The 144,179-nt window shown below is 38.0% G+C and overlaps 1 pseudogene; it reads left to right on the top strand.

Annotated features, from left to right (window-relative positions):
* The first annotated feature begins 8,885 nt into the window (after positions 1–8,885).
* LOC145098052 (subtilisin-like protease SBT4.4) lies at positions 8,886–12,892 on the top strand (annotated as a pseudogene).
* Positions 12,893–144,179: the final 131,287 nt, after the last annotated feature.

Raw genomic sequence — 144,179 nt, 5'->3', positions numbered from 1 at the left:
TCGTTTTACATTTTACGTTTTATTTAATGGACCATGTGGAAATTGGAATGAACATAAACTAGTCGGGTGGGTCATAGGTAGAACACATAGTAAATAGTTTCATTTGATTTTGCTTTACAAATTGAATTGTGTTGTGGTACTGGTCCATATATTACAAATGCCACAAGTTTCTCTTGAAATATTGTGATCCCATTTAAAGGTAAGGTTTACATGAAAGAAAGTGACAATTTTACCCTTGCTTTTTGTTTGTTTATATATATATATATATATATATATATATATATATATATATATATATACACACACACACACACACACTACACATATCATCCTTGTGTTTATGTTGAAATTACTACTTTAGCCTTATTTCATTATAACATGTTTGTCTCTTGATATCGGTATTATTGTTTGATTTCCACTGTTAAAGTTAAGTAAAATGACTATTTTAGCCTTACTTTATTTTTTTGTCCCCAGTGCAGGAAATAGAAATGTACTTTGCTACTTTTTGCATTTAAATTTCTTGGGCTAATGTCATAAAAATCCTCAAGTTTTCAGGGTTTTGTCGGTTTTTCCCAAAGTTGAATTTTATGTCTGTTTTTACTCTAATATTTTCCAAAAAATGTTCGGTATTTTTAGTACATTACAATGGTTGTATATATTCGAAAGGTATAAAAAAATTGAAAAGCTATGTCAAAAATAAGGTGAGGCTGGAAGGTTCCATAGTTGAAGTTTATGTTTCAGTATAAGCTTTATCATTTTGTTCGATCTACCTTCGAGATGTGCAGACTCAATTCAATCACCTTGAAATAAATAAGGATGTCACTCTTGAAATCATAAATGATTATATAGCGCCGTTCGTTCCTTTCTCCTTCGTCACTATCCCAACCACCACAACCGTCATTGCCACTACCACTACCACTACCTCTGACACTAGTCAACTCCACCACTGTCACCTCTATCACTTATAGCAATGCTAACTCTGTCACCACCACCTCTTCTGCCACCAACTGTCATAATCATATATGATTACTCAGTCTGCAAACAACATATATGTTTAATCATTTATGATTAGGCATATATGTACAAACATTTATAATCATATGTGATTATACCTCTCTGTGATATAATCATTTATGATTACACATACCGTGCCGTTGTCGGACGCTGGAGCGTTATAGCGGAAAATAAGAAATATGTGGTTGGGGTTGAATCTCAATATCTCTACCTTTTTTTTTTAAATCTCAAGTGAACCATCCCATATATATATATATATATATATATATATATATATATATATATATATATATATATATATAACACATGTTGGTTTGGTAATTTGGTTTGTGATGATAATTTGTTAAAAACATTGGAATTTTTTTGGTACTTTGTAACTTGGTAATTTGATAGTTTGAAAGTTTGGTTTATGTTGATAGCTTGATAAATTTGTAATTATTAGTTAGTTAGTTTGTTAATATGTTGGTTGTTTAACTTATAAAATAAGTAAATAGTTTGTTAGTTTGGTAAATGGTAATTTGATAGTTTACTATGTAATTGGTAATTGGTTTATATTGGTAATATGTTGTTTGCTTATATTTTGGTAATTGTTAAATTACTAGTTTGGTTTATGTTGTTTAACTTATAAGTTTACATATTGTTATTTATTATGTAGTTGAATTATCTTTGATTGGTGCTCAATGATCCTGCATGTGATGTGGAACTTCTTGCATGGTTTGCGGTGACTAAACCATCACGTGGGTCCGTAAGAAACAAGGGGAACGAAGATGATGATTTGTCGGATAATTTTGTGTTTTGTTAGACTTGTTATGATATAACTTTATAACACTTTTGTTATTTATATTGGTATATGTATGAATGATAGCACTTTTGGTACTTAATTGGATTTGTTATTTATTCGTTTTTCTACTTTTTATGTTTTCATGTTTTCAGCATTTAATGTCGTTACCTATCGGTTTTTCTGAACCCGCAAATGTTTGATTTAAATTAAATAAAAATGACCATTAGCGGCAACACTATTGTGAGAAAGTGATAATTGTTCACCTTGCGTGTTATTAATCAATAACATGTACTTATACAAAATACAACAAGAATATAGGAGATATACATGGAATATTGTAAGCTAACTAAAGTAAACAAATAATCTAATTATGTATGAGATTTATCTCCAATACCCCCCCTCAAGCGCACAGGTGGTGGGCGAACTCGAATCTGATCATGGAACTTTTCAAACAACGGTCTTGGTAAAGGTTTGGTAAAGATGTCAGCCACTTGAAGCTTGGTAGGAACAAATTGTGTATGCAATTTGCCAGATAAAACAAGTTCCCTAATGAAATGATGATCAATGTCTATATGTTTTGCCCGCTTATGTGCAACATGATTTTGACTCAAGAAAATAGCACTTAAGTTGTCACAAAGCAAGGTAGGGCGAGATGATGGCAAGGCATTCAGATCACGTAACAGATGTGTAATCCAAACCAATTATGCTGCAGTATTTGCCATGACACGATACTCAGATTCACAACTTGACCTGGAAACAATAGGTTGTTTCTTGGCACTCCAAGAAACAAGATTACCACCAAAGAAGATGGAATAGCCATAAGTGGAGCGTCGGGTTTCAATACAACGAGCCCAATCGGCATCCGAATAACCAATGAGCATTGACTTTGTAGGAACTGAAAAATGAAGACCATGAGTTATAGTGCCTTTGACATAGCGTAAAATCCTTTTAACAAGGGTAAAATGGTCAACAGTAGGAGCATGAAGGAACTGACTTGCTTGATTAACAGCATAAGAAAGATCAAGCCTTGTAATCGTCAAATATTGTAATGCACCAACAAAGGATCGATATAAGGTAGTGTCATGAAAAGGTGTGCCAGTAGTAGTAAAGACATCATTAGTGAAAAGGTGTGCCAGTAGTAGTAAAGACATATATTGTAATGCTCCAACAAAGAATCAAGAAGACCTGCACGACTTAAGATGTCATGAGCATATTTACTTTGATTGAGAAACAAACCATTCGAGGTATAGGTAACCTCAAGGCCAAGAAAATAACTCAATTTGCCTAGATCCTTAATAGCAAATTCAGTTTTCAACCGACTAATAAAGCGTGCAATGGATGGGGAATGATTTCCAGTTAGAATGATATCATCAACATAAACAAGGAGGTAGAGTAAGCATGGCCCATGATGGAAAATAAAAAGTGATGTATCAGCTTGACTACATTTGAAGCCTTGAGCAACTAGGAAAGAACTAAGGCGTTGAAACCAAGCCCGTGGAGCTTGATGAAGGCCATATAACGCCTTGTTGAGACGACACACATGATTTGGATGCTTAGAATCAACATACCCCAGAGGTTGCTCCATATATACTGTTTCACGTAAATTACCATTTAAAAAGGCATTTTTAACATTAAGTTGATGAAGATTCCATCGATTTGTGACAGCCAAGGACAAAACAATTCGAACAGTTGTGGCCTTAAAAACTGGACTAAAAGTGTGGGAAAAATCAAACCCCGGAATTTGGGTGAACCCTTGTGCTACTAGACGAGCTTTATGCCGATCAACAGAACCATCAACATGATATTTAGTGCGAAAGACCCACTTAGATCCAACAATATTGACATTTGATGGCCGTGGTACGAGAGTCCAGGTATGATTATCCCATAGAACTCGAATTTCTTGATTCATGGCACGACACCAATGATCATGTTTGGATGTTGATTTAAAACCCTTAGGTTCTTTAGCAGCAAATAAGGCAGCATGTAGACATGTCGGAGCAATTGCGAGAAGATCAAAAATATGGCGGGGTTTAATAGTGCCGGCTTTCCCGCGAGTGATCATTGAATGCCCAGGTGGTGAATGAGGAGCTGGTGGTGATGCCTGCGGTGGAGAGGGATGCGGTGGAGGCAGAGGCGCAGGAGCAGGAGACGGCTGTGGTGAGGGCGGTGACAGGGGTGCAGCAGCAGCAGTGATAGGATCATCAAGCAGGCACGAAATACATGGGGCTATAGAAGAACTCGATGCTGATGATGGCGAGGACACGGGTGCTTCTGGTGTATCTAGTACAGTATCAGGTATGTCATCCGAATAAGAACTTAAAAATAAAGTGAGCTCGTCTGTAGATGATGGACCACCAGCGAATGGGAAGAAGGTTTTGTCAAACTTGGCATGCCGAGTAATAAAAGTTTTTGTAGTAATGGGATCAAAACACTTGTATCCTTTGTACTGTGTGCAATAGCCAAGAAAGATGCATGCAATGCTCCGTGGTGCTAATTTATGTTCCACATAGGGTCGTAAGTAAGGAAAAACCCGACAACCAAAGGCCTTAAAGTTGTTGTAGTCAGGGACGACTTTGTAGAGAATCTCGAAAGGGGATTTATTTAGTAGTAACTTGGTTGGCAAACGATTTATGACATAGGTTGCAGAGGTGAAAGCTTCTAACCAACGAACTGCAGGGGAATTAGCACCAAATAACATGGCGAGTCCGGTTTCAGTGAGATGGCGATGCTTGCGTTCGACACGACCATTTTGTTGAGGAATGTAAGGACATGACATTTGATGGTGAGTGCCATTGTCAGCAAATAATTTAGCAACCCGATGATTAAGAAATTCTGTACCACCATCACTTTGAAAGGTTTTCATCTTGCAAGAGAATTGGGTTTGAACAAATGTTAAGAATGTGACTAAAACCTCATAAAAGTCAGATTTCTTTTTAAGCGGATAAAACCAAGAAAACCGAGAGTAATCATCAACAAACAAGGCATAATATCTATAACCATCAACAGAAGTAACCGGAGCGGGTCCCCATAAATCACAGTGAACTAAATCAAGAACATGTAAAGAGCGTTTCTCATTCAACTTAAAGGGTAAACGATGTTGCTTGGAAAGTGCACAAGAAGAACAAATACTAGAACTTGGTAAACTAGAAGTAACACTCAAATATCCATGGTTTTTAAGAAGAAAAACAATATCATAAGCAACATGGCCAAGTCTTTTATGCCATAAATCAAAAGACGCTTTATTAGAAGAGACCACGGATGCCACCAAAGCTTGAGATGCGGAATGAAGCACATATAGACCATCCTTATGCTTGCCGGTTGCCAAGATCTTTTTTGTGACTTTGTCCTGAATAGAAAAGGAGGACCGAGACAATAGAAAATCAACCGGGTAATCATTAGTTAATTTGCTGACAGATAAAAGTTGCTTTTTCATATGGGGAACGACAAGAACATCGCACAATTTTAAGTGTGGAGCAATCGATAAAGTACCAGTATGAGAGATGGGAAGCATATTACCGTTTCCAAAAACAACCTTGTCTTTGCCATGATAAGGAACAGATGAGTCAAGATTAGCTGAAGAAGGAGCCATGTGGGCAGTCGCACCTGAATCTACGTACCAATCCGCAGAAGATTCATTGATGTTGCAATCCGCATGAAAGGCTTAAGCGAGGTTGGCGGCAAAATGAGATGACCGGTGAGCATAGGTGCTGAGATCTGGACAGGCACTCGCATAATGACCATCCGTGCGACATAGCTGGCAGTGAGGAGGTCGTCGACCAGACCGACCTCTACCTCGATTTGAAGAGTTGCCACGGTTGTTTGATCGACCTGATCGGCCCCTTCCACGAGAGGTATTTGCAGTAAAAGCAGCGTGGGGAGGTGTCGATTCATGCAAGGAGGAGAGAAAGAGCTCGTGGCCTTCATCATGAGCGACCAAATCACGAAATAGAGGACGCGTAGGGAGAGCACGATGGGCAGTGGAAAAGGTCTCGAAGGTCGGTCCCAAACCACACAAGAACCAGTGACTTTTATTATCGTTAGAAACTGGTTTTCCAATGGCCTGTAATTGATCACAAATACTCTTAAATTGCTTAGCATAATTAGAGACAGAGAGATTACCCTTCTTAAGTTGACGTAAAGAATCTTTAAGATTCTGGGATCGTTCCTGGGAATCATGGCTATAGGCAGATTCCAAAGTAGTCCACACTTCATAGGGGGTGGAAAGACCGAGAACTTCTGCCATGGATTCTTCAGAGAGGGACGATTGAAGGATCAAAAGAACCTTTTGATCGAGTTCCACCCAAGCATCATGGGCTGGGTTGGGAGCTGCTTTTCCGTCAACGATGGTGGTGGATGGCGGGATGGTAGAGGAACCATCGACATGACTCATCCATTTTTGATGAAGAAGAAGAGGTGTAATCTGATTCTTCCAGAGGAGGTAATTAGAAGAATTTAGCTTGATGGTCAGCATGTGAATGAGGGTATTGAGAGAGAAGGTATTTTCAGAGGAGCCCATCGTCGATTTCACAGAGGAACAAGAAGAGAGGAGGGGCGATTAGGGTTAGGAACGTGAGATGGCTGATACCATGTGAGAAAGTGATAATTGTTCACCTTGCGTGATATTAATCAATAACATGTACTTATACAAAATACAACAAGAATATAGGAGATATACATGGAATATTGTAAGCTAACTAAAGTAAACAAATAATCTAATTATGTATGAGATTTATCTCCAATAACTATTAGCGGTGACAAACATCTTTAGCGACAACTTTTTGGGTAATAGGGACGGGGCAGTAGCTGCGACAAGTATTTCCTTAATCGGTAAGCTTTAGCGGCTATTTTTGTCGTCGCCGATAAACGTTTTTCTTGTAGTGCTAGAGAGGTCAAAAAACCCACCAATGTAAAAAATATATATATTTTCCATCCTTATAAATCTGCATGTCTTTACATAACTTTATTCCACAAACTTATAGGAATTTTACCTTATTTTCTCTTTGGAACCTGCAGCTTTTTACAAAATATTTAACAAAAAAAAAAAAAAAAAACACTCCCCAGCAAGGAACAAGAGGAGGGTAACAAGGACAAACTTCTCTGTTAAACGTTGCTTTAGTAAATAATGTCGTACTGTATCGGCATGATACCCCAATGTTAAAGTCTTCGGGATTCAAACTCGGACCAACTCTTTTGAACTATTTAATTCCAAAATATCATCACTCAAACCACCTTAACGATGGTAACCTGTAAAACAGTGTGTTTACTAATTATGTTTCGTTACCCTAGAAAAATGAGTCATTCTATTGCGCATTATTGTAAACATATTATGTTCAATTATGTGTTTTCTTTTCTATCTTTGATAAATATAACACTATTAATTTTACTATTAACTATACAAAAAACTTTAGCAATCCGTTCTATTAAGAGAAAAATAATATATATCTTTTACTATTAGTTGAAAGCCTTCGCTAGAAAACAATTCCCTTTAAATATACAATATGCTTAATAACTTGCTTAAGATTCACTTTATTACATATATGGCATCAATAATTGCATCAACCTTTAAAATTATTCTCCTTTAATATCGAACTGCTAAGCTTTTATTAAAAATAGTTTCCTTTTTGATTCTTAGTAGATTGTATGTGTAGTTATGCATGTACGTACGTATGCATATGTGTTTGTGTTTGTATACATGCAAGTATATGTATGATTTTGTGTTGGTGTTGGTGTTTTTATTAAAAAATTGTTTCCTTTTTCATTCTTAGTAGATTGTATGTGTATAGTTATGCACGATGTGTATGTGTTTGTGTTTGTGTCTTATACATGCAATTAGGAAACTTTCTAAAAGTTAGAATGCAGGGTTGTGTAACATTTAGCACCAGCTCAACATTCTTGTTTAGGCAAGACATGACTTCCATATCTTTATCTTTGGATCCCTTGTTTCTTATAGGAGATTGTAAATCTTTGACACGGAGCACACATGCATGGAGGAAAAAAGATGTTTACATGGGGAGGTACACATATATATAGAAAGATCGACAGAGATGCCTTGCAGAGGAGAGAGATACGAAAATTGAACCTGCTGCTGCTTAAAATGTATATAAATATCCTCTATGGAGCTCCATCTATGCATACTTAATCTTTTGTGTTAACCATTCTTAAATAGTGTGAGGAAGAAGAAAAATGAAGATGATAAATCTGCTCCAGACATGTATAATCATTTCTTTTGTTATACTTGTATCTGCAATAGAGGAAGACCGAAAGGTTAGTATTATATGTTTGCTCTAGCAATAATCATGTATAACTCACATCTACAGTTTATTTTACATCCATCTCAAACTTTTTATTTGACGTGTTACGACAGAGAAGATGGTAATTAAAAAGTACCATTTCTTGTCGAAATTAAGAACCTTCAATTTGTTGGGTTAATTGTTTAATCCAGGCTTGTTCAAAGTAAATGTCACATTTGTCCATTAGGGGTATTTTAGTCTTTTTGTGAAGTCTGAATAGTAAAAGACTATGTTGGTACTATTTCCTTCTAGTAGGCAGTAGTTGCAGTTTTTTAAGTGATTTAGTTGCTATCCATTGCTATTTATTTTCTTTGTAATCGTTTGTGTGCCCATGTTCTTGATTTACTGGATATTTAGGTGAGTTTTTTTTTTTTTTTTTTTTTTTTTTTTTTTTTTTTTTTATCCCGTACAAATCACGTTTCAACACAATTGAAAACAAAATTCTATCTAAAGTCTAAACTGGTTATCGTTTTTGAAACTATATAAACAAAAGCTTAGTCTTATACAATGTTCGCATCTTTCATGGATCCATGACAAACAGCATATAAGGATATAATTTGGAGATAATATATTAAGGACGTTCAGTTCTTGAGTCTGCTAATTAATTAATGCAAAATTTTGTGCAGGTTTTTATTGCTTACATGGGATTTCTACCTGAAGGCGAATATTCCGCTTCTTTGCATCACTACGAAATCTTGAAAAATATTACCAGCCACAGGTATTTCATTGAATTACATATAACATTTTTGAAACCATATTTTTTTTTTGTTTATGACCTTTAAAACGTGACTAGGTTCGCAAGCAAGGCACTGATAAGGAGTTACCAAAAAAGCTTCAATGGATTTGCAGCTTATCTCTCTGAAGAAGAAAAACAAAAGTTGGCTGGTAAGTTTCAATGCATGACCAAATTTTTTTGCATTTAGATTTCTTCTGCTTTAAATTAAATCATGAAACACAAATACAAGTCTATATAAACAGAAAATTAACAAGTAACATGGTAACATACTCTCACATATAATTAACAAAATAGTAATACAAAATTAACAAGCAAGAAATTAGCAAACCAAATGAGAAACATTTTCTACAACAGTGAGAATGGTTCAATGTTAGTGCTAGCTGAGACATAGCCTCTTGATTCTGTGCATTTAGAGTGTGTTTGTACCGGTACTTTTTCCAACAATCAAAGTTTTTTAAAGGAACAAAAATTAAGATGCATCAGCGATCGACTACAAAAACTGAAAAAACAAGAATTGGATATGATCCACACTAACTTGTATATATAATTTGGGATAAACAAACATATATATATATATATATATATATATATATATATATATATATATATATATATATATATATATATGTGCATTTCTAAGATTGATAAAAGCCTGCAACAGGTTATGAAGGGATCGTCTCCATATTCCCATGTCGAAAGATGCACCTCCAAACAACGAGGTCGTGGGACTTCATGAGATTTCCAACAACAATTGAACGAAGTCATGTTGGTGAGAGCAACACCATCATTGGTGTCATTGACAGTGGAATATGGCCAGAGTCGGAGAGCTTCAGCGATGAAGGCCTCGGACCAATTCCCAAAAAGTGGAAAGGGGAGTGTCGGGGTGGTGCAAATTTCACTTGCAACAGGTAACTTTAAGTATATATATTCCTAAATATCATGCATATATGTTGCAGCATTAATAATTAATTACGTACGCCCAATTAAGTTTCTGTTTAGTGTTGATTAATAATTACCATATGCATGTAATGTGGATATATATATACAAACACAATTTTATAATATTGCTCACAATCGATCCATATATATGGCAGGAAGATAATTGGAGCCCGTTCGTATATCATGGGAGATTCTGTTAGGGACACAAAAGGGCATGGAACTCATGTTTCTTCTATAGCAGCCGGGAACCAAGTGTATGAAGCAAGCTATTACGGTATAGCAGAAGGAATTGCCAGAGGGGGAGTTCCTTCTGCAAGGCTTGCTGTCTACAAAGTCTGTGACGAGGTCTCCTGTGAGGTTAGAGATATAATGAAGGCCTTTGACGATGCGATTTCTGATGGAGTGGATATTATATCCATTTCACTGGAAGATGATCGGCAAGTTGACATCATCTCTGATCCGATCGCAATTGGTGCTTTCCATGCGATACAGAAAGGCATACTGACAGTTCAAGCTGCCGGGAATGATGGTCCTGGGTTGTTTTCCGTAACAGGAGTTGCTCCATGGATCTTTTCTGTTGCTGCAAGTAATACAGATAGAAGAATTATTAATAAATTTCTTCTAGGGGATGGTTCGGTTCTAGAGGTGATCGATCGAGTGTTTTACTTATGTTTCCCTTTTGTCTCGATCTCACATGCATTTAATTAATTAGCACTTAATCGTGATTGAATGTTGCAGAGTACCTCTGTAAACGCTTTCCGGTCAAGTCAAGAAGAAGTGCCTCTCGTATATGGGAGACAGGTGACAAGCACGTGCTCAGAAACTGAAGCAAGGTAGATTTTAATTATCTTTATTTATTGCATGCAAAAAAAAAAGTCTCAAGAGTCAAGATATGCAAATTGCTAATCACATTTTAGTTTATAGAAAATGTAGTGCTGGGTGCTTAGACGGTAGTCTCATAAAGCAAAAAGTCGTTCTTTGTGATACAAATAACAATGCCGATTTAGTCAAAGCAGCAGGAGCCCTCGGCTGTATCCTCCCAAATCAGGGATACAATTACTCAGAGGTCGGACCATTACCTGTTGCAGCTGTTGGTACAAATGACATGAACTTAGTCAAAACCTACCAAAACTCTACAAAGTATGAATTTGTTTCTTCCATTAAATCTCAGTTGTTTATATATATAATTAATTGCATGTTTATGTTAAATGGTTTCTCGTCACTTGCACAGGAAACCTCAAGTTCAAATTTTCAAAAGCCAAGCTATATACAATCCAGCTGCTCCTCTTGTTGCCTCATTTTCTTCCCGAGGTCCTAGCAAATTTATATCCGATATTATAAAGGTACTTCCTTAATTTTTCTTTCTTTCTTTCTTAACAGCAAGAATATTACTAGCTAGTATATATTAGAAAAGCTAGCGATCGAGTAGCTAGCTAGCTAGTTCATATATACATTCGTTTAGAGGGCTAGCTATTACACCGATTTAACCAAGACAAAATTAATGAATTACCTTTAATTTCTTGCTTCTAATCTTAATCAAACTGAAAGTTTAGAGCTTAATTTGCCTTGCTAGCCAAATCTTGACTTCTTTTTTCCATATGCTAGCAGCTACATATATAGGAGTTGTCTCCAAATTTGATTACACAGACAGAACCCCTGCTTGTATTAATTGTGTATAAACTAATCGGATCAATGAATGCTAGCTCACATATTTAAATATTACATGTTGAGCAGTTGAGGGTTGAAAACATGATCGGCCTAACATAAGTTAACCTATATGTTATTATAATTGTCTATCTATAATAGTTTTGTGTTTCATTTACAAACATTAATGAAATGTTTTATGTTATTAATTTTAGCCTGATGTAACGGCCCCTGGTGTGGAAATTCTGGCGGCGTATTCACCAATGGCTTCACCATCGGAGTCCTTTTTCGACAAAAGCTCTGGCGGCGTATTCACCAATGGCTTCACCATCGGAGTCCTTTTTCGACAAAAGCTCTGTCAACTACACAATCCTATCAGGGACATCCATGGCTTGCCCACATGTTTCTGCTGCTGCTGCTTTTGTTAAGTCTTTCCACCCAAATTGGTCTCCATCAGCAATCAAATCTGCACTCATGACCACGGGTAATTAATTTCTTATCTTATCTTAAGCTAAGCATTTAACAAAGGTTAAACCTCTTCAAGTATCTAAACTTGAGAAAGTTGGATGAAACACCCGTCTTTTTGTTATTCATATTCTGTGTATTGTTTCTCTCACAATCTATAGTATTACTAAACTAATAAATTTTATAATGCTCATCTGATTCCTTGTTGCTTATCTGTGTCGTAGCATGGGAAATGGATCCTATCCAGAACTTAGATGCTGAATTTGCATATGGGTCTGGACATATAGATCCGCAAAAGGCTAAAGATCCAGGGCTTGTGTATGACATCTCTGAAGAAGACTAACAGCGTAAATGCTAGTTGTCATGCCAATTTTCCGCTTAGACAACTAAATTACCCTTCAATGGTGGCACGAGTTGATGTGAAATCTGCATTTGTGCTGTCGTTTCCTAGAACGGTGACCAATGTGGGTGATGCTAATTCCAAGTATGTTGCCTCCATACAAGGAGATTCAAAGCTCAACATCCGTGTAGATCCAAACATTCTACAATTCACTTCATTAAACCAAACAATGTCTTTCGTGGTGACTGTTGAAGGAAAAGGCATCAAGTCACCACTAACAATAAAGAGTGGGTCTTTGTTATGGACCAGTGACAAGCACAAAGTCCGCAGTCCAGTTGTGGTGTACACCGGGAATGCTAGCACTAGCAGTGGAGGAGTCTCAACACCATCAACATTTTGTAAAACTTCTCTTATTCTTTTTGTTTGCATTATTATAGCCCACTGTATTTAGATAGTCTAGGAACTATATATTATTCATGTAATCAAGCTTTTATGTTAGATATTGTATTTGTCTTTTCTCCTTTTTCATCTTAATTACAGATCTAGATATATAGCTGATTTCTCGTTGAAACAAATGTAAACTATCTCAACCGCCTGGCTTCATGATCATTATTCAATAATAAATCAATTTATCAACTCTAACGACCATTAGGTTTATCAGTTGATCACATCGATATTATGTGATAGTCACTGGAAACTTTAAAAATTGCAAAAAAAATGTAACCACAATGAAGCACCACCACTTAGCTTGAGAATGGCATACTTACTTGCAACTTTTTTCATCATCAACTTCCTTGAACTCGAACATTTTATCAATCTTCCTTTCCCACTCCAAGTAGCGTTTGGATGAAATTCGCACATTGGATATAAACACTAAAACTATACATCACTTTGTGATGACCGGCGATGCTTTTTCGACAGTTCAAGACTTTTTATACACATTGTACAGATAGCCCATTAGTTTTAGGGGTATTCGCGGTTCGGTTTGAAACCGTGAAACCGGCCAAACCGGCCATCAGTTTGGTTTTACGGTTTGTATTTTTATTTACGGTTTGACTTGCGATTTCGAATTTTTCAAACCGTATTGAACGGTTTGGCTTACGGTTTTTATGATTTCAAACCATATAAAAACCGGACCGCCCGTAGGATTTGTATATATGTTAATTAATTTGTTTATATGTAATTGTATTTGTTGTATTATATATTAATTTTTATATACAAATAATGAACTTTAAAACCCACAATATTTAATTATTACAGTTTTTTTTAACAATATTAGACAGTTTTTTTTTGTTGTTTTGATAACTTTAATATTGCAGTTTTTTTAACAATATTAGACATTAAATTTTGCTATTTTGGCAGCTTTAATATTGCAATATTTTTAATAATATTTGGTAGAATTTTAACTGTTTTAATACCTTTAATAGTGCAATTTTTTTTACTAAATTAGTTTAATGGACTCGATTAAAATGGGCATAAAAAGCCCAAACTGTGAAACTAAATCGGAGCCAAACCGTTAGTAACGGTTTGGTTTGGTTTGGTTCAGTTTTAAATTTTCAACGGTTCGGCTTCAGTTTTTGCTTGACAAAAACTGTTTGTAACGGTTTGGCTTCAGTTTGACCTAAAAACTGAAAAAACCGGACCGTGAACACATCTAATTAGCTTTACCCCCTTTGTATTATTTGCATGTAGGACCATGTTATTAGGGGTGTTCGCGGTTCGGTTTGAAACTGTGAAACCGGCCAAACCGGTCATCGGTTTGTATTTTTATTTACGGTTTGACTTGCGGTTTCGAACTTTTCAAACCGTATTGAACGGTTTGGCTTACGGTTTTTATGATTTCAAACCATATAAAAACTGGAACGGCCCGTAGGATTTGTATATATGTTAATTAATTTGTTTATATGTAATTGTATTTTGTTGTATTATATATTAATTTTTATATACAAATAATGAACTTTAAAACCCACAATATTTAATTATTGCAGTTTTTTCTAACAATATTAGAGAGTTTTTTTTTGTTGTTTTGATAACTTTAATATTGCAGTTTTTTTTAACAATATTAGACATAAATTTTGCTATTTTGACAGCTTTAATATTGCAGTATTTTTAATAATATTTGGTAGAATTTTAACTGTTTTAATACCTTTAATAGTGCAACTTTTTTTACTAAATTAGTTTAATGGACTCGACTAAAATAGGCCTAAAAAGCCCAAACTGTGAAACCAAACCAGAGCCAAACCGTTAGTAACAGTTTGGTTTGGTTCGGTTTTAAATTTTCAACGGTTCGGCTTCGGTTTTTTCTTGACAAAAACCGTTTGTAACGGTTTGGCTTCGGTTTGACGTATAAATTGAAAAAACCGGACCGTGAACACCTCTATATGTTATTATTTGTTGTATATTTACCTTGGTTCAAGGAGAGAATGATTATGGAAAATATTGGAACATGCATGGCTGTATAGATTTTTGCTACCCTTGGCAAATAGGCTTAACTATGCGATTTCTAATGGAGTCACATTATATCGATTTCAATAAGTCAAGATAATCTAGTTGACATCACCTGTGTGTTAGTGTCAGGACCATATGTTTAGGCCCTTTTCTCATGTAACTTGTATATAAACATTATAATGAATACAATAAGATTATGGGAAAATATACCATCAATATGGTATTAAAGACCTTTTAATATTATTCGATCCAAACCCTAAACAGCCGCCTTCTTTCACGTCGCTCTTCTTTCTTCTCTTCTCTTCACCTAGATCTTCTGTTCTCTTCGATCTTCTTCTCCACTTCTCTTCATGGCCACCAATATCACAGACAAACCTAATTCTACAATAAACGTCCCTTTCATTCTCGATTTAGATTAGATGAACTACGCGTGAATTGTTTGAGATTCACTGCATTGGTTATGGGTTGGACGATCATCTCAAGCCTCCTGATAATGCTTAGCACCTACACTCGCAACAGACAAAGAAAAAGACAAGGGGATTGCCGAATCAGCGGCTGCTGCAACAACATGGTTACGAATTGATTCTATCATCAAGTCTTGGCTCTATGGCATGCTTTCTATATCTCTTCTCAACATGATTTTCAATAAACAATCCACCGCTTATGATGTGTGGACAACCCTGGAAAATGTCTTTCGTGATAACAAAGCCTCCAAGACCTCCTAAACATCTCCCTTGATAATTCCTCTATCACCGATTGTTGCAATAAAATCAAGTCTCTTGCTGATCGTCTCGAACACATGGATTCTCCTGTACGAATCGAAGCGAATTTAGTTGCCTACATGATCAATGCACTGCCACAAAAATATAGGTTTATTGCTTTTAACATCCGTAACAAAGACACGACTTTATCTTTTTGGGATGCAAGATCGGTTTTAATAAGTGAAGTGGAGCAAATGCTTCAAGACGAGCAACATGATGCGGCCATCACACATACTGATCACTCGTCTTCCCCGAACATCCTCACGGTTCAATCTCCAAACACTAATGGCACATATAGCAACAATGGCGGAGGACGCGGGGTTACCGTGGGGGACGAGGCGGACGTCGTGGTGGCCGGAGAGGTGGTCGATACAACAATAATGTTGGAAGATTTAATTACAACAATTTTGGTGCCAGATCTCAACATGCCAGTGGCGCTAACTATTTTGGAGGAGGGCAACAGCGTGCGCAAGGTGCTGGAGGTAATTGGGTTTTCGGATGGTTTCAATCACCTCCTGGTGGGTCGCTTCAGCAAGGCCTACTGCCAAGCCCAAGTGGACATCTGCCGACACAACACATGCCACAAAACGCAGCAGCCCAATAGTCTTTGGCAGGTGACCAGCATCAATTTTTTTCACAGCCCAACATATTCATATTTTATGTAGGTATTGTATTGTGCAATATTTCAAGTCAAATTACAAGGTGGGATATATCTGCATTAGCTTTACTTAGTTTAAGTATTCGAATGATAAAAACTTAATAAGAGTTGGTTTCTATAGCCTAACGGTATCAGGTGGTGCCATCCCTTAAGGGTTCAAGTTTCGTCAATATAGGTGGATTTAGATGTTAGTTTAGAAGTATATATATATATATATATATATATAATATATATATATATATATATATATATATATATATGGGAAAAGTGAATATACCCTTAAGGGTATATAAGCTTAGGTACCCGAACACACCATAATACGTCGTTTTGTTTGATATATTCATTATAATGTTCATAAACTTCAATCTTAAGTTGATTTACTTTCAAGATATTCGAAATTTCCGTATAATCTTTCTCTTACATCACATCTTTTTGCCGAACACTTATTAGGCTATATATTGTAGATGAAAATGAAAATTATGTAAGAGAAAGATAAATGTGTAATTTTTAAAAATCTTGGAAGTAAATCAAGTTAGAAGTTAAATTATAAGAACATTAAACAATTAGAATGTATTATATGATACAAAACAACGTATTATGATGAGTTTGGGTACCTAAGCTTATATACCCTTAAGGGTATATTCACTTTTCCCTATATATATATATATATATATATATATATATATATATATATATATATATATATATATATATATATATATATATATATATATATATATATATAGAAATCTAACTATTTCCATAAATACATTCAATATAATAATAATAATATTTTTTTAAGACGTTCAAGTCTTTAAGCCTAAAGTACAACTAACTGTGAATAAAATAATATTATTTATATACTATTCAAATTTGATTTTTAAAATGTCTAAATTATGATGTTTTAAGTATTATCATTTATTCATAGTCAATTTTGCATATCTTGATTTTCTGCTTATTATGTGAATGACTCATTCAAATTCCATGCTTGTAGAAATGTAGCCCGTAAACCGTGGTTTTCAAATTTTGAAGGATTTTTTCAACAATTTGTATTTTTTTTATATAATTTTTGGTTATAGTATAAATAATAAATTAATATAATTGATGAATGATATGAAGATGATATATAGCATTTGTTTATATTCAATTAAATATATTTATCTATTTCAAAGATATCTTAATGGCTTTTTATGCGTAATTGGGATAAATGAAGTTTAGTTAAATAGAAAATGAAGTTAAATTCTTTAGATTACTCGACAAAGATGGAGTTTGCTAAAATTATGAACAAACAAAAACTGAATACAAATAGTATAAAAATAAAGAAAAAAGCTAAACGTCGCGTTAGGTGCAAAGGTGGATTTCAAACACTATGCTGACTCCGCATTGCAATCCCCCTCTATTTTTTTTACTATAGATCATCTACCTTAAGTATTGTTGGCTATTTGTGAAACATTTCAAGAACACGTGTATGTAAAATAACTTATCAAATATATATTCTTTTCTTTTATCTCATGTGAGTGTACGGTATATTTTTTTATTAATTTATTGAAAAATTGATTTTTTGGACAGGTAATTTTAAAGTATGCCCATAACATCCATTTAAAAAGATCATTTTACCATTGGTCCATAAATGATTTCTCATAACCAATATAAAGTTAATGGATCTTTATAATGGATCGAAATGTGTTGTGTGCTGAACAAAAATTAAGAAAAAAAGGCTTTGGAGCTAAACCTAAGTCATACTCAAAGTAACAAGTATGACTTATAATGTTTTTTATACGAATCTTTAAGTTAAATGAAAATTTTCCCCCATCTTATTCATCTAACCCCTAATATTATCCTTATTGTTAAAAAACTATAATAAAGAATGCTTGAGATGATATATTTGCTCTTGAATCATCATTTTGCCCCCTCTTATTCATCTCATTTCATATATTTGTACGTCTTTTCAATCAGGTAAATTATGTCATAAAATCCAAATCTATTTTAAAATTAGTTTTAATCAGATAATTATATTTTAAAATTCAAATCTATCTTGCGAGTTTATTTATAAATATTTGACTATGTGAGGTAAATTAGTTTAATTCATTGTTCCCAATTTGTAATGTCGAACACAAACAAAACCTACAACTTCTCTTATTCTGTCAAAGCTACCATTTGTATTTCATGCATGTATCAATTATAGTGGACTAATGAATATCATAATCCATTAACACTTTACATACTAAAATCCGAGTCACCATATCCTAAAGGAAATTAATAGTTAAAGTGAAACTAACTATTATACGCCTAATTCCTAAAAAAAAAAACTATTCGCTGCCCGCCGCTTTGCGCGGGTTCACGACTAGTATATATATATATATATATATATATATATATATATATATATATATATATATATATATATATATATATATATAGGGAAAAGATCAAATGAGAACACCTAAAAGGTTGAGAGCGCGAGAACAGTTGTGAACCAATCATTATATAAGGGCATAAAAGGAATTTCACATTATAATTAATTATGGATAATTTATGAGTAGTTAATTAATTCCTAAAATCATGGGATATAATGTGATTAATAGATTTTTTACCCAAATATTAGGAACTTATATAAACTATTTTTAATTAACAAAATCAATAAAATGATTTTAAAAAACGTTTTTAGCATAATTAAAAAAAACGTTTTTTTTTTTGCTTTAAGTTTTTTTTACCAACCACATCAAAAATACTGACACATTAATCATTTTATTTGAATATTAGTAGTCATGCATGAATAAATATATACTTGTAGTCATATATGAAGCCGGTAATAATCTTGAACGAATAGATGAATTAATTTATATTCATAAATGAATAAAACACAATTAAAGAAACATCACCATAAATGAAAACATTTAAATATGAATTGCTTCAATTATTAATGAATATAGAATACATTTAAATACACATTTAATCACTAATGAATACACATTTAGTCATAAATGAATAGAAAACACTATTAAGAGACAAAGAAATTCTAATATGGTATCGGCTTTGGCTTCCTCGGTTAAAGAGATTGATTCATTGTGGATCTCCGATGGGTCATAGAGGCATGGTAGTGTGATGATGATTTTTCTTAGACCGCCTTAATCTTTTGTGTCACCTAACTTCCCTTTTCCATAACATTCTTTCTATGTGTATATTTTTGTCTGATCAAGCTATTGTATCTGTATCAACATACAAACCCAATATTTATAAATGAATAAGACATGAGTGAAAAAATAATGAAATATAATAAGCCAGTCTATGATATTTAGTGTTCATTACTGAATAAGGTGTTAGTTAAAAAAAGAGCTTAACGTCTTAAGCCAATTTTATTTATTCATTGATGAATATATCAATAAACAAATTCATATGTCTTGTCTTTTGACCCTATAAACAAACCTAGTGTTCGTAATTCGGTTGGATAGCAGCAAATGGTGTTCGTAATTTGATTGCAGGAAACTATAAAAAAAACTGAACTTTAAGTGCAATGTCCTTCAAATTTCCTGAGAGGAAAAGAAAACAAGAGACCATCATTCTAATCCTAATCCTAAAATGAATTCATTGTGACATTTTATCAAACACCAAATGAACAAAAAAAACTCTACGTAAATTGAATGAATAATGAACTCTAACAGATACCAAAAATCGTATTAGGGCTTCGTAAACACTAACTCTAAGTAAATGACTGGAATTGCAAGGAAACTCACTTGGATTGGTGGAATTAGTCGAAGGTAAATGCGATTCTAAATTTTCGATTATGAAAGTAATCAGAAGATGATATCGCAAGATAAGAACACCATCCTCTTAACCCATCCACTTACCTTCCACCAACCGGAGCAAAACACCGCCAAGGGCTCGCTATCTCCACTTTTGCTGCTCACTTCGCTGATTTCTTTGTCCCATCGGAACCCCTCCTTCCCAATGGTTGAACATATGGCACTTCTCCCCTTCCCCGATCGAGTAAAACCTCTGAAAACCTCGCCCGCTTCGAAGCTATTGCTGCTTGCGACGCCTGGAATTCGCTCCCCGCAGCCGGACGATAAGAGGGAAGCCTCGCTGATTCACTCACCTTCCCCTTTGGCCTCGATGAATAGATGAGGGAGACTACGAAGCGTGCCCTAGGTATAGAGAGAGAGAGAGAGAGAGAGAGAGAGAGAGAGAGAGACGACAAATTAAAAGGAAAGATATAAGTGTGTGAGAAGTTATAGAAATTAAATAAACATTCAATTACTATTATACCCTTTTCACCATTTAAAGTTACACTTTAATACTAATAATTTTCAGAATTTACATCGATGGTCCGTCTGATAATAGCTTTAGATTTGAATATTTAGATGGTCTAGATCTGTTCTCGCATTCTCAACCTTTTAGGTGTTCTCATTTGATCATACTCCTATATATATATATATATATATATATATATATATATGTATATATATATATATATATATATATATATATATATATATATATATATATATACATATATGGAAAAGTGAATATACCTTTAAGGGTATATAAACTTAGGTACCAAATCCCACCATAATACGTTGTTTTGTTTGATATATTTATTATATTATTTTTAAACTTCAATCTCTAACTTGATTTACTTTCAAGATTTTTAAAATTTCACTATTATTTTTCTTTTACATCACATCTTTTTGCCGAACACGTAGTAGGCTATATATATTATAGTTCAAAATTAAATTATGTAAGAGAAAGATAAATGTGAAATTTATAAAAATATTGGAAATAAATATAGTTAGAAGTTGAATTATAAGAATATTAGACAATAACAATGTATATATCTGATACAAAACGATTTATTAGATGAGTTTGGGTAACTAAGCTTATATACCCTTAAGGGTTTCTTCACTTTTCCTATATATATATATATATATATATATATATATATATATATATATATATATATATATATATATATATATATATATATATATATATATAGGGTTAGGTTATTTTGTTTTCACTATCTATTGTGTGCCCGTATGATTGATTCTGGACCAATCATTTTAGTTATTTTAAGAAAGTAATTAATGCATATTACATGTTGAAGATATAATAGGTATTAATTACATCTTCAGCATTTAATATGCATTAATTACTTTCTTAAAATAACTAAAATGATTGGTCCAGAATCAATCATACGGGCACACAGTAGATAGTGAAAACATTTGAACCTAACTCTCTCTCTCTCTCTCTCTCTCTATATATATATATATATATATATATATATATATATATATATATATATATATATATATATATATATGAGAATGTTTAATCAAGAACATTTGAAAACAAATTTGGACCACAATTTTTTTTAACTAAAACTACAAAATAATATTCATAAAAATCAATCAATTGTTACAAACAATTAAAAAACCCACTAACCAATTCTACTCACCACCCATCACCACTACCTTCCACCCACCGGCACCTCCATCACCACCCGTCACCACCACCAACCACCACACCTACCACTATGCACCACCAGTTATCACTACAGACCGCGACCACTCATCACCACCACCTATCTCCACCACCGCTCGCTACCACCACCCCCACCAAAACCATCACCACTTACCTCCACCACCCATCACCACCATCCTTACTCACCTCAATCACCTATCACCACCACCAGCCACCACCACCACCACCACCTATCACCACCCACAAAAACCACCACCTGCCAGCACCATCACCACCCGCTAACACGACCCCCACCCATCACCCACCAAAAAAGACCACCCGCCACCACCATCATCGCCTACCTCCACCACCCATCACCACCACTCCACCCACCTCAATCACCCATCACTACCACTCGCCACCACCACCCTCCACTACCAACCATCCACAACCACTTATCACCACCCACCACCACCATTCGTTACCACCACCTTCACCCACTACCCACCACAACCACCACCAGCCACTACCATCACCACCACCACCTACCACCACCACCCGCCACCACTACCTACCACCCACAACCACCCGTCACCACCACACACCACCACCACTAACTGTGACACCCACCACCACCCATCACCACACACCACCACCGACCACCACCACTCATCAGTACCACCCACCTCCACCACCACCTACTACCGTCACCCCCAAAAACCACCACCCATCATCACATTCCCCTCCCACCTCGATTACCCATCACCACTAACCACCACCTACCACCATCACCACCTATCACCACCCATCACCACCCACCACCAGCACCCGTCACCACCATTCGTCACCACCACCTCCACCCACTACCCACCAAAACCAGCACATGCCACCACCATCATCACCTACCACCCATCACCACCACCCACTACCACCATCCATCACCACCACCCACCACCCACCAAAACCATCACCCTCCCACCTCCACCACCCATCACTACCACCCTCCCACTACCCACCATTATGACCACCACCTGTCATTACCACCAACCACCACCCTCCACCTATCACTACTACCTACCTCCACCATCCATCACCCCACCCCCACCATCATCACCCATCATCACCGACCACCACCATCACCTATCATCACCACCCACCACCTATCACCACCACTCATCACCACCCCCACCATCACCCACCAAAACCAAAATACATCATCACCGCCCTCACTACTAATCGTCAGCCTGTCACACACCGAAACCGAAGGCGGAAACGTCTCGGGGCGGAGGTGACTTCATGTGAATATCATAACCAATGTACATAGTAAGCGAAGTAAAACACAAAACATTACATTACATAGATTTCATTACATCAGTTGAAAAGTAAAGTGTTACAAGTTTTCGTGGATACACAAGTTAAAAAAAAAAAGAAAGACGTGACTTCCATTCGCTCCGTCTTCTACAAAAGGACGTGGGGTACCTGTCTAAGTAGAACCTGAGAATACAAGCATTTTAAAAATCAGCATAAAGCTGGTGAGTTCATAAGCGGTTTGTTTTTATGAAAATGTACAAGATTCCTTTTGGTTTCTAAAAATGTTACAACCTAAGAAAATAAAATCCCATATTTTCTTAAAAGTAAAGTTTAGTTGTTCTGTTATGTTACACTGTTATGGTTATGAATTGTGATTACCCTAGGAAAATCCTCTATTTTCCTAATGTGAAAGATGTATACTGAAGACCTGATTAACCCTATAAGTGTGTTTGTTTACCAATCCAAAAATGTAATGTAAAAGATGTATACTGAAAGCTTGATTATCATAGTAAACTAATTCTTATGGTTATTAATTTACTATATCCATTATTACTAAAAATGTAAATTTTTGTTATCCAAATTGCGAGTTCTATAACCATACTATAGACTAGATATGGCAAAGGAATGTCAATATTACTATGACTTTTGTCACCCTTGAACCTTTTCGGTTCGGCTGTAGCTAGCAGCCAGGTGCGAGATAGTCAGTATCGTATAGATCTATACACTTAAGTCACGTTCCCTACCTAAGAGATTCTGGTTACAGAGGCGGTCCTCCACTCACATATCTTTGTGGAGTGTTCTTCGAGGATGTGTCTCCAATTTATAGGAATAACAAATCTACAAGTAATAATGCGGAAAGTCCTGTTTAAGTTCTATCTAAAAAGACTATCCTCTACTTGCGTATCTCTGTGGAGTGTTACCGAGGACAAAATGATATACTAAGTTTCTTGTTCAAAGTTCAAACATTATGTTTTTAACTATTTATAATATGGAAAACATTTGTGAAAATATAAAGTATAATAATTTATAACATTTTTCACAAATACTATGATAATGAAATCTGCAAGTTCAAACGGTAACTGATATGATTAACAGTGTTAAAAACATATGTAGTATGAAACACAACGCATATAAAATAAGTTTTGAGTACAAGTATTACTTGTACTTTGCTTGTATTCCCCCCGTGAAAACAGTGAAAAACATTGAAAAAGGGTAGGGGTATGAACTCACCGGACGAGAAATGTGTCGACGGGGATGCTAAACGTCGGATCAAGGCTTGAAAACGTGCGAGGTTCCTATGTAATGTTAAATGATATCCAAAGGTATCTAATTAGACTTTAAAACACTAATCAGATACGATTATACACTCCAAGACGCGAAAACACTTCAAAATAAGTGTTTGGAGTGATCCGAGTGACTTTTCTGGACATGAATGGCTAGGATATGGAGTTTACTCTTCAAGATTAAACTCTTAGAAGAGTTCACGACCCTATACACCACATCCCCATGAGTTTACAACCGTAAACTCATGGTGGGGTGTTCTTATGTGCTAAATGGCCTTAAATCAAATGAGGGGTGTTGCTAGGTTTGGTTCTAGAGCATTTGAAAGGGACTAAATCAAACATATGGACTAATTGATGAGTTTACGGTAGTAAACTAAGTGTTTACGACCGTAAACTCTCACCCACATCATTCTTAAGTGTTTTGAAGGTCAATGATTTATCAAAAGTGATTCTACTCAATTTTACAAGCCAAGGGGTGAGTTTAGGGCATCAAACAACCCATTTATAGGAGTTTACGGCCCAACAACCTATTCTTGGGGGTTTACGTCCGTGAACTCCTTATGGAGTTGTTTTAATCAAGTTTAAGGTCCCTAACTTGTTTGTGGTTGCTTCTAGACTTTATTTCAGGGCTTATGAGGTGTGTAAGTTGCATTTTAACACCAAAAAAGGAGTTTACTCCCCATGAAATGGTGTTTACGGCCCAAGCTTGTTCTTGGGCAGTAAAATCATGTTTACTCCCCAAATGTTGAGTTTAAGGTGTCCTAAGTCCAATCCAATAAGTCCTTAAGCCATATCTAAGCTCCAATGGTGATTTGGAAGGGTTTTGAGGCTCAAAAACACCATTTATATGTGTTCACGGCCCAAGAGTGTTCTAGGGCCGTAAAAACATGTTTGAGGTCCTAATTCATGAATTGAACTCGAAATTGAAGACTAAGAATGATGTACAAGAAGCTAGGATGATTATTTTGGTGTTTTGAAGCTTGAAATGGATGATTTTTGGATCAAAATCTTGAGTTGAGGAGAGAGGGTAGAGAAGGAGTGAAAAGGCTCCAAATGAGTCTTAAGTCACTTTAAATATGGTTTGAATTTGATACACGGTGGAATTCTACCCGATACTGATGTTAACCGAGGCTTTTGGTCGCACCCGATTAAGTTGACGTCACCCAATATGGTCGAAACTAAAATTTTTCTAATTACTAGTTTGAGGCGTTTTTCACATGTTTCCAACATGTTTGGATACTTACAAGTTCAAATAAAAGTCTTAACTTAATTGACCTAATCCAAAAACGAAATCGGAATAATTCGATTAAAACGAGTTTTATGGACGAAACGGGTTGCGGCACTGGAAAAACTTCGGGTTGTCACATTATCCCCCCATTAGAGGGAATTTCGTCCCGAAATTCCAAGATTAAGATACAAGTTATGGAAAAGGATGTGGATGCGTCTGCTGTATTGAGTCTTCGCGCTCCCTAGTGAATTCAGGTTCTCGCTTGGAAGTCTAGTGAACCTTCGCTATCGGAACGTGGCTTTGTTTCGTACGTTTGATCTCTCGGTCTATGGTCTCGATTTGTTCAAGAGGAATTATTAAGGTTTCATCAGACAGGATGGATGTTTCTAAGTTCTGAAGGTACTCGGAGTTCAAAGGCTACGGGTTTGATCCTAATGAGGATCTCGAATGGTCTAATGTACCACGAGTTAAACTTTCCGTGCTTTCCATATTGTGCCATGTCTTTCCAGGGTGAGACCATTAACAGGACACGATCTCCAACCTGGAATTCCTGAGGTTTTCATTGTACATTGGCGTAACTCTTATGTCGATCTCGTGAAGTTTTCAATTGTTCTCGGGTCTGGATGATCTTCTCGAAGGTTTCGCGGATGATTTCAGAACCAGTGTGGGTACTACCGGGGAATCGACTCTAGGTTAGTTGCGTGTCTCCTATCTTGACCTAACACAAAGGAATCTGTACTTTTGACTGTATAGGGTTCCAAATGGTGTAGTCTGGATATTGGTGGAATAACCGTTATTATACGAGGTCTCGATCAAAGGTAAAGGGGTATCCCAAGTCGCTCAGTAATTTATGACACATGCTCCCAGCATGTCTTTTATGGCCTGAATAATTCTCTCACTCTATCCAATTGTCTGAGGATGATAAGTTGTACTCATGTCTAACTTGGTTCTGTGAGTTTTCTGAAGGAATTTGCCTAAATCTTGAGGTAAACCTGCTATCTCTACCAAAGATAATGGACGCAGGTATACTATGCAGTCGGACTACTTCTTGGATGTGGGTTCGCGTGAGTCTTTCCATCTTGAATGATTCTTTGATCGGAAAGAAGTGAACGGATTTTATCGAAGGATCGACCATTTCCAAATGGTATCGTAATCACTCGGGAAAACTGGATAACTTGATGGTGAAATCCATGTTGGTTATTTACCATTTCCATTCGGGTATCTAGGCTGCTGGGACAGTACCGAGGGTTTCTGACTAGGCTTCTCAGGTTTGAGCGAGTAAACGGGTTTAGATGGTCATTGTCAATGGTCTTAGTCTTGCTGTCCAAGCTTTCCTTTCGGCCAAGGGCACCTCATGTTCATGTCTTTCTGATCGAAGCTATGCTGTAGTCTCTTAGGTCAGTGAAATTCGCGTACTTGGTTCCATTGAGATCATGTCTCTCATTCTTCAGTGCAGGGACTGCTGCTCCAAATTCCAAGTCGTGAGTTGTATAGTCAACTTCGTGTGCCTCTATTTTGTCTTTAAGCGTGAATGACAACTTTTCCTTCTTGTCTAAGCACATGATCTAAACTCTGATTGGACGTACTGCAAAGGACAATGAAGTACTTTGTTTCTTCTGGCAGGGATAGGTTAGGTGTGATGTATAAGTCTTACTTCAATGCTTGGAATGATGTATCTCACTTTTCACTCCAACATAAAGGGTACACCTTTCTTTGTCGGATTGGTTAGGGGTTTGGTGATTCTGAAAGAATTCTCTGAATATGTCTGCAATAATAGCCGGCGAAACCCAAGAATTGACAGGCTTTCTATGGGTGTCTTCGGTGCCGACCAATTCTCTATTGCTTCGACCTTATGAGGATCCACGTGTATGTCTTCATCACTCACTACATGACTAAAGGAAAATGGTTTGACTGAAGGCTACCAATACGAACTCTTAGTGATCCTATCGAGTCTTGAATACTGTCTTGGAAGCATTATTCTTGTGAACTCATAGCTGATGGTGTCTTGACCTAAGGTCTATCTTCGAGGAGTAGCTAGCTCCTGAATTCTATCGAAGAAGTCATCTACTCGGGAAAGAGTATATCGGTTTTGATGGTCAACTCATTAAGTCGACTGGATAACTCCTGCATTTCTGCCGGGGCAAAAATGGTACGGAGATTTAGCTGTGAAGGTAGTTCCACGGATTAAGTCGATACGAGACTCGACTTGACGTTCAGAAGGAATTTTCGGGAGCTCTTTGGGAAAATATCAGGAATATTACAGTTTTCGGGGATGCTCTAAAGGTCTTTAACTTCTTGTTTCTCGCTGATTGCATGGACTAGGAAAACCTAACACTCCTTTCTGCAGAAGTTTTCAAGCTTTGATACAGGGAATGATGCAGAGATTTGAGCTAAGCTTGACACCATATATCATGAGGATCCGGTCAGAGGGAAAAATTGAGACGAATAGCTTTTTCGTAACAAAGTGTATCAGTATGATCAGGACTCAACTGATACATGCCAAAGATAACATCAAAGCTCTTTATTGAAACTAACATCAGGTCAATGAGGAAAGAATGATTTCTCGAGGTAAGGATACTGTTTAGAGATAAGTCGTTAGTGTACTCATTCTCACTGGTAACTATCTTGACGGTAAATGTTTCGGTTATTAGACGAGGACTATGTTTACAATGATATTTGAATGAATGACTAATAAAACTTTCTTGACACTAGATTCGAAAAGGATGCGAGCATAAGAATTCTCGAGAAGAAAAAAAATTACCCGCGGTGGTGGTGGGATCAACGGCTGCCTCCTCTTGCTTCACAGCTAAAACCATTTCGGTGTTGTTGACGTTTGTGACAACTGTCAATTCAGGTCATTCTCGGACTCATGCATCTTTATAAAAACCATTCATGCACAACATGCCATGGCCTAGTAGTATAAATTAGGTCAAAATCTTGCATAAACTAGGATCCATCTAAGACTTAGGACTAATATACTTGACACTTACGATTCTAGTAAGTTGCTTAACTACAATAGGAAATGTCAATGCTATAATTAGAATGAAACTTCAAGCTTTGTTATAATTAAAAAAGGGTATAAAACCCTAAAAATAAATTAAAATATTCTAATTATACTTCATTATGATGATGAATATCAAACAATATTCCAAAAACCCTAAAGAGCCAAAAATCCAAATTTATAAATCATAAAGCTTAGAAACTTTATAAAATTTGGCTATAAACTTTCTAATATCAAAATTTTATTAATCAAATTATGGATTATAATCAATGAAATAGAAATTAAATTATCATGGTCTTGGCCAGCATATGTCTCATGTGGAGTACCGAACTATCCTTCGTTACCGCCTCATGATTCCCATATTCCCAATTGACGAGATATGCCCAATTTGTCGCAAGGCATGTTTGGATACCTTTGGGGAACACGCGGTTCATTGTAGAGAGCTCCCTGGTTTCAAGTATAGACATGATGTGGTTCGGGATGTTCTCTTTGATTCTTGTCGGCGTGCTGGTATATCTGTGAAGAAAGAAGCGCCAGTGAACTTTTTGACGGACCCGCAGGATGGCAGGTCCACACTTAGACTGGCTGGCATTTTGGTCTTTGGATGGATAGGAGGGAAGCATGCGTGCGTGGATCTTACTGGTGTATCTCCTCTCGTTGGTTTGGGGAGCGGAAGTTCGCAGCTGGGCATGCCGCTTTGAAAGCCGCTGCGTGCAAAGTGGTAAAGCACGACAATGCATGTAGAGAAAATCAACATGTGTTTGTTCCTTTTGCATTCGATACATTTGGTTTTCTCGCACCAGAGGCGGTGGAGCTCCTTAACAGAGTCCAATGGTTCATGCATTCTAATGTCATATCTCCTTGATCCACAAATGTTGTTTTCAAAAGAATAGGTTTTGCCATCCAAAAAGGGTTAGCGGCGTGGCTAGTTGCCCGTTTGCCTTCAATCGATATGTATTGAATTTATTACTATATAATGTTCCTTTATGTCTTGATTATAATTAACAAAAAGGTATCGAATTGAATAAGAATTTTAATGGGATTCCAATTAAAACAAGATTTTTAAATAAATCAAGAATTGCTTAATAAACACTTATATAAAAATTAGGGTTTTTATAAAAATGTTGGAGGGAATTTTATAAAATTTGAATTTAGGAGAGAGGAGGCCTAATGCATGAAAGAGCCGGCCATTCTCCCCTCCCCATGCCCTCTCTCTTCCTAAAACTCAATCATTAAGCTCATTCCCTCACACTTCCTCTTCTCTCTTCACTCTCTCACACTCCACCCTCCTAACTCACAAACTCTCTTCCTCTCTCTCTCTCTCTCTCTCTCTCTAAACCACGAAAATCCTCCCTTTCTCTGCCATAATTTCGAGATTTAGGAGACCTTGAAGTGTTCTTGCTTCTCTCAAGATCAAAACCAAGGTAAACAACACAATCCTCTATCATAGTTTCATGATTTTACTTCCTCTTCTTCATAGTTTTCTCTTCTTTTCGGATTCTATGCCTTTCCATGGCTAGAAATACTTATTTTTACCTTATGGTTTGTAGATTCTCACCATAACACAATACATGTGTTTGAAATGGTGAAAATCCGGGATCAAACCCATGCAAGGAGTGAAAAAGATGCACATATGTTCATGTGACTTCAAAACCGAGTATTACATCTTCTTCTTCATTTCTTTTGTGTTCTTGACTTCTTGCATGATCAAAAGCATTTAAACCATTTCTAGTACATCTTGGATGCTCATTAACTCCATGCATGTGCTAGAAATCGGACCTTAACAAAGGCATGCATGATGTTCTTGTCAAAATATCCTAAGAATGCACTCAAAGCAAACATGCAATCTGCCAGATTACTTTGTTCAAATTTGAACGACCATAACTCGGTCATTACTTAACCAAATCATGATATTCTTTTTGTATTGGATAGTTCCACGAGTTAAATTTCAAACCCAACTGGTCTCACTGTAAAATATTAAATATCCGATTTTTGGCAATTTTTACAAAATGGTTGCGCAAACAGCTCTTTTTCTGTGATCACCATTTTTGCCTTGCAGGATCACCATTTTTGCCTTGCATGATAAATGGCCTTAAACCCAACCATAAATCTGGGGAAAAATAATTTAGAAACTTAACATATCCATTGAATGATGGCTGAAATTTCGTGTCTTAAAACCCCACTGAATGGGCTACACAAATTCATGAACTTCAGCCACATTTACATCTCATGCACCATTGCATGCAACATTTCTTAACTTGTTTCGGTTCAATACCCCTATTTCCCTTCTGAATAAATTTTGAAAATTTTTCCTTTTGAAAGCCCTCACATGCATGTGATAATCTGTAAAATACCAAAAGCTTTTATTATTTCTTTGATTTATTAAAATTATTGCTAGAAACCAAGGGCATAAATCACATAAAATACTTCCAGAGGTCAATAAATCCGGAATAAACTCATGGATGACCCTTATGGTGAATAATGACCCCTCACTAAGTTTCATCAACTTTTGTTGCTGTTTGGTATGATTTCCGATTTTCTTTTGTTAGGATATAATAAATCAAAAAGCCACCTTAGAGAGCGTGAAAATTGTATCTAACAATTTTATCATACCCTACCTGTGATGGTGACTCAGAAAAATAATTTCAACATTTTTCATCATGCCTTACTATTTTTCCCAATTTTTGGTAATTATAATGGTCTAAAAATAGGAAAAATAGTTTTGATTATCCAAAATTCATGAAACGTTGCCAGAACATCATCTTGTACAGTAGGAGGTTACATAAAATTTCTGAGGAGTTTTCTCCACTGTAAACCATTTTTCTCTTAATTTCTAAAGTTAATTACACTTAAATACACTTAAATACACATAAATACCCAAAACCGGATTATACAATATGAAAACCACTTTTGGTATTTTTCCCAGGTTATTTATACTGTAAATGATGTTACAAAAAATTGTGGTAATTTATTTTAACTGTTTAATATTATTTCTTCAATTAATGATTATTTAAAGGAATAAAACAAGGAAAAATAGAAATACCCACTGAAAAATATCTTTTATATTTTTCCCAGCCTATTTATGTATAATAACAGTTAAATAAAAAAATTTGGGTAATTTTGGAATCTGTGTTCTATTTATTTCAATTTTTATTGGAATAAATGCTCAAAAACCATAAAATATAATTAAACAGCTTCGAAATCCATTTTTATATTTTTCCCAGCTTAGTATTGTGTAATAACAGTTAAATAAAAAGTTTGAGAATTTTTATCCTTTGAATGCTATTTTTCGTGAATTTATGTTGTTATAAAGACTTAAAAATTTGGAAAATTTATATTCCAAAGTTGTAATTAATCGCACGACTTGTAGAATTTCATTATTTCAGAAAAAGTGTAACCAATTAATATAAAATCCAATACTAAAACATAAATTGGCATTTCACTATATGTAGAGTTTAGTATATTAGCATTAGATTTCGACATGGAAACTCACTAGTGTGTGTTTGATGTCGTAGGATCCCGGTAGTAAGACGATGGTGCATTCTGAAGTACCACTTGTGCCTACACGAAACATTGTGAGTATTCACGCACTCCCCTATTTTCGGTTTTTATGTTTTGGGGTGGAAAAGCATGTCCAGAAAAACTATTGTTTGCATGTTGTATTTAAATTGATTATTATCAAACATGATTGCGATTGTATTGCTATGTTTCTTTATGTATGTCTATGCAACACGGAACATGAGAACTTATCGTACTAAGGCCCTTCCCTTATCTCTAACCATTAACTCTTTGAGCCAATGGTCATTATGGATAGCGCTATTAGGAATTGACAACTCCTCACTCGCCCTATTGCTGGAGTGCATGATACCATATTCATCTATGGAACGATAAGCATAGATCTCGATAGGGCTTCAGTCATAGGTTTGGTTTATACTCATTGTTTTCTCATAAACCTACAAACTCGTTTCTCGTTATAGCAATAAACTTGTATTCATTAATAGCAATCAACTTTGTTTATCATTAAAGCAATGCACTTGTAATTACGAAAAGCCTTATTTCAAGCTCGATTTTATAAACTTGTAAACTCACCAACTATTTTCATAGTTGACGCACCTTTTACATGCTTTTTCAGGAAATAATTAGTAAGTGGATGTACAGATTCATCATCATAGAGCATGCTGCATCATGTTGAAGCTATTATGAAGTTATATTTTGAACAATGTTGTTTTGGAAAAACTTGTACTTTGTTTCTTTTAAGCTATGGGTTGTAAACTTTTAAATACTGCTATGGTGATGTATCTTTATCTTTCGCAATGAAACCGTTATCGCTGTCATATCGTGCGTTTCCGCTTTAGCAGGGTGTGACAGAAGTGGTATCAGAGCTAAAGTTATAAAGAACATCGGTTTTTTCTTTAAGAAAACACAACCTATAACTAAAACTTACAAAGAAATTCTTTTTACATCAAACATATTACTAGTATAATTAGGTCGGGAGTTGTACCATTGGACCTCGATTAAACATAGCCTGATCACCTATGTTTAATTAAGGAAAGATTTATACAAAGCCTGAGCTAATTATAATGGGAATATGCTCAACAAAAATATTTGAGAAAACTTTATTTCAAAAATTCAAAAACGGTTAATTTTGGTGTGTGTAAGCATTGCATATTATAGGCATACATTGTCATTTATTTCATATCTCATTGAAACTATGTCTCAGTCCACTATGTCAACATCGTCATCTTCCCGCGCTGCCGCCTCAGCCGATGAGTTCGGCTACGTCACTGTTATCCCTCGACGTAATCCCCCCGCCTTGGTAGAAGAAGACCCATCAGAGGACACAGAAGATACAGGGAACTCAGTGGAGATTAGCAATGACAACGCCCCGAGTCAACGACGCGAGGCATCGCCTTCATCGGTGTTGCCACAGCCACCGCTTTATGGGCTTCACATTCGGAGGACGGCGAGGAAGAGTGTTCCCATTCCAGGAAGGATAGCCACCAGCTCAGCAGGATTTGGCACGGCAGGACCTAGCGGAGCAGGACCCAGCATTGCAGGACCAAGAGCACCGCCACCGCAGCAAGTTATAGGGATACCTGTCAGGCAGCCAGGTATGATCCCGAAGGAGTCCCGGAGGATGCATTCGATGGCAGCGGATCTGCGCCACAGCCTCGCTGTAATAGCCGGGCATCAGGAGGTGTTGAACGAAGTGATGACAGGGATGGAAATCTTGTTTCAGCATTCTATGGAGGCTGCTGACACTGCTAGTGCTGCTAGACGAGAGGCAGGTCATGCGATGACAGCATATTATGTGCTTGGTGGGCTATTACTGATTGTGGTGTTGATGCTTCTTGTTGGGATAGCGATTGGCTTTTGGTTCTGATTTCAGTATTTTATTTTATTTTGTCATGAAATGAAAACCCATGTTGGGTGTCTTTTGGAAAAAACATTTAAAACTTTATTTTGGGATTGATGTATTGGTTTGGTTTTAAGATTATCTCAAATGGTAATGAAGAATTTTATTTTATGTTTGAAAACTTTTACTATGAGGTCAAACCCTAGAATTTATTTGGTAAATGGTTGAATAAAAGAGATTTTTCTTTTCTTTTCTTTCAAAAATCTATATTGTTGGGTTGCAGATTCGTTTAGAATTGCGTCATTGGGCTCGTTTAATAGTCCATTATTTTGTACTCCGGTTTGGGCCTGTCCAACCGTGAGCTGTTAGGTTTACTATATAAGAATATGCTTGCATGCATATTAGGTTAACGATCTAGAGTACGATTGATAGAAGACGATAGCATTACAAAGTTCTTTCTTTATCGTTCCTGTAAACCTTCTAACCCTCTACAGTTGATGTTCTTTATCGAGCTCTTCTGAGGGTTGTTTTATAATCATTCGACTCGTTTGATTCATTCCTGAGTTGTTTACTGCTTTTGTCATCTTGCTGTTTGTTCTTTATATTACCTGTTTAAGATCTAATCGATCTTTAAGTTTAAGTTTAAGTTTAACTTTAATCTTATCAATTGGTATCAGAGCAGGAGGCTGTGTAATCGATACACTTCTTTTCTGTGAAAAAGGTTTCAATTAGGGTTTTCCGCAATTGTTGATATTTATTGAGCCGTCATCTCATTATTGACATATCTTGATATTTATTATTTTGCCCTAATCTGATTTATTACAAGTCTGATCATTAAACAGGTTATTCGATCATTATGGACGAGTCGCAATCGAATCCCATCAATATCTCTAACAACATTGGATCTACCACGAAGATTCCCATCCTGTACACCCATGATTATGAAGTCTGGGAGCATCACTTTGAAGATTATGTTATAGGATCTGAGGATAGTGGATACCTCATCTGGGAAGCAATTGTTAATGGACCGTTTTCTCACTCTGCAACTTCAAGGATTATTAAAACTCAAAAGGAGTATAATGATCTCCTGAAGGATGTTAAAGATATTGCGCAAGATGAAAAAGATAAATTTCAGTGCAATATCAAGGCGTTAAGATTGATCAGATTCGCTCTTCAGTCCGACACTTTTAGGCTGGTGAGTTCATGCACGACGGCAAAAGAGATTTGGGATAGGCTACGTGAATTGTACTCTACAGACGAGGATCTTGAACACTCCATCCAAACCTTACTCTTGTCTGAGTTTGGAGAATTCAGGCAGGGAGCCGAAGAAACTGTGACCCAAACGTTCGACCGCTTCAATCATCTTCTTAGCAAGATGATCAAACATGACATTGAAAGGAAGCTTATTGAGCAGAAGGTTACGTTCTTAAATGGTCTCAGATCAGAGTGGAGAGCAGTTGTGTCCACAGTAAAAGCCCACAAGCAATTTAAATCATATTCCTTGGCGAAACTGGTGGGCATTCTCAAATCTCAGGAGAAGATTGTGTTGCAGGAGAAGAATGTGGTCTCAAGCCTAGGTTCGGTGGCCCTCTTTTCAAAAAGTAAAGCTGTGATGGAGGATGAAGACCTCAACTTGGAGGAGTATGACCTCACGTCTGAGGATTATGCTATGATGGTGTCTAACCCCAAGAGGTTCATCAAGAAGAGATTCCCCATCAACAAAAACCGAAACTGGCAGGGAAGTTATAGTTCAGAAAAGGTTAAAGATGAACCGAAGGTTGAAGAGTCTAAGAAGGAACTGAAGGCAGAAGGTGATTCTGGAGTAAGCTGTTACTACTGTGGAGGAAAAAAACACTATGCAAAGGATTGTGTCCTCAAAAAGATGGCTGAAAAGGATGAGGACAAGGATGAAGAAGCTTTGCTGCAGAAAAAGCTTGATGAGATCAGGAAGAAGAAATCTACCGCTAACCCTTCTATGAATGCTCTAATTGTGCAGGGTTCGGTTGCTGATGACGAGTTCGGTGGCGTGGAGGTTTGGTCAACCGACTCTGAAGATGATGAAGTGAGGAAGCCTTCTCATGGAAAGGCTTGTGTGGCAAAAGAGGAAATTAGTGGAGGAAGGTGCTTGATGGTGTCTGACGTATCTCAGATGAGGGGATACAACACTGATGGTGGGAGCAATGAACCGAAGGAGCAACAGGATATGTGCTTTACAGCCAAACCGCTCAGCGTACAGTTCAATGACCTTGATGAATTAATCAAGAAGGTACAATCGGTTTTTGTCTCATTTAAAGTTCCACAATGCTCATATGAAAAAGAACTAAAAAGTGTTAATTCTCGAATTTCTCATCTAGATAGTAGTTTAACTCAAACTCGAGTCACCAATTCTAACCTAACTGATCAATTAAGCAGGGTGTCTTCGAAGAGTGAGGAACGGCGCATGTGGATCGAATTGAAGGAGTCGGAATTAGTCAAAATAAAAGATGAAAACATTTATTTACAAAGAGACAATTTAAAGCTTTTAAAACAGCAAAATGTTTTTTGTTTGATTGCTAAACGTCTTTACACTAATATTACTCAGCTTCATTTGGATTGTGAAATAGGACAAAAGATTCATCGCATGATTTTGCCCTTCCTTGAGTTTAAGGAAGATGAAATTGATGCCGAAGCATATAATTGTGAAACTGTGATATCATCTGAGGACGTTAATCCGACCTATATGTATGGACTGGACAAAATAGAATCTTTCATTAAATCCAAGGACCATAAGGACATGCTCAAAAACCTTTTGGATGAAAATGATAGACTGAAACTGAGAACCGAAACCATACAAAAATTTGACTCTTTAAACTCCAACTTGAGCTCAGAAAACAAAATTGATGTTGAAAATGCATCTGAGCTTAATGAGGATGACAATATGAGTGAAATTTCTGTAGAGGACACGGTTGACTGCTCAGAATTTGTGAAAAGCGAACCTGAAAACCACAAGAATCTAATTTCAGAAAATTCAGTAGAATTCGCTCGATTGTCCCAACAAAAGTCCCCGATCCTAGCAGAGAAGGCCGTTGTATATCAAAAGGTTAGGACTACTCCAAATCAAGTGTACAAGGTTACTGGAGTAACCGAACATCAGACTGCTGAACTCACATCAATTGTAAACGAAGACAATGCTGATGGCTGCGATAAGTTCTTCTGGTCAGCTCCAATTGATAATGCTAATGAAACGGTAGGCTTATCTGAAAGGACCTCATGGAAAAGTAAAGGTAGATACGTGCCAGAACCCTTGAACAAGCCAGATAATTTTGATGTGCCAAGTACCAGTGGTACGAAAGACATTCCTCAAGAAAATGGAAGTTCGGCAAAAGAAGACACTCCCTCTAGTGAACCAGCCAAAGAAAAACCGAAACCAAAAGCCAACATCCATCATCAACCAAAGCAGATGAGAAATCAGAAATGTCAAAGGAATCAGAGATACAGGAAGAATCTCTCGGAAAGAAAACAGTTCTGGCAATCCCAGAATGCTTATTTCTCACATCAAGACAAGAACCTAAAGTATGAGAAAAATCCTGCTGAAACGCATGAGAACCACAACAACCGAAAGCAGAGGTTCGGTTCAGAAAAGGATATCAACCGAAAGCAAAGGTTCGGTTCTGAGAATGACTCCAACCGAAAGCAAAGGTTCGGTTCAGAGAACGATACTCACCGAAAACAAAGGTTCGGTTCTGAAATCAAAAGAGATCAAAACTCTAAGGTCAGTCCCACCAATGATCAAAAGCAAAAGGGTCACCTGGAGTCTCCAACCAAGAAGTCATCTCAATCTAAACTCTCGCATTCTCACTCATCTAATTCTTCTAACTCTTCCAATTCATCTCCACCTCACTCTAAATTCCATTCTATTCCTTCTCAAAAATCTCAATTATCAGCTGAACAAAAAGGTAAACAGAAGGTTTCAGCATCCAAACCAGAGTCTAAACCGAACGCACCTAATCCTAATGAAATCAAAATTTTTACCATCAAAAAGAAAGATGAAACAATACTAATAAAACGAACATATCTTGTTGACATCTCTCTTACTATTCCTGTACCTGTGAAAGGCTCACGTGGACCCAAGAAACTCTGGGTTCCTAAATCTGCTTAAATTTTGCGGGTTATCAGTGACGAGCAGTTTGACGAAGAATGGTACATCGATAGTGGCTGCTCGCGTCACATGAAAGGGAGGAAAGAAGAGCTAAGGGAATACAGGTCTCTTTCAAATGATGGAAACGTCAAGTTTGGAAACAACTCCTTCGGCACCATAAAGGGATACGGAATGATTACTAACGGTGATTTCACGATAAGAAAGGTTGCATACGTGGAAGGATTACAACACAACCTCATCAGTGTATCTCAGCTTGTTGGAGGTACTGGTCTCAAAGTCTCATTCGACGATGAGGGTTCTGAAATTATTAAGAAGAAGACGAAGAATGTTATTCTCAAATCGGAACGTAAGGGTGAAATGTTTCCTCTAAACCTCAAACCCATCAAAGGAAACCCAGCTATATGCCTGTTATCAAAAGCACAATCTGACGAAAGCTGGTTGTGGCACCGAAGGCTCTCTCATCTCAACTTTAAAGATATCAACAAACTTGTCACTGGAGGTCACGTTCGAGGTCTTCCACTGCTCAAGTTCGACAGAGATCATTTGTGTGCTGCATGCGAAATGGGGAAGTAGAGTCGTCAAAGTCATCCATCTATAATAAACACTAAAGTTGTTGAACCACTTGAATTACTTCATATTGATTTATGTGGTCCATCATCTATCGAAAGCATCGGTGGTAGCAAGTATATTCTTGTTATCGTTGATGACTTTTCGCGGTTTACATGGGTGTTCTTTCTAAAGCTTAAATCTGAAGCGACTCATAAGCTGAAAGTGTTCATCAAGCAGATTGAAGTACAGCTGAAGAAGGTCGTTCGCAACATCAGGAGCGACAATGGTCTGGAATTCAAAAATAGAGAATTTGAAGAATTCCTGGCAGAAAAGGGAATAAGTCACAACTTCTCAGCTCCCTACACACCTCAACAAAACAGAATTGTCGAAAGACGAAACCGATCTTTGTGTGAAGCTGCCCGAACCATGCTAAGTTTCGCTTCCTTACCTCTTTATTTTTGGGCTGACGCTATTTCTGCTGCTTGTTTTACACAGAACAGGTCATATCTCAACAAGCGATTCATGCTCACACCTTATGAGATTCTCAACAACAGGAAGCCCAATGTGAAATTTTTCCATGTGTTCGGCTCACGGTGCTTCATCTTTAATTCTAAGGAACACCGCAACAAGTTCGATGTCAAAGCTGACGAGGGAATCTTTCTGGGCTATTCTCTTACTTCCAAAGCGTACAGGGTATTAAACAAGCGTTCGAGGAAAATCGAAGAGACTTATTACGTGACCTTCGATGATAGCTATGTCAAAAAGCTACAGGCCAAAGAAGACACAGAAGGGGAAATCTTTCCTCAAACTGGCCAAGTCACAGTCTCGATCGCTAATCTATTCGAGAAGTTTATGGAGCTATTTGACGAACCAGAGAAAGCCACTCTCTCAGAAGCAGGCGCAGCAGACAACAAGGTAGACCATATGAAGCAAATTGTCGAAGAAGCTGCCAGGAAAATGAATGAAGGAGGATCGAATTCTGACGAACCTCCATCAAATAATGCTTCAGTCAAGGGGGAGGATCAACCATCCTCAACTCTGCCGACCTCACATGTCGAGGGGGAGCCAAAGACTCCAATTGCACCAGAAAGCACTTCACCAACCGAAAATGCTTCACCATCCGAAAGTGCATCAACGCCTGAAAGCCCAGCACCACAAGAAACCTCTGAACCTCAAGGTTCTCAAACCATTCCTGAAAGCTCATCTATCGAGGGGGAGCAAGCTGATATGTCACACGACTACGAAAGCCAGTCCGAGCCAGAAGAAATGATAAATGCTGAATTAGATCCTACCTTTGATCCTCATTACCCACCTCTCACCAAATGGACAAGAGATCATCCTGTCTCTCAAGTTGTTGGTGATGTCTCTGAAAAGGTTCTGACCCGATCACAACTCAAGGCAAAACAGATATCCTTATTTTCCAAAGTTGAATTCTGCATGTTTAACTCATTCGTATCAAAAGTTGAACCGAAGACAGTTAACACTGCTCTCTATCACTCCGATTGGGTTCAAGCGATGCAAGACGAACTGAACGAATTTGAAAGGAACAAAGTCTGGCGCCTCATTCCAACTCCTCCAGAAGTCTCAGTTGTTGGTCTCAAATGGGTCTTTAGGAACAAAATGGACAAGGAAGGGAACGTCATAAGAAACAAAGCTCGTCTGGTTGTGAAAGGATATTGTCAGGAGGAAGGGATTGATTACGAAGAGACTTTCGCTCCTGTAGCTAGGCTTGAATCAGTCAGAATATTTCTTGCCTATGCTGCCCACAAAAACTTTGAAGTTTTCCAAATGGACGTCAAATGTGCATTCCTTAATGGAGAACTCGAAGAAACAGTGTATGTGGAGCAACCTCCTGGTTTTGTGAACGAAAAGTATCCTAATCATTGCTACATTCTAAATAAAGCTGTGTATGGACTCAAACAAGCTCCGAGAGCCTGGTATGAAACGCTAACTAAATTCTTAAAGATGTCCAAATTCAAACAAGGTTCGGTTGACCCAACCTTCTTTCGTAAAAAGGAAGGTAACCACCTTATGATCGTTCAAATTTATGTCGATGATATCATCTTTGGCTCAACGAATCCTAGCCTAATAGCTGAATTCAGAAAGCTGATGGAGACTAAATTTGAAATGAGTTCAATGGGTCCTATTAACTTTTTCCTTGGTTTAAATATTAGACAGGGACCCGAAGGCATCTTTATCAATCAGGAAGCTTACACGAAGACTCTCTTAGCAAAGTTTGGCATGATGGGAGATTCCAAAGTCAAAGTCCCAATGGCATTCGGCACCAAGCTCACCCCATCCCTGGACAAACCAGCTGTTGATATTATGCTCTATCGTCAAATGATAGGCTCTCTGATGTATCTTACTGCTAGCAGGCCTGACATTATGTTCTCTGTGTGTTACTGTGCTAGATTTCAGGCAAATCCACGCGAACCTCACATGCTTGCAGTGAAGAATATTCTAAGATATCTCAAGCGAACCGCTTCCTTAGGTCTATGGTATCCCTCTAACTCAGGCTTCTTTGTTCAAGCCTATTCTGATGCAGACCTTGGAGGATGTGGACTCGACAGGAAAAGCACCACTGGTGGCTGCCAATTCCTTGACGGGAAGCTGGTTAGCTGGCAATCAAAGAAACAAACGTGCGTGTCTTTGTCTACTGCCGAAGCTGAATACATAGCAACTGCATCCTGCACCTCTCAAGTGATTTGGATCCAGAGTCAACTTCGAGACTATGGACTCAATATGAAGAAGATCCCACTATATTGTGACTCTGAAAGTGCAATTAGGATCTGTCATAACCCAGTGCAACACTCCAAAACCAAACATATAGCACTAAGGTATCACTTCATCAAAGATCATGTGGAAGATGGAAACGTTGAAGTACATTTTGTTAGAACCACTGATCAACTAGCCGACGTCTTTACCAAAGCTCTTCCTGAAGCGTCATTCAACAGAATTTTACAAGGGCTAGGTATGATGGAATCAGAGTCAGTACCACAAACTACCTCTCAACCTCAAACGTAAGAAGCGAAATTGACCAAACGTTCAGGTTCGGTTGAATCATCTGACTCGCTCATCACTTCAAAGGTAGTTTTCTTGGTTGTAAATTTCTTGTACAAAGTCGTTTATCTTATTGTCAAAAGTATTTTCTTATTGCAAGCCTAAATTCCTTGGTTTTCTAAAATTTTTCAAAACCGAAACCTACCAAAGGTTCGGGTTCGGTTTTTCAAAATTTTCCAAAACCGAAACCTACCGAAGGTTCGGGTTCGGTTTTTCAAAATTTTTCAAAACCGAAACCTACCGAAGGTTCGGGTTCGGTTTTTCAAAATTTTCCAAAACCGAAACCAACCGAACGCTCGGGTTCGGTTTTTCAAAATTTTCCAAAACCGAAACCAATCGAACGCTCGGGTTCGGTTTTTCAAAATTTTTCAAAACCGAAAGAAACCGAACGCTCGTGTTCGGTTTTTCAAAATTTTTCAAAACCGAAACCAACCGAACGCTCGGGTTCGGTTTTTCAAAATTTTTCTCAACCGAAACCAACCGAACGTTCGGGTTCGGTTACCAAATTTTTCAAAAGTTTTTTTTCTCTCTTTCTAAGTTTTTTTTATTTATTTTATTTTATTTCTTTTATATATCAAAAACTCCAAAAATATTTTTTTAACTTTTATTTTATTTGTGTGTTCGTTCGTTTATGGGGATATAATTGTTGGATTAGTTACGTGTCCCTAGAAGCATGCTGCTGTATGTGTCCCAAGCCTCATAAGATTCTGAATAATAGCCTTAATGACTTGGTATAAACAAACCTTGTCTTCCCAATTAGGCTATCACATTTATTCTAATCGTCAGCTAGCTCACTCTTTTCTCACATGAGATAAGAGTTTTCTGCTTGGTCCTTATTTTCGCAGTAGAGGTACTTTAATTTCTTACACCATCTCCATTACATTTCTCCATTCCATTCGTCTCATCAACGTAACCCTTGAGACTCTCAGAAATTACCACTGAGGTTTATGGTTACCCAACAACTGTGTTTATGATCTTAGTTTCGTGCCACTACGAGCTGAGTGAAACCCAAAATTCAATACCAAATCTGGATTGACGGTGAACAATTACATTGCTCAAGTTTTCACTACTGAAATTGACGAACGTATCCTCATGAAATCTCAAGTTTTTATTTTGTGTGATTCCTATGAAATTGTTAAACACCATCACATTTCTTCCCTTGGGATCCAGTTTTTAATTTTTTTTGTTGAGATTTTATATTTTCTAAGCCACTTTAAAATTAATTCCTACCTACTTGTTCAACGGACTACACCGGTCTCACAAGTACTTTGTTCACTTTCTACCTTATTTCAAGATTAGAATTGTTGGATCAAAGCGAAAACCACCCTTAAGTAGCCTAATTAAAAGAAGCCTTTCAACATTTATTAATAAGTGTTTGATCGTTATTCAACAGGAAACCACATTAACACTTTAAGGTCTCTCTTGACTTTGAAGGAAGAGATTCGTGCCCGGGATCATTTGTTTCGTGTCATTATTGACATCACATTTATTCCTAAAAAGAGTTGCTTTATTTCTTTTCTTTTTACACTCTTAGCACGAAAATCTTTGATTTTCCGAAATTCTGGTACTAATAATTACAGGCTGCTTTATTGCATCGGTGGTTAATTATTAAGACGTGGTCAAAATTCATCCACGTGGGAGTATCCTTCAAAAGATGCCGTTACAGAGATAAGATGAAGGGTTGCTGACTCAGGCGGGAGATAAATGGATTGAATTTCAAACGGCGGTAAAAAGGGACGCATGCGAATTTGAAACGCCCATTTCATAACTGACGTAGTGGACGCGTGTGCGAATATGAAGCGGTTCCTCTCTGGCACTAAATAGGCGCGTGTGGATTTGAAACGGTTTCTTCAGAAATAGCGCTTGTTGGGCGGCATGTTCCAAGGAATCTGACACTCTCTCTCATGCGTGATCATCGCATACCTTAACTGTCACGCATCTATCATTCCGGGAAAACCTTTCGTATTTCGATAGAAGATTTGAACAGATTTTTCTCTCTCCTTCCACCCACTATAAAAAGCAGTCTCCTCTCCCATTTACCTCTTTACTGCATCCGAATTCCCAAGAGAGCAAAAATTCCCTAAATCCCTTACTATTCATCTTCTTCTTCCTATCTTCTACAATGGCAGATTCATCCTCCGTCCATGCAACCTCACACATCCTTCCCATTCGCCCTCAACAGTGTTTGGTGATTGACCTAACCCCTCAGGCGTACGATTCCTACATGTTCCCGATTATTGAGTGCCTAAAATATTCCCCTATCGCTCCTGCACTTTCACGAGTAGAAACAGTACCCATGGTGATTTTATCACAGATCTATGCGACTGCACATTATGATAAAGCAGTCGATAGAATCTTCTTCGAGGTTGCTGATCACAAAACCTCGATTTCCAGGCAATGATTTGCTTCCTTGCTAGGGTTTGCCGCTGACCCTTCTAGGGTTAATCCGGAGACGATTCCACTTGGGCACCTCTACAATATGTTTTACAATATGGGGTACACGGAGGCGCTCACCTCTGTCGCGAAGTTTAAAAAATCATGCTTGCTGCCACAGTGGAATGGTATGTTCACTGTCCTTTTCAAGGGTTTATCTGAACGGAGCTCAGGATCAGACGGCTCCAGTCGACTCTTCTTGTCGATCATGTACGGCGTCTACAACGGCGTCAACCTTGATTATGGGTTGGTTCTCTGGCAACAACTCATCCAAAGCCTCTCTTCTTCTTCACGACATTCTGAGGTGTCGTATGCAAGGTTCTGTACCATCGTTGCTAAATGGGCGATGGATAAGCAAGATGTCCCAACTCCTGATGGGGCATCGATGTCTTTGATTGGTACATTCCATACCACGAAGATTATCGTCTCAGATGCATCGAAGTTCTCTTTCATTGGCTCTATTCCGGAGACCATGTACGGCGATGTTCCATCTGACAGCAGGATCATCCGGACTATTAAGGAGTTCAAGCAGTCTGGACCGAGGGAACTCACACAGGAGATGCTCAAGTCCATTCATGATGCTGATAAGCCTGTTCATAGAGGCAAAAAGGCAGATAAAGGGAAGCAAGTGACCAAAGGGGCTAAAGGTCCTTCTCCCAGGAAGAGGAAACCAACCAAAGCTGCACAGTCCCCGCAGCCGAAGAGGCGAAAGACTCAACCGAAGCGAAAGCTCATAATCGCTTCCTCTTCGAGTGAATCAGAATGTGAGAGTTCGGCTTCGGACGGCTCTCAAAGAGGCGAAACCCCTCCAAGAGGCAACAGCCCACCCCGATCACCTACACCAGACATGGAAATCCATATCTCACCAATTTCCTCTCCCACTCAAACAATCCCTACTTCCATTCCCACCATAAACCCCTCTACCACCATTCCTCAAACCTCTTTCCCTATACCACCACCCATTTTCACTGATACAACAACAACAACAACAACTGCCAAGGTTACAACCAATGTATCTGATACGGGGGTTCATACCGATGCAACCGAAACACCACCTGTAACCGAACCTATTCATACAACCGAAACCCAACCACCACCCGAAACTACACCCACTCACACTCAACCTGAACCTACTCATACCACAACACCCCCAGCTTCACCACCCCCAACATCTCCAAGTCATGCCTCTGATGGAGATAACCCTTTCCTTGGGGGGGAAAATATGACCTTCGATTCGGTCTACTTCAGTCCGTTTCAGGTCCAAAGCGACGATGACGAGGAAGCTCCAATTACTAAGAAGCACCTAAAGGAGCTGCATGAGAAGGTTGACCTGCTTATTGCCTCATCTTCCAACTCTCAATCCTCTCTCTTTGAATCCGTTCTTCAGAAAATTGTTGATGCCTTCTCAAGGGCTCAACATGATTCCGTCGCTTCTACCACTGCAGCAATTGATGCCTCGACAAAAGCTTGTGAGGCAGCGACCGAAAAAGTCGATAAACTATTTTCCGACGCCTCTTCCCTGTTAAAGTCCTTACAGGAGAGTGCCGCTGCAACCAAGACAACGTTGGAACCGATTGTTCAACAATTGGCCACGTTCATCTCAACAGAGTCGAAGTCGTTCGCTACCCTTCGCCAATCAATTAGTGACGACAACTCTGCCCTTCGGACATCTATCGACGAGCGCCTCTCTAAACTCCAGGAGGATCTTGCTTATGATAACTCGTTGATGGATGCTCTCGCAAGGAAGACCACTGCCCTCAAGGTCAAGAGTGCTCAACTTTCAAGTTCTCAACAACAACTTGACGCTCTTCGATCCGAAAGGGAAGTGATAAGGACGTGTGTTTCGGATGTACACTCCGCAATATCTAACATCCTGGAAGCGCACGATCCCATTCTGAACCACACTGTGAGGCGAACCCTTGCAGAAAAACTCGCCCCTGCCCTGGATCTTCTCAACAAAATTGAAGGGCTGCCTAGTTTCGTGTACACTCCGAAACAAGGGGGAGAAAAGGAGTTCGGATCTCAACCACCTCCTTCCTCAAAAGCTGCTCACACAACCGAACCTCCTCCTACAGGTCAAGCTTCGGGTTCGGGTGTGAAGGATAAAGGAAAGAAGATAGCTAAGGAAGAAGATGAAGATGATAAAGAAACCATTCCTGACATGCTGAAACGCAAAAACAGTCGCAATGTTGATGATGACAACATTCGTGTGGCGCGAGAAGCTGAAGAAGCCGAACGCAAAAAGAAAGAAGCCCACGATCTCCTCGAGAGCAGGAAGACTCTTTTCCCTGCTTGGACTCGAGAGAGAATGATAAAGGAGGCTATCGACACTCTGAGTATCCTATGGCTCGAACCGGTGATCTCGTTCGACTGGTACAATTCTGTCGACTCGCAGTTCGACATGCCCTTAACCCGAAAGGCGTTTATCTTCCACGCCTTCTCCAACATTTTTGAAGTCCCTCATCCTCATCCTGAGGTTGATCGGGAGTTAATCGAGTTCTATCTGAAGGCCGCTCAACCACAGTATCAAACTTGGAGTGCTCAGAAGATCATTAATGTTCGGGTTTTGAAGCCTTATACCGAAGGTAGATTCATCAACGTTCGGTTCAGGGTGATCAGAGGGTCTGCAAGAACCGAACATCTCATATCTTTAGCAGATCTGCCGAACCTCAACCCCCATGACTGGATCGTTATGCACAACATCCTCTTGACAAATGAAGCTGAATATGGTCCGATTATAGACCATCTCAAAAGGATGTTAGTCTGCTATATCATGGAGGTCGCTTTGATGGATCAGGAGATAGCCACAGTCTTCAAGAAGAAACCGAAGATCTCTCCTGTTGGCTCGGCCAGTGATCTCAATCAGATGAAGATGGGAAAGATTGACCCAAGGCGAAACTCGGTCATGTTCACTAGGGCTGAAGGACAGAAATGTCTCTTTGCCTTAGCGGATAAACATCTTTATACCACTGCTTGTCTTGAGCATGTGCTGGGGATCATCCATCGGTGTAAAGAGAATACAACGGATGATATCAGATACTTCGATGATATGATACAGTGGTACATCCGATTCAGACAGACGATACTCGCCCTTATCTCACGTCTGTTTCAGACTGTAAAGAAGAAGGTTCCTGCTGCTGCTGGCCCAAGTAAGAAGTGAAGATCTCGCTCCAATTGACGCAAATGGGGAGATTGTTGGGTTGCAGATTCGTTTAGAATTGCGTCATTGGGCTCGTTTAATAGTCCATTATTTTGTACTCCGGTTTGGGCCTGTCCAACCGTGAGCTGTTAGGTTTACTGTATAAGAATATGCTTGCATGCATATTAGGTTAACGATCTAGAGTACGATTGATAGAAGACGACATCATTACAAAGTTCTTTCTTTATCGTTACTGTAAACCTTCTAACCCTCTACAGTTGATGTTCTTTATCGAGCTCTTCTGAGGGTTGTTTTATAATCATTCGACTCGTTTGATTCATTCCTGAGTTGTTTACTGCTTTTGTCATCTTGCTGTTTGTTCTTTATATTACCTATTTAAGATCTAATCGATCTTTAAGTTTAAGTTTAAGTTTAACTTTAATCTTATCATATATGCCTAGTATTAATGCAAACCAATGATTTGACAACACTTACGGTTTTCAAAATAGTAGTGAACTACATATTATACATTATTTTATGTATTTATACGTATTTCTTCTCATGTGTCATAGAACCATGTCAGGAAGGCCTAGTCGCGGGCGCCCACAGAACGAAGCACCCGATGTTGCTCAAGTTGTAGCACAACAGCTCATGGAAGCAATCCCAAACATTGTTACTCAAGTAACTACAGGACTTAATGCTAACCAAGGAAGTAGTGGAGGAAACCGGGGAAACAATGAAAGAGAATGCAACTACAAGTCCTTTATGGCCTGTAAACCTAAGGAGTTCCATGGAAAGGAAGGTGCGGTTGGGTTGCTCAAATGGATTGACAGCATGGAGTCGGTCCTTCACATTAGCAAATGCCTCGAGCACAACAAAGTTGAGTATGCAACTTGCCTACTACAAGATAGGGCATTAACCTGGTGGAATACTCTAGTGCAAACCCGAGGCCGTACAACGGCATATCAGCTAACTTGGGAAGACCTAAAGAAGCTGCTGATAGAGGAGTATTGTCCCAAGGATGAACTTCAGAAGCTTGAATCTGAATTCTAGAACCATTCTATAGTTGGAACACAAATAGAGAAGTACACAGTCCGATTTCATGAACTAGCAAAACTGGTACCTCACATGGTTACTCCTGAGGAGAAACGGATAGATCGTTACATCTGGGGTCTGGCACCAGAGATTCGTGGAATGGTTACCTCAGAAAACCCAACTACTATTCAAAGTGCAGTAAGTCTAGCAAATCGACTAACCAATGATGTGATAAGGATGGGAGCATCGACAAAGGAAAGCTCTAGTAGCAAGAGGAAGCCAACAGATCAGGGAGAGAAGAAGTATGGAGGCAAGTCAAGGAGGAAGCTGAAAGTCTCAAGAAACTTTATGGTAAGAGCCCAGGAGCAAGAACCAGTGAAAACTCAGGAACAAGGAGTCATGGAAGTGCAGGAGAGAAAGCAGTACTCAGAACCGCTTCCGAAGTGCAATAAGTGTAACTTTCATCACAAGGGAGCTTGCCCAGTGTGCCAAAACTGTAAGCAAACAAGCCATTACTCAAAGTATTGTAAGCTGAATAAGGAGGGAAAAAGGGCATGTTACGAGTGCGGGAGTACTGATCATCTTTGTAGAGCATGTCCCAAACTAAACAAAGGGCCAGGTAACAATGGACAAGGCCAAGCCAGGAAAAACTTCCAAGGAATTCAAGTTGGACGGCCCAGAGGTGTCGCCTTTGTGATTGGTGCAGAAAAGCTCGTCAGAACCTTGAAGTGATAACAGGTACGTTTCTCCTGAACAACCATTTTGCATCAGTAATATTTGATGCGGGAGCAGATAGGAGTTTTGTTTCTTTAGCATTTAGACCGTTAATTGGCTTGAAATCGAGAAAGATGAGGAATGCTTATGCTATTGAACTTGCTGATGAGTATGAAATTAGGGCTAATGATATAATTCCTGGTTGTACTCTGAATTTAGTTGAGAAACTCTTTAGCATTGACCTAATTCCTATAGAGCTAGGTAGTTTTGATGTGATAGTAGGGATGGATTGGTTATCCAAAAATAGAGCGGACATTGGTTGTTACGAGAAAGTCATTAGAGTGCCTCTCCCTAATGGAGAAACCCTTATCATACACGGTGAGAAGCCAGGAAGAAGTTTAAACATAGTATCAAGCATGAAGATTCACAAGTACCTGAAGAAGAATTGTATTGCATTCATGGCCCACGTGCTAGAAAGAGAACCTGAAGCTAAGCAACTCAAGGAGATTCCAGTGGTGCAAAACTATCCCGAGGTGTTTCCGGAGGAATTGCCCGGTCTACCCCCTCACAGGCAGGTCGAATTTCAGATAGACTTAATTCCCGGAGCGGCACCGGTAGCAAAAGCACCATATCGCCTTGCACCATCCGAGATGCAAGAACTATCCGGACAACTTCAAGAACTTCTAGACAAAGGGTTTATTCGACCAAGTTCTTCACCTTGGGGAGCCCCAGTGTTATTCGTCAAAAAGAAAGATGGTTCGTTCCGAATGTGCATTGATTACAAAGAACTGAACAAGTTGATAATCAAGAATCGATATCCCCTCCCTCGAATAGATGACTTGTTCGATCAGTTACAGGGCGCTTCCTACTTCTCAAAGATCGACCTTCGTTCAGGGTATCATCAACTAAGAATTCATGAAGGGGACATTCACAAAACAACATTTAGAACCCGTTATGGACATTATAAGTTCTTAGTCATGCCTTTTGGACTAACGAACGCACCCGCTGTTTTCATGGATTTGATGAATAGGGTCTGTAGACCATACCTAGACAAATTTGTAATTGTATTTATCGATGACATACTTGTTTACTTGCAAACCAAAGAAGATCACAATAGACATCTGAAGCTAGTGTTGGAGCTGTTGAAGGAGCAGAAATTGTATGCCAAGTTCACTAAGTGTGAATTTTGGATTCGGGAAGTACATTTTCTTGGTCATGTGATCGGCGAAAGAGGAATTCATGTAGATCCAGCTAAGATCGAGGCAATCAAGAAATGGGAAGCCCCCAAAACCCCGACAGAAATACGACAGTTCCTAGGATTAGCTGGGTACTACAGACACTTCATTGGGAATTTCTCTAGGATTGCTCAACCATTAACATCATTGACCCAAAAGGATAGAAAATTTCTCTGGGAAGACGTTTTGCAATTAAACAAAAAACATTCCGCTGTTTTAACAACTTTAAATTGTCTCGTTGTAAATAAATGTTTTCGTCTTTAATTTTAACTAATTCAGACTCCTTCAACTCGATCCACATGCGCCGCTCCTCACTCTTCGAAGACACCCTGCTTAATTGATCAGTTAGGTTAGAATTGGTGACTCGAGTTTGAGTTAAGCTACTATCTAGATGAGAAATTCTTGTATTAACAATTTTTAGTTCTTTCTCATATGAGGATTGTGGTACTTTAAATGAAATGAAAACCGATTGTACCTTCTTTATCAGTTCATCAAGCTCATTGAACTGCTGGCTGAGTGGTTTGGCCGTAAAGCACATGTCCTCCTGCCCCTTCGGTTCATTGCTTCCACCATCAGTGTTGTATCCCCTCATCTGAGATACATCAGACACCATAAAGCATCTTCCTCCACTGCTCTCCTCCTTTGCCACATAAGCCTTTCCATGAGTAGGCTTCCTTACTTCATCGTCTTCAGAGTCGGTAGACCAAACCTCCACGCTACCGAACTCGTCATCAGCAACCGAACCCTGCACAATAAGAGCATTCATAGAAGGGTTAGCGGTAGACTTCTTCTTTCTCATCTCATCCAACCTTTTTCTGCAGCACAGCTTCCTCATCCTTTTCATCATCCTTTTCAGCCATCTTCTTAAGGACACAATCTTTAGCATAGTGGTTTTTCCCACCACAGTAATAACAGCTTACTCCAGAATCACCATCCACCTTCGGTTCCTTCTTGGGCTCTTCAACCTTCGGTTCATTGTTAACCTTTTCTGAACTATAACTCCCTTGCCAGTTTCGGTTTTTATTGCTGGGGAATCTCTTCTTTATGAACCTCTTGGGGTTAGACACCATCATAGCATAATCCTCAGACGTGAGGTCATACTCCTACAAGTTAAGGTCTTCATCCTCCATCATAGCTTTACTTTTTGACAAGAGGGCCGACGAACCAAGGCTTGAAACAACGTTCTTCTCCTGCAGTACAATCTTCTCCTGGGACTTGAGAATACCTACCAGTTTTGCCAAAGAATATGATTTAAACTGCTCATGGGCTTTGACTGTAGACACCACTGCTCTCCATTCAGACCTCAGACCATTTAAGAATGTAACCTTCTGCTCGATAAGCTTCCTTTCGATGTCATGTTTGATCATCCTGCTGAGAAGATGATTGAAGCGATCGAACGTCTGGGTCACTGTTTCTTCGGCTCATTGCCTGAATTCTCCAAACTCAGATAAGAGCAAGGTTTGGATAGAATGTTCAAGATTCTCGTCTGTAGAGTACAGTTCACGAAGTCTATCCCAAACTTCCTTTGCCGTCGTGCAAGAGCTGACTAACCTGAAGGTGTCGGACTGAAGGGCGAATCTTATCAATCTTAATGCCTTGATATTGCACTGGAATTTATCCTTTTCATCTTGTGCAGTATCTTTAACATCCTTCAGCAGATCATTGTACTCCTTTTGAGTTTTGATAATCCTGGACGTTGAAGAATGAGAAAAAGGTCCATTAATGATAGCTTCCCATATGAGGTATCCATTATCCTCAGATCCTATCATGTAGTCTTCGAAGTGATGCGCCCATACTTCATAGTCATGGGTATATAGGATTGGAATCTTCGTGGTTGAACCGATGCTGTTGGAAATATTAATAGGATTTGATTGTGACTCGTCCATTATGATCGAAAAACCTGTTCAAAGATCAGACTTGTAATAAAGCAGATTAGGGCAAAACAATAAATATCAAGATACGTCAATAATGAGATGACGGCTCAATAAATATCGGTAGTTGCGGAAAAACCCTAATTGAAACCTTTTCACAGAAAAGATGTGTATCGATTACACAGCCTCCTGCTCTGATACCAATTGATGAGATTAAAATGTTAATCTTTGAAGATCGATTAGATCTTAAACAGGTAAGTAATTATAAAACAGCAAGAACACGAAAATAAGAACAAGGCAAAAGTGAATCAAACGTGTCGAATGATTAAAACAAAATCCTCAGAAGAGCTCGATTAAGAACATCAACTGTAGAGGATTGGTAGGTTACAAGAACGATCAAAGAAATCTGTAAATACTATCGTTATGCTCTAGATCAATTGTTAACCTAATATGCATGCAAGCATATATTTATATAATAAACAAAATGGGCTCTCGGTTGGACAGGCCCAAACCGGAATACAAATAAAATAAACTATCAGCCGAGCCCAAAGACGCAACACTTAAACAAATCTTCAACCCAACACATCTGACAAGATTGCTATCATCAAGGATAAGCTTAAAGCTGCCAGAGATCGTCAGAAAAGTTATGTGGATAATCGTCGAAAACCATTAGAATTCCAAGTAGGAGAAAAGGTACTTTTAAAAGTGTCGCCTTGGAAAGGGCTTGTATGTTTTGGTTAGAAAGGAAAACAAAGCTCGAGATATGTTGGACCCTTTGAAGTCATTGAAAGGATTGGTCCGGTAGCTTATAAACTCCAGTTGCCCCAAGAGTTAAGCGCCATTCACGACACATTCCACGTCTCCAACCTTAAGAAATGTCTAGCCGACGAAGCATTGATAGTACCCCTGGAGGAAATTAAGATCAATGATAAGCTAAACTTCATTGAGGAACCGATAGAAATCCTTGACAGGGAGGTAAAACAACTTAAGCGGAGTAAAATCCCGATTGTGAAAGTTCGATGGAAATCAAAACGCGGGCCGGAGTACACCTGGGAGCGCGATGACTTCATAAAGGAAAAGTATCCACAACTTTTCCCTTGCGACGACAAACGATGACATAGAATGAATTTCGGGACGAAATTCTTTTTAAGTGGGGGATACTGTGACAACTGTCAATTCAGGTCATTCTCGGACTCATGCATCTTTATAAAAACCATTCATGCACAACATGCCATGGCCTAGTAGTATAAATTAGGTCAAAATCTTGCATAAACTAGGATCCAACTAAGACCTAGGACTAATATACTTGACATTTACGATTCTAGTAAGTTGGTTAACTACAATAGGAAATGCCAATGCTATAATTAGAATGAAACTTCAAGCTTTGTTATAATTGAAAAAGGGTATAAAACCCTAAAAATAAATTAAAATATTCTAATTATACTTCATTATGATGATGAATATCAAACAATATTCCAAAAACCCTAAAGAGCCAAAAATCCAAATTTATAAATCATAAAGCTTAAAAACTTTATAAAATTTGGCTATAAACTTTCTAATATCAAATTTTTATTAATCAAATTATGGATTATAATCAATGAAATAGAAATTAAATTATCATGCAATAATCATAATTTATTAGTTAAAAACAAGATTTTTAAATAAATCAAGAATTGCTTAATAAACACTTTTATAAAAATTAGGGTTTTTATAAAAATGTTGGAGGGAATTTTATAGAATTTGAATTTAGGAGAGAGGAGGCCTAATGCATGAAAGAGCCGGCCATTCTCCCCTCCCCGTGCCCTCTCTCTTCCCAAAACTCAATCATTAAGCTCATTCCCTCACACTTCCTCTTCTCTCTTCACTCTCTCACACTCCACCCTCCAAACTCACAAACTCTCTTCCTCTCTCTCTCTAACCCACGAAAATCCTCCCTTTCTCTGCCATAATTTCGAGATTTAGGAGACCTTGAAGTGTTCTTGCTTCTCTCAAGATCAAAACCAAGGTAAACAACACAATCCTCTATCATAGTTTCATGATTTTACTTCCTCTTCTTCATAGTTTTCTCTTCTTTTCGGATTCTATGCCTTTCCATGGCTAGAAATCCTTATTTTTCCCTTGTGGTTTGTAGATTCTCACCATAACACAATGCATGTGTTTGAAATGGTGAAAATCCGGGATCAAACCCATGCAAGGAGTGAAAAAGATGCACATATGTTCATGTGACTTCAAACCCGAGTATTACATCTTCTTCTCCATTTCTTTTGTGTTCTTGCATGATCAAAAGCATTTAAAGCATTTCTAGTACATCTTGGATGCTCATTCACTCCATGCATGTGCTAGAAATCGGACCTTAACAAAGGCATGCATGATGTTCTTGTCAAAATATCCTAAGAATGCACGCAAAGCAAACATGCAATCTGCCAGATTACTTTGTTCAACTTCGAACGACCATAACTCGGTCATTACTTAACCAAATCATGATATTCTTTTTTATTGGATATTTCCACGAGTTAACTTTCAAACCCAACTGGTCTCACTGTAAAATATTAAATATCCGATTTTTGGCAATTTTTACAAAATGGTTGCGCAAACAGCTCTTTTTCTGTGATCACCATTTTTGCCTTGCATGATCAATGGCCTTAAACCCAACCATAAATCTGGGGAAAAATAATTTAGAAACTTAACATATCCGGTGAATGATGACTGAAATTTCGTATCTTAAAACCCCACTGAATGGGCTACACAAATTCATGAACTTCAGCCACATTTACATCTCATGCACCATTGCATACAACATTTCTTAACTTGTTTGGGTTCAATACCCCTATTTCCCTTCTGAATAAATTTTGAAAATTTTTCCTTTTGAAAGCCCTCACATGCATGTGATAATATGTAAAATACCAAAAGCTTTTATTATTTCTTTGATTTATTAAAATTATTGCTAGAAACCAAGGGCATAAATCACATAAAATACTTCCAGAGGTCAATAAATCCGGAATAAACTCATGGATGACCCTTATGGTGAATAATGACCCCTCACTAAGTTTCATCAATTTTTGTTGCTGTTTGGTATGATTTCCGATTTTCTTTTGTTAGGATATAATAAATCAAAAAACCACTTTAGAGAGTGTGAAAATTGTATCTAACAATTTTATCATACCCTACCTGTGATGGGTGACTCAGAAAAATAATTTCAACATTTTTCATCATGCCTTACTATTTTTCCAAATTTTTTCTAATTATAATGGTCTAAAAATAGGAAAAATAGTTCTGATTATCCAAAATTCCTGAAAAGTTGCCAGAACATCATATTGTACAGTAGTAAGTTACATAAAATTTCTGAGGAGTTTTCTCCACTGTAAACCATTTGTCTTTTAATTTCTAAAGTTAATTACACTTAAATACACTTAAATACACATAAATACCTAAAACCGGATTATACAATATGAAAACCACTTTTGGTATTTTTCCCAGGTTATTTATACTGTAAATGATGTTACAAAAAATTTTGGTAATTTATTTTAACTGTTTAATATTATTTCTTCAATTAATGATTATTTAAAGGAATAAAACAAGGAAAAATAGAAATACCCACTGAAAAATATCTTTTATATTTTTCCTAGCCTAGCTATGTATAATAACAGTTAAATAAAAAAATTTCGGTAATTTTGGAAACTTTTTTCTATTTATTTCAATTTTTATTGGAATAAATGCTCAAAAATCATAAAATATAATTAAACAGCTTGGAAATCTATTTTTATATTTTTCCCAGATTAGTATTGTGTAATAATAGTTACATAGAAAGTTTGAGAATTTTTATCCTTTGAATGCTATTTTTCGTGAATTTATGTTGTTATAAAGACTTAAAAATTTGGAAAATTTATATTCCAAAGTTGTAATTAATCGCACGACTTGTAGAATTTCATTATTTCAGAAAAAGTGTAACCAATTAATATAAAATCCAATACTAAAACATAAATTGGCATTTCACTATATGTAGAGTTTAGTATATTAGCATTAGATTTCGACATGAAAACTCACTAGTGTATGTTTGATGTCGTAGGATCCCGGTAGTAAGACGATGGTGCATTCCGAAGTACCACTTGTTCCTACACGAAACATTGTGAGTATTCATGCACTCCCCTATTTTCGGTTTTTATGTTTTGGGGTGGAAAAGCATGTCCAGAAAAACTATTGTTTGCATGTTGTATTTAAATTGATTATTATCAAACATGATTGCTATTGTATTGCTATGTTTCTTTATGTATGTCTATGCAACACGGAACATGAGAACTTATCGTACTAAGGCCCTTCCCTTATCTCTAACCATTAACTCTTTGAGCCAATGGTCATTATGGATAGCGCTATTAGGAATTGACAACTCCTCACTCGCCCTATTGCTGGAGTGCATGATACATATTCATCTATGGAACGATAAGCATAGATCTCGATAGGGCTTCAGTCATAGGTTTGGTTGAGACTCATTGTTTGCTCATAAACCTACAAACTCGTTTCTCGTTATAGCAATAAACTTGTATTCATTAATAGCAATCAACTTTGTTTATCATTAAAGCAATGCACTTGTAATTTCGAAAAGCCTTATTTCAAGCTCGATTTTATAAACTTGTGAACTCACCAATTATTTTCATAGTTGACGCACCTTTTACATGCTTTTTCAGGAAATAATTAGTAAGTGGATGTAAAGATTCATCATCATAGAGCATGCTGCATCGTGTTGAAGCTATTATGAAGTTATATTTTGAACAATGTTGTTTTGGAAAAACTTGTACTTTGTTTATTTTAAGCTATGGGTTGTAAACTTTTAATTACTGCTATGGTGATGTATCTTTATCTTTTGCAATGAAACCGTTATCGCTGTCATATCTTGCGTTTCCGCTTTAGCAGGGTGTGACAGAAATGGTATCAGAGCTAAAGTTATAGAGCACATCGGTTTTTTCTTTAAGAAAACACAACCTATAACTAAAACTTACAAAGAAATTCTTTTTACATCAAACATATTACTAGTATAATTAGGTCGGGAGTTGTACCATTGGACCTCGATTAAACATAGCCTGATCACCTATGCTTAATTAAGGAAAGATTTATACAAAGCCTGAGCTAATTATAATGGGAATATGCTCAACAAAAATATTTGAGAAAACTTTATTTCAAAAATTCAAAAACGGTTAATTTTGGTGTGTGTAAGCATTGCATATTATAGGCATACATTGTCATTTATTTCATATCTCATTGAAACTATGTCTCAGTCCACTATGTCAACATCGTCATCTTCCCGCGCTACCGCCTCAGCCGATGAGTCCGGCTACGTCACTGTTATCCCTCGACGTAATCCCCCCGCCTCGGTAGAAGAAGACCCATCAGAGGACACAGAAGATACAGGGAACTCAGTGGAGATTAGCAATGACAACGCCCCGAGTCAACGACGCGAGGCATCGCCTTCATCGGTGTTGCCATAGCCACCGCTTTATGGGCTTCGCATTCGGAGGACGGTGAGGAAGAGTGTTCCCATTCCAGGAAGGATAGCCACCAGCTCAGCAGGATTTGGCACGGAAGGACCTAGCGGAGCAGGACCCAGCATTGCAGGACCAAGAGCACCGCCACTGCAGCAAGTTATAGGGATACCTGTCAGGCAGCCAGGTATGACCCCGGAGGAGTCCTGGAGGATGCATTCGATGGCAGCAGATCTGCGCCACAGCCTCGCTGTAATAGCCGGGCATCAGGAGGTGTTGAACGAAATGATGACAGGGATGGAAATCCTGTTTCAGCATTCTATGGAGGCTGCTGACACTGCTAGTGCTGCTAGACGAGAGGCAGGTCATGCGATGACAGCATATTATGTGCTTGGTGGGCTATTACTGATTGTGGTGTTGATGCTTCTTGTTGGGATAGCGATTGGCTTTTGGTTCTGATTTCAGTATTTTATTTTATTTTGTCACGAAATGAAAACCCATGTTGGGTGTCTTTTGGAAAAAACATTTAAAACTTTATTTTGGGATTGATGTATTGGTTTGGTTTTAAGATTATCTCAAATGGTAATGAAGAATTTTATTTTATGTTTGAAAACTTTTACTATGAGGTCAAACCCTAGAATTTATTTGGTAAATGGTTGAATAAAAGAGATTTTTCTTTTCTTTTCTTTCAAAAATCTATATGCCTAGTATTAATGCAAACCAATGATTTGACAACACTTACGGTTTTCAAAATAGTAGTGAAATACATATTATACATTATTTTATGTATTTATACGTATTTCTTCTCATGTGTCATAGAACCATGTCAGGAAGGCCTAGTCGCGGGCACCCACAGAACGAAACACCCGATGTTGCTCAAGTTGTAGCACAACAGCTCATGGAAGCAATCCCAAACATTGTTACTCAAGTAACTACAGGACTTAATGCTAACCAAGGAAGTAGTGGAGGAAACCGGGGAAACAATGAAAGAGAATGCAACTACAAGTCCTTTATGGCCTGTAAACCTAAGGAGTTCCATGGAAAGGAAGGTGCGGTTGGGTTGCTGAAATGGATTGACAGCATGGAGTCGGTCCTTCACATTAGCAAATGCCTCGAGCATAATAAAGTTGAGTATGCAACTTGCCTACTCCAAGATAGGGCATTAACCTGGTGGAATACTCTAGTGCAAACCCGAGGCCGTACAACGGCATATCAGCTAACTTGGGAAGACCTAAAGAAGCTGCTGGTAGAGGAGTATTGTCCCAAGGATGAACTTCAGAAGCTTGAATCTGAATTCTAGAACCATTCTATAGTTGGAACACAAATAGAGAAGTACACAGTCCGATTTCATGAACTAGCAAAACTGGTACCTCACATGGTTACTCCTGAGGAGAAACGGATAGATCGTTACATCTGGGGTCTGGCACCAGAGATTCGGGGAATGGTTACCTCAGAAAACCCAACTACTATTCAAAGTGTAGTAAGTCTAGCAAATCGACTAACCAATGATGTGATAAGGATGGGAGCATCGACAAAGGAAAGCTTTAGTAGCAAGAGGAAGCCAGCAGATCAGGGAGAGAAGAAGTATGGATGCAAGTCAAGGAGGAAGCAGAAAGTCTCAAGAAACTTTATGGTAAGAGCCCAGGAGCAAGAACCAGTGAAAACTCAGGAACAAGGAGTCATGGAAGTGCATGAGAGAAAGCAGTACTCAGGACCGCTTCCGAAGTGCAATAAGTGTAACTTTCATCACAAGGGAGCTTGCCCAGTGTGCCAAAACTGTAAGCAAACAAGCCATTACTCAAAGTATTGTAAGCTGAATAAGGAGGGAAAAAAGGCATGTTACGAGTGCGGGAGTACTGATCATCTTTGTAGAGCATGTCCCAAACTAAACAAAGGGCCTGGTAACAATGGACAAGGCCAAGCCAGGAAAAACTTCCAAGGAAATCAAGTTGGACGGCCCAGAGGTGTCGCCTTTGTGATTGGTGCAGAAGAAGCTCATCAGAACCCTGAAGTGATAACAGGTACGTTTCTCCTAAACAACCATTTTGCACCAGTAATATTTGATGCGGGAGCAGATAGGAGTTTTGTTTCTTTAGCATTTAGACCGTTAATTGGCTTGAAATCGAGAAAGATGAGGAATGCTTATGCTATTGAACTTGCTGATGGGTATGAAATTAGGGCTAATGATATAATTCCTGGTTGTACTCTGAATTTAGTTGATAAACTCTTTAGCATTGACCTAATTCCTATAGAGCTAGGTAGTTTTGATGTGATAGTAGGGATGGATTGGTTATCCAAAAATAGAGCGGACATTGGTTGTTACGAGAAAGTCATTAGAGTGCCTCTCCCTAATGGAGAAACCCTTATCATACACGGTGAGAAGCCAGGAAGAAGTTTAAACATAGTATCAAGCATGAAGATTCACAAGTACCTGAAGAAGAATTATATTGCATTCATGGCCCACGTGCTAGAAAGAGAACCTGAAGCTAAGCAACTCAAGGAGATTCCAGTGGTTCAAAACTATCCCGAGGTGTTTCCGGAGGAATTGCCCGGTCTACCCCCTCATAGGCAGGTCGAATTTTGGATAGACTTAATTCCCGGAGCGGCACCGGTAGCAAAAGCACCATATTGCCTTGCACCATCCGAGATGCAAGAACTATCCGGACAACTTCAAGAACTTCTAGACAAAGGGTTTATTCGACCAACTTCTTCACCTTGGGGAGCCCCAATGTTATTCGTCAAAAAGAAAGATGGTTCATTCCGAATGTGCATTGATTACAGAGAACTGAACAAGTTGACAATCAAGAATCGATATCCCCTCCCTCGAATAGATGACTTGTTCGATCAGTTACAGGGTGCTTCCTACTTCTCAAAGATCGACCTTCGTTCAGGGTATCATCAACTAAGAATTCATGAAGGGGACATTCACAAAACAGCATTTAGAACCAGTTTTGGACATTATAAGTTCTTAGTCATGCCTTTTGGACTAACGAACGCACCAGCTGTTTTCATGGATTTAATGAATAGGGTCTGTAGACCATACCTAGACAAATTTGTAATTGTATTTATCGATGACATACTTGTTTACTTGCAAACCAAAGAAGATCACAATAGACATCTGAAGCTAGTGTTGGAGCTGTTGAAGGAGCATAAATTGTATGCCAAGTTCACTAAGTGTGAATTTTGGATTTGGGAAGTACATTTTCTTGGTCATGTGATCGGCGAAAGAGGAATTCATGTAGATCCATCTAAGATCGAGGCAATCAAGAAATGGGAAGCCCCCAAAACCCCGACAAAAATACGACAGTTCCTAGGATTAGCTGGGTACTACAGACACTTCATTGGGAATTTCTCTAGGATTACTCAACCATTAACATCTTTGACCCAAAAGGATAGAAAATTTCTCTGGGAAGAGAAATACTAAGAGGCCTTTCAAATCCTGAAAAACAAGGTGTGCAATGCACCAATTCTGGCTTTACTAGAAGGATCAGAGAACTTTGTGGTGTATTGTGATGCGTCTCATCAAGGGCTAGGATATGTGTTAATGCAAAAAGAGAAGGCCATTGCGTATGCTTCTAGACAACTCAAACCGCATGAGAAGAATTACACCACCCATGATCTAGAAGTAGGAGCAATAGTTTTCGCTCTTAAGATATGGAGGCATTATTTGTACGGAACCAAGTGCACCATTTATACCGATCACAAAATCCTTCAGCATATCCTGGATCAGAAAATGTTAAACATGCGGCAGAGAAGATGGGTAGAGTTGTTTAGTGATTATGATTGTGAGATTCGATATCACCCAGGAAAGGCTAACGTAGTAGCCGACGCTCTTAGTAGGAAAGAAAGAGTGAAACCTTCCCGTGTGAGAGCTTTGGGAATGGTAATTCAGACAAGCTTGAAATCTCAAATCATTGATGCCCAGGAGAAAGCGTTAATCAAGGAAAATCTTCCAGGGGAGACCTTACATGGTTTGGAAGAGAGATTTGAAACCAAACTTGATGGAGTTCGTTATTTTAAGGACAGAGTCTGGATTCCAAGGGTTAACAATCTAAGAGACATGGTACTAGAGGAGTCTCATCGATCTAAATACTCAATCCACCCTGGAGCGGATAAGATGTACAAGGATCTTAAAGAGTACTATTGGTGGCCTGGAATGAAAAAGGATATTGCCTTGTATGTTGGGAAGTTTTTGAGATGCTCAATAGTCAAAGCTGAACATCAAAAACCATCCGGGTTGTTGCAACAACCTGAAATTCCCCAATGGAAATGGGAGCAAATATCTATGGATTTCGTTACCAAACTTCCTAGAACTGCAAAAGGTCACGACTCAATTTGGGTCATAGTGGATCGAGTGACAAAATCTGCTCATTTTCTCCCCATTCGGGAAGATTTCAAGATGGAAAAATTGGCCCAAATCTACATCGACAAAATTGTTTCTCTGCATGGTGTACCCCTATCTATCATTTCTGATAGAGATAGTCGTTTCACATCTCGATTTTGGTGGATGTTACAGAAGGCACTAGGAACCAAGATAGATTTGAGCACAACTTACCACCCTCAGACAGATGGGCAAACAGAGAGAACAATACAAACATTGGAAGACATGCTACGAGCGTGTGTCATCGAGTTCAAAGGAAATTGGGATACTCATTTGCCTCTAATTGAGTTTTCCTACAATAACAGTTATAACACGAGTATCCAATGTGCTCCATATGATGCATTGTATGGACGCAAGTGTCGTTCGCCCTTATGTTGGACAGAAATCGGAGACAGACAGTTGACTAGACTCGAACTTATCCAGGGAACATCTGACAAGATTGCTATCATCAAGGATAAGCTTAAAGCTGCCAGAGATCGTCAGAAAAGTTATGCGGATAATCGTCGAAATCCATTAGAATTCCAAGTAGGAGAAAAGGTACTTTTAAAAGTGTCGCCTTGGAAAGGGCTTGTATGTTTTGGTAAGAAAGGAAAACTAAGCCCGAGATATGTTGGACCCTTTGAAGTCATTGAAAGGATTGGTCTGGTAGCTTATAAACTCCAGTTGCCCCAAGAGTTAAGCGCCATTCGCGACACATTCCACGTCTCCAACCTTAAGAAATGTCTAGCCGACGAAGCATTGATAGTACCCCTGGAGGAAATTAAGATCAATGATAAGCTAAACTTCGTTGAGGAACCGATAGAAATCCTTGACAGGGAGGTAAAACAACTTAAGCGGAGTAAAATCCCGATTGTGAAAGTTCGATGGAAATCAAAACGCGGGCCGGAGTACACCTGGGAGCGCGAGGACTTCATAAAGGAAAAGTATCCACAACTTTTCCCTTGCGACGACAAACGATGACATAGAATGAATTTCGGGACGAAATTCTTTTTTAGTGGGGGATACTGTGACAACTGTCAATTCAGGTCATTCTCGGACTCATGCATCTTTATAAAAACCATTCATGCACAACATACCATGGCCTAGTAGTATAAATTAGGTCAAAATCTTGCATAAACTAGGATCCAACTAAGACCTAGGACTAATATACTTGACACTTACGATTCTAGTAAGTTGGTTAACTACAATAGGAAATGCCAATGCTATAATTAGAATGAAACTTCAAGCTTTGTTATAATTGAAAAAGGGTATAAAACCCTAAAAATAAATTAAAATATTCTAATTATACTTCATTATGATGATGAATATCAAACAATATTCCAAAAACCCTAAAGAGCCAAAAATCCAAATTTATAAATCATAAAGCTTAAAAACTTTATAAAATTTGGCTATAAACTTTCTAATATCAAATTTTTATTAATCAAATTATGGATTATAATCAATGAAATAGAAATTAAATTATCATGCAATAATCATAATTTATTAGTTAAAAACAAGATTTTTAAATAAATCAAGAATTGCTTAATAAACACTTTTATAAAAATTAGGGTTTTTATAAAAATGTTGGAGGGAATTTTATAGAATTTGAATTTAGGAGAGAGGAGGCCTAATGCATGAAAGAGCCGGCCATTCTCCCCTCCCCGTGCCCTCTCTCTTCCCAAAACTCAATCATTAAGCTCATTCCCTCACACTTCCTCTTCTCTCTTCACTCTCTCACACTCCACCCTCCAAACTCACAAACTCTCTTCCTCTCTCTCTCTAACCCACGAAAATCCTCCCTTTCTCTGCCATAATTTCGAGATTTAGGAGATTTTGAAGTGTTCTTGCTTCTCTCAAGATCAAAACCAAGGTAAACAACACAATCCTCTATCATAGTTTCATGATTTTACTTCCTCTTCTTCATAGTTTTCTCTTCTTTTCGGATTCTATGCCTTTCCATGGCTAGAAATCCTTATTTTTCCCTTGTGGTTTGTAGATTCTCACCATAACACAATGCATGTGTTTGAAATGGTGAAAATCCGGGATCAAACCCATGCAAGGAGTGAAAAAGATGCACATATGTTCATGTGACTTCAAACCCGAGTATTACATCTTCTTCTCCATTTCTTTTGTGTTCTTGCATGATCAAAAGCATTTAAAGCATTTCTAGTACATCTTGGATGCTCATTCACTCCATGCATGTGCTAGAAATCGGACCTTAACAAAGGCATGCATGATGTTCTTGTCAAAATATCCTAAGAATGCACGCAAAGCAAACATGCAATCTGCCAGATTACTTTGTTCAACTTCGAACGACCATAACTCGGTCATTACTTAACCAAATCATGATATTCTTTTTTATTGGATATTTCCACGAGTTAACTTTCAAACCCAACTGGTATCACTGTAAAATATTAAATATCCGATTTTTGGCAATTTTTACAAAATGGTTGCGCAAACAGCTCTTTTTCTGTGATCACCATTTTTGCCTTGCATGATCAATGGCCTTAAACCCAACCATAAATCTGGGGAAAAATAATTTAGAAACTTAACATATCAAGTGAATGATGGCTGAAATTTCGTGTCTTAAAACCCCACTGAATGGGCTACACAAATTCATGAACTTCAGCCACATTTACATCTCATGCACCATTGCATGCAACATTTCTTAACTTGTTTGGGTTCAATACCCCTATTTCCCTTCTGAATAAATTTTGAAAATTTTTCCTTTTGAAAGCCCTCACATGCATGTGATAATCTGTAAAATACCAAAAGCTTTTATTATTTCTTTGATTTATTAAAATTATTGCTAGAAACCAAGGGCATAAATCACATAAAATACTTCCAGAGGTCAATAAATCCGGAATAAACTCATGGATGACCCTTATGGTGAATAATGACCCCTCACTAAGTTTCATCAATTTTTGTTGCTGTTTGGTATGATTTCCGATTTTCTTTTGTTAGGATATAATAAATCAAAAAGCCACCTTAGAGAGCGTGAAAATTGTATCTAACAATTTTATCATACCCTACCTGTGATGGTGACTCAGAAAAATAATTTCAACATTTTTCATCATGACTTACTATTTTTCCCACTTTTTGGTAATTATAATGGTCTAAAACTGGGAAAAATAGTTCTTATTATCCAAAATTCCTGAAAAGTTGCCAGAACATCATCTTGTGCAGTAGTAGGTTACATAAAATTTTTGAGGAGTTTTCTCCACTGTAAACCATTTGTCTTTTAATTTATAAAGTTAATTACACTTAAATACACTTAAATACACATAAATACCCAAAACCGGATTATACAATATGAAAACCACTTTTGGTATTTTTCCCAGGTTATTTATACTGTAAATGATGTTACAAAAAATTTTGGTAATTTATTTTAACTGTTTAATATTATTTCTTCAATTAATGATTATTTAAAGGAATAAAACAAGGAAAAATAGAAATACCCACTGAAAAATATCTTTTATATTTTTCCTAGCCTAGCTATGTATAATAACAGTTAAATAAAAAAATTTCGGTAATTTTGGAAACTTTTTTCTATTTATTTCAATTTTTATTGGAATAAATGCTCAAAAATCATAAAATATAATTAAACAGCTTGGAAATCCATTTTTATATTTTTCCCAGATTAGTATTGTGTAATAACAGTTACATAGAAAGTTTGAGAATTTTTATCCTTTGAATGCTATTTTTCGTGAATTTATGTTGTTATAAAGACTTAAAAATTTGGAAAATTTATATTCCAAAGTTGTAATTAATCGCACGACTTGTAGAATTTCATTATTTCAGAAAAAGTGTAACCAATTAATATAAAATCCAATACTAAAACATAAATTGACATTTCACTATATGTAGAGTTTAGTATATTAGCATTAGATTTCGACATGAAAACTCACTAGTGTGTGTTTGATGTCGTAGGATCCCGGTAGTAAGACGATGGTGCATTCCGAAGTACCACTTGTGCCTACACGAAACATTGTGAGTATTCATGCACTCCCCTATTTTCGGTTTTTATGTTTTGGGGTGGAAAAGCATGTCCAGAAAAACTATTGTTTGCATGTTGTATTTAAATTGATTATTATCAAACATGATTGCTATTGTATTGCTATGTTTCTTTATGTATGTCTATGCAACATGGAACATGAGAACTTATCGTACTAAGGCCCTTCCCTTATCTATAACCATTAACTCTTTGAGCCAATGGTCATTATGGATAGCGCTATTAGGAATTGACAACTCCTCACTCGCCCTATTGCTGGAGTGCATGATACCATATTCATCTATGGAACGATAAGCATAGATCTCGATAGGGCTTCAGTCATAGGTTTGGTTGAGACTCATTGTTTGCTCATAAACCTACAAACTCGTTTCTCGTTATAGCAATAAACTTGTATTCATTAATAGCAATCAACTTTGTTTATCATTAAAGCAATGCACTTGTAATTATGAAAAGCCTTATTTCAAACTCGATTTTATAAACTTGTGAACTCACCAACTATTTTCATAGTTGACGCTCGTTTTACATGCTTTTTCAGGAAATAATTAGTAAGTGGATTGAAAGATTCATCATCATAGAGCATGCTGCATCGTGTTGAAGCTATTATGAAGTTATATTTTGAACAATGTTGTTTTGGAAAAACTTGTACTTTGTTTATTTTAAGCTATGGGTTGTAATCTTTTAAATATTGCTATGGTGATGTATCTTTATCTTTTGCAATGAAACCGTTATCGCTGTCATATCTTGTGTTTCCGCTTTAGCGAGGTGTGACAACGTTGTTGGTGGTTGCTGTTTTTGGGCAGTTTCGCTTGAAATGCCCAATCTCTCCACAGCTATAGCAGGCCTGTCCGGTACTCGATCCCGAAGCTTGATTGATTGGATGAACTGGTGTTCTGCAGGTTCGAACGGAGTGGCCCTTTTTGCCACATCTTTTGCAGATCCACTCACGACATGGGCCAGGGATACAATGGTGGTAGCTGCACTTGTTGAACCAAGGGTGATAGCCAGCATACCCAGTGATAGGTGCTTGAGCGGTAGACGCAACAACTGGAGTTGTGGTAGCTTGAGCTGTTGATACAGCAACAGGAGTAGTGACAACTTGAATTGCCACAGTTTCATGTTTCTTGGAGGGTCCATGTGAACTCTGAACCTTTCGCTTTTTACTCTTATCACCTTCATTCTGATGCTCCTGAACATTTCCATGGTTTTGGAGACTGGTGTTACTTCTTGGTCCACTGAACCTGTCAGGGCAGAAATATGTCACTGCGGCAGGCACTGCGGCAGAAATAGCCAACTGGAACATCACTGGGTCGAATCGAGAGGGAGGTGGCGATGGAGGGTTGTTGTTAGTTGAACTGGATCCTTCCTTTGAAGACATTTCGATCTAAAGTGATTAGGAAAAAGAGGATGGTAAGTCTTCTGAATTAAATCAAGAGATATGAAACAAGGGATATCTCTTTATGACAGACATATAATTCTATTAAGCGATAAAGCAGGAATGTATTATCAATGCAGATAAACTATCGCTAAAGGAATGATGGAGGGGCAACGCTTGAATGAGAATTTTCTACAATAAAGTTGGATCTAGAAATACTCCCATAGTATTTCATGATTTGCTGCGATGACGGCTCATTTTTTGGGATATTTGGGTAAGTTTTAGGCATGCCGAACACCACAGTCACTCCCAGGCACATGTTGGCCGTGTCTCGAATGAATATAGTTGATCAGGCTATATTGACTCTAGACACGACTACATAACTGTCCAGGTTTAACCGCAGCGTACAACACCCATTTACTTATGTTTTCTTCTACTTGTAGTTATGGATTTCGGCGGTTAGGTATACTTGTATGTTTTTGAAAATACCTATATTTCGAAGTATACTTTTAGTTCAGAGCACTTAGGCCCCTTAATGTTTATAGTCTTATACCATGTAAGGTTTGGTATACTCAGTTCACTATAAACAAGGGCTCTGATATCAATCTGTCACACCCCGAAACCGAAGGCAGAAACGTCTCGGGGCAGAGGTGACTTCATGTGAATATCATAACCAATGTACATAGTAAGCGAAGTAAAACACAAAACATTACATTACATAGATTTCATTACATCAGTTGAAAAGTAAAGTGTTACAAGTTTTCATGGATACATAAGTTTAAACAAAAGAAAGACGTGACTTCCATTCGCTCCGTCTTCTGCAAAAGGACGTAGGGTACCTGTCTAAGTAGAATCTGAGAATACAAGCATTTTAAAAATCAGCATAAAGCTGGTGAGTTCATAAGTAGTTTGTTTTTATGAAAATGTACAAGATTCCTTTTGGTTTCTGAAAATGTTACAACCCAAGAAAATCCCATATTTTCTTAAAAGTAAAGTTTAGTTGTTCTGTTATGTTACACTGTTCTGGTTATGAATTGTGATTACCCCAGGAAAAGCCTATATTTTCCTAATGTGAAAGATGTATACTGAAGACCTGATTAACCCTGTAAAGTGTGTTTGTTTACCAATCCAAAAATGTAATGTAAAAGATGTATATTGAAAGCTTGATTATCGTAGTAAACTAATTCTTATGGTTATTAATTTACTGTATCCATTATTACTAAAAATGTAAATTTCTGTTATCCAAATTGCGAGTTCTATAACCATACTATAGACTAGATATGGCAAAGGAATGCCAATATTACTATGACTTTTGTCACCCTTGAACCTTTTTAGTTCGGCTGTAGCTAGCAACTAGGTGCGGGATAGTCAGTCCCGTATAGATCTATACACTCAAGTCACGCTCCCTACCTAAGAGATTCTGGTTACAGAGGCGGTCCTCCACTCGCGTATCTGTGTGGAGTGTTCTCTGAGGACGTGTCACCAATTTATAGGAATAACAAATCTACAAGTAATAATGCGGAAAGTCCTGTTTAAGTTCTATCTAAAAAGACTATCCTCCACTCGCATATCTCTGTGGAGTGTTACCGAGGACAAAACAATATACTAAGTTTCTTGTTCAAAGTTCAAAGATTATCTTTTTAACTATTTATAATATGGAAACCATTTGTGAAAATATGAAGTATAACAATTTATAACATATTTCACAAATACTATGATAATGAAATCTGCAAGTTCAAACGGTTAACTGATATGATTAACAGTGTTAAAAACATATGTAGTATAAAACACAACACATATAAAATAAGTTTTGAGTAAAAGTATTACTTGTACTTCGCTTGTATTCCCCCCTGAAAACAGTGAAAAACATTGAAAAAGGGTAGGGGTATGAACTCACCGGACGAGAAATGTGTCGACGGGGATGCTAAACGTCGGATCAAGGCTTGAAAACATGCGAGGTTCCTATGTAATGTTAAATGATATCCAAAGGTATCTAATTAGACTTTAAAACACTAATTAGATACGATTATACACTCCAAGACGCAAAAACACTTCAAAATAAGTGTTTGGAGTGATCCGGGTGACTTTTCTGGACATGAATGGCTAGGATATGGAGTTTACTCTTCAAGAGTAAACTCTTAGAAGAGTTCACAGCCCTATACACCACATCCCCATGAGTTTACGACCGTAAAATCATGGTGGGGTGTTCTTATGTGCTAAATGGCCTTAAATCAAATGAGGGGTGTTGCTAGGTTTGGTTCTAGAGCATTTGAAAGGGACTAAATCAAACATATGGACTAATTGATGAGTTTACGGTAGTAAACTAAGTGTTTACGGCCGTAAACTCTCACCCACATCATTCTTAAGTGTTTTGAAGGTCAATGATTTATCAAAAGTGATTCTACTCAATTTTACAAGCCAAGGGGTGAGTTTAGGGCATCAAACAACCCATTTATAGGAGTTTACGGCCCAGGAACCCATTCTTGGGGGTTTACGGCTGTGAACTCCTTATGGAGTTGTTTTAATCAAGTTTAAGGTCCCTAACTTGTTTGTGGTTGCTTCTAGACTTTATTTCAGGGCTTATGAGGTGTGTAAGTTGCATTTTAACACCCAAAAAGGAGTTTACTCGCCATGAAATGGTGTTTACGGCCCAAGCTTGTTCTTAGGTAGTAAACTCATGTTTACTCCCCAAATGTTGAGTTTAAGGTGTCCTAAGTCCAATCCAATAAGTCCTTAAGCCATATCTAAGCTCCAATGATGTACAAGAAGCTAGGATGATTACCTTGGTGTTTTGAAGCTTGAAATGGATGATTTTTGGATCAAAATCTTGAGTTGAGGAGAGAGGGTAGAGAGGGAGTGAAAAGGCTCCAAATGAGTCTTAAGTCACTTTAAATATGGTTTGAATTTGATACACGGTGGAATTCTACCCGATACTGATGTTAACCGAGGCTTTTGGTCGCACCCGATTAAGTTGACGTCACCCGATATGGTCGAAACTAAAATTTTTCTAATTACTAGTTTGAGGCGTTTTAACATGTTTCTAACATGTTTGGATACTTACAAGGTCAAATAAAAGTCTTAACTTAATTGACCTAATCCAAAAACGAAATCGGAATAATTCGATTAAAACGAGTTTTACAGATGAAACGGGTTGCGACAATGGAAAAACTTCGGGTTGTCACACATCCACCCACCTACCACCACAACCTATCACCTTCACCCGTCTCAACCACCCATCACCACCACTCGTCATCGGCACCTGCCACACACTATAATTACCACCCTACATGTCATCCCCACCACCACCACCTACCACCTACCACCACCAAACATCACTACACACCACCACCACTCATCACCACCACTTGTGATTATGTGTATATAATCACATGTTATTATTTTGACTTAATCACATACGTTTTATATGGACAATATTCTTTTTTGTCTATATAAATCATGTGATTAGATACATATAATCACATGCGATTAGATATATTTAATCAAATGTGATTAAATATATTTAATCACATTTGTCATTATTGGGTTCTCGATTCAATAATTATTTTTTGTCAACTTTAATCATATGTAATTAGATACGTATAATCACATGTGATTATATGTATCCAATCACATATGATTTACATGAACAATATTCTTTTTTATTTTTTGTTTCAATAATTTTTCTCATATATTTCATCATATGTGATTATAAGTATTTAATCACTTTTGATTAATGTAGACATAAATTTGTTTTAATGTTCTTGATTCAATAGTTGTTCTCGTGTATATAATTACATGTGACTATCATCACATATGATTTATTGAATCAAGAACATGAAAACAAATCTTTTTCACATAATTTGTATGTGATTAAATACATGAGACCAATTATTGAATTAAAAATGTAAAAATGAATATTATCCACAAAAATCTTATGTGATTAAATACATAAAATCACATGTGATTATATGTACCTAATTACATATGATATACATGGATAAGATTCATTATTTCTTTCTCAATTCAATAGTTGTACTCATATACTTAATCACATGTGATTTTATGTATCAAATCACATATGCTTTATATTGATAATATTCGTTTTCACATTTTTGATTCAATAGTTTTTCTTATGTATTTAATCGTATGTGATTGTATTATTTAATCACATATGATTAATGAGAAGAAAAGAAAAACTATTGAATCAAAAACGCGAAAATGAATCTTGTGTACAAAAATCATGTAACTAAATGTATCAGAATAACTATTGAACGAGAATGCAAAAATGAATATTTTCCATATAAATCATATCTTACTAGATACATATTATCTCATGTAATTAAATACACAAGAACAACAACTAAATCGAGAACACAAAAACGAATATTTTATACATAAATTCTATGTGATTAGATACATGTAACCATATGTGATTATATGCATTTAATCACATATGATATATTTGGACAATATTTATCTTTGTGTTGTCGATTCAATAGTTGTTCTCGTATATATAATGATATGTAATTATATGTATCTAAACACATATGATTTATATATACATCATTGTTTTTTGTCCATATAAATCATATGTGATTAATTACATATAATCACATGTGATTATATGTATTTAATCACATATGATTACAGTTGACAAAGAATAATTAACTAAATTGAGAATGCGTCAATGAATCTTGTCCACATAAATCAGAAATGATTGGATACATATAGTCACATGTGATTATATGTATTTAATCATATATGATTTATGTAGACAATATTTATTTTTGCGGTTTTGATTAAATAATGGATTTTGTGTATTTAATCACATGTGATTATATGTATTAAATCACATATGATTTGAAGTGGGCAAGATTGATTTTTGCCTTCTCGATTCAATATTTGTGCTCATGCACTTAACCACACATAATTATAGATATAAATCACATGTGATAAAAATACATGAGAACAACTATTGAATCAAAAAATAAAAAATGAATAGTGTCTGCATAAATCATATGCGGTTAGATTCATATAATCACACGTGATTAGATTTATTTAATCACATATGATTAATGTGGAAAAAGTAAAACTATTAAATCGAAAACACGAAAATGAATCTTTTATACATAAATCAAATGTGACTAAATGTAAAAGAACAATTATTTAATGATATTCTGAAAATGAATATTATACATATAAATCATATCTGGTTAGATACATTTAATCTCATGTAATTAAATACACAAGAAAAACAACTGAATCGAGAACACGAAAATGAATATTTTCCATATAAATTCTATGTGATTAGATACATATAATCACATGTGATTATATGTATTTAATCACATATGATATATGTGGACAATATTTATCTCTGTGTTCTGTATTCAATAGTTGATATCGTGTTTATAATCATATGTGATTATGTCACACCCCGAAAACCGAAGGCGGAAATATTTCCGGGGTTGACTCCACGTTGAGTATCAAATCCAATGTACATAGTAAGTAAAGTGAAACAAACATTACATTACATATTAAAAGTTTTACAATTTGTTTCAAAAGACACAGTTTATACAGTTGTGATACATAGTATAGATATGAACAAAACGAACGAGCTTTGCACGCACACCATCCTGGATCAAGTAAGTCTTCGGGTACCTGTACTATCGTTGACCTGAGAACACAAGCGGTTTAAAAATCAGCATAACGCTGGTGAGTTCATAAGTAGTTTTGTTTTGTGAAAATGTATATGTTTCCTTTCTGTTTCTGAAAATGTAACACACACCAAGAAAATCCCACATTTTCTTAAAAGTTGGTTGTTGTTTCACAAAAGTAAAGTATAGTTTGGTTATCCAATTCATTAAACTATTTTGTTTACGTACCAGTGTATTCCCAGGAAAGTCCCATACTCTCCTGAATGTTAGTTATTGTAAAAGATGTAATGTTATTCAGTTTGTTACACTTTTCTGGTTATGTATATGTTACCCAGGAATGCCCCATGCTTTCCTGTATGTTGGTTTTCGATGTGAAAGATGTATTATGTTAGACCTGGTTATGTACAAGGTTTCCCAGGAAAGACCCATACTTTCCTGAATGTTGGTTATCAATATAAAGGATGTATAAGTTATTCATTATTACTATAAGTAAATCTCTATTATCCTAATTGCGAGTTCCATAACCATACTAGAGATTGAACCTGTGGCAATAAGTAGTCCACAACCTTATGACTTTCGTCACCCTTGAACCATTTCGGTTCGGTTGTAGCTAGCACCCAGGTGTGGGGTAGTCAGCCCCGTATAGATCTATACACTCAAGTCACACTCTCTAAATCCCAGAGATTCTGGTTACGGGTGCAGTCCTCCACTCGCGTATCTCTGTGGAGTGTTCGCCGAGGACGTGTCTCCAATCATACAAGAATAACAAATTTACTAGTAATAAGATGATAATCCTCCATTTGCGTATCTATGTGGAATGTTACCGAGGACAATACAGTGTACAAATTATATTGTTCATGTGATCTAATGTCATGCTTTTAACTGATAAAATATGGAAAACCATTTGTGAAATATATAAAACATAACAATTTATAAAACCCATTTCACAAATAAATGTTTACGTGATCTGCATGTTCTACCGGTTATCAGTTGTGTATCTCAGTACTAAAAGCATATGAAATGTGAAACACACACACGAAAATAAGTTTTTGAGTACAAGAAAACCTTGTACTTTGATTGTGTTCCCCCCTGAAAACAGTGAAAAACAGTGAAAAAGGGTAGGGGTATGAACTCACCGGACTCGGAAATGCGTCGGTTTTGGATACTAGACGTTGGTTCGGGGATTGTTTACTTGCGATGTCCCTATGTAAAATATAATAATGTCCATATAATACTAATTAGATTTACAATCACTAATTATATGGCACATTACACTCCAATGAGGTTAAACACCTCAAAACGAGCGTTTGGAGCGACCCAGGTGACATCTTGTAACAACGCAAATTTTCAAACAAATTTTTCATTTTTAAATATGATTATTTCCATTCAAAACAAGGCATAAATAGTTTAAGTATTCTGTCAAATACAATTATTAAAAATCCCAAGATCATAAAAGCATTCTTCAGTGTGTATCGATCACGCCGGCGCCTTCCCACGGTTCTCGCTAGTACCTGAAACACATACATAACAACTGTAAGCATAAATGCTTAGTGAGTTCCCCAATATACAACTTACGCACATACGCCTTTCCAGGCCCTGACCTTCCGATCATCAACCCCACGCCTTCCGGCCCATAACATATTGCCTTCCGGCCCACATAACATACATAGCACATCTAACAAATAACTTACCACATATAGCATACATATCACATATCATATCTGACCTTCCGGTCACATAGTCAAACCCTTCCGGGTACAGTATAGTGAGAAGACTCACCTCGTGAATGCTGAAAGCTAGCAAATCCTGAAATCACTCGTGCACAATCCGACGAGCTACAACCTCCCTATAACATCACATATCTCATTAACACATATACCTTCTAAGTGTGACTATCTCTAAGAAGTCAGACTTAGGTCAACTCTGGTCAACGGTCAACGGTCAACTCGACCGGACTCGGCGAGTACCATGGCGACTCGGCGAGTCTAGACGTCCTCCAACTCTCTGGGATTCCCTATCTACTCGTCGAGTATCCCCCTTGACTCGACGAGATCCACGTGGAAGAATCGCGGGGCCACCCCGACTCCACTCGCCGAGTCTGAAGAACAACTCGACGAGTCCCAGTAAATCTTCAAGCTACTCGCCGAGTCTGAAGAACAACTCGGCGAGTCCCAGTAAATCTTCAAGCTACTCGCCGAGTCTGATCATTGGACTCGGCGAGTCCATGCCATGCAGACGAGCAACTGCTTCCTGAAATACGTATGGTCCCGAGATATACAATCATGGGGCTTTCTGGACTTCTAAACATCTTATTACTGGGGTATAAACGTCTGGGTAATAACATAATAACCCATCTAATCACTAAATGGGTTTCATAAACCCTATATTCGTATACACATCAAAATAACAGAAATGGTCCGAGTATTACCTGAAAACGCACTCTCTGTGTCCCCAAACCTCAGGACTCGATCCTCCTTGATATTCCTTTGGCCAAACTCTTCTTCTTCTTGCCTAACAAGTTCCTCCAAGTTCCAATAGCTTTCTCTCCTGCTCTAGACGTCCACAACGATTAGGGTTCTTCTCAATCGGCCAAAAGACGGACAATGACGGCCTAAGAGGCGTTATATACGATCCAAAACCAAACGGCTAGGGTTTCTGCTGAACAGCGTCGACTCGCCGAGTCCATATCTGGACTCGTCGAGTCCAGTCGCGAACCCGCGACCAAGTCTGCGGTCCTACTCGGCGAGTCTAGGCTCCAACTCGCCGAGTCCCCTCTTAAATCACCCCAAAACATAATAATACTATACCTGAGATTTCGGGCTGTTACAACTCTCCCCCACTAGGATTTGACTTCTTCCTCGAAGTCTCACTCTGCAAATAGTTCCGGGTGCTGCTCCCGCATCTCACGTTCCGGCTCCCAAGTCATTTCCGATCCCTTACGGTGTTGCCACTGAACCAACACCAGAGGTACCTCCTTGTTCCTCAGAACCTTGATCTTCCGATCCCTGATAGCTACTGGTCTCTCGGCGTAATTCAGACTCGCATCCACCTGAATATCATCTAACGGAACCACTGCCGATTCATCGGCTATACACTTCCTCAACTGTGATACGTGAAAGGTATTGTGAATCTGTCGCAACTCTGCTGGCAACTCTAGCCGATAAGCTACCCGACCTACTCTTGCAATTACCCGAAATGGACCTATGAACCGGGGTCCCAACTTGCCCCTCTTTCTGAACCAGATCACTCCTTTCCAAGGAGAAACTTTCAGGAGAACGAAGTCGCCAACCTGGAATTCAAGCTCGGACCGGCGTCTGTCCGCATAACTCTTCTGTCGGCTCTGGGTGGTCAATAACCTCTGCCTAACCTGCTGAATCTGCTCTGTCGTCTGAAGCACGATCTCTGTGCTGCCCATCACTCTCTGTCCCACCTCTCCCCAGCAAATGGGAGTCCGACACCTCCTACCATACAACAACTCAAAAGGTGGCATACCAATGCTCGAATGATGGCTGTTGTTGTAGGAAAACTCAGCCAAGGGTAAATGCGCATCCCAGCTACCCCCGAAGTCTAACACACACGCTCTAAGCATGTCTTCCAATGTCTGAATCGTCCGCTCGCTCTGACCGTCTGTCTGGGGATGGTATGCGGTACTAAAATGCAATTTGGTACCCAGCTCCTCATGAAATTTCTTCCAGAACCTGGAAGTGAAACACACATCACGGTCTGAAACAATCGAGATCGGTACCCCATGCCGAGATACCACCTCTCTCACATATATCTCCGCCAACTTCTCCGCTGAAGAACTCTCACTGATGGCAAGGAAGTGTGCACTCTTCGTCAACCTATCCACAATCACCCAAATTGCATCCACTCCCCTGACAGTCCTCGGCAATTTGGTGATGAAATCCATAGTGATCTGTTCCCACTTCCACTCGGGAATCTCCAATGGCTGTAACTTGCCATGCGGTCTCTGGTGCTCGGCCTTAACCCTACGACAGGTCAAGCACCTCTCAACGAACCATGCGACGTCCCTCTTCATACAGGGCCACCAATACTCTTTCCTCAAGTCCAAATACATCTTCGTAGCACCGGGATGGATCGAGAATTTCGATCTATGAGCCTCTTCCATCAAAGTAATACGTGTACCGCCCACGAACGGTACCCAAATCCGGCCCTGAAACGTCATAAGCCCTCGACCATCCTGAACGAACTCTGAAATTAACCCCACAACCCGCTCTTTCTTCTGCATTTCTGGTCGCACCGCTTCGACCTCTGCCCCATGAATAGCATCCAATACAGGAGTCATCACAATCAGTCTCAAGCATACATCTCGCAATGGAGTGCTCTCCGCCTTGCGGCTCAACGCGTCGGCTACCACATTAGCCTTACCTGGGTGGTACAGGATCTCACAATCATAATCCTTGACCACATCCAGCCACCTCCTCTGACGCATATTTAGGTTGGGCTGATCCATCAAATACTTCAAGCTCTTATGGTCCGTATAGATCGTACATCGAACCCCATACAGGTAGTGACGCCAAATCTTGAGAGCGAACACTACTGCTCCCAACTCTAAATCATGCGTGGGGTATCTCGCCTCATGAGGCTTCAGCTGCCTCAACGTATACGCTATCACATGACCCCTCTGCATCAACACTGCACCCAGTCCCGAAATCGAAGCGTCACAATATACTACAAAATCTTCCATCCCTTCCGGGAGAGCCAATACCGGGGCTTCGCACAACCTTTGGCGAAGTATCTCAAAGGAGGTCTGCTGCTCGGGCCCCCATGAAAATGCAACACCCTTCCGAGTCAATCTGGTGAGTGGCACTGCGATCTTGGAGAAATCCTTGATGAATCTCCGATAATACCCTGCCAACCCAAGGAAGCTCCTGATCGCAGAAGGTGACTTCGACACCTCCCAACTCATCAGCGCCTCAACCTTGGCCAGATCGACCAATATCCCCTTCTGATTGACAACATGTCCTAGAAATTGGACCTCCCGCAGCCAGAAGTCACATTTGGAGAACTTTACATAAAGCTTCTCCGACCTCAATACCTCGAGGACCTCCCTCAAATGCTCCTCATGCTGCTCTCTGGATCTAGAATACACCAGAATGTCGTCGATAAATACAATCACTGACCGATCCAACATCAGTCTGCATACCCTATTCATGAGATCCATGAACACAGCCGGGGTATTGGTGAGCCCGAAAGGCATCACCACGAACTCATAATGCCCATATCGCGTCCTAAACGCTGTCTTCTGAACAATCCCATCTCGTACTCTCACCTGATGGTACCCTGACCTCAGATCGATCTTGGAAAACCAAGACGCTCCCTGCAACTGATCGAATAAATCATCGATCCTCGGTAACGGGTAACGGTTCTTGACCGTCAACTTGTTCAACTCCCGGTAATCAATACACATCCGGTGTGAACCATCCTTCTTCTTGACGAACAGAATAGGTGCTCCCCACGGCGAGCTGCTCGGCCGAATGAATCCCTTCCCCAGCAACTCCTGGAGCTGCGAGGACAACTCTTGCATCTCTGGAGGTGCAAGACGATAAGGCACCTTATGAATAGGCGCTGCTCCCGGAACCAGGTCAATACCAAACTCTACTTGCCTCACAGGAGGTACTCCCGGTAACTCCTCGGGGAAAACATCTGAAAACTCGCGCACCACAGGAACCTCCTCAACTGATTTCGGTCTCTCGGAAACCTCCCGCGTATCCGTCACATACGCCACAAAACCCTTACAGCCCTGCTGTAGACACTGCCTCGCCCTAGCGGCCGAACAAAAAGCTGATCCCGAACGGGTACCCTCGCCGTACACCGAAAGAACTCCCCCACTATGGTCTCGTATAGTCACCAACTGACGCTCACAGTCGATGACAGCGCCGAATCGGCTCAACCAGTCCATGCCCACGATGACACAGACATCACCCATCGCAATAGGAATCAGGTCAATCGGAAACCCAACCCCGAAAATCTCTAGCACACATCCCCGAAGAACCTCCGTGGCATAAATCGATTTCTTGTCAGCTATAGAAACTCTCAAAGGCCGACTCAAAGACTCACTATTAACGCTGATATGCTGACTAAAGGCTAAAGATACAAAGGACCTACTCGCACCCGAGTCAAATAACACTAAGGCAGGCACAGAGTTCACAAGGAAAGTACCTGCCACAACATCGGGCGCAGCGCGGACCTCCTCCACAGTCAGCTGAAAGGCTCTCCCACGAGCCCTCGGGGCCTCGACCTTCACCGGTCGAGTCTCAGTAGTCCTGGCAGTAGGCGCAGATCCCTGACGAAGCTGAGGGCACTAGGCCTTCCGATGGCCGGTCTGGTTGCAATGAAAGCAAACCATAAACCCCTTGGGGCACTCCCTAGCAATGTGCCCCTCCTTGCCACACTTGTAGCAAGCACCGGCTCGACACACCCCATCGTGACCCTTGCCGCACTTTCCGCAAGTGCGGTTCTTCGAACCTCCCGTCCTCGAATCGGCGAACTTGATCCGCTTGGCTGCCGGCTGAGACTGAGCCGGCCGCCGGTCTGTCTACTGAGACTCGGCCTCCTCCCTGGCCTGAGTCTCTAACTCGATATCACGCTTCCTGGCATTCGCCTGAAGCTCAGTAAAAGTATGGTAAGTGGAGTTTGACACAAAATCCCGGATCTCCCTCCTCAGAACGCCCAAGTACCGGCTCATCCGAGCCTGCTCTGTGGCCACCAGCTCGGGGCAAAACATCGCCCTCTCATGAAATTTCCGCGTGATCGCCGCCACCGACTCAGTACCCTGCTTAAGGGTTAAGAACTCCTGAACCAATCGTTCCCGCTCCACCGGGGGAACGTACTCATCCCTGAACATGGCAGTGAACCCCTCCCATGTCACTGCCGCAGTTTCTGCCAAAGTGAAGTTCGTCGTCACGAACTTCCACCAGTCCTTCGCTCCCAGACGGAGCTGGTTCAAAGCGAACCGTACCCTCAGGTGCTCCGGGCATGAACAAGTGTAGAAGCACCCCTCTATATCCGCGATCCACCTCATCGTAGCAATCGGATCCTGCGTCCCATCGAACTCTGGTGGCTTCGTGTTGCTGAACTCTCGGAACAGCAATGAGTCACCTCCCTGTGGCCTAGCAGCGGCCACAGCTGCGGTAGCTGCAGCGGTTGCAGCCTCAGTCAATGCGGCGTACCGCTCATCGAACGTCTCCATCAGGGTGGTCTTAATAGACCCAAACATCTCCGGGATCTCAGCCCGGATCGCCGCCGCTACTTCCTCGTGAATCATCTGACGAATCTCCTCGTCACTCACACCGCTCGAACTCGCTCCGTGGCGTGGTCTAACCATGATGTCTCTGAAATACAACATAAACTATCAGAGACTCCAGCGAGTGTAATCGCACTCGATAACGCAACCCTACTCAGTCTCCGATATCCAGGGATTCTTACTTGGGCCTCCCACTGACCCGGTGTCCTCGGTAGTACGGGCCCAATACTACCGACCACACCGCATCAGTGTTCATCCCAAGTCTTCCTCCCCAAACTCCGGATAGTGAGTACTCTACTTCTGATATGCACTATCTACCCGCATACTAGCAAAGCATCTCATATAGGCAAACTTCCCTAGACTAATGCATCACAAATCAGGCCACTCTAGTCCTATCATGATTACCTAGTCTTCTAGCATGCATAACAATTCATATCATATAATATTGTAAGGTATTTTGGGGATCTTTACCATTCGGGCGCTGACTGATCGTACACACTGCTTCTTTCTTGCTTACTACAAAACCATTTACAATGTTTATGCCTTTATTTAAAAAGTTTCCTCAAATCCTCGGTTTGAGTTCAGTTACTCCCGAAGGTGCACCCGAATCCCTCAAACCAAGGCTCTGATACCAATTGTAACAACGCAAATTTTCAAACAAATTTTTCATTTTTAAATATGATTATTTCCATTCAAAACAAGGCATAAATAGTTTAAGTATTCTGTCAAATACAATTATTAAAAATCCCAAGATCATAAAAGCATTCTTCAGTGTGTATCGATCACGCTGGCGCCTTCCCACGGTTCTCGCTAGTACCTGAAACACATACATAACAACTGTAAGCATAAATGCTTAGTGAGTTCCCCAATATACAACTTACGCACATACGCCTTTCCAGGCCCTGACCTTCCGATCATCAACCCCACGCCTTCCGGCCCATAACATATTGCCTTCCGGCCCATATAACATACATAGCACATCTAACAAATAACTTACCACATATAGCATACATATCACATATCATATCTGACCTTCCGGTCACACGGTCAAACCCTTCCGGGTACAGTATAGTGAGAAGACTCACCTCGTGAATGCTGAAAGCTAGCAAATCCTGAAATCACTCGTGCACAATCCGACGAGCTACAACCTCCCTATAACATCACATATCTCATTAACACATATACCTTCTAAGTGTGACTATCTCTAAGAAGTCAGACTTAGGTCAACTCTGGTCAACGGTCAACGGTCAACTCGACCGGACTCGGCGAGTACCATGGCGACTCGGCGAGTCTAGACGTCCTCCAACTCTCTGGGATTCCCTATCTACTCGTCGAGTATCCCCCTTGACTCGACGAGATCCACGTGGAAGAATCGCGGGGCCACCCCGACTCCACTCGCCGAGTCTGAAGAACAACTCGACGAGTCCCAGTGAATCTTCAAGCTACTCGCCGAGTCTGAAGAACAACTCGGCGAGTCCCAGTAAATCTTCAAGCTACTCGCCGAGTCTGATCATTGGACTCGGCGAGTCCATGCCATGAAGACGAGCAACTGCTTTTTGAAATACGTATGGTCCCGAGATATACAATCATGGGGCTTTCTGGACTTCTAAACATCTTATTACTGGGGTATAAACGTCTGGGTAATAACATAATAACCCATCTAATCACTAAATGGGTTTCATAAACCCTATATTCGTATACACATCAAAATAACAGAAATGGTCCGAGTATTACCTGAAAACGCACTCTCTGTGTCCCCAAACCTCAGGACTCGATCCTCCTTGATATTCCTTTGGCCAAACTCTTCTTCTTCTTGCCTAACAAGTTCCTCCAAGTTCCAATAGCTTTCTCTCCTGCTCTAGACGTCCACAACGATTAGGGTTCTTCTCAATCGGCCAAAAGACGGACAATGACGGCCTAAGAGGCGTTATATACGATCCAAAACCAAACGGCTAGGGTTTCTGCTGAACAGCGTCGACTCGCCGAGTCCATATCTGGACTCGTCGAGTCCAGTCGCGAACCCGCGACCAAGTCTGCGGTCCTACTCGGCGAGTCTAGGCTCCAACTCGCCGAGTCCCCTCTTAAATCACCCCAAAACATAATAATACTATACATGAGATTTCGGGCTGTTACACATCTACGGACATGTATTGGCACTAGGGACTTGGGACTTGATTTTACTCCCCAAGAGTAAACATTTAAATGAGTTTACAACCACAAAGCACACCCATACATGAGTTTACGGCCGTAAACTCATGTTGGTGTGAATTTAGGTGTTTAATGGCTTGTTTGGACATGGGGATTGTTGGAATGGATTTCTAAATTGCCTTGGAATGGTTTGAAAGGATTTATATCATTTAAAATGGAGTTTAAGGCTGTAAACTTAGAGTTTACGGCCGTAAACTCACTCATGTTCAAGAAAAATTTGTTTAAGGCACAAGGAGCAATCACATGTGATTCTAACTAATTTTCTAAGGCTTGGTATCAATTTTAGGCTTCATTTAACACCTTTATATGAGTTTACGGCCCAGATACATACTCTCTGGCCGTAAACTCTAATATGGTTAAGAAAAATTAGATTTTTTTGTTTAAAACACTCATATGTAATTCTATGAATTTTTCCAAGCCTTAAGGGTGAATTAGGAGCATTTTTGGCATCATTTTATGAGTTTACGGCCAAAGGCTATGTGCCTAGGCCGTAAACTCCAATATGTATGACATTTGATGTGTTTAAGGTCTCCAAACCATTTTTAGATGATTCTAGGATTTACCACAAGGCTATTGGTTAAGTTACAAGGCATTTGGACATGTTTAAAGGCTCTTAATCCCCATTTTAGAGGAGTTTACGGCCCAAGAAGGAGCCTTGGCCGTAAACTCTCTTTTTTCCCATATAATTCATGTTTTAGATGTTTCAAGTCCCAATTAATAAGTCTTAAGGTCGTATCTAAGTCCCATATATGATTTGGAAGGGTTAACTGGCTCAAAAACCCTCTTTTATACGAGTTTACGGCCTAGGATAGTTCTAGGGCCGTAAACACATAATGATGGTCCTAATCCATAGATTATTCTCAAATTTGAAGGCTAAAGAGGTTGTATAACATGCTAGGGAAGTTACCTCAAAGATTTGAAGCCTTAAACTTGAGATTTGAACCTTTAATTCTAGTTTGAGGAGAGAGGTTGGAAATGTTTATGTAAGAAATGGCCAAAAGCTTCAAATGAAAGCTTTGAATCACTTATATAGTGCTCGGGAATTGGACACGATGGAATTCTACCCGATACCGGTGTTAAGTGTGGCTTTTGGTCATACCCGACCAAATTGTCGTGACCCGATATGGTCAATTCTAGAATTATTCTGATAGTTATAATGGGGTGTTAAAATGATTTCTAATGGCATTAAGACACCCATTAAGTCATTTTAGATCAATATAAGTTAATGACTTAATAAAATGGTGAAATCGGAAACGAATTTGGAAACGACGTTTGGTTGATCAAATTGGATTACAAGTTGCGTTACAAGAAGTGATATGAAATTTCAGGTTGTTACAGATTATATGTATCTAATCACATATGATTTATATTGACATCATTCTTTTTTGTCCATATAAATCAGATTTGATTAATTACATATAATCATATGTGATTAGATGTATTTAATCACATATGATTAAAGTTGACAAAGAACAATTTCTAAATCGAGAATGTGATAATGAATCTTATCCACATAAATCATATGTGATTAGATACATATAATCACATGCTTGCATCTTTTACTCAAAAAATCATGCATGTCAATACGTTTTATAATATCAAGTTACTGACGTGTTTACATATTACCAATGTACAACCCACTTGTAAATTATAGCTCATATATCTCCATTTCAAGATCATAAAATATTATTGTCTCAGAATTACTCGTGATAAATTCCATGAAGTAATTCTATGTGTGTGGGTTTATCCAATACTTAAATCTGCATTTCTAAGCACCCGTGAAGATTGCAACAATTCTATTGCTATGTTTAGCTCCCTTAGACAATCTACAATCCAAGTCATGACAATCTTAATTTACTACTTACTTCCAAAATTATGAGCGACTGTGGAATTTCGAATAATCAAATCATTCAGGAAGTAAAACATGCAAAGTGAAACACAATAATAAACTAATTAACTATGGTCTCAAAACTATTGAATATAAATAAAAATCTTATTATTTAATCAACATAATAACTAAGACTTTATTCATTGTATAATGATTTGAGTAATCAACTAACCATTTGAATTAAGCATCAGTCATGCCATGTTATGAACATGCATACTATATCTCTCTATGGTCCTTCCTTTGTGAGATCGACTGTACATTATTCCAGTGATGCTCATTTTAGAATTCCAAATTCTCGTCACTATCAAAAATGTATTGGAATTCCAACCTTACATGCATTGACCTTCTGTGATGTCGAGGCTACAAATTACAGACACTGAGCCAACAATATTAAAGAATACTCCCTTGGAAATTTGTTACTAGAAGAAATTCCATGATAATGAAGGTTCAAACTCAAGGTATAGTCCTTGAACACTTCTCTTGCATTAAAGTTTCCAATTCATGTAGACTTAATAATCAACTCCCATTATGGAATCTTTTCCATATTCCCATATGACCATAAATTTTGACCAAGAACCATCTCAAACTAAAGCATGTCACTATGGCCCGTCCAAATGAATATCATAATTCTAACTGTCCATAAGGAACCAATCCTTGGTATAACCTTATAATGTTCTTGACAGTCGTTTAAGAACTTTATCCTTATATAAGGATTTGATATTTGTACCATCTCTTGCTATAATATTTCCATATATCGAATTTCCAATGTTGAACCATTTAAACATGATATTCATATATGTTCATGACTAAGTTCTATTAAAATATGCAATCTAAACCTTTAGATTTGAAGGGAAATATGAGTGCCCTCTCCCTTAAGTCTATTATAGAGAAATAATTCCCAAAATTTGCAATTTGCAAATTGAAAAACCTTTTTTCCTATGAACACGCGATACTAGCATAATAACTATGCTCCCATTAGCTTTGACATGTACCCAGAAATCAATTGTACTTCTAGAAATCAACACCCTTGACTTTCTAACTGAAATATAGATTTATGTTACTTGATGCTTCGATAAGTCTTCAACTAGACTTCTTAAGCTTATACACCTTCATTAGTCAGCTTACATGTGTATCTAAACCCTTTCAAAACTTATAGATATATGTATTGAAAGTTCAAACAATTCATTTCCATTTCTCATAATTTGAAATATGAAGAGGGATGTCGTAATCATATTATGAATTTGATATTTATCAGATCTTTAAAACCTACTAGTGGAAAGTGTTTCCTCATAATCAATCTCATGAATTAGAGTGAAGTCTTTGTGTAACGCACGGGTTTCGGGGCTAAGCGTTTTTGACAATGTAATAATCTAGGTCAACTATTGTAACTATTTTTGAAGTAATTAAGATGAAATATTTGAGTAGTATGTGAATTATTTGTATTTATGTGCTTATTATTTAATTGTAAATGTATAATTAATAAAGAATAAAAATAAGCGTCAAAATTAAAGTGTGAGATAAGCCCGATATCTCTACATAAAGTTGTACCGGTCGAAACAAGGATTCCGGGGATATAAAGAACACCGAAATCCGAATTATAACGAAGAAGTTATGACTTGTCGAACTTTCACGACGGAAACGGCGCGACACCGGGAAGCATAAATAATGAACTTACGATAGGGCGACTTTTAGCCTTAGAAATCTAAATGAAAGTCGTAGAATATGTTAAACTGAGAGTGTCCATAAAAAGAACGCCCAAATCTGACTTCGTATGAAGAAGTTATGAGATTTTAACGGACCAATCCTGTCCCGGTCTGTAAAAAATATAACTTTAAAAATAAAGTCAAAATTAGCCGATGGAGTTTAAACGAAAGTTGTAGAGTACGTCTCCACCTACGTGTGGATATAAAGAACGTGAAAAACAAAGCTCATATGAATGAGTTACAAATTATAATAGCATATTTACGTATTAAAATAAAGTATAAATCATGTATACGTACACACACACACACACACACACACACACATATATATATATATATATATATATATATACATATGTATATATCATTAGAAAGGTATCGACGATGCGGTCATTATAAGACTAATGTTGAGTGTTTTCGACATTAGTTTAGTAGTTTAGTACAAATATCATTAAATCCATTTAAAATAGTATTATAGAGGGGTGTTTAGTTGTTTATATAACTAAAAGGCCATTAAGTAATTATGGAGGGTAGTTTTTAAAATTCAATTAGTATAAATAAGAGCCTTGGGCTCTCATATTTCTTGCACCATTCTCTTGATTCAAGAGTCTCTCTCCTTATCCCCCGAGCATTTCGGTCCCTCGTGATTCGACTTCTCTTTCTGTAGTTTAGTATAGTAAGGTGAGCACTGAAGCACTGCACGAATCTTTCTTAGAAAGATTCAGCAATGAAGTTCTGCCCCTGCAGAGCCCGACTCCTAGCTAAGACGCCCTTGTAAGTAAGTTATGCTTACCCCATTTTAATATAGCTTATATTTAAAATTAGTATTGTTATTATGAACTTATAATAAATATTTGAGCTATTATTGTAACTTATATAAGTGGCGTTATAATATTTTTTTAACTACTCGCGGTACGGGGAATCTGGTTTAAAGGGCCGCATAGGGTTGTTGGATTTCAGAAGTGCTATATGCTAAAATGATCCTGCCCTCCGGTGTTTTATGTCTGGCCCTTGTCTGTACATAGTGGTTGGAAAATATTGTTTAACGCTTATATAATAATGATAATAATACAAAGACTAATAGTTGGTCACGGTAAATATTAGACTAAAATTTAGCGATAATAATGCTAAGTTTCATCGAAGGAAAATAGAATCGTTAGAAGCAAGTGATGCCCGATTTTGGAATCATCACTTTAACAAGTGAGTGCATAGTTACTTTCAGCTTATACATAGATATGAAGTATTTTATATAAATTATGTGCTATGTGTGCATATTATCTGAATACTTGCTATCTATGCTGGATGAACGTTTTTATATATGTTTCCAATGATTTAAACGGTATACGTATTTTATATCTACGAAAATGTTGGGGTAAAACATGGGTAGATGTAATAGGTGATGTGTGATAAAATGATGAGAGGCCTCGATGTTGATGTTGTTGATTCTGTCATCTAGCAGAGTATGGATGACGACCACAGACTCTTCTAGACAGTCCAGTGGAACGTTAGCAGGCTCGCAACCTGTAGGTGTTTGTGAACGATGTGTTCATCGGTGTACTCCATCCCCCACATGGTTGCCTTAAGGACATTTATTATTGAGGAATCCCCATAGCAGTAGTGTCCATCCGATGATGATCCTTAGGCTAGGTCGCTTATGATAGGTTTTTAGGGACGTAAAATTGAGGATAGCGGGAACGGGTAATCGGGTTATTGTTGATGGATGAATTTAATAAACTTATTTATTGTGGGTTGAAAACCCTATGTGCTCACCAGGCTCCCAAGCCTAACCCACTCAATTTTATGTATTACAGGTAGTGGCGCTCGAGCATATGTCACACCCCCAAACCGGAACGACGGAAACGTTCGGGGGCGGATGACTTCATGTGGTAACGTAACAAATGAATACATAGTAAAGAAAGCAATACAACCATCATATATATAATTGAAAGTTTACATTGTTTAAAAGAGTACATGTTCAAAACCAATTACAATATGATGTCAAAATATGAATTTAAACTAGTGCCGCAACATTCCTTCTTCAAAAGCGGTTTAGTACCTATAATTACTGAATCCCTGGGACATATAAGTAGTTTTGAAAGAGTAGATCAACATTTAAGCTGGTGAGTTTCATAAGTATTAAATGACAATGTATGTATGAAATGAAATGTTTTTGTTCTTGTTTGTTTGTTCCTAGAAAATCCTATATTTTCTACTAGTATAAATGTAACCTTCTTTCAAGACCAATGTTTGTTTCTAGAAAATGTATGTACGTATAAAATTTCCAATACGTCTGAAAAACCCCAGAAATCATTGTGTTTTTAATACTCTATGTGAGTTTTATAACCATGCTACTGACAAGGAATGCCAATAAACAACATTCTTCAGGCGTTGGAATGTTCTGACGTTTGTCACCCCAAATGGTGGACTGTAGCTAACAGCTAGGGCGCGGCTTGTCAAGCCCGTATAGATCTATACACAAACACCATGCTCCCCCTCCAAGGCATTCTGGTATATATTACAGGACTTGAAATGTGTACTCGAACGTACGTGAAGTTAATGTCTCACAAAACATAGTATAAAACAGATTTACGTGTGAAAATGTTAGTTTGTTATTGTATATGAAAGTAGCTTCTTGAAATAGTATTTCCATGTATGTAAAAGTTCGTAGTATTCTCGTAAAACTATACCTATTATAGTTTCCTAAAAGTGTGTTTCGTTTGTATAATAAACCCTTAGTGAAAATGTTCACTTGTTATTAAAGGTGTGGTTTTTGTAGTGCCAAAACCGACACACATAAACATAGTATAAGCAAAGTGTCTGACTTATATAAATACTTAAATCATTTCTTATTTCAAAAGATAAAGTGTTGTCGTGATATAATTTGCATATGAAAGTTTCCCTAGAATAGTTATAAATCACATATGATTCTTTTGATAAAACGCATATAGTGAAAGTTTATATAACACACAATAATAATCGAGTGTTTTACTTGTATTCCCCCCCCCCTTTAAAAGCATATAAAAGTACTCGTAAAACATTTAAAAGTGTGAATTATAGGGGTATGAACTCACTTGAAAGATCGGAGGCTGCGGGATGAAAACCAGACAGGATTTCGACTCGAGAAAGTGGATTTCCTCGAGATTCTCGGGAATCTCGATAGCACAAACGACCTTCGGGACTTGAGCAAAGTGATCGGGGCTTCGGGGTAGCACGGGCACGGAAAATGAGGCAAGAACGCAAGAGAAATGAGAGAAATGGTGCATTTTCTTTGGAACCCTCGCATCCCTTTTATAGGGGCTGGGAACCGACCTCGTACACTGGGCGTATGCGTGCGTCATGCATGACTGAGTCCTCGACTGCCTCGGAGCTCGTATGGGAGGGGGCATAGCCTCGCATAGGCGCGACGTGGACGATCCGAGGCCAAGGCCTCGCGTACGATGGGCGTATGGGCTTACGCTGGGCGTAACTCGGCCCTATCTGATGACTCCCCTTCGGATAATACCATGGGTTTTAATTAAATTTATATCTTAATTATTTAATAAACTTCAAAAGTTCATATCTTCTTCATGCGAACTCCGTTTTCGACGTTCTTTATATCCACGCGAAGGTGAGACCATACTCTACAACTTTCGTTTAGATCCCGTCGGCAAATTTTGAAATTATTTTTATTATTTATTTTTAAAAGGTCGCGGTAAGAAAATTTCTTTAGAAATTCATAACTTCTTTATCTGACGTCAGTTTTTGCCAGACTTTTTACCGCTAAAATACCATTGTCAAGACCTTCGATTCTCGTTTAGGTCATTCCGGCCAAAAGTCGCTCGATCTCCGATTCGAGTTTTTAGCCGTCTGTCGTTAAGCCGAACTTGGAAAATTCTTAACTTTCTTATACGAAGTCGGATTTGGGCGTTCTTTTTACGTACGATCACGGTTTAATGACATCTAACATAATAGGTAATTTAATTTGTGATTTTTGGATATTTTATTTTCGAAGTAAATTTTATTATAACGAACGTGGTTACAATACTTGACTTTTTAGGTCGTTTACATGTAGTTGAAATATCGGGTTGTCACATCATCCCCTGTTAGGGGGAATTTCGTCCCGAAATTTAAAGTAAGAAAGATACAAGTGAATCAGAGAAAAAGATGCGGGTACTTTTGTTTCATCTGATCTTCGCGTTCCCATGTGAATTCAGGTCCTCGCTTGGCGTTCCAATGGACTTTCACGATGGGTATGCGACTTTGTTTCATTTGTTTGACCTCTCGGTCCATGATTTCTACCGGTTCTTCCACGAAGTTGAGGCCCTCGTTGATCTTGATCTCGTCGAGTGGGATAACAAGAGTCTCATCGGACAGACACTTTTTCAAATTTGATACGTGGAAGGTTGGGTGTATGTTACTAAGTTCCCGTGGTAGATTAAGTTTGTAAGCTACAGGGCCGATTCTGGCGAGAATCTCGAAAGGCCCTATGTACCTTGGATTTAGCTTTCCGCGCTTTCCAAAGCGTATTAAGCCTTTCCATGGCGAGACTTTCAATAGCACACGGTCTCCTACTTGGAATTCCAAAGGTTTTCTCCATTGGTCAGCGTAGCTTTTCTGTCGGTCTCTAGATGCTTTCAACCGTTCACGAATCTGAACGATCTTCTCTGTCGTTTCTCGTATGATTTCCGGACTGGTGAGAGTGTTTTCAGTGTCTCGTCCTTTAGCTAGTTGTGTGTCGCCCACTTCGGTCCAGCACAGAGGGGATCTGCACTTACGGCCATAGAGGTCTTCAAATGGAGCAGCCTTTATGCTCATATGATAACTATTGTTGTATGAAAATTGGACAAGAGGTAAATGGATATCCCATGCCTTTCCAAAGTCAATCACACAGGCTCTCAGCATATCTTCCAAAGTTTGTATCGTTCTCCCACTTTGCCCGTCTGTTTGTGGATGGTAGGTTGTACTCATGTCTAATCTAGTCCCTAGGGAACTTTGTAGTGACTGCCAGAACCTTGATGTAAATCTACTATCTCTATCGGAGATAATGGACATCGAAACCCCATGCAATCGTACTATTTCCCTTATGTAAGTTCTTGTAAGCCTTTCCGTGATTGGTAGAAAATGCGTGGATTTGGTCAATCTGTCGACGATGACCCATATGGTATCAAGTCCACCCGTTGTCTTGGGCAAGTTGGTTATGAAATCCATAGTAATCCGCTCCCATTTCCATTCCAGTATCTCTGGTTGTTGTAGTAATCCTGAAGGTTTCTAGTACTCGACCTTAACCTTAGCGCAAGTAAGACATTTACTTACAAAGGTAGCAATCTCTGCTTTCATGTTAGGCCACCAGTACTGTTTCTTAAGATCCATATACATTTTATCTGAACTTGGGTGAACCGAATACCTCGTGTTGTGCGCTTCAGTCATGACCACATCCCTGAAACCACCATGTCTTGGTGTCCAGATACGGTCCATGAGAGAATAGGCTCCGCCACCCTTGATTTCTAGATTCTTTTCCATTCCTCTCAGGGATTCACCCGTCACATGCTCGGGTTGTAAAGCTTCCAGTTGAGCCTCCTTAATTTGTATGGATAAGTGGGAATGGATGGTCATATTCAAAGATTTCACTCTCCAACCAGTGTATTCTTTTCGACTGAGGGCGTCAGCTATTACATTGGCCTTGCCAGGATGATAACGAATCTCACATTCGTAATCATTGAGTAACTCGACCCATCGTCGTTGTCGCATGTTGAGCTCCTTCTGATCGAAAATGTGTTGAAGACTCTTGTGGTCCGTGTAAATAGTACTCTTTGTTCCGTACAGGTAGTGTCTCCAGATCTTTAAAGCAAATACCACTGCTCCTAACTCGAGATCGTGTGTTATATAGTTTACTTCGTGTGTTTTAAGCTGACGGGAGGCATAAGCAATAACCTTCCCTTGTTGCATAAGAACACAACCAAGTCCTTGATTCGATGCATCGCAATACACTACAAAATCTTCTATCCCTTTCGGGGAGGGATAGTATTCGTGCGGTGCATAAGGCTTGTTTCTGTGTTTGGAATGCCTTCTCTTGTTTTGCTTCCCAGTCAAAGACCACGCCTTTCTGGGTTAATGTAGTAAGAGGTTTCGCGATGCTAGAGAAGTTCTTTATGAATCTGCGATAGTAGCCAGCTAGACCTAGAAATTGACGAATCTCTGTAGGTGTCTTTGGTGCCGACCAATTCTTAATGGCCTTAATTTTAGAGGGGTCCACATGTATCCTTTTTTCGCTAGGAACGTGGCCCAAAAATTCGACTCTTCGAATCCAAAATTCACATTTAGAGAACTTCGCATAGAGCTTCTCCGATCGTAGTGTTTCTAAGACTCTTCGTAGGTGTTGACTATGTTCTTCCTTACTTCGGGAGTAGATAAGTATATCATCGATGAATACGATGACGAAATGATCCACGTAAGGGCGACACACTCTATTCATTAGGTCCATGAATACTGTTGGTGCGTTGGTTTATCCGAACGGCATCACTACAAATTCGTAGTGTCCATAACGGGTTCGGAAAGCTGTCTTGGGAACATCTTCCTCCAGTACCCGTAATTGGTGATATCCGGATACTAGATCTATCTTCGAGAAGTAGCTCGCTCCTTGAAGTTGATCAAATAGGTCGTCAATGCGGGGTAGAGGGTAACGATTTTTGACAGTGAGTTTGTTCAGCTCTCGGTAGTCGATGCACATCCGGAACGATCCGTCTTTCTTCTTTACAAACAAGAACGGTGCTCCCCAAGGTGAGAAACTTGGTCTAATGAATCCTTTTTAGTGAAGTTCGTTAAGCTGACTGGAAAGTTCTTGCATCTCTGCTGGTGACAGACGATAAGGCGATTTTGCTACAGGGGTAGCCCCTGGAATTAAGTCGATTCTGAACTCGACTTGGCGTTGTGGTGGTAATCCCGGTAGTTCTTCTGTGAAGATATCGGGGAAGTCCCGTACCTCTGGGATGTTGTTTATATCCTTTACTTCCCGACTCGTATCGACTATGTGTGCAAGAAATGCCTGATAATTCTTCCGCAAACACTTCCGAGCTTGGATGCACGAAATGATGCGAAGGTTTGTGCTTGATTTGTCGCCGTAAATCACTAATGTTTCATGGTTAGGGAGATTTAGACGAACGGCTTTTTCAAAGCATATGATGTCGGCGCGAAGAGGACTTAACCAATCCATGCCCATTATAACGTCGAAACTTTTTATTTGGACTGGCATAAGGTTGATTGGGAAGGAGTGACCGTCTAAAGTTAATGTACAACCCATGTATATGAAATTAGTGTTTTCTGTTTTTCCATTTGCCATTTCTACAGTGAATGATTCTTCTAACATGCTAGGTTTACGTTTAAGTAAGTGAATAAAGTTTTGGCTCACAAAGCTTCTCCCTGCTCCGCTATCGAATAGGATGCATGCATATGAATTATCGCGAAGAAACGTACCAGCAACTACTGTAGGATCAGCTATGGCTTCCTCGTGACCAATAGCTAATACTCGTCCCACTCCTCCGGTATTTTCTACCTTTGGGCAGTTTCTTTTGTAGTGGCCCATCTCGCCACAACCATAGCATGCTTGGCCTACACCAGCACCGGGAACTTGAGTGATCGGTTTTACGGGGGCCTTGCAGAAACGGACTGTGTGTCCCTTTCTGTTGCAGTTGGAGCACTGCATTTCCCGACAAGGTCCGTGGTGGTGGTAATTGCACTTGGTGCACTTTGGGAGGTTGCCCACATAAGTATTTGTTGGGTAGTGATTTGTAGGAACGGTAGTAGGTACCGTCCCAGCATTTACGGCAACCAGTTGTTGTTTCTTCGAGGATTCTTGGGAAGAGCCACCCTTCCCCTTATTCCACCCCCTCTTCTTATTGTTGTTGTTATTGTTGTTTCCCTTGTGTGGTTCTGGTGCAGAAGTTGTTGAGTTTTGATGATTTCCGTGATCAATAAGCGATTGTGCCAGCTCCTTGGCACTTTCAAAAGTGTCAGGTTTTGAAGCTAACACGCTTGAATGAATTTGGGGCGATAGTCCCCAAATGTATCACTCTATTTTCTTGCTCTCGGGAGCAATCATATCTGGGCAAAGGATTGCCAGCTCGCAGAATCTATAGGTATAAGTTGCTATGTCGGTACCAATCATTCCCAGAGTCCAGAGTTCGTGCTCGAGTTTTTGAATCTCTCCTCGTGGACATTACTCCCTCATCAACATGATTTTCAAGCTCTCCCAACTTATTGAGTTTGCCACTATCAGGGTAAGTACCTTAACATGGCCATTCTACCAAGTTAAAGCCCTATCAGTAAGTGTGTAAGTTGCAAACTTGACTTTGCTGTGCTTTGGGCAGGAGCAGATTTCAAATACTGATTCCGTTCTTTCAATCCACTGCCTTAAAATCATCACACCACCCGTGCCATTAAACATCCGAGGCTTGGCATTCGTAAAGTCTTTATAGGTGCACTCCCGGGGTTGCCCATGACTATCGCCATGGTTGGAAGGATGTATGCCAATTTCGAAACCAGTAGTAACAGGGGTATTGATCTGTGACATGGAAGCTGCTACAGGTGTGGTGACTGCTGCCTGGAACATGACAACATCAAATTGAGGAGGTGGAGGTGGTGGTGTCGGTGTTTCGTTGGTAGGGTTACGCCTGGGATTCTTGCATGGCGGCATCTTTAACTATACGTTTAAAAGATGACGATATGGATAAGAATAAATGAATAATGAATGTGTCTCATGGACTAACTCCCCATAGTCCAACAACAAAATGAATAGTATGACTAAATGAAGATGACAACATTTGGATAATAATTTCCATATGATTAGATATCAGTCAATAATACTGGGATTACAGATGTAACAAGTTCAAGAAAATGGCCTATAAGTAGGCCTTACATCAACCAAGATAGGAAATTTTTTGACAGAACTATGACTAGATCAAGACCTAACAGGTCTAAGATTTACAAAGATAGGAAACTAGACCAAAGTTTTTAGATAAACTAGGTTATATCCAAAAGATGAGTCGACGAGATTCTATCGGCGACGAGAGCTGCTAGCATGAGTCCTTGATCCTAATAGTAGACGTTCCATGTCCCTCATAATCCTGCCCATTCTTGCTTGCTGAGCTTGAAGTTCCCTAACTTCAGCTCGTGTTTCAGTAAGTTCCCTCTGTAAAGCTATAATGCGGGCTAGAGTTCTTTCATAAGCAGACTCCAGTTGGCGAATGCTGACAGTGTTAACGCCAGAGTTGGCGTCAACCTCCAAGACTTGGTTGATAGTTGCTTGAGCCATTATTGTGTTTCGAGAAATCCTACGAACCATGATTGGTAGGACTCTGTCAGTAGAACCTCCTTCAGTGAGGTTGTAGAAACTTCGGTCTCCATTGTAGGGAATGGGTTGACCTTGTTCCTGGCTCCATGTATTCAAGTTTGTGGCCCACAGAGGTGTGGGTCCTTGATATGCGGGACGGGGGTTTAGGTTTGGGTTTTGAGCAGCTAGGGGTAGGTTGTTGAGTTTAGGCTCCGAGTCTGAACTATCGGAAAAACCCTCAGCATGGTGGTCATGCAAAGGGATTAGTTGATCATCTTCTGGTTCTTCCTCTAGCCATCCAGCGTTGCCTTGTTTTGGGAAGTAGGGGTCCCCATGCGGGTGAAATCCAGCCATTTGACTGTATGAGAATAGGGTTATAAGATTTGAACAAAACTTGAGACATGTAATACTAATTAATCTATTGTATGCACAAAATACTCCTATAGTATTTAAATTGTATGTTTGATACTAGTGTCTATTTTTGGTAAGTTTTGACTCGTTGCTCACTATGATCATTCCTTGATATACGTTAGTCTAATTTTGGATAAACATAGTTGATCAGGCTATATTCGTCCCAAATTTGATTACATATCTCGAGAACTAATCGTAGTGTCCAACTTGTCTTAATACTTTTGTATAGTTCTCATCCTGAAAATATGTCATTGTATGCATGTATTTTGGATTTTCATGACCTAAAATAATCTATTTAAATGAGATAAGGATTTTAGGTATGAAAACTTTTGTCAGAGACTTTGAGTCCCTAAGCATTTATAGTTTGTATATCTTATGAGGTTCGATATACTTAGTTCACTATAAACATTGCTCTGATACCAATCTGTCACACCCCCAAACCGGAACGGCGGAAACGTTCGGGGGCGGATGACTTCATGTGGTAACATAACAAATGAATACATAGTAAAGAAAGCAATACAACCATCATATATATAATTGAAAGTTTACATTGTTTAAAAGAGTACATGTTCAAAACCAGTTACAATATGATGTCAAAATATGAATTTAAACTAGTGCCGCAACATTCCTTCTTCAAAAGCGGTTTAGTATCTATAATTACTGAATCCCTGGGACATACAAGTAGTTTTGAAAGAGTAGATCAACATTTAAGCTGGTGAGTTTCATAAGTATTAAATGACAATGTATGTATGAAATGAAATGTTTTTGTTCTTGTTTGTTTGTTCCTAGAAAATCCTATATTTTATACTAGTATAAATGTAGCCTTCTTTCAAGACCAATGTTTGTTTCTAGAAAATGTATGTACGTATAAAATTTCCAATACGTCTGAAAAACCCCGTAAATCATTGTGTTTTTAATACTCTATGTGAGTTTTATAACCATGCTACTGACAAGGAATGCCTATACACAACGTTCTTCAGGTGTTGGAATGTTTTGACGTTTGTCTCCCCAAATGGTGGACTGTAGCTCATAGCCAGGGCGCGGGTTGTCAAGCCCGTATAGATCTATACACAAACACCATGCTCCCCCTCCAAGGGATTCTGGTAAATAATACAGGACTTGAAATGTGTACTCGAACGTACATGAAGTTAATGTCTCACAAAACTTAGTATAAAACATATTTACGTGTGAAAATGTTCGTTTGTTATTGTATATGAAAGTAGCTTCTTGAAATAGTATTTCCATGTATGTAAAAGTTCATAGTATTCTCGTAAAACTATACCTATTATAGTTTCCTAAAAGTGTGTTTCGTTTGTATAATAAACCCTTAGTGAAAATGTTCACTTGTTATTAAAAGTGTAGTTTTTGTAGTGCCAAAACCGACACACATAAACATAGTATAAGCAAAGTGTCTGACTTATATAAATACTTAAATCATTTCTTATTTGAAAAGATAAAGTGTTGTCGTGATATAATTTGCATATGAAAGTTTCCCTAGAATAGTTATAAATCACATATGATTCTTTTGATAAAACGCGTATAGTGAAAGTTTATATAACACACAATAATAATCGAATGTTTTACTTGTATTCCCCCCCCCCCCCCCCCCCCCCGTAAAAGCATATAAAATTACTCATAAAACATTTAAAAGTGTGAATTATAGGGGTATGAACTCACTTGAAAGATCGGAGGTTGCGGGATGAAAACCTGTGACAACTGTCAAATTCAGGTCATTCTCGGACTCATGCATCTTTATAAAAAACCATTCATGCACAACATGCCATGGCCTAGTAGTATAGATTAGGTCAAAATCTTGCATAAACTAGGATCCAACTAAGATCTAGGACTAATATACTTGACACTTACGATTCTAGTAAGTTGCTTAACTACAATAGGAAATGCCAATGCGATAATTTGAATGAAACTTTCAAGCTTTGTTATAATTGAAATAGGGTATAAAACCCTAAAAATAAATTAAAACATTCTAATTATACTTCAACATGTTGTTGAATATCAAACAATATTCCAAAAACCCTAAAGAGCCAAAAATCCAAAGTTATAAATTATAAAGCTTAAAAACCTTATAAAATTTGGCTATAAACTTCCAAATATCAAATTTTATTAATCAAATTATGGATTATACCAATGAAATAGAAATATAAATTAACATGCATTAATCATATTTAATTAGTTAAAAACAAGATTTTTTTTTAAATAAATCAAAAATTGCTTAAAGAATCACTTTTATAAAAATTAGATTTTTATAAAAATTAAGGAGGGATTTTTATAAAATTTGAATTGAGGAGAGAGAAGGCCCTAATCCACTCAAAAATCTGGCCATTCTCCCCTCCCCATGCTCCCTCTTCCCAAAAACTTCAATCATTAAGTCAAAACCCTCACTCCACCTCTTCTTTCTCCACTCTCTTACACTCCACTCTTCACACACTTCACTCTCTTCTTTCCTCTCTCTAAACTCACGAAAATCCTCTCATTTCTCTGCAAAATTTCGAGATTGTGAAGCCCTTGAAGTGTTCTTACTTCCCTCAAGATCATAACAAAGGTAAACAACACCATCTTCTTCCATAGTTACATGATTCTACTCCTTTTCTTTCTTAGTTCTCTATTCTTTTCGGATTCTATGCCATTCCATGGCTAGAAATCTTTATATTTTCCCTTGTGGTTTGTAGATTCTCACCATAACACAATGCATGTGTAAGAGATGGTGAAAATCCGGGATCAAACCCATGCAAGGAGTGAAAAAGATACACATATGATCATGTGACATCAAAACCTAATATTTCATGTTCTTCTCCATTTCTTTTGTGTTCATGCATGACCAAAAGCATTTAAACCATTTCTAGTACATCTTGGATGCTCATTCATTCCATGCATGTGTTAGAAATCGGGCCTTACCAAAGACATGCATGATGTTCTTGTTGAAATACCCTAATAATGCACACAAGCAAACATGCAATCTGCCAGATTACTTTGTTCAACTTTGAACGGCCATAACTCAGTCATTTCTTAGCCAAATCATGATATTATTTTTGTATCGGTTAGTTCCACGAGTTAACTTTCAAACCCAACTGATCTCACTGTAAAATATTAAATATCCGATTTTTGGCAATTTTTACAAAATGGTTGCGCATACAGCTCTTTTTCTGTGATCACTATTTTTGTCTTGCATAATCAATGGCCTTAAACCCAACCATAAATCTGAGGAAAAATACCTTAGAAACTTAACATATCTAGTGAATGATGGTTGAAATTTCGTGGCTTAAAACCTCACTGAATGGGCTACACAAATTCATGAACTTCAGCCACATCTACACTTAATGCATTATTGCATGCAACTTTTCTTAATTTGTTTGGAATCATTACCCTCATTTCTCTTCTGAATACATTTTTTTTTTACATTTTTCATTTTGAAAGCCCTTGCATGCATGAGATAATCTGGAAAATTTCAAGAGCTTTTGTTATTTCTTTGATTTATTAGAGTTATTGCTAAAACCAAGGGCATAAATCATATAAAATACTTCCAGAGGTCAATAAATCCTAAATAAATTCATGGATGATACTCATGGGGAATAATGACCCCTCACCAAATTTCAGAAATTTTTGTTACTTTTTAATACGATTTCTAATTTTCTTTTGTTTAGGACATGATAAATTACAAAATCACTTTAGAGGATATGAAAATTGTATCTAACAATTTTCGCATACCTTAACTGTGATGGGTGAATCCAGAAAATAATTTCAAGATTTTTCATCATGTCTTACTATTTTTCCCAATTTTTGGTAATTATAATGGTCTAAAAATGGGAAAAATAGTTCTGATTATCCAAAATTCATGAAAATTTACCAGGATATCATATTATACATTAGGAGGTTACATCAAATTGTTTGAGGATTTTCTCTACTGTAAACTATTTTTCTCTTATTTTCTAAAGTTTATTGCATTAAAATGCACTTAAATACACATAAATACCCAAAACCAGTTTATACATTATGAAAACCACTTTTGATATTTTTCCCAGGTTATTTACACTGTAAATGATGTTACAAAAATTTATGGTGATTTATTTTAACTGTTTAATATTATTTCTTTAATTTATGATTATTTAAAGGAATAAAACAAGGAAAAATAGAAATACCCACTGAAAAATATCTTTTATATTTTTACCAGCCTAGTTATGTATAATAACAATTAAATAAAAAGTTTGGGTAATTTTGGAAACTGTTTTCTATTTATTTCAATTTTTATTGAAATAAATGCTCAAAAATCATAAAATATAATTAAACAGCTTGGAAATCCATTTTTATATTTTTCCCAACTTGGTATTGTGTAATAACAGTTAAATAAAAAGTTTGAGAATTTTTATCCCTCGAATGCTATTTTTCGTGAATTTATGTTGTTATAGAGACTTAAAAATTTGGAAAGTTTATATTCCAAAGTTGTAATTAATCGCCCGATATATAGAATTTCATTACTTCAGAAAAAGTGTAACTAATTGATATAAAATCCAATACTAAAACATAAATTGGCATTTCCCTATATGTAGAGTTTAGTATATTAGCATTAGATATCGACATGGAAACTCACTAGTGCGTGTGTTTGATGTCGTAGGATCCCGGTAGTAAGACGTTGGTGCATCCCGAAGTACCGCTTGTGCCTACACAAAACATCGTGAGTATTCACGTACTCCCCTATTTTCGGTTTTTAAATGTTTTGGGGTGGAAAAGCATGTCCTAAACTTTTTATGTTCGTTGTATTTATTTTGACTCGTATAAACTTGGTTGCTATATTTTGCATATTGTGAGTATTCATGCACTCCCCTATTTTCAGTTTTTATGTTTTGGGGTGGAAAAGCATGTCCAGAAAAACTATTGTTTGCATGTTGTATTTAAATTGATTATTATCAAACATGATTGCTATTGTATTGCTATGTTTCTTATGTATGTCTATGCAACACGGAACATGAGAACTTATCGTACTAAGGCCCTTCCCTTATCTCTAACCATTAACTCTTTGAGCCAATGGTCATTATGGATAGCGCTATTAGGAATTGACAACTCCTCACTCGCCCGAATCGCTGGAGTGCATGATACCATATTCATCTATGGAACGATAAGCATAGATTTCGATAGGGCTTCAGTCATAGGTTTGGTTGAGACTCATTGTTTGCTCATACACATACAAACTCGTTTCTCGTTATAGCAATAAACTTGTATTCCTTAATAGCAATCAACTTTGTTTTATCATTAAAGCAATGTACTTGTACTTACGAAAAGCATTATTGTACCCTCGATCTATAAACTTGTGATACTCACCAACTATTTTCATAGTTGACGCTCGTTTTACATGCTTTTTCAGGAAATCATTAGTAAGTGAATGTAAAGATTCATCATCATAGAGCATGGTGCATCGTGTTGAAGCTATTATGAAGTTATATTTTGATTAATGTTGTTTTGGAAAAACTTGTACTTTGTTTCTTTTAAGCTATGGGTTGTAAACTTTTAAATACTGCTATGGTGATGTATCTTTATCTTTTGCAATGAAACCGTTATCGCTGTCATACCTTGCGTTTCTGCTTTAGCAGGGTGTGACAGAAGTGGTATCAGAGCTAAAGTTATAGAGAACATCGGTTTTTCTTTAAGAAAACACAACCTATAACTAAAACTTACAAAGAAATTCTTTTTACATCAAACATATTACTAGTATAATTAGGTCGGGAGTTGTATTATTGGACCTCGATTAAACATAGCCTGATCACCTATGTTTAATTAAGAAAAGATTTATACAAAGCTTGAGCTAATTATAATGGGAATATGTTCAACAAAAATATTTGAGAAAACTTTATTTCAAAATTTCAAAAGGTTAATTTTGGTGTGTGTAAGCATTGCATATTATAGGCATGCATTGTCATTTATTTCATATCTCATTGAAACTATGTCACAGTCCACTATGTCAATATCGTCATCTTCCCGTGCTACCGCCTCAGCCGATGAATCCGGATACGTCACTGTTATTCCTCGACGTAATCCCCCCGCCTCGGTAGAAGAAGACCCATCGGAGGACACGGAAGGTACAAGAAACTCGGTGGAGATCAGCAATGACAACGCCCCGAGTCAACGACGCGAGGCATCACCTGCATCAGTGTTGCCACAGACGCCACTTTATGGACTTCGCATTCGGAGGACAACGAGGAAGAGTGTTCCCATTCCAGGAAGGATACCCGCCAGCACAGCAGGACATGGCACGGCAGGACCTAGCGGAGCAGGACCCAGCGATGCAGGACCGAGAGCACCCTCACCTCAGCAAGTCATAGGGATACCTGTCAGACAGCCAGGTATGACCCCGGAGGAGTCCCGGAGATTGCAGTCGATAGCAGCGGGCCTATGTCACAGTCTCGCTGTGATAGCTGGGCATCGAGAAGCTTTGGATGAAGTCTTGGCAGGAATTGAAATCCTGTATTAGCATTCGATGGAGACTGCTAACACTGCTAGTGCTGCTAAACGAGAGGCATGTCATGCGATGACAGCATATTATGTGTTTGGTGGGGTGTTCCTAATTGTGGTGTTGATGCTTCTTGTTGGGATAGCGATTGGCTTTTGGTTCTGATTTCAGTATTTTATTTTATTTTGTCATGAAATGAAAACCCATGATTGGGTGTCTTTTGGAAAAAAAAAAAAACATTTAAAACTTTATTTTGGGATTGATGTATTGGTTTGGTTTTAAAGTTATTTCAAATGGTAATGAAGAATTTTATCTTATGTTTGAAAACTTTTACTATGAGGTCAAACCCTAGAATTTTCTTAGTCAATGGTCGAATAAAAAGATTTTTCTTTTCTTTCCTTTCTAAAACCTATATGCATAGTATTAATGCAAACCATTAGTTCGACAACACTTACGGTTTTCAAAATAGTAGTGAACTAAATATTATACATTATTTTATGTATTTATACGTATTTCTACTCTTGTGTATTAGAACCATGTCTGGAAGGCCTAATCGCGGGCGCCCACAGAACGAAACACCTGATGTTGCTCAAATTGTAGCACAACAGCTCTTGGAAGCAATCCCAAACATCGTTACTCAAGTAAATGCAGGACTTAATGCTAACCAAGGAAGTAGTGGAGGAAACCGGGGAAACAATGAAAGAGAATGTAACTACAAGTCCTTTATGGCCTGTAAACCTAAGGAGTTCCATGGAAAGGAAGGTGCGGTCGGGTTGCTGAAATGGATTGACAGCATGGAGTCGGTCCTTCACATTAGCAAATGCCTCGAGCGCAACAAAGTTGAGTATGCATCTTGCCTATTCCAAGATAGGGCATTAACCTGGTCGAATACCCTAGTGCAAACCCGAGGCCGTACAGCGGCATATCAGCTAACTTGGGAAGACCTAAAGAAGCTACTGATAGAGGAGTATTGTCCCAAGGATGAACTTCAGAAACTTGAATCTGAATTTTGGAATCACTCTATGGTTGGGACACAAATAGAGAAGTACACAGTCCGATTTCATGAACTAGCAAAACTGGTACCTCACATGGTTACTCCTGAGGAGAAACGGATAGATCGTTACATCTGGGGTCTGGCACCAGAGATTCGGGGAATGGTTACCTCAGCAAACCCAACTACTATTCAAAGTGCAGTAAGTCTAGCAAATCGACTAACCAATGATGTGATAAGGATGGGAGCATCGACAAAGGAAAGCTCTAGTAGCAAGAGGAAGCCAACAGATCAGGGAGAGAAGAAGTATGGAGGCAAGTCAGGGAGGAAGCAGAAAGTCTCAAGAAACTTTATGGTAAGAGCCCAGGAGCAAGAACCAGTGAAAACTCAAGAACGGGAAGTGCAGGAGCGAAAGCAGTACTCAGGGCCGCTTCCAAAGTGCAATAAGGGTAACTTCCATCACAAGGGAGCTTGCCCAGTGTGCCAAAACTGTAAGCAAACAGGCCATTACTCGAAGTGTTGTAAGGTGAATAAGGAGGAAAAAAGGGCATGTTACGAGTGCGGGAGTACTGATCATCTTCGCAGAGCTTGTCCCAAACTGAACAAAGGGCCTGGTAACAATGGACAAGGCCAAGCCAGGCAGAACTTCCAAGGAAATCAAGTTGGACGGCCAAGAGGTGTAGCCTTTGTGATTGGTGCAGAAGAAGCTCGTCAGAACCCTTAAGTGATAACAGGTACGTTTCTCCTGAACAACCATTTTGCATCAGTAATATTCGATGTGGGAGCAGATAGGAGTTTTGTTTCTTTAGCATTTAGACCGTTAATTGGCTTGAAATCGGTAAAGATGAGGAATGCTTATGCTGTTGAACTTGCTGATGGGTATGAATTTAGGGCTAGTGATATAATTCCTGGTTGTACTCTGAATTTAGCTGATAAACTCTTTAGCATCGACCTAATTCCTATAGAGCTAGGTAGTTTTGATGTGATAGTGGGAATGGATTGGTTATCCAAAAATAGAGCGGACATTGGTTGTTATGAGAAAGACATTAGAGTGCCTCTCCCTAATGGAGAAACCCTTATCATACACGGTGAGAAGCCAGGAAGAAGTTTAAACATAGTATCAAGCGTGAAGGTTCACAAGTACCTGAAAAAGAATTGTATTGCATTCATGGCCCACGTGCTAGAAAGAGAACCTGAAGCTAAACAACTCAAGGAGATTCCAGTGGTTCAAAACTATCCCGAAGTGTTTCCGGAGGAATTGCCCGGTTCACCCCCTCACAGGCAGGTCGAATTTCGGATAGAATTAATTCCCGGAGCGGCACCGGTAGCAAAATTGTTTCTCTGCATGGTGTACCCCTATCTATCATTTCTGATAGAGATAGTCGTTTTACATCTCGATTTTGGTGAATGTTACAGAGGGCACTAGGAACCAAGATAGATTTGAGCACTGCTTACCACCCTCAGACAGATGGGCAGACGGAGAGAACAATACAAACATTGGAAGACATGCTACGAGTGTGTGTCATTGAGTTCAAAGGAAATTGGGATACTCATTTGCCTCTAATTGAGTTTTCCTACAATAACAGTTACCACACGAGTATTCAATGTGCTCCATATGAGGCATTGTATGGACGCAAGTGTCGTTTGCCCTTATGCTGGACAGAAATTGGAGACAGACAGTTAACTAGGCTCGAACTTATCCAGGAAACATCTGACAAGATTGCTATCATCAAGGATAAGCTTAAAGCTGCTAGAGATCGTCAGAAAAGTTATGCGGATAATCGTCGAAAACCATTAGAATTCCAAGTAGGAGACAAGGTACTTTTAAAAGTGTCGCCTTGGAAAGGGCTTGTGTGTTTTGGTAAGAAAGGAAAACTAAGCCCGAGATATGTTGGACCCTTTGAAGTCATTGAAAGGATTGGTCCGGTAGCTTATAAACTCCAGTGGCCCCAAGAGTTAAGCGCCATTCACGACACATTCCACGTCTCCAATCTTAAGAAATGTCTAGCCAACGAAGCCTTGGTAGTACCCCTGGAGGAAGTTAAGATCAATGATAAGCTGAACTTCGTTGAGGAACCGATCGAAATCCTTGACAGGGAGGTTAAACAACTTAAGCGGAGTAAGATCCTGATTGTGAAAGTTCGATGGAACTCAAAACGCGGGCTGGAGTACACCTGGGAGCGCGAGGACTTCATAAAGGAAAAGTATCCACAACTTTTCCCTTGCGACGACAAACAATGACATAGAATGAATTTCGGGACGAAATTCTTTTTAAGTGGGGGATACTGTGACAACTGTCAAATTCAGGTCATTCTCGGACTCATGCATCTTTATAAAAACCATTCATGCACAACATGCCATGGCCTAGTAGTATAGATTAGGTCAAAATCTTGCATAAACTAGGATCCAACTAAGATCTAGGACTAATATACTTGACACTTACGATTCTAGTAAGTTGCTTAACTACAATAGGAAATGCCAATGCGATAATTTGAATGAAACTTTCAAGCTTTGTTATAATTGAAATAGGGTATAAAACCCTAAAAATAAATTAAAACATTCTAATTATACTTCAACATGTTGTTGAATATCAAACAATATTCCAAAAACCCTAAAGAGCCAAAAATCCAAAGTTATAAATTATAAAGCTTAAAAACCTTATAAAATTTGGCTATAAACTTCCAAATATCAAATTTTATTAATCAAATTATGGATTATACCAATGAAATAGAAATATAAATTAACATGCATTAATCATATTTAATTAGTTAAAAACAAGATTTTTTTTAAATAAATCAAAAATTGCTTAAAGAATCACTTTTATAAAAATTAGATTTTTATAAAAATTAAGGAGGGATTTTTATAAAATTTGAATTGAGGAGAGAGAAGGCCCTAATCCACTCAAAAATCTGGCCATTCTCCCCTCCCCATGCTCCCTCTTCCCAAAAACTTCAATCATTAAGTCAAAACCCTCACTCCACCTCTTCTTTCTCCACTCTCTTACACTCCACTCTTCACACACTTCACTCTCTTCTTTCCTCTCTCTAAACTCACGAAAATCCTCTCATTTCTCTGCAAAATTTCGAGATTGTGAAGCCCTTGAAGTGTTCTTACTTCCCTCAAGATCATAACAAAGGTAAACAACACCATCTTCTTCCATAGTTACATGATTCTACTCCTTTTCTTTCTTAGTTCTCTATTCTTTTCGGATTCTATGCCATTCCATGGCTAGAAATCTTTATATTTTCCCTTGTGGTTTGTAGATTCTCACCATAACACAATGCATGTGTAAGAGATGGTGAAAATCCGGGATCAAACCCATGCAAGGAGTGAAAAAGATGCACATATGATCATGTGACATCAAAACCTAATATTTCATGTTCTTCTCCATTTCTTTTGTGTTCATGCATGACCAAAAGCATTTAAACCATTTCTAGTACATCTTGGATGCTCATTCATTCCATGCATGTGTTAGAAATCGGGCCTTACCAAAGACATGCATGATGTTCTTGTTGAAATACCCTAATAATGCACACAAGCAAACATGCAATCTGCCAGATTACTTTGTTCAACTTTGAACGGCCATAACTCAGTCATTTCTTAGCCAAATCATGATATTATTTTTGTATCGGTTAGTTCCACGAGTTAACTTTCAAACCCAACTGATCTCACTGTAAAATATTAAATATCTGATTTTTGGCAATTTTTACAAAATGGTTGCGCATACAGCTCTTTTTCTGTGATCACTATTTTTGTCTTGCATAATCAATGGCCTTAAACCCAACCATAAATCTGAGGAAAAATACCTTAGAAACTTAACATATCTAGTGAATGATGGTTGAAATTTCGTGGCTTAAAACCTCACTGAATGGGCTACACAAATTCATGAACTTCAGCCACATCTACACTTCATGCATTATTGCATGCAACTTTTCTTAATTTGTTTGGAATCATTACCCTCATTTCTCTTCTGAATACATTTTTTTTTACATTTTTCATTTTGAAAGCCCTTGCATGCATGAGATAATCTGGAAAATTTCAAGAGCTTTTGTTATTTCTTTGATTTATTAGAGTTATTGCTAAAACCAAGGGCATAAATCATATAAAATACTTCCAGAGGTCAATAAATCCTAAATAAATTCATGGATGATACTCATGGGGAATAATGACCCCTCACCAAATTTCAGAAATTTTTGTTACTGTTTAATACGATTTCTAATTTTCTTTTGTTTAGGACATGATAAATTACAAAATCACTTTAGAGGATATGAAAATTGTATCTAACAATTTTCGCATACCTTAACTGTGATGGGTGAATCCAGAAAATAATTTCAAGATTTTTCATCATGTCTTACTATTTTTCCCAATTTTTGGTAATTATAATGGTCTAAAAATGGGAAAAATAGTTCTGATTATCCAAAATTCATGAAAATTTACCAGGATATCATATTATACATTAGCAGGTTACATAAAATTGTTTGAGGATTTTCTCTACTGTAAACTATTTTTCTCTTATTTTCTAAAGTTTATTGCATTAAAATGCACTTAAATACACATAAATACCCAAAACCAGTTTATACATTATGAAAACCACTTTTGATATTTTTCCCAGGTTATTTACACTGTAAATGATGTTACAAAAATTTATGGTGATTTATTTTAACTGTTTAATATTATTTCTTTAATTTATGATTATTTAAAGGAATAAAACAAGGAAAAATAGAAATACCCACTGAAAAATATCTTTTATATTTTTACCAGCCTAGTTATGTATAATAACAATTAAATAAAAAGTTTGGGTAATTTTGGAAACTGTTTTCTATTTATTTCAATTTTTATTGAAATAAATGCTCAAAAATCATAAAATATAATTAAACAGCTTGGAAATCCATTTTTATATTTTTCCCAACTTGGTATTGTGTAATAACAGTTAAATAAAAAGTTTGAGAATTTTTATCCCTCGAATGCTATTTTTCGTGAATTTATGTTGTTATAGAGACTTAAAAATTTGGAAAGTTTATATTCCAAAGTTGTAATTAATCGCCCGATATATAGAATTTCATTACTTCAGAAAAAGTGTAACTAATTGATATAAAATCCAATACTAAAACATAAATTGGCATTTCCCTATATGTAGAGTTTAGTATATTAGCATTAGATATCGACATGGAAACTCACTAGTGCGTGTGTTTGATGTCGTAGGATCCCGGTAGTAAGACGTTGGTGCATCCCGAAGTACCGCTTGTGCCTACACAAAACATCGTGAGTATTCACGTACTCCCCTATTTTCGGTTTTTAAATGTTTTGGGGTGGAAAAGCATGTCCTAAACTTTTTATGTTTGTTGTATTTATTTTGACTCGTATAAACTTGGTTGCTATATTTTGCATATTGTGAGTATTCATGCACTCCCCTATTTTCAGTTTTTATGTTTTGGGGTGGAAAAGCATGTCCAGAAAAACTATTGTTTGCATGTTGTATTTAAATTGATTATTATCAAACATGATTGCTATTGTATTGCTATGTTTCTTATGTATGTCTATGCAACACGGAACATGAGAACTTATCGTACTAAGGCCCTTCCCTTATCTCTAACCATTAACTCTTTGAGCCAATGGTCATTATGGATAGCGCTATTAGGAATTGACAACTCCTCACTCGCCCGAATCGCTGGAGTGCATGATACCATATTCATCTATGGAACGATAAGCATAGATTTCGATAGGGCTTCAGTCATAGGTTTGGTTGAGACTCATTGTTTGCTCATACACATACAAACTCGTTTCTCGTTATAGCAATAAACTTGTATTCCTTAATAGCAATCAACTTTGTTTTATCATTAAAGCAATGTACTTGTACTTACGAAAAGCATTATTGTACCCTCGATCTATAAACTTGTGATACTCACCAACTATTTTCATAGTTGACGCTCGTTTTACATGCTTTTTCAGGAAATCATTAGTAAGTGAATGTAAAGATTCATCATCATAGAGCATGGTGCATCGTGTTGAAGCTATTATGAAGTTATATTTTGATTAATGTTGTTTTGGAAAAACTTGTACTTTGTTTCTTTTAAGCTATGGGTTGTAAACTTTTAAATACTGCTATGGTGATGTATCTTTATCTTTTGCAATGAAACCGTTATCGCTGTCATACCTTGCGTTTCTGCTTTAGCAGGGTGTGACAGAAGTGGTATCAGAGCTAAAGTTATAGAGAACATCGGTTTTTCTTTAAGAAAACACAACCTATAACTAAAACTTACAAAGAAATTCTTTTTACATCAAACATATTACTAGTATAATTAGGTCGGGAGTTGTATTATTGGACCTCGATTAAACATAGCCTGATCACCTATGTTTAATTAAGAAAAGATTTATACAAAGCTTGAGCTAATTATAATGGGAATATGTTCAACAAAAATATTTGAGAAAACTTTATTTCAAAATTTCAAAAGGTTAATTTTGGTGTGTGTAAGCATTGCATATTATAGGCATGCATTGTCATTTATTTCATATCTCATTGAAACTATGTCACAGTCCACTATGTCAATATCGTCATCTTCCCGTGCTACCGCCTCAGCCGATGAATCCGGCTACGTCACTGTTATTCCTCGACGTAATCCCCCCGCCTCGGTAGAAGAAGACCCATCGGAGGACACGGAAGGTACAAGAAACTCGGTGGAGATCAGCAATGACAACGCCCCGAGTCAACGACGCGAGGCATCACCTGCATCAGTGTTGCCACAGCCGCCACTTTATGGACTTCGCATTCGGAGGACAACGAGGAAGAGTGTTCCCATTCCAGGAAGGATACCCGCCAGCACAGCAGGACATGGCACGGCAGGACCTAGCGGAGCAGGACCCAGCGATGCAGGACCGAGAGCACCCTCACCTCAGCAAGTCATAGGGATACCTGTCAGACAGCCAGGTATGACCCCGGAGGAGTCCCGGAGATTGCAGTCGATAGCAGCGGGCCTACGTCACAGTCTCGCTGTGATAGCTGGGCATCGAGAAGCTTTGGATGAAGTCTTGGCAGGAATTGAAATCCTGTATCAGCATTCGATGGAGACTGCTAACACTGCTAGTGCTGCTAAACGAGAGGCATGTCATGCGATGACAGCATATTATGTGTTTGGTGGGGTGTTCCTAATTGTGGTGTTGATGCTTCTTGTTGGGATAGCGATCGGCTTTTGGTTCTGATTTCAGTATTTTATTTTATTTTGTCATGAAATGAAAACCCATGATTGGGTGTCTTTTGGAAAAAAAAAAAACATTTAAAACTTTATTTTGGGATTGATGTATTGGTTTGGTTTTAAAGTTATTTCAAATGGTAATGAAGAATTTTATCTTATGTTTGAAAACTTTTACTATGAGGTCAAACCCTAGAATTTTCTTAGTCAATGGTCGAATAAAAAGATTTTTCTTTTCTTTCCTTTCTAAAACCTATATGCATAGTATTAATGCAAACCATTAGTTCGACAACACTTACGGTTTTCAAAATAGTAGTGAACTAAATATTATACATTATTTTATGTATTTATACGTATTTCTACTCTTGTGTATTAGAACCATGTCTGGAAGGCCTAATCGCGGGCGCCCACAGAACGAAACACCTGATGTTGCTCAAATTGTAGCACAACAGCTCTTGGAAGCAATCCCAAACATCGTTACTCAAGTAAATGCAGGACTTAATGCTAACCAAGGAAGTAGTGGAGGAAACCGGGGAAACAATGAAAGAGAATGTAACTACAAGTCCTTTATGGCCTGTAAACCTAAGGAGTTCCATGGAAAGGAAGGTGCGGTCGGGTTGCTGAAATGGATTGACAGCATGGAGTCGGTCCTTCACATTAGCAAATGCCTCGAGCGCAACAAAGTTGAGTATGCATCTTGCCTATTCCAAGATAGGGCATTAACCTGGTCGAATACCCTAGTGCAAACCCGAGGCCGTACAGCGGCATATCAGCTAACTTGGGAAGACCTAAAGAAGCTACTGATAGAGGAGTATTGTCCCAAGGATGAACTTCAGAAACTTGAATCTGAATTTTGGAATCACTCTATGGTTGGGACACAAATAGAGAAGTACACAGTCCGATTTCATGAACTAGCAAAACTGGTACCTCACATGGTTACTCCTGAGGAGAAACGGATAGATCGTTACATCTGGGGTCTGGCACCAGAGATTCGGGGAATGGTTACCTCAGCAAACCCAACTACTATTCAAAGTGCAGTAAGTCTAGCAAATCGACTAACCAATGATGTGATAAGGATGGGAGCATCGACAAAGGAAAGCTCTAGTAGCAAGAGGAAGCCAACAGATCAGGGAGAGAAGAAGTATGGAGGCAAGTCAGGGAGGAAGCAGAAAGTCTCAAGAAACTTTATGGTAAGAGCCCAGGAGCAAGAACCAGTGAAAACTCAAGAACAGGAAGTGCAGGAGCGAAAGCAGTACTCAGGGCCGCTTCCAAAGTGCAATAAGGGTAACTTCCATCACAAGGGAGCTTGCCCAGTGTGCCAAAACTGTAAGCAAACAGGCCATTACTCGAAGTGTTGTAAGGTGAATAAGGAGGAAAAAAGGGCATGTTACGAGTGCGGGAGTACTGATCATCTTCGCAGAGCTTGTCCCAAACTGAACAAAGGGCCTGGTAACAATGGACAAGGCCAAGCCAGGCAGAACTTCCAAGGAAATCAAGTTGGACGGCCAAGAGGTGTAGCCTTTGTGATTGGTGCAGAAGAAGCTCGTCAGAACCCTTAAGTGATAACAGGTACGTTTCTCCTGAACAACCATTTTGCATCAGTAATATTCGATGTGGGAGCAGATAGGAGTTTTGTTTCTTTAGCATTTAGACCGTTAATTGGCTTGAAATCGGTAAAGATGAGGAATGCTTATGCTGTTGAACTTGCTGATGGGTATGAATTTAGGGCTAGTGATATAATTCCTGGTTGTACTCTGAATTTAGCTGATAAACTCTTTAGCATCGACCTAATTCCTATAGAGCTAGGTAGTTTTGATGTGATAGTGGGAATGGATTGGTTATCCAAAAATAGAGCGGACATTGGTTGTTATGAGAAAGACATTAGAGTGCCTCTCCCTAATGGAGAAACCCTTATCATACACGGTGAGAAGCCAGGAAGAAGTTTAAACATAGTATCAAGCGTGAAGGTTCACAAGTACCTGAAAAAGAATTGTATTGCATTCATGGCCCACGTGCTAGAAAGAGAACCTGAAGCTAAACAACTCAAGGAGATTCCAGTGGTTCAAAACTATCCCGAAGTGTTTCCGGAGGAATTGCCCGGTTCACCCCCTCACAGGCAGGTCGAATTTCGGATAGAATTAATTCCCGGAGCGGCACCGGTAGCAAAATTGTTTCTCTGCATGGTGTACCCCTATCTATCATTTCTGATAGAGATAGTCGTTTTACATCTCGATTTTGGTGAATGTTACAGAGGGCACTAGGAACCAAGATAGATTTGAGCACTGCTTACCACCCTCAGACAGATGGGCAGACGGAGAGAACAATACAAACATTGGAAGACATGCTACGAGTGTGTGTCATTGAGTTCAAAGGAAATTGGGATACTCATTTGCCTCTAATTGAGTTTTCCTACAATAACAGTTACCACACGAGTATTCAATGTGCTCCATATGAGGCATTGTATGGACGCAAGTGTCGTTTGCCCTTATGCTGGACAGAAATTGGAGACAGACAGTTAACTAGGCTCGAACTTATCCAGGAAACATCTGACAAGATTGCTATCATCAAGGATAAGCTTAAAGCTGCTAGAGATCGTCAGAAAAGTTATGCGGATAATCGTCGAAAACCATTAGAATTCCAAGTAGGAGACAAGGTACTTTTAAAAGTGTCGCCTTGGAAAGGGCTTGTGTGTTTTGGTAAGAAAGGAAAACTAAGCCCGAGATATGTTGGACCCTTTGAAGTCATTGAAAGGATTGGTCCGGTAGCTTATAAACTCCAGTGGCCCCAAGAGTTAAGCGCCATTCACGACACATTCCACGTCTCCAATCTTAAGAAATGTCTAGCCAACGAAGCCTTGGTAGTACCCCTGGAGGAAGTTAAGATCAATGATAAGCTGAACTTCGTTGAGGAACCGATCGAAATCCTTGACAGGGAGGTTAAACAACTTAAGCGGAGTAAGATCCTGATTGTGAAAGTTCGATGGAACTCAAAACGCGGGCTGGAGTACACCTGGGAGCGCGAGGACTTCATAAAGGAAAAGTATCCACAACTTTTCCCTTGCGACGACAAACAATGACATAGAATGAATTTCGGGACGAAATTCTTTTTAAGTGGGGGATACTGTGACAACTGTCAAATTCAGGTCATTCTCGGACTCATGCATCTTTATAAAAACCATTCATGCACAACATGCCATGGCCTAGTAGTATAGATTAGGTCAAAATCTTGCATAAACTAGGATCCAACTAAGATCTAGGACTAATATACTTGACACTTACGATTCTAGTAAGTTGCTTAACTACAATAGGAAATGCCAATGCGATAATTTGAATGAAACTTTCAAGCTTTGTTATAATTGAAATAGGGTATAAAACCCTAAAAATAAATTAAAACATTCTAATTATACTTCAACATGTTGTTGAATATCAAACAATATTCCAAAAACCCTAAAGAGCCAAAAATCCAAAGTTATAAATTATAAAGCTTAAAAACCTTATAAAATTTGGCTATAAACTTCCAAATATCAAATTTTATTAATCAAATTATGGATTATACCAATGAAATAGAAATATAAATTAACATGCATTAATCATATTTAATTAGTTAAAAACAAGATTTTTTTTAAATAAATCAAAAATTGCTTAAAGAATCACTTTTATAAAAATTAGATTTTTATAAAAATTAAGGAGGGATTTTTATAAAATTTGAATTGAGGAGAGAGAAGGCCCTAATCCACTCAAAAATCTGGCCATTCTCCCCTCCCCATGCTCCCTCTTCCCAAAAACTTCAATCATTAAGTCAAAACCCTCACTCCACCTCTTCTTTCTCCACTCTCTTACACTCCACTCTTCACACACTTCACTCTCTTCTTTCCTCTCTCTAAACTCACGAAAATCCTCTCATTTCTCTGCAAAATTTCGAGATTGTGAAGCCCTTGAAGTGTTCTTACTTCCCTCAAGATCATAACAAAGGTAAACAACACCATCTTCTTCCATAGTCACATGATTCTACTCCTTTTCTTTCTTAGTTCTCTATTCTTTTCGGATTCTATGCCATTCCATGGCTAGAAATCTTTATATTTTCCCTTGTGGTTTGTAGATTCTCACCATAACACAATGCATGTGTAAGAGATGGTGAAAATCCGGGATCAAACCCATGCAAGGAGTGAAAAAGATGCACATATGATCATGTGACATCAAAACCTAATATTTCATGTTCTTCTCCATTTCTTTTGTGTTCATGCATGACCAAAAGCATTTAAACCATTTCTAGTACATCTTGGATGCTCATTCATTCCATGCATGTGTTAGAAATCGGGCCTTACCAAAGACATGCATGATGTTCTTGTTGAAATACCCTAATAATGCACACAAGCAAACATGCAATCTGCCAGATTACTTTGTTCAACTTTGAACGGCCATAACTCAGTCATTTCTTAGCCAAATCATGATATTATTTTTGTATCGGTTAGTTCCACGAGTTAACTTTCAAACCCAACTGATCTCACTGTAAAATATTAAATATCCGATTTTTGGCAATTTTTACAAAATGGTTGCGCATACAGCTCTTTTTCTGTGATCACTATTTTTGTCTTGCATAATCAATGGCCTTAAACCCAACCATAAATCTGAGGAAAAATACCTTAGAAACTTAACATATCTAGTGAATGATGGTTGAAATTTCGTGGCTTAAAACCTCACTGAATGGGCTACACAAATTCATGAACTTCAGCCACATCTACACTTCATGCATTATTGCATGCAACTTTTCTTAATTTGTTTGGAATCATTACCCTCATTTCTCTTCTGAATACATTTTTTTTTACATTTTTCATTTTGAAAGCCCTTGCATGCATGAGATAATCTGGAAAATTTCAAGAGCTTTTGTTATTTCTTTGATTTATTAGAGTTATTGCTAAAACCAAGGGCATAAATCATATAAAATACTTCCAGAGGTCAATAAATCCTAAATAAATTCATGGATGATACTCATGGGGAATAATGACCCCTCACCAAATTTCAGAAATTTTTGTTACTGTTTAATACGATTTCTAATTTTCTTTTGTTTAGGACATGATAAATTACAAAATCACTTTAGAGGATATGAAAATTGTATCTAACAATTTTCGCATACCTTAACTGTGATGGGTGAATCCAGAAAATAATTTCAAGATTTTTCATCATGTCTTACTATTTTTCCCAATTTTTGGTAATTATAATGGTCTAAAAATGGGAAAAATAGTTCTGATTATCCAAAATTCATGAAAATTTACCAGGATATCATATTATACATTAGCAGGTTACATAAAATTGTTTGAGGATTTTCTCTACTGTAAACTATTTTTCTCTTATTTTCTAAAGTTTATTGCATTAAAATGCACTTAAATACACATAAATACCCAAAACCAGTTTATACATTATGAAAACCACTTTTGATATTTTTCCCAGGTTATTTACACTGTAAATGATGTTACAAAAATTTATGGTGATTTATTTTAACTGTTTAATATTATTTCTTTAATTTATGATTATTTAAAGGAATAAAACAAGGAAAAATAGAAATACCCACTGAAAAATATCTTTTATATTTTTACCAGCCTAGTTATGTATAATAACAATTAAATAAAAAGTTTGGGTAATTTTGGAAACTGTTTTCTATTTATTTCAATTTTTATTGAAATAAATGCTCAAAAATCATAAAATATAATTAAACAGCTTGGAAATCCATTTTTATATTTTTCCCAACTTGGTATTGTGTAATAACAGTTAAATAAAAAGTTTGAGAATTTTTATCCCTCGAATGCTATTTTTCGTGAATTTATGTTGTTATAGAGACTTAAAAATTTGGAAAGTTTATATTCCAAAGTTGTAATTAATCGCCCGATATATAGAATTTCATTACTTCAGAAAAAGTGTAACTAATTGATATAAAATCCAATACTAAAACATAAATTGGCATTTCCCTATATGTAGAGTTTAGTATATTAGCATTAGATATCGACATGGAAACTCACTAGTGCGTGTGTTTGATGTCGTAGGATCCCGGTAGTAAGACGTTGGTGCATCCCGAAGTACCGCTTGTGCCTACACAAAACATCGTGAGTATTCACGTACTCCCCTATTTTCGGTTTTTAAATGTTTTGGGGTGGAAAAGCATGTCCTAAACTTTTTATGTTCGTTGTATTTATTTTGACTCGTATAAACTTGGTTGCTATATTTTGCATATTGTGAGTATTCATGCACTCCCCTATTTTCAGTTTTTATGTTTTGGGGTGGAAAAGCATGTCCAGAAAAACTATTGTTTGCATGTTGTATTTAAATTGATTATTATCAAACATGATTGCTATTGTATTGCTATGTTTCTTATGTATGTCTATGCAACACGGAACATGAGAACTTATCGTACTAAGGCCCTTCCCTTATCTCTAACCATTAACTCTTTGAGCCAATGGTCATTATGGATAGCGCTATTAGGAATTGACAACTCCTCACTCGCCCGAATCGCTGGAGTGCATGATACCATATTCATCTATGGAACGATAAGCATAGATTTCGATAGGGCTTCAGTCATAGGTTTGGTTGAGACTCATTGTTTGCTCATACACATACAAACTCGTTTCTCGTTATAGCAATAAACTTGTATTCCTTAATAGCAATCAACTTTGTTTTATCATTAAAGCAATGTACTTGTACTTACGAAAAGCATTATTGTACCCTCGATCTATAAACTTGTGATACTCACCAACTATTTTCATAGTTGACGCTCGTTTTACATGCTTTTTCAGGAAATCATTAGTAAGTGAATGTAAAGATTCATCATCATAGAGCATGGTGCATCGTGTTGAAGCTATTATGAAGTTATATTTTGATTAATGTTGTTTTGGAAAAACTTGTACTTTGTTTCTTTTAAGCTATGGGTTGTAAACTTTTAAATACTGCTATGGTGATGTATCTTTATCTTTTGCAATGAAACCGTTATCGCTGTCATACCTTGCGTTTCTGCTTTAGCAGGGTGTGACAGAAGTGGTATCAGAGCTAAAGTTATAGAGAACATCGGTTTTTCTTTAAGAAAACACAACCTATAACTAAAACTTACAAAGAAATTCTTTTTACATCAAACATATTACTAGTATAATTAGGTCGGGAGTTGTATTATTGGACCTCGATTAAACATAGCCTGATCACCTATGTTTAATTAAGAAAAGATTTATACAAAGCTTGAGCTAATTATAATGGGAATATGTTCAACAAAAATATTTGAGAAAACTTTATTTCAAAATTTCAAAAGGTTAATTTTGGTGTGTGTAAGCATTGCATATTATAGGCATGCATTGTCATTTATTTCATATCTCATTGAAACTATGTCACAGTCCACTATGTCAATATCGTCATCTTCCCGTGCTACCGCCTCAGCCGATGAATCCGGCTACGTCACTGTTATTCCTCGACGTAATCCCCCCGCCTCGGTAGAAGAAGACCCATCGGAGGACACGGAAGGTACAAGAAACTCGGTGGAGATCAGCAATGACAACGCCCCGAGTCAACGACGCGAGGCATCACCTGCATCAGTGTTGCCACAGCCGCCACTTTATGGACTTCGCATTCGGAGGACAACGAGGAAGAGTGTTCCCATTCCAGGAAGGATACCCGCCAGCACAGCAGGACATGGCACGGCAGGACCTAGCGGAGCAGGACCCAGCGATGCAGGACCGAGAGCACCCTCACCTCAGCAAGTCATAGGGATACCTGTCAGACAGCCAGGTATGACCCCGGAGGAGTCCCGGAGATTGCAGTCGATAGCAGCGGGCCTACGTCACAGTCTCGCTGTGATAGCTGGGCATCGAGAAGCTTTGGATGAAGTCTTGGCAGGAATTGAAATCCTGTATCAGCATTCGATGGAGACTGCTAACACTGCTAGTGCTGCTAAACGAGAGGCATGTCATGCGATGACAGCATATTATGTGTTTGGTGGGGTGTTCCTAATTGTGGTGTTGATGCTTCTTGTTGGGATAGCGATCGGCTTTTGGTTCTGATTTCAGTATTTTATTTTATTTTGTCATGAAATGAAAACCCATGATTGGGTGTCTTTTGGAAAAAAAAAAAAAACATTTAAAACTTTATTTTGGGATTGATGTATTGGTTTGGTTTTAAAGTTATTTCAAATGGTAATGAAGAATTTTATCTTATGTTTGAAAACTTTTACTATGAGGTCAAACCCTAGAATTTTCTTAGTCAATGGTCGAATAAAAAGATTTTTCTTTTCTTTCCTTTCTAAAACCTATATGCATAGTATTAATGCAAACCATTAGTTCGACAACACTTACGGTTTTCAAAATAGTAGTGAACTAAATATTATACATTATTTTATGTATTTATACGTATTTCTACTCTTGTGTATTAGAACCATGTCTGGAAGGCCTAATCGCGGGCGCCCACAGAACGAAACACCTGATGTTGCTCAAATTGTAGCACAACAGCTCTTGGAAGCAATCCCAAACATCGTTACTCAAGTAAATGCAGGACTTAATGCTAACCAAGGAAGTAGTGGAGGAAACCGGGGAAACAATGAAAGAGAATGTAACTACAAGTCCTTTATGGCCTGTAAACCTAAGGAGTTCCATGGAAAGGAAGGTGCGGTCGGGTTGCTGAAATGGATTGACAGCATGGAGTCGGTCCTTCACATTAGCAAATGCCTCGAGCGCAACAAAGTTGAGTATGCATCTTGCCTATTCCAAGATAGGGCATTAACCTGGTCGAATACCCTAGTGCAAACCCGAGGCCGTACAACGGCATATCAGCTAACTTGGGAAGACCTAAAGAAGCTACTGATAGAGGAGTATTGTCCCAAGGATGAACTTCAGAAACTTGAATCTGAATTTTGGAATCACTCTATGGTTGGGACACAAATAGAGAAGTACACAGTCCGATTTCATGAACTAGCAAAACTGGTACCTCACATGGTTACTCCTGAGGAGAAACGGATAGATCGTTACATCTGGGGTCTGGCACCAGAGATTCGGGGAATGGTTACCTCAGCAAACCCAACTACTATTCAAAGTGCAGTAAGTCTAGCAAATCGACTAACCAATGATGTGATAAGGATGGGAGCATCGACAAAGGAAAGCTCTAGTAGCAAGAGGAAGCCAACAGATCAGGGAGAGAAGAAGTATGGAGGCAAGTCAGGGAGGAAGCAGAAAGTCTCAAGAAACTTTATGGTAAGAGCCCAGGAGCAAGAACCAGTGAAAACTCAAGAACGGGAAGTGCAGGAGCGAAAGCAGTACTCAGGGCCGCTTCCAAAGTGCAATAAGGGTAACTTCCATCACAAGGGAGCTTGCCCAGTGTGCCAAAACTGTAAGCAAACAGGCCATTACTCGAAGTGTTGTAAGGTGAATAAGGAGGAAAAAAGGGCATGTTACGAGTGCGGGAGTACTGATCATCTTCGCAGAGCTTGTCCCAAACTGAACAAAGGGCCTGGTAACAATGGACAAGGCCAAGCCAGGCAGAACTTCCAAGGAAATCAAGTTGGACGGCCAAGAGGTGTAGCCTTTGTGATTGGTGCAGAAGAAGCTCGTCAGAACCCTTAAGTGATAACAGGTACGTTTCTCCTGAACAACCATTTTGCATCAGTAATATTCGATGTGGGAGCAGATAGGAGTTTTGTTTCTTTAGCATTTAGACCGTTAATTGGCTTGAAATCGGTAAAGATGAGGAATGCTTATGCTGTTGAACTTGCTGATGGGTATGAATTTAGGGCTAGTGATATAATTCCTGGTTGTACTCTGAATTTAGCTGATAAACTCTTTAGCATCGACCTAATTCCTATAGAGCTAGGTAGTTTTGATGTGATAGTGGGAATGGATTGGTTATCCAAAAATAGAGCGGACATTGGTTGTTATGAGAAAGACATTAGAGTGCCTCTCCCTAATGGAGAAACCCTTATCATACACGGTGAGAAGCCAGGAAGAAGTTTAAACATAGTATCAAGCGTGAAGGTTCACAAGTACCTGAAAAAGAATTGTATTGCATTCATGGCCCACGTGCTAGAAAGAGAACCTGAAGCTAAACAACTCAAGGAGATTCCAGTGGTTCAAAACTATCCCGAAGTGTTTCCGGAGGAATTGCCCGGTTCACCCCCTCACAGGCAGGTCGAATTTCGGATAGAATTAATTCCCGGAGCGGCACCGGTAGCAAAATTGTTTCTCTGCATGGTGTACCCCTATCTATCATTTCTGATAGAGATAGTCGTTTTACATCTCGATTTTGGTGAATGTTACAGAGGGCACTAGGAACCAAGATAGATTTGAGCACTGCTTACCACCCTCAGACAGATGGGCAGACGGAGAGAACAATACAAACATTGGAAGACATGCTACGAGTGTGTGTCATTGAGTTCAAAGGAAATTGGGATACTCATTTGCCTCTAATTGAGTTTTCCTACAATAACAGTTACCACACGAGTATTCAATGTGCTCCATATGAGGCATTGTATGGACGCAAGTGTCGTTTGCCCTTATGCTGGACAGAAATTGGAGACAGACAGTTAACTAGGCTCGAACTTATCCAGGAAACATCTGACAAGATTGCTATCATCAAGGATAAGCTTAAAGCTGCTAGAGATCGTCAGAAAAGTTATGCGGATAATCGTCGAAAACCATTAGAATTCCAAGTAGGAGACAAGGTACTTTTAAAAGTGTCGCCTTGGAAAGGGCTTGTGTGTTTTGGTAAGAAAGGAAAACTAAGCCCGAGATATGTTGGACCCTTTGAAGTCATTGAAAGGATTGGTCCGGTAGCTTATAAACTCCAGTGGCCCCAAGAGTTAAGCGCCATTCACGACACATTCCACGTCTCCAATCTTAAGAAATGTCTAGCCAACGAAGCCTTGGTAGTACCCCTGGAGGAAGTTAAGATCAATGATAAGCTGAACTTCGTTGAGGAACCGATCGAAATCCTTGACAGGGAGGTTAAACAACTTAAGCGGAGTAAGATCCTGATTGTGAAAGTTCGATGGAACTCAAAACGCGGGCTGGAGTACACCTGGGAGCGCGAGGACTTCATAAAGGAAAAGTATCCACAACTTTTCCCTTGCGACGACAAACAATGACATAGAATGAATTTCGGGACGAAATTCTTTTTAAGTGGGGGATACTGTGACAACTGTCAAATTCAGGTCATTCTCGGACTCATGCATCTTTATAAAAACCATTCATGCACAACATGCCATGGCCTAGTAGTATAGATTAGGTCAAAATCTTGCATAAACTAGGATCCAACTAAGATCTAGGACTAATATACTTGACACTTACGATTCTAGTAAGTTGCTTAACTACAATAGGAAATGCCAATGCGATAATTTGAATGAAACTTTCAAGCTTTGTTATAATTGAAATAGGGTATAAAACCCTAAAAATAAATTAAAACATTCTAATTATACTTCAACATGTTGTTGAATATCAAACAATATTCCAAAAACCCTAAAGAGCCAAAAATCCAAAGTTATAAATTATAAAGCTTAAAAACCTTATAAAATTTGGCTATAAACTTCCAAATATCAAATTTTATTAATCAAATTATGGATTATACCAATGAAATAGAAATATAAATTAACATGCATTAATCATATTTAATTAGTTAAAAACAAGATTTTTTTTAAATAAATCAAAAATTGCTTAAAGAATCACTTTTATAAAAATTAGATTTTTATAAAAATTAAGGAGGGATTTTTATAAAATTTGAATTGAGGAGAGAGAAGGCCCTAATCCACTCAAAAATCTGGCCATTCTCCCCTCCCCATGCTCCCTCTTCCCAAAAACTTCAATCATTAAGTCAAAACCCTCACTCCACCTCTTCTTTCTCCACTCTCTTACACTCCACTCTTCACACACTTCACTCTCTTCTTTCCTCTCTCTAAACTCACGAAAATCCTCTCATTTCTCTGCAAAATTTCGAGATTGTGAAGCCCTTGAAGTGTTCTTACTTCCCTCAAGATCATAACAAAGGTAAACAACACCATCTTCTTCCATAGTCACATGATTCTACTCCTTTTCTTTCTTAGTTCTCTATTCTTTTCGGATTCTATGCCATTCCATGGCTAGAAATCTTTATATTTTCCCTTGTGGTTTGTAGATTCTCACCATAACACAATGCATGTGTAAGAGATGGTGAAAATCCGGGATCAAACCCATGCAAGGAGTGAAAAAGATGCACATATGATCATGTGACATCAAAACCTAATATTTCATGTTCTTCTCCATTTCTTTTGTGTTCATGCATGACCAAAAGCATTTAAACCATTTCTAGTACATCTTGGATGCTCATTCATTCCATGCATGTGTTAGAAATCGGGCCTTACCAAAGACATGCATGATGTTCTTGTTGAAATACCCTAATAATGCACACAAGCAAACATGCAATCTGCCAGATTACTTTGTTCAACTTTGAACGGCCATAACTCAGTCATTTCTTAGCCAAATCATGATATTATTTTTGTATCGGTTAGTTCCACGAGTTAACTTTCAAACCCAACTGATCTCACTGTAAAATATTAAATATCCGATTTTTGGCAATTTTTACAAAATGGTTGCGCATACAGCTCTTTTTCTGTGATCACTATTTTTGTCTTGCATAATCAATGGCCTTAAACCCAACCATAAATCTGAGGAAAAATACCTTAGAAACTTAACATATCTAGTGAATGATGGTTGAAATTTCGTGGCTTAAAACCTCACTGAATGGGCTACACAAATTCATGAACTTCAGCCACATCTACACTTCATGCATTATTGCATGCAACTTTTCTTAATTTGTTTGGAATCATTACCCTCATTTCTCTTCTGAATACATTTTTTTTTACATTTTTCATTTTGAAAGCCCTTGCATGCATGAGATAATCTGGAAAATTTCAAGAGCTTTTGTTATTTCTTTGATTTATTAGAGTTATTGCTAAAACCAAGGGCATAAATCATATAAAATACTTCCAGAGGTCAATAAATCCTAAATAAATTCATGGATGATACTCATGGGGAATAATGACCCCTCACCAAATTTCAGAAATTTTTGTTACTGTTTAATACGATTTCTAATTTTCTTTTGTTTAGGACATGATAAATTACAAAATCACTTTAGAGGATATGAAAATTGTATCTAACAATTTTCGCATACCTTAACTGTGATGGGTGAATCCAGAAAATAATTTCAAGATTTTTCATCATGTCTTACTATTTTTCCCAATTTTTGGTAATTATAATGGTCTAAAAATGGGAAAAATAGTTCTGATTATCCAAAATTCATGAAAATTTACCAGGATATCATATTATACATTAGCAGGTTACATAAAATTGTTTGAGGATTTTCTCTACTGTAAACTATTTTTCTCTTATTTTCTAAAGTTTATTGCATTAAAATGCACTTAAATACACATAAATACCCAAAACCAGTTTATACATTATGAAAACCACTTTTGATATTTTTCCCAGGTTATTTACACTGTAAATGATGTTACAAAAATTTATGGTGATTTATTTTAACTGTTTAATATTATTTCTTTAATTTATGATTATTTAAAGGAATAAAACAAGGAAAAATAGAAATACCCACTGAAAAATATCTTTTATATTTTTACCAGCCTAGTTATGTATAATAACAATTAAATAAAAAGTTTGGGTAATTTTGGAAACTGTTTTCTATTTATTTCAATTTTTATTGAAATAAATGCTCAAAAATCATAAAATATAATTAAACAGCTTGGAAATCCATTTTTATATTTTTCCCAACTTGGTATTGTGTAATAACAGTTAAATAAAAAGTTTGAGAATTTTTATCCCTCGAATGCTATTTTTCGTGAATTTATGTTGTTATAGAGACTTAAAAATTTGGAAAGTTTATATTCCAAAGTTGTAATTAATCGCCCGATATATAGAATTTCATTACTTCAGAAAAAGTGTAACTAATTGATATAAAATCCAATACTAAAACATAAATTGGCATTTCCCTATATGTAGAGTTTAGTATATTAGCATTAGATATCGACATGGAAACTCACTAGTGCGTGTGTTTGATGTCGTAGGATCCCGGTAGTAAGACGTTGGTGCATCCCGAAGTACCGCTTGTGCCTACACAAAACATCGTGAGTATTCACGTACTCCCCTATTTTCGGTTTTTAAATGTTTTGGGGTGGAAAAGCATGTCCTAAACTTTTTATGTTCGTTGTATTTATTTTGACTCGTATAAACTTGGTTGCTATATTTTGCATATTGTGAGTATTCATGCACTCCCCTATTTTCAGTTTTTATGTTTTGGGGTGGAAAAGCATGTCCAGAAAAACTATTGTTTGCATGTTGTATTTAAATTGATTATTATCAAACATGATTGCTATTGTATTGCTATGTTTCTTATGTATGTCTATGCAACACGGAACATGAGAACTTATCGTACTAAGGCCCTTCCCTTATCTCTAACCATTAACTCTTTGAGCCAATGGTCATTATGGATAGCGCTATTAGGAATTGACAACTCCTCACTCGCCCGAATCGCTGGAGTGCATGATACCATATTCATCTATGGAACGATAAGCATAGATTTCGATAGGGCTTCAGTCATAGGTTTGGTTGAGACTCATTGTTTGCTCATACACATACAAACTCGTTTCTCGTTATAGCAATAAACTTGTATTCCTTAATAGCAATCAACTTTGTTTTATCATTAAAGCAATGTACTTGTACTTACGAAAAGCATTATTGTACCCTCGATCTATAAACTTGTGATACTCACCAACTATTTTCATAGTTGACGCTCGTTTTACATGCTTTTTCAGGAAATCATTAGTAAGTGAATGTAAAGATTCATCATCATAGAGCATGGTGCATCGTGTTGAAGCTATTATGAAGTTATATTTTGATTAATGTTGTTTTGGAAAAACTTGTACTTTGTTTCTTTTAAGCTATGGGTTGTAAACTTTTAAATACTGCTATGGTGATGTATCTTTATCTTTTGCAATGAAACCGTTATCACTGTCATACCTTGCGTTTCTGCTTTAGCAGGGTGTGACAGAAGTGGTATCAGAGCTAAAGTTATAGAGAACATCGGTTTTTCTTTAAGAAAACACAACCTATAACTAAAACTTACAAAGAAATTCTTTTTACATCAAACATATTACTAGTATAATTAGGTCGGGAGTTGTATTATTGGATCTCGATTAAACATAGCCTGATCACCTATGTTTAATTAAGAAAAGATTTATACAAAGCTTGAGCTAATTATAATGGGAATATGTTCAACAAAAATATTTGAGAAAACTTTATTTCAAAATTTCAAAAGGTTAATTTTGGTGTGTGTAAGCATTGCATATTATAGGCATGCATTGTCATTTATTTCATATCTCATTGAAACTATGTCACAGTCCACTATGTCAATATCGTCATCTTCCCGTGCTACCGCCTCAGCCGATGAATCCGGCTACGTCACTGTTATTCCTCGACGTAATCCCCCCGCCTCGGTAGAAGAAGACCCATCGGAGGACACGGAAGGTACAAGAAACTCGGTGGAGATCAGCAATGACAACGCCCCGAGTCAACGACGCGAGGCATCACCTGCATCAGTGTTGCCACAGCCGCCACTTTATGGACTTCGCATTCGGAGGACAACGAGGAAGAGTGTTCCCATTCCAGGAAGGATACCCGCCAGCACAGCAGGACATGGCACGGCAGGACCTAGCGGAGCAGGACCCAGCGATGCAGGACCGAGAGCACCCTCACCTCAGCAAGTCATAGGGATACCTGTCAGACAGCCAGGTATGACCCCGGAGGAGTCCCGGAGATTGCAGTCGATAGCAGCGGGCCTACGTCACAGTCTCGCTGTGATAGCTGGGCATCGAGAAGCTTTGGATGAAGTCTTGGCAGGAATTGAAATCCTGTATCAGCATTCGATGGAGACTGCTAACACTGCTAGTGCTGCTAAACGAGAGGCATGTCATGCGATGACAGCATATTATGTGTTTGGTGGGGTGTTCCTAATTGTGGTGTTGATGCTTCTTGTTGGGATAGCGATTGGCTTTTGGTTCTGATTTCAGTATTTTATTTTATTTTGTCATGAAATGAAAACCCATGATTGGGTGTCTTTTGGAAAAAAAAAAAACATTTAAAACTTTATTTTGGGATTGATGTATTGGTTTGGTTTTAAAGTTATTTCAAATGGTAATGAAGAATTTTATCTTATGTTTGAAAACTTTTACTATGAGGTCAAACCCTAGAATTTTCTTAGTCAATGGTCGAATAAAAAGATTTTTCTTTTCTTTCCTTTCTAAAACCTATATGCATAGTATTAATGCAAACCATTAGTTCGACAACACTTACGGTTTTCAAAATAGTAGTGAACTAAATATTATACATTATTTTATGTATTTATACGTATTTCTACTCTTGTGTATTAGAACCATGTCTGGAAGGCCTAATCGCGGGCGCCCACAGAACGAAACACCTGATGTTGCTCAAATTGTAGCACAACAGCTCTTGGAAGCAATCCCAAACATCGTTACTCAAGTAAATGCAGGACTTAATGCTAACCAAGGAAGTAGTGGAGGAAACCGGGGAAACAATGAAAGAGAATGTAACTACAAGTCCTTTATGGCCTGTAAACCTAAGGAGTTCCATGGAAAGGAAGGTGCGGTCGGGTTGCTGAAATGGATTGACAGCATGGAGTCGGTCCTTCACATTAGCAAATGCCTCGAGCGCAACAAAGTTGAGTATGCATCTTGCCTATTCCAAGATAGGGCATTAACCTGGTCGAATACCCTAGTGCAAACCCGAGGCCGTACAACGGCATATCAGCTAACTTGGGAAGACCTAAAGAAGCTACTGATAGAGGAGTATTGTCCCAAGGATGAACTTCAGAAACTTGAATCTGAATTTTGGAATCACTCTATGGTTGGGACACAAATAGAGAAGTACACAGTCCGATTTCATGAACTAGCAAAACTGGTACCTCACATGGTTACTCCTGAGGAGAAACGGATAGATCGTTACATCTGGGGTCTGGCACCAGAGATTCGGGGAATGGTTACCTCAGCAAACCCAACTACTATTCAAAGTGCAGTAAGTCTAGCAAATCGACTAACCAATGATGTGATAAGGATGGGAGCATCGACAAAGGAAAGCTCTAGTAGCAAGAGGAAGCCAACAGATCAGGGAGAGAAGAAGTATGGAGGCAAGTCAGGGAGGAAGCAGAAAGTCTCAAGAAACTTTATGGTAAGAGCCCAGGAGCAAGAACCAGTGAAAACTCAAGAACGGGAAGTGCAGGAGCGAAAGCAGTACTCAGGGCCGCTTCCAAAGTGCAATAAGGGTAACTTCCATCACAAGGGAGCTTGCCCAGTGTGCCAAAACTGTAAGCAAACAGGCCATTACTCGAAGTGTTGTAAGGTGAATAAGGAGGAAAAAAGGGCATGTTACGAGTGCGGGAGTACTGATCATCTTCGCAGAGCTTGTCCCAAACTGAACAAAGGGCCTGGTAACAATGGACAAGGCCAAGCCAGGCAGAACTTCCAAGGAAATCAAGTTGGACGGCCAAGAGGTGTAGCCTTTGTGATTGGTGCAGAAGAAGCTCGTCAGAACCCTTAAGTGATAACAGGTACGTTTCTCCTGAACAACCATTTTGCATCAGTAATATTCGATGTGGGAGCAGATAGGAGTTTTGTTTCTTTAGCATTTAGACCGTTAATTGGCTTGAAATCGGTAAAGATGAGGAATGCTTATGCTGTTGAACTTGCTGATGGGTATGAATTTAGGGCTAGTGATATAATTCCTGGTTGTACTCTGAATTTAGCTGATAAACTCTTTAGCATCGACCTAATTCCTATAGAGCTAGGTAGTTTTGATGTGATAGTGGGAATGGATTGGTTATCCAAAAATAGAGCGGACATTGGTTGTTATGAGAAAGACATTAGAGTGCCTCTCCCTAATGGAGAAACCCTTATCATACACGGTGAGAAGCCAGGAAGAAGTTTAAACATAGTATCAAGCGTGAAGGTTCACAAGTACCTGAAAAAGAATTGTATTGCATTCATGGCCCACGTGCTAGAAAGAGAACCTGAAGCTAAACAACTCAAGGAGATTCCAGTGGTTCAAAACTATCCCGAAGTGTTTCCGGAGGAATTGCCCGGTTCACCCCCTCACAGGCAGGTCGAATTTCGGATAGAATTAATTCCCGGAGCGGCACCGGTAGCAAAATTGTTTCTCTGCATGGTGTACCCCTATCTATCATTTCTGATAGAGATAGTCGTTTTACATCTCGATTTTGGTGAATGTTACAGAGGGCACTAGGAACCAAGATAGATTTGAGCACTGCTTACCACCCTCAGACAGATGGGCAGACGGAGAGAACAATACAAACATTGGAAGACATGCTACGAGTGTGTGTCATTGAGTTCAAAGGAAATTGGGATACTCATTTGCCTCTAATTGAGTTTTCCTACAATAACAGTTACCACACGAGTATTCAATGTGCTCCATATGAGGCATTGTATGGACGCAAGTGTCGTTTGCCCTTATGCTGGACAGAAATTGGAGACAGACAGTTAACTAGGCTCGAACTTATCCAGGAAACATCTGACAAGATTGCTATCATCAAGGATAAGCTTAAAGCTGCTAGAGATCGTCAGAAAAGTTATGCGGATAATCGTCGAAAACCATTAGAATTCCAAGTAGGAGACAAGGTACTTTTAAAAGTGTCGCCTTGGAAAGGGCTTGTGTGTTTTGGTAAGAAAGGAAAACTAAGCCCGAGATATGTTGGACCCTTTGAAGTCATTGAAAGGATTGGTCCGGTAGCTTATAAACTCCAGTGGCCCCAAGAGTTAAGCGCCATTCACGACACATTCCACGTCTCCAATCTTAAGAAATGTCTAGCCAACGAAGCCTTGGTAGTACCCCTGGAGGAAGTTAAGATCAATGATAAGCTGAACTTCGTTGAGGAACCGATCGAAATCCTTGACAGGGAGGTTAAACAACTTAAGCGGAGTAAGATCCTGATTGTGAAAGTTCGATGGAACTCAAAACGCGGGCTGGAGTACACCTGGGAGCGCGAGGACTTCATAAAGGAAAAGTATCCACAACTTTTCCCTTGCGACGACAAACAATGACATAGAATGAATTTCGGGACGAAATTCTTTTTAAGTGGGGGATACTGTGACAACTGTCAAATTCAGGTCATTCTCGGACTCATGCATCTTTATAAAAACCATTCATGCACAACATGCCATGGCCTAGTAGTATAGATTAGGTCAAAATCTTGCATAAACTAGGATCCAACTAAGATCTAGGACTAATATACTTGACACTTACGATTCTAGTAAGTTGCTTAACTACAATAGGAAATGCCAATGCGATAATTTGAATGAAACTTTCAAGCTTTGTTATAATTGAAATAGGGTATAAAACCCTAAAAATAAATTAAAACATTCTAATTATACTTCAACATGTTGTTGAATATCAAACAATATTCCAAAAACCCTAAAGAGCCAAAAATCCAAAGTTATAAATTATAAAGCTTAAAAACCTTATAAAATTTGGCTATAAACTTCCAAATATCAAATTTTATTAATCAAATTATGGATTATACCAATGAAATAGAAATATAAATTAACATGCATTAATCATATTTAATTAGTTAAAAACAAGATTTTTTTTAAATAAATCAAAAATTGCTTAAAGAATCACTTTTATAAAAATTAGATTTTTATAAAAATTAAGGAGGGATTTTTATAAAATTTGAATTGAGGAGAGAGAAGGCCCTAATCCACTCAAAAATCTGGCCATTCTCCCCTCCCCATGCTCCCTCTTCCCAAAAACTTCAATCATTAAGTCAAAACCCTCACTCCACCTCTTCTTTCTCCACTCTCTTACACTCCACTCTTCACACACTTCACTCTCTTCTTTCCTCTCTCTAAACTCACGAAAATCCTCTCATTTCTCTGCAAAATTTCGAGATTGTGAAGCCCTTGAAGTGTTCTTACTTCCCTCAAGATCATAACAAAGGTAAACAACACCATCTTCTTCCATAGTCACATGATTCTACTCCTTTTCTTTCTTAGTTCTCTATTCTTTTCGGATTCTATGCCATTCCATGGCTAGAAATCTTTATATTTTCCCTTGTGGTTTGTAGATTCTCACCATAACACAATGCATGTGTAAGAGATGGTGAAAATCCGGGATCAAACCCATGCAAGGAGTGAAAAAGATGCACATATGATCATGTGACATCAAAACCTAATATTTCATGTTCTTCTCCATTTCTTTTGTGTTCATGCATGACCAAAAGCATTTAAACCATTTCTAGTACATCTTGGATGCTCATTCATTCCATGCATGATGTTCTTGTTGAAATACCCTAATAATGCACACAAGCAAACATGCAATCTGCCAGATTACTTTGTTCAACTTTGAACGGCCATAACTCAGTCATTTCTTAGCCAAATCATGATATTATTTTTGTATCGGTTAGTTCCACGAGTTAACTTTCAAACCCAACTGATCTCACTGTAAAATATTAAATATCTGATTTTTGGCAATTTTTACAAAATGGTTGCGCATACAGCTCTTTTTCTGTGATCACTATTTTTGTCTTGCATAATCAATGGCCTTAAACCCAACCATAAATCTGAGGAAAAATACCTTAGAAACTTAACATATCTAGTGAATGATGGTTGAAATTTCGTGGCTTAAAACCTCACTGAATGGGCTACACAAATTCATGAACTTCAGCCACATCTACACTTCATGCATTATTGCATGCAACTTTTCTTAATTTGTTTGGAATCATTACCCTCATTTCTCTTCTGAATACATTTTTTTTACATTTTTCATTTTGAAAGCCCTTGCATGCATGAGATAATCTGGAAAATTTCAAGAGCTTTTGTTATTTCTTTGATTTATTAGAGTTATTGCTAAAACCAAGGGCATAAATCATATAAAATACTTCCAGAGGTCAATAAATCCTAAATAAATTCATGGATGATACTCATGGGGAATAATGACCCCTCACCAAATTTCAGAAATTTTTGTTACTTTTTAATACGATTTCTAATTTTCTTTTGTTTAGGACATGATAAATTACAAAATCACTTTAGAGGATATGAAAATTGTATCTAACAATTTTCGCATACCTTAACTGTGATGGGTGAATCCAGAAAATAATTTCAAGATTTTTCATCATGTCTTACTATTTTTCCCAATTTTTGGTAATTATAATGGTCTAAAAATGGGAAAAATAGTTCTGATTATCCAAAATTCATGAAAATTTACCAGGATATCATATTATACATTAGGAGGTTACATAAAATTGTTTGAGGATTTTCTCTACTGTAAACTATTTTTCTCTTATTTTCTAAAGTTTATTGCATTAAAATGCACTTAAATACACATAAATACCCAAAACCAGTTTATACATTATGAAAACCACTTTTGATATTTTTCCCAGGTTATTTACACTGTAAATGATGTTACAAAAATTTATGGTGATTTATTTTAACTGTTTAATATTATTTCTTTAATTTATGATTATTTAAAGGAATAAAGCAAGGAAAAATAGAAATACCCACTGAAAAATATCTTTTATATTTTTACCAGCCTAGTTATGTATAATAACAATTAAATAAAAAGTTTGGGTAATTTTGGAAACTGTTTTCTATTTATTTCAATTTTTATTGAAATAAATGCTCAAAAATCATAAAATATAATTAAACAGCTTGGAAATCCATTTTTATATTTTTCCCAACTTGGTATTGTGTAATAACAGTTAAATAAAAAGTTTGAGAATTTTTATCCCTCGAATGCTATTTTTCGTGAATTTATGTTGTTATAGAGACTTAAAAATTTGGAAAGTTTATATTCCATAGTTGTAATTAATCGCCCGATATATAGAATTTCATTACTTCAGAAAAAGTGTAACTAATTGATATAAAATCCAATACTAAAACATAAATTGGCATTTCCCTATATGTAGAGTTTAGTATATTAGCATTAGATATCGACATGGAAACTCACTAGTGCGTGTGTTTGATGTCGTAGGATCCCGGTAGTAAGACGTTGGTGCATCCCGAAGTACCGCTTGTGCCTACACAAAACATCGTGAGTATTCACGTACTCCCCTATTTTCGGGTTTTAAATGTTTTGGGGTGGAAAAGCATGTCCTAAACTTTTTATGTTCGTTGTATTTATTTTGACTCGTATAAACTTGGTTGCTATATTTTGCATATTGTGAGTATTCATGCACTCCCCTATTTTCAGTTTTTATGTTTTGGGGTGGAAAAGCATGTCCAGAAAAACTATTGTTTGCATGTTGTATTTAAATTGATTATTATCAAACATGATTGCTATTGTATTGCTATGTTTCTTATGTATGTCTATGCAACACGGAACATGAGAACTTATCGTACTAAGGCCCTTCCCTTATCTCTAACCATTAACTCTTTGAGCCAATGGTCATTATGGATAGCGCTATTAGGAATTGACAACTCCTCACTCGCCCGAATCGCTGGAGTGCATGATACCATATTCATCTATGGAACGATAAGCATAGATTTCGATAGGGCTTCAGTCATAGGTTTGGTTGAGACTCATTGTTTGCTCATACACATACAAACTCGTTTCTCGTTATAGCAATAAACTTGTATTCCTTAATAGCAATCAACTTTGTTTTATCATTAAAGCAATGTACTTGTACTTACGAAAAGCATTATTGTACCCTCGATCTATAAACTTGTGATACTCACCAACTATTTTCATAGTTGACGCTCGTTTTACATGCTTTTTCAGGAAATCATTAGTAAGTGAATGTAAAGATTCATCATCATAGAGCATGGTGCATCGTGTTGAAGCTATTATGAAGTTATATTTTGATTAATGTTGTTTTGGAAAAACTTGTACTTTGTTTCTTTTAAGCTATGGGTTGTAAACTTTTAAATACTGCTATGGTGATGTATCTTTATCTTTTGCAATGAAACCGTTATCGCTGTCATACCTTGCGTTTCTGCTTTAGCAGGGTGTGACAGAAGTGGTATCAGAGCTAAAGTTATAGAGAACATCGGTTTTTCTTTAAGAAAACACAACCTATAACTAAAACTTACAAAGAAATTCTTTTTACATCAAACATATTACTAGTATAATTAGGTCGGGAGTTGTATTATTGGATCTCGATTAAACATAGCCTGATCACCTATGTTTAATTAAGAAAAGATTTATACAAAGCTTGAGCTAATTATAATGGGAATATGTTCAACAAAAATATTTGAGAAAACTTTATTTCAAAATTTCAAAAGGTTAATTTTGGTGTGTGTAAGCATTGCATATTATAGGCATGCATTGTCATTTATTTCATATCTCATTGAAACTATGTCACAGTCCACTATGTCAATATCGTCATCTTCCCGTGCTACCGCCTCAGCCGATGAATCCGGCTACGTCACTGTTATTCCTCGACGTAATCCCCCCGCCTCGGTAGAAGAAGACCCATCGGAGGACACGGAAGGTACAAGAAACTCGGTGGAGATCAGCAATGACAACGCCCCGAGTCAACGACGCGAGGCATCACCTGCATCAGTGTTGCCACAGCCGCCACTTTATGGACTTCGCATTCGGAGGACAACGAGGAAGAGTGTTCCCATTCCAGGAAGGATACCCGCCAGCACAGCAGGACATGGCACGGCAGGACCTAGCGGAGCAGGACCCAGCGATGCAGGACCGAGAGCACCCTCACCTCAGCAAGTCATAGGGATACCTGTCAGACAGCCAGGTATGACCCCGGAGGAGTCCCGGAGATTGCAGTCGATAGCAGCGGGCCTACGTCACAGTCTCGCTGTGATAGCTGGGCATCGAGAAGCTTTGGATGAAGTCTTGGCAGGAATTGAAATCCTGTATCAGCATTCGATGGAGACTGCTAACACTGCTAGTGCTGCTAAACGAGAGGCATGTCATGCGATGACAGCATATTATGTGTTTGGTGGGGTGTTCCTAATTGTGGTGTTGATGCTTCTTGTTGGGATAGCGATTGGCTTTTGGTTCTGATTTCAGTATTTTATTTTATTTTGTCATGAAATGAAAACCCATGATTGGGTGTCTTTTGGAAAAAAAAAAAACATTTAAAACTTTATTTTGGGATTGATGTATTGGTTTGGTTTTAAAGTTATTTCAAATGGTAATGAAGAATTTTATCTTATGTTTGAAAACTTTTACTATGAGGTCAAACCCTAGAATTTTCTTAGTCAATGGTCGAATAAAAAGATTTTTCTTTTCTTTCCTTTCTAAAACCTATATGCATAGTATTAATGCAAACCATTAGTTCGACAACACTTACGGTTTTCAAAATAGTAGTGAACTAAATATTATACATTATTTTATGTATTTATACGTATTTCTACTCTTGTGTATTAGAACCATGTCTGGAAGGCCTAATCGCGGGCGCCCACAGAACGAAACACCTGATGTTGCTCAAATTGTAGCACAACAGCTCTTGGAAGCAATCCCAAACATCGTTACTCAAGTAAATGCAGGACTTAATGCTAACCAAGGAAGTAGTGGAGGAAACCGGGGAAACAATGAAAGAGAATGTAACTACAAGTCCTTTATGGCCTGTAAACCTAAGGAGTTCCATGGAAAGGAAGGTGCGGTCGGGTTGCTGAAATGGATTGACAGCATGGAGTCGGTCCTTCACATTAGCAAATGCCTCGAGCGCAACAAAGTTGAGTATGCATCTTGCCTATTCCAAGATAGGGCATTAACCTGGTCGAATACCCTAGTGCAAACCCGAGGCCGTACAACGGCATATCAGCTAACTTGGGAAGACCTAAAGAAGCTACTGATAGAGGAGTATTGTCCCAAGGATGAACTTCAGAAACTTGAATCTGAATTTTGGAATCACTCTATGGTTGGGACACAAATAGAGAAGTACACAGTCCGATTTCATGAACTAGCAAAACTGGTACCTCACATGGTTACTCCTGAGGAGAAACGGATAGATCGTTACATCTGGGGTCTGGCACCAGAGATTCGGGGAATGGTTACCTCAGCAAACCCAACTACTATTCAAAGTGCAGTAAGTCTAGCAAATCGACTAACCAATGATGTGATAAGGATGGGAGCATCGACAAAGGAAAGCTCTAGTAGCAAGAGGAAGCCAACAGATCAGGGAGAGAAGAAGTATGGAGGCAAGTCAGGGAGGAAGCAGAAAGTCTCAAGAAACTTTATGGTAAGAGCCCAGGAGCAAGAACCAGTGAAAACTCAAGAACGGGAAGTGCAGGAGCGAAAGCAGTACTCAGGGCCGCTTCCAAAGTGCAATAAGGGTAACTTCCATCACAAGGGAGCTTGCCCAGTGTGCCAAAACTGTAAGCAAACAGGCCATTACTCGAAGTGTTGTAAGGTGAATAAGGAGGAAAAAAGGGCATGTTACGAGTGCGGGAGTACTGATCATCTTCGCAGAGCTTGTCCCAAACTGAACAAAGGGCCTGGTAACAATGGACAAGGCCAAGCCAGGCAGAACTTCCAAGGAAATCAAGTTGGACGGCCAAGAGGTGTAGCCTTTGTGATTGGTGCAGAAGAAGCTCGTCAGAACCCTTAAGTGATAACAGGTACGTTTCTCCTGAACAACCATTTTGCATCAGTAATATTCGATGTGGGAGCAGATAGGAGTTTTGTTTCTTTAGCATTTAGACCGTTAATTGGCTTGAAATCGGTAAAGATGAGGAATGCTTATGCTGTTGAACTTGCTGATGGGTATGAATTTAGGGCTAGTGATATAATTCCTGGTTGTACTCTGAATTTAGCTGATAAACTCTTTAGCATCGACCTAATTCCTATAGAGCTAGGTAGTTTTGATGTGATAGTGGGAATGGATTGGTTATCCAAAAATAGAGCGGACATTGGTTGTTATGAGAAAGACATTAGAGTGCCTCTCCCTAATGGAGAAACCCTTATCATACACGGTGAGAAGCCAGGAAGAAGTTTAAACATAGTATCAAGCGTGAAGGTTCACAAGTACCTGAAAAAGAATTGTATTGCATTCATGGCCCACGTGCTAGAAAGAGAACCTGAAGCTAAACAACTCAAGGAGATTCCAGTGGTTCAAAACTATCCCGAAGTGTTTCCGGAGGAATTGCCCGGTTCACCCCCTCACAGGCAGGTCGAATTTCGGATAGAATTAATTCCCGGAGCGGCACCGGTAGCAAAATTGTTTCTCTGCATGGTGTACCCCTATCTATCATTTCTGATAGAGATAGTCGTTTTACATCTCGATTTTGGTGAATGTTACAGAGGGCACTAGGAACCAAGATAGATTTGAGCACTGCTTACCACCCTCAGACAGATGGGCAGACGGAGAGAACAATACAAACATTGGAAGACATGCTACGAGTGTGTGTCATTGAGTTCAAAGGAAATTGGGATACTCATTTGCCTCTAATTGAGTTTTCCTACAATAACAGTTACCACACGAGTATTCAATGTGCTCCATATGAGGCATTGTATGGACGCAAGTGTCGTTTGCCCTTATGCTGGACAGAAATTGGAGACAGACAGTTAACTAGGCTCGAACTTATCCAGGAAACATCTGACAAGATTGCTATCATCAAGGATAAGCTTAAAGCTGCTAGAGATCGTCAGAAAAGTTATGCGGATAATCGTCGAAAACCATTAGAATTCCAAGTAGGAGACAAGGTACTTTTAAAAGTGTCGCCTTGGAAAGGGCTTGTGTGTTTTGGTAAGAAAGGAAAACTAAGCCCGAGATATGTTGGACCCTTTGAAGTCATTGAAAGGATTGGTCCGGTAGCTTATAAACTCCAGTGGCCCCAAGAGTTAAGCGCCATTCACGACACATTCCACGTCTCCAATCTTAAGAAATGTCTAGCCAACGAAGCCTTGGTAGTACCCCTGGAGGAAGTTAAGATCAATGATAAGCTGAACTTCGTTGAGGAACCGATCGAAATCCTTGACAGGGAGGTTAAACAACTTAAGCGGAGTAAGATCCTGATTGTGAAAGTTCGATGGAACTCAAAACGCGGGCTGGAGTACACCTGGGAGCGCGAGGACTTCATAAAGGAAAAGTATCCACAACTTTTCCCTTGCGACGACAAACAATGACATAGAATGAATTTCGGGACGAAATTCTTTTTAAGTGGGGGATACTGTGACAACTGTCAAATTCAGGTCATTCTCGGACTCATGCATCTTTATAAAAACCATTCATGCACAACATGCCATGGCCTAGTAGTATAGATTAGGTCAAAATCTTGCATAAACTAGGATCCAACTAAGATCTAGGACTAATATACTTGACACTTACGATTCTAGTAAGTTGCTTAACTACAATAGGAAATGCCAATGCGATAATTTGAATGAAACTTTCAAGCTTTGTTATAATTGAAATAGGGTATAAAACCCTAAAAATAAATTAAAACATTCTAATTATACTTCAACATGTTGTTGAATATCAAACAATATTCCAAAAACCCTAAAGAGCCAAAAATCCAAAGTTATAAATTATAAAGCTTAAAAACCTTATAAAATTTGGCTATAAACTTCCAAATATCAAATTTTATTAATCAAATTATGGATTATACCAATGAAATAGAAATATAAATTAACATGCATTAATCATATTTAATTAGTTAAAAACAAGATTTTTTTTAAATAAATCAAAAATTGCTTAAAGAATCACTTTTATAAAAATTAGATTTTTATAAAAATTAAGGAGGGATTTTTATAAAATTTGAATTGAGGAGAGAGAAGGCCCTAATCCACTCAAAAATCTGGCCATTCTCCCCTCCCCATGCTCCCTCTTCCCAAAAACTTCAATCATTAAGTCAAAACCCTCACTCCACCTCTTCTTTCTCCACTCTCTTACACTCCACTCTTCACACACTTCACTCTCTTCTTTCCTCTCTCTAAACTCACGAAAATCCTCTCATTTCTCTGCAAAATTTCGAGATTGTGAAGCCCTTGAAGTGTTCTTACTTCCCTCAAGATCATAACAAAGGTAAACAACACCATCTTCTTCCATAGTCACATGATTCTACTCCTTTTCTTTCTTAGTTCTCTATTCTTTTCGGATTCTATGCCATTCCATGGCTAGAAATCTTTATATTTTCCCTTGTGGTTTGTAGATTCTCACCATAACACAATGCATGTGTAAGAGATGGTGAAAATCCGGGATCAAACCCATGCAAGGAGTGAAAAAGATGCACATATGATCATGTGACATCAAAACCTAATATTTCATGTTCTTCTCCATTTCTTTTGTGTTCATGCATGACCAAAAGCATTTAAACCATTTCTAGTACATCTTGGATGCTCATTCATTCCATGCATGTGTTAGAAATCGGGCCTTACCAAAGACATGCATGATGTTCTTGTTGAAATACCCTAATAATGCACACAAGCAAACATGCAATCTGCCAGATTACTTTGTTCAACTTTGAACGGCCATAACTCAGTCATTTCTTAGCCAAATCATGATATTATTTTTGTATCGGTTAGTTCCACGAGTTAACTTTCAAACCCAACTGATCTCACTGTAAAATATTAAATATCCGATTTTTGGCAATTTTTACAAAATGGTTGCGCATACAGCTCTTTTTCTGTGATCACTATTTTTGTCTTGCATAATCAATGGCCTTAAACCCAACCATAAATCTGAGGAAAAATACCTTAGAAACTTAACATATCTAGTGAATGATGGTTGAAATTTCGTGGCTTAAAACCTCACTGAATGGGCTACACAAATTCATGAACTTCAGCCACATCTACACTTCATGCATTATTGCATGCAACTTTTCTTAATTTGTTTGGAATCATTACCCTCATTTCTCTTCTGAATACATTTTTTTTTACATTTTTCATTTTGAAAGCCCTTGCATGCATGAGATAATCTGGAAAATTTCAAGAGCTTTTGTTATTTCTTTGATTTATTAGAGTTATTGCTAAAACCAAGGGCATAAATCATATAAAATACTTCCAGAGGTCAATAAATCCTAAATAAATTCATGGATGATACTCATGGGGAATAATGACCCCTCACCAAATTTCAGAAATTTTTGTTACTGTTTAATACGATTTCTAATTTTCTTTTGTTTAGGACATGATAAATTACAAAATCACTTTAGAGGATATGAAAATTGTATCTAACAATTTTCGCATACCTTAACTGTGATGGGTGAATCCAGAAAATAATTTCAAGATTTTTCATCATGTCTTACTATTTTTCCCAATTTTTGGTAATTATAATGGTCTAAAAATGGGAAAAATAGTTCTGATTATCCAAAATTCATGAAAATTTACCAGGATATCATATTATACATTAGCAGGTTACATAAAATTGTTTGAGGATTTTCTCTACTGTAAACTATTTTTCTCTTATTTTCTAAAGTTTATTGCATTAAAATGCACTTAAATACACATAAATACCCAAAACCAGTTTATACATTATGAAAACCACTTTTGATATTTTTCCCAGGTTATTTACACTGTAAATGATGTTACAAAAATTTATGGTGATTTATTTTAACTGTTTAATATTATTTCTTTAATTTATGATTATTTAAAGGAATAAAACAAGGAAAAATAGAAATACCCACTGAAAAATATCTTTTATATTTTTACCAGCCTAGTTATGTATAATAACAATTAAATAAAAAGTTTGGGTAATTTTGGAAACTGTTTTCTATTTATTTCAATTTTTATTGAAATAAATGCTCAAAAATCATAAAATATAATTAAACAGCTTGGAAATCCATTTTTATATTTTTCCCAACTTGGTATTGTGTAATAACAGTTAAATAAAAAGTTTGAGAATTTTTATCCCTCGAATGCTATTTTTCGTGAATTTATGTTGTTATAGAGACTTAAAAATTTGGAAAGTTTATATTCCAAAGTTGTAATTAATCGCCCGATATATAGAATTTCATTACTTCAGAAAAAGTGTAACTAATTGATATAAAATCCAATACTAAAACATAAATTGGCATTTCCCTATATGTAGAGTTTAGTATATTAGCATTAGATATCGACATGGAAACTCACTAGTGCGTGTGTTTGATGTCGTAGGATCCCGGTAGTAAGACGTTGGTGCATCCCGAAGTACCGCTTGTGCCTACACAAAACATCGTGAGTATTCACGTACTCCCCTATTTTCGGTTTTTAAATGTTTTGGGGTGGAAAAGCATGTCCTAAACTTTTTATGTTCGTTGTATTTATTTTGACTCGTATAAACTTGGTTGCTATATTTTGCATATTGTGAGTATTCATGCACTCCCCTATTTTCAGTTTTTATGTTTTGGGGTGGAAAAGCATGTCCAGAAAAACTATTGTTTGCATGTTGTATTTAAATTGATTATTATCAAACATGATTGCTATTGTATTGCTATGTTTCTTATGTATGTCTATGCAACACGGAACATGAGAACTTATCGTACTAAGGCCCTTCCCTTATCTCTAACCATTAACTCTTTGAGCCAATGGTCATTATGGATAGCGCTATTAGGAATTGACAACTCCTCACTCGCCCGAATCGCTGGAGTGCATGATACCATATTCATCTATGGAACGATAAGCATAGATTTCGATAGGGCTTCAGTCATAGGTTTGGTTGAGACTCATTGTTTGCTCATACACATACAAACTCGTTTCTCGTTATAGCAATAAACTTGTATTCCTTAATAGCAATCAACTTTGTTTTATCATTAAAGCAATGTACTTGTACTTACGAAAAGCATTATTGTACCCTCGATCTATAAACTTGTGATACTCACCAACTATTTTCATAGTTGACGCTCGTTTTACATGCTTTTTCAGGAAATCATTAGTAAGTGAATGTAAAGATTCATCATCATAGAGCATGGTGCATCGTGTTGAAGCTATTATGAAGTTATATTTTGATTAATGTTGTTTTGGAAAAACTTGTACTTTGTTTCTTTTAAGCTATGGGTTGTAAACTTTTTAAATACTGCTATGGTGATGTATCTTTATCTTTTGCAATGAAACCGTTATCGCTGTCATACCTTGCGTTTCTGCTTTAGCAGGGTGTGACAGAAGTGGTATCAGAGCTAAAGTTATAGAGAACATCGGTTTTTCTTTAAGAAAACACAACCTATAACTAAAACTTACAAAGAAATTCTTTTTACATCAAACATATTACTAGTATAATTAGGTCGGGAGTTGTATTATTGGACCTCGATTAAACATAGCCTGATCACCTATGTTTAATTAAGAAAAGATTTATACAAAGCTTGAGCTAATTATAATGGGAATATGTTCAACAAAAATATTTGAGAAAACTTTATTTCAAAATTTCAAAAGGTTAATTTTGGTGTGTGTAAGCATTGCATATTATAGGCATGCATTGTCATTTATTTCATATCTCATTGAAACTATGTCACAGTCCACTATGTCAATATCGTCATCTTCCCGTGCTACCGCCTCAGCCGATGAATCCGGCTACGTCACTGTTATTCCTCGACGTAATCCCCCCGCCTCGGTAGAAGAAGACCCATCGGAGGACACGGAAGGTACAAGAAACTCGGTGGAGATCAGCAATGACAACGCCCCGAGTCAACGACGCGAGGCATCACCTGCATCAGTGTTGCCACAGCCGCCACTTTATGGACTTCGCATTCGGAGGACAACGAGGAAGAGTGTTCCCATTCCAGGAAGGATACCCGCCAGCACAGCAGGACATGGCACGGCAGGACCTAGCGGAGCAGGACCCAGCGATGCAGGACCGAGAGCACCCTCACCTCAGCAAGTCATAGGGATACCTGTCAGACAGCCAGGTATGACCCCGGAGGAGTCCCGGAGATTGCAGTCGATAGCAGCGGGCCTACGTCACAGTCTCGCTGTGATAGCTGGGCATCGAGAAGCTTTGGATGAAGTCTTGGCAGGAATTGAAATCCTGTATCAGCATTCGATGGAGACTGCTAACACTGCTAGTGCTGCTAAACGAGAGGCATGTCATGCGATGACAGCATATTATGTGTTTGGTGGGGTGTTCCTAATTGTGGTGTTGATGCTTCTTGTTGGGATAGCGATTGGCTTTTGGTTCTGATTTCAGTATTTTATTTTATTTTGTCATGAAATGAAAACCCATGATTGGGTGTCTTTTGGAAAAAAAAAAAACATTTAAAACTTTATTTTGGGATTGATGTATTGGTTTGGTTTTAAAGTTATTTCAAATGGTAATGAAGAATTTTATCTTATGTTTGAAAACTTTTACTATGAGGTCAAACCCTAGAATTTTCTTAGTCAATGGTCGAATAAAAAGATTTTTCTTTTCTTTCCTTTCTAAAACCTATATGCATAGTATTAATGCAAACCATTAGTTCGACAACACTTACGGTTTTCAAAATAGTAGTGAACTAAATATTATACATTATTTTATGTATTTATACGTATTTCTACTCTTGTGTATTAGAACCATGTCTGGAAGGCCTAATCGCGGGCGCCCACAGAACGAAACACCTGATGTTGCTCAAATTGTAGCACAACAGCTCTTGGAAGCAATCCCAAACATCGTTACTCAAGTAAATGCAGGACTTAATGCTAACCAAGGAAGTAGTGGAGGAAACCGGGGAAACAATGAAAGAGAATGTAACTACAAGTCCTTTATGGCCTGTAAACCTAAGGAGTTCCATGGAAAGGAAGGTGCGGTCGGGTTGCTGAAATGGATTGACAGCATGGAGTCGGTCCTTCACATTAGCAAATGCCTCGAGCGCAACAAAGTTGAGTATGCATCTTGCCTATTCCAAGATAGGGCATTAACCTGGTCGAATACCCTAGTGCAAACCCGAGGCCGTACAACGGCATATCAGCTAACTTGGGAAGACCTAAAGAAGCTACTGATAGAGGAGTATTGTCCCAAGGATGAACTTCAGAAACTTGAATCTGAATTTTGGAATCACTCTATGGTTGGGACACAAATAGAGAAGTACACAGTCCGATTTCATGAACTAGCAAAACTGGTACCTCACATGGTTACTCCTGAGGAGAAACGGATAGATCGTTACATCTGGGGTCTGGCACCAGAGATTCGGGGAATGGTTACCTCAGCAAACCCAACTACTATTCAAAGTGCAGTAAGTCTAGCAAATCGACTAACCAATGATGTGATAAGGATGGGAGCATCGACAAAGGAAAGCTCTAGTAGCAAGAGGAAGCCAACAGATCAGGGAGAGAAGAAGTATGGAGGCAAGTCAGGGAGGAAGCAGAAAGTCTCAAGAAACTTTATGGTAAGAGCCCAGGAGCAAGAACCAGTGAAAACTCAAGAACGGGAAGTGCAGGAGCGAAAGCAGTACTCAGGGCCGCTTCCAAAGTGCAATAAGGGTAACTTCCATCACAAGGGAGCTTGCCCAGTGTGCCAAAACTGTAAGCAAACAGGCCATTACTCGAAGTGTTGTAAGGTGAATAAGGAGGAAAAAAGGGCATGTTACGAGTGCGGGAGTACTGATCATCTTCGCAGAGCTTGTCCCAAACTGAACAAAGGGCCTGGTAACAATGGACAAGGCCAAGCCAGGCAGAACTTCCAAGGAAATCAAGTTGGACGGCCAAGAGGTGTAGCCTTTGTGATTGGTGCAGAAGAAGCTCGTCAGAACCCTTAAGTGATAACAGGTACGTTTCTCCTGAACAACCATTTTGCATCAGTAATATTCGATGTGGGAGCAGATAGGAGTTTTGTTTCTTTAGCATTTAGACCGTTAATTGGCTTGAAATCGGTAAAGATGAGGAATGCTTATGCTGTTGAACTTGCTGATGGGTATGAATTTAGGGCTAGTGATATAATTCCTGGTTGTACTCTGAATTTAGCTGATAAACTCTTTAGCATCGACCTAATTCCTATAGAGCTAGGTAGTTTTGATGTGATAGTGGGAATGGATTGGTTATCCAAAAATAGAGCGGACATTGGTTGTTATGAGAAAGACATTAGAGTGCCTCTCCCTAATGGAGAAACCCTTATCATACACGGTGAGAAGCCAGGAAGAAGT

The sequence above is a fragment of the Lactuca serriola genome, chromosome 4, assembly GCF_051521515.1.
Source record: "Lactuca serriola cultivar US96UC23 chromosome 4, Lser_US96UC23_V15, whole genome shotgun sequence".
Lineage (NCBI taxonomy): Eukaryota > Viridiplantae > Streptophyta > Magnoliopsida > Asterales > Asteraceae > Lactuca > Lactuca serriola.
The sequence above is the reverse complement of the archived record's forward strand: the minus strand, read 5'-3'. Positions and strand labels throughout refer to the sequence as shown.